General features: G+C 37.3%; 1 protein-coding gene across 1 annotated transcript; it reads left to right on the top strand.

Annotated features, from left to right (window-relative positions):
- The first annotated feature begins 32,873 nt into the window (after nt 1-32,873).
- On the top strand, nt 32,874-80,226 carry LOC129263888 (DNA-directed RNA polymerase III subunit RPC2-like). The gene is made up of 28 exons (XM_064100768.1): nt 32,874-32,959; nt 35,540-35,604; nt 36,127-36,303; nt 37,349-37,558; nt 38,955-39,036; nt 42,622-42,771; nt 50,208-50,327; nt 51,533-51,670; nt 54,162-54,323; nt 56,577-56,687; nt 57,356-57,445; nt 58,356-58,518; nt 59,599-59,752; nt 60,818-60,991; nt 62,181-62,308; nt 62,805-62,890; nt 63,981-64,104; nt 64,614-64,772; nt 65,599-65,722; nt 67,190-67,333; nt 68,833-68,899; nt 70,453-70,558; nt 72,190-72,286; nt 73,086-73,223; nt 76,403-76,552; nt 76,967-77,503; nt 77,736-78,720; nt 79,300-80,226. The coding sequence occupies exons 2-26, from the start codon at nt 35,552-35,554 to the stop codon at nt 77,094-77,096; spliced, it is 3,237 nt and encodes a 1,078-aa protein (XP_063956838.1). The 5' UTR covers nt 32,874-32,959; nt 35,540-35,551; the 3' UTR covers nt 77,097-77,503; nt 77,736-78,720; nt 79,300-80,226.
- Nucleotides 80,227-103,938: the final 23,712 nt, after the last annotated feature.

The following is a 103,938-nucleotide window of genomic DNA, read 5'->3' as shown; positions in this document are numbered from 1 at the left end:
AGCATTTTGTCTTATCATGTGGGTCTCAACAATGTGTTCACGACAGTCAGGAGAAGAGGGGGTAATATGACTTAGGTAGGTGAAGTACGTTGATGGGATAAAGGTCAACAGAACATTTAGCAACCCCTCTCTCAATCTCACCCCCCCGCTTATCTCCTCCTGAGAGACTAAGCTCAGCTAAAGTAGGATGGGCAGGAATTAGCCTTACAGTTTTTTTGAGTGGTTAGTCCTTTGGAACTTGTTAAGCTAAATTAATGAGTGAGATAAGTTTTGGTTTCTTAGGCAAATTTCATGAGTTACTAAATTGAAATTTAATGCATGAGTGAACAGGAATTGTAATTTTATTGTTGCATATTCATCTTGTGAACCTCAGAAGTGTGTTCGTGAGGGTCAGAGTAATGTGATGGTACCCGTTACAAGCAAGAGGGCGAGATATGCAAAGACTTGGTTAAAAGGGCATTCCTCTTCTTTTTTTTCCTTTTACAATTTAAAAGTCATATGTACCCTCCCCTCTCCACCTCCATTTCCCAGCCCCCCCTCTCTCTGTCTCACTTCCTGCATCATTTGTAGCCTATTCAAAACTTAACTGCCAAGTGACCGGTGGCTGATGGTCAGTTTTTTTTTCAATGATTACCAAGAAATTTAATGATTATGATGATTAATGAAATAATTAATTGAAAAAAAAACTGAATGTTTGATTGATCACATTGCACATTGAATAAGTTGATTTACTGATAAATTGTTGATTAAATGATTGATAGGAAAAAGTTGATGTCCCAATTCAGAATTAATCATTAAATCAACATTCTGCTCTGGACTTCACGCGTACATGACAATAGCCATCAGTCTCTCAACAGGAGGGAGGGCGGGAGAGAGGGAGGGGGCGGGGGCTGAATGTTCTGTTGACCCTTATTCCATCAACCTACTTCTCTGACTTAAGTCCTATCTCACCCCCTATTCTCCCGACGCCCATGAACACATTGCTGAGATCCACATGATAAATTTGAAATGCTGCCCAAAAAGAGATCCAAATGATAAAGTTTAAATGCTCCCCAAAAAGTGTAACTTGTGTTCACTCATGCATTAAAGTTTAATTTAATAATTTATAAAATTTGCTTAAGCAACCAAAACTGGTCATGGTTGATCATTAATTTATCACATCGCCCTTAACTTTGCAAGTTCGAAAGGATTTGCCTCTCAAAAACTTACATAAATCGGAAGGCTAATTCCAGCCCACCCTAATTTTCATACCCTTTGTTTCAGTGGGCAGTGCTCGCTCAAGCATGAATAGTTTTCCAACTTTTTGGTGTCATTTGAAAGTTGACTTTATTGGCTTTCCATATATGTAAGTCTTTTTCCCCAAAGTGCTACATTTTTTATTTGGCAGCCATTTCAAGCCACAAGAGAGTTTCGAGAGAAATGGGCTGGATTTAATTCACTGCAGAACACTTGGGTACAGATATTTCATGACCAAGGAAAAAAAAAGAAAAGAAAAGAAAAGGGATAAGGGTGAAATACGATGTATTCTTTTGATATGGTGTCAAAATCTATCACAAACCTAAATTTTTGTAATAAAAATTTCGAAATTTGTGCATGCTCGCCATGCTCGTTCTCAACATTTTATTAATTGTACGCAATACGCCATATCAAGCCCCTTCAATGTTTTGGCTCATTACGCCACTGCAGCAGAAGATCATAAAGTTACACACTAATGTGCTCTTTATAATTGTCGAGACAATCTTTCATTTCATTCATTCATTCATTCATTTATTTATTCATTTTTCCAACAAATGTTACAATGCAATAATAACAATATATACAACATAACATCAGACAATATAAATGACATCAATATTCAAATAAACCAAATATAAAAAATATACACTTGATACAGAAGATAATATTTCCAATTTAATAATAATATGCAAGATCTTTGAGTCGAGAAAAGTAGTCATATCCTTAAAAAAAAGTTTGGTAGGTGGGTCTCGAAAAAAATCTGAGAGTCAAAGTGGTCCTCGAGTAAAGAAAGGTTGAGAAGCACTGGTTATACTATCATAGCATTTTGGGGAAAGCGGGGGATAATTTGTAAAAAAAACATAGGTGTATTTAATATTGAAAATTAAGAGTAGATCTAGGCCTGCGATGAGTAACTGATGACAGTGACAAATCATTGCCGTAAAAGGTCAAGTCCACCCAAGAAAAATGTTGATTTGAATCAATAGAGAAAAATCAAACAAGAATAACGCTGAAAATTTCATCAAAATCGAATGTAAAATAAGAAAGTTATGACATTTTAAAGTTTCGCTTATTTTTCACAAAACAGTTATATGCACAACTCGGCAACACGCAAATGATAGAGTCAGTGATGTCCTCCACTCACTATTTCTTTTGTTTTTTATTGTTTGAATAATACAATATTTCCATTTTTACAGATTTGACAATTAAGGACCAGTTCTACTGAGCCATAAAATGTGAGAACAATTGTAATTCCCCATGTTCATGGAGGAAGAAAACTTATATCACCTTCCAATGAAGAGAATATTAAGATATTTCATATAATAGAATACAAAAGAAATAGTGAGTGAGTGACGTCATCAGTCCCCTCATTTGCATACCGACTAGGATGTGCATATAACAGTAACTGTTTTGTGAAATTTAGCAAAACTTTAAAATGTAATAACTTTCCTATTTTACATCCGTTTTTGATCAAATTTTCAGTGTTATGCTGTTTGGATTTTTCTCTATTTGTTCAAATCAACTTTTTGTTGGGGTGGACTTGTCCTTTAACATGTTTAATGAAACACAGAGGCAAAATTAGGAAAGCAGTATTTCCCAAACACTTTACAATTTCATCCGTTCATAGGAGACTTTAAATCACATTAATCCCATAACAATCTAATGAATATTTCAAATATGTCCCCCCCCCCAAAAAAAAAAAAAAAAAAAAAAAAAATATATATATATATATATATATATATATATATATATAAATAATTAAATAGAATAAATAAATAAATGTTGCATCACCTCCCAATTTAATCTTAAAGATTATTCATAACCTTTCCTTTCTGCAGTATTTTTCTTTCGATTTGCATTATTGTGCTATTTCCACCATTTTGGAAGTTATACTGTGCCCTGTGAAGGCTGTGATCACCTATAATCATTTCATAGGCACCCTTATTCCCGATAATAATGATCCTCATCCAATTTTCAACCAGTGAGCAAATGAGTTTTCATTGAACAAAATATGGACTGTTCTATACTTATTTGCTTGCTCTTTATATTTCTTTTTCCTTTTCTTCTGTAGTTTTATTTATTGATAATCTACCTTTATCATCTTTTGTAATTATATGCAAATCTTTTTCAAATAACGACTGAAACAACTTTTCAAGGCTTGCCCACTTCGCTCACTCGCTGTATTTCTCCCAATATTGCACACCCCTTGTAAAATACGATTTTTGTCATCTTTTTCTTTTTCAACATTGAAAATTTGCTTGCTCGCATATTGATATTTACTGTAATTCATTTCTTTCTATCTTAACAAATCCATTTCAATATAGCCATCATTTTCAGGATAGGCATTTAACTGAAATATATAATAAACACATTTACAGTATATACACATATGTATAGATTGCCCGTGATGTGATAATTACCCACCACTTAAAAGAGGTTTTTGGACATCATTTTGTCTTCCAACAACTGAATTTGCATAGCCCTTGGCAATGCATAGCCCTTGGTGTGGGGGTATCCCCCAAATTTTGAACTTCCAGAGCAATAATATTGCTATCGTTCTCGCCCCCCCGCTCGGGCCGGATTTACGCCAGTGTTCTACATTTTCTTTTTCTTCATGAACACATAAAAAAGTGGTCTTCACTTGCCTTTTTTTGCATACATGATTATGTAATAAGATAATGCAACATGCATTTGAGGCAGTTATGTTTGCCTGGCGGGGAGGGAGGGGTGCAATTTTTCAAAAAGTACACAGAAGCGCCAATATCACGTCAAATTGGGGCCCCTCCCTATCTACGAAATCCTATTGGCTAGAAGGGCTCCCACTGGGAACAAACGATGATTTTGATTCGTTTGTTTCCGAAAAGATGGGCGGGAACTTTGAGAGATATGACAGGGAAAAGACAATGTTCAGAATACCGATTTGTGACAATCATAGCGGTGTCACATCTCAGAGAAAAATGACAAAATTTATGACAAAAGTTATGACAGTGTTCCAGAATACCACCCCTGGATCCGCGCCTGGCAGGGGGGATCAGTTTCCCCTCCCCCGCGGATCGCGAAGGTTTTGATATCTCATCAAATTTAAATCAAAAGAAGTCGTCTCTATTACCCTTATCAACTCGAATTCAATTGACTTGCTGCGATTGGAAACAAAAACTGTTTTAAAAAGAAAAGATGAGCTCGCCTAAAATAGGAAAAGACTGCGGAATTCAAAATAATTCCTCTTACCCCGCGAAGTGCGAAAGCTAAGACATTTTATTTAAAAAATGAGATCAGAAGTAGTGTAAAATGCCTATCTTAGTCACATCAGATTTGATTGTAAAAACTTTTGCCACATTAAATTTCTCTAAGTCGCAAAACAGAGTAGAAAGCGGGTATATGCAAAAAAGGAAATATTTCTTCCCGCGAATGAATTTTAGAAATTTCTCTGAAACTTTAACCTGCTCTAATTTTGATATTTCTTAAGGCCACTGTACAACTTACTACTGTTCGCGATCCGATTTTGGAACAAATCGCATTTTGCTCATTTTCTGAAAAAGTGAATGGAACATATCATTTTCTTTGAGGTTAAAATTAATTGAAAAAATAAACATTTTGAAAGATTCCAATGTTTTATTTTAGAATAAAGGCCAATTAGTTTCAAATTGTAGGCAATCGTACGACTGCTATGACGTCATTACGACTAGATAGTAAATTCGCTTTTATTCTAAGAAGGATGATAGCACAGTCACAGATTTGAACATGCAGGTATTCGTACGACAATTTAGAACATTGAGATATTCCAAGTCTCAATATTGGCATCAATTTTATTCTGAAATCGGTTCGCAGACCGATCGTAAGGTGTGCGGTCGCCTTACGATAATACGAAGAAAAATATAACACAAAATGTAAAAGGGATGATGCAAGCACGAAGAGTGAATTTTTCTAGCTTTCCCATGCACGCGAAGCACTGAAACTTCTGTGACTTTATTTTGAAAGAAAACACATTTTGTAATTTTGCTCATAAAATTAAGCGCTTCCTTTAGTATTATTTAAAAAAGAACTTGTGATATTCAAAATTTCAAATCAGTGGCGCAAACAAGACAGGAGATGGATGTGGAACGATGTAGAATTAATAAAGTTTCATCGTATCTATACATTTGCATGCGGCACAAATTTAATGCTTAATTCCCCCTTTGAGTAGATACTTTGCAAAAAATTGCTTGCTGACGGGATAATAGTTAACTAGCTCTGAACAGAAGAACCGAATTTTGTTTCAGTGCAATAAAAAAAACTTGTTATACTCTTTAACCCTTTGTATATATTTAATTATTTCTGGCAAGAATTCGATTTCCATGGCGGGCAAGGAGAAAAATGGCCAGTGTGGGGAAAAATTAAAGGGAAAAAGCAATTCCGAAGTTCCCGCACAGAGCGCGGAAGCAAAATTTTGTATGAAGAGAAAACAACATTTTATAAGTCGGTTAGGTTTTTATTCTTTTGACAAAAAAGAAAGAAAAAACAACGAAGTTGTACGTATCTTTCTCCCTTTTCTGCCTTCGCTTTTAGCTTTTTCCTCCCCTTTTCCCTAATTCTTCTTCTACGCGCGGCCTGCCTTCTGTATAAAATCAATCCTCATTTTATACAATATTGATGATGATGATGATGATGATCAGTGGCTTACCGTGGGTCACGGCATTGGGGGGGGGGGGCACCAACAAAAAAATTGAGTCACTTAATGAGCACGCGAAGCGCGCTTAGTTGCCAGGTATACTGACCTATAAGTAATAGTGACATTTTAAGGACAGTGCCATTAAAGCGGATATGTATCTCACTGATCATATAATGCGAGCGCGAAGCGCGAGCTGAAATTTTTTTATATTCAGAACTAAAAAGGGATATTATAAGCAAATTTTTGTAATCATGATACATACCTGTCTTGCTAAACAAACAGTATATACATGTCTCACCATAATCATCTAATGCGAGTGCCAAGCTTGCGTATGCTGATTTTGTTAGAATTACATCTAAACACATGCGGCACTTTTTGTAGTCGTTGTAATCATGATTATCACACGCATCTCACTAATCAAATATTGCGAGCGCGAGCTGAAAATTTAGGAAATTCAGACCTTAAGAGAAGCATTCTAAGATTTGTTTGTTGGAATTCACGAAGACCATACATATTTCACAAACCAAAATATGCGAGCGCGAAGCGCGAGCTGAAATTTTTGTATATTTTGACCCTGAACAGGGCTATTTTAAGGGCTATTTTTTTAAGGAATCCATTAAGAGTACACATATCTCACCATAGTCATCTAATGCGAGTGCCAAGTGCATGCTGATGTTACTAGAATTACATCTAAACACATGAAGCACTTTTTGTAGTCATCATGATTATTATACGCATCTCACTAATCAAATATTGCGAGCGCGAAGCGCGAGCTGGAAATTTACTTAATTCAGAACTGAAGAGGGGAATTCTAAGGCTTGTTTGTAGGAATTCACGAAGACCATGCGTATTTCGCTAACCAAATGATGCGAGCGCGAAGCGCAAGCTGAAAATTTTTCAGATAAAAAAAAGTTACATTTTAAGGACTGATTTTAGGAATTCATGAAGAGCAGACATATCTCAGCTATCCAGTAATGCGATCGTAAGCACGGACAGGAAGTGTTTCCTATTAAGACCTTAAAATGGGGCAACCACTTTAAGTAGTCATGAAAAAGAAGCATATGTAACTACATAAAACAATAATAATTCGAAGTGCGAGGAAATATATTTGGTGTATATTGACTTGAAAACGGGAGGTTTTAGTACAACGGGATTATATATCTCGTTAAACAGACGATGCGAGCGCCAGGAACAATGTAGACATAGGCCCTGAGCAAATTATGTTTCATAAAGTTATGATTTTTTTAAAGTAATATAACATAACATAATCATAATATAACATTATAATGAACAATAATTTCTTATTTCCCACTACGTTTCTTTCCCTTTCTCCCTCTTTTTCTCCTTTTCCCTTTTTTTTTTTTTGCCAGCCAATTGGGGGGGCACGTGCCCCCCCCATGCCCCCCCCCCCCGTAGTTACGCCACTGATGATGATGATAACAATAATGATAGAATATTACTGATGGACCCCTAATAATAATAATAATGATAATAATAATAATATTAATAATAATACTGATAATAATATTAACAACAATAATAATAATAATAATATTAATGATAATATTAATAAAAATGTTACTAATAATGATCAGATTGAATTCCATATGAAATTGGCCTACAAACTCAAAGATATTGTAAACAGACAAAAATTTTGAACGGAAATTTTAATAAAAGAATATTTAGAAAATCAACCCGTCATAAAAGTTTCAGGGAAACATTATTACGTTATGAAATGATTGTTAATGGTGATGGGTTTTTACCATAGAGATGTATACTAATAACGCTAGAGTGCGGAGTCGCCATAGGCGCGCGTACTTAACGTCTGTGATTGCGCAGATAGGTCTTGATTTGCAAAAGTACCCGGATGTACACATAGCTCGTGCGTACATAACGCTGTGAAAAAGGGAAAAAGGGATGCCGTCTCCGGCCTTTTTTCTTGAAGAAAAGAATCCAACCTCATTACAATCGAAAATATTAATGACAAATTGCATTTCGATTGATTATTAGTGTGATTACATGGGGATTATGCTGTGAATTTGGCATTTATACCTGACTTCTCGGGATGAAATTCTCTTATATAATTTTTGCATTTACCTCTCTGTTTATAGGCCTATTTTAGATAATAATAGATAATAATATCTATTTATCAGATGAAATAAAAATATACAACGTACATTAATGGAAAAATTGACAATTAATTCAAAAGACAGTGAATTAGCCCATCTTCTCCGCTGGATATCCCTACCTTTAACTGCATCGTCCTTTTCCACATTCCTTCATTCACGTCACTTGATGTTCTTATGACCAATTTGTTTATGTTGGATATAATATTTTAATTTCTATATAGGCCTACTATATGTAACTTGCTTTAATTTGTAAGAAATGCATCATTAACAATAATTTGTATAAGTTAGTGTTTTGATCTTTGATTATGCGCTATTATAATAGCAAGTAGTAATTATAAAGGGTATCTCATTACTTTTCTTGGCGTTACACCAGTGTACATTCTAGAATCGATGTTTTTTATTCGCTTTTTAAGGGGTGGGTGTAATTAAAGACTAGTGTCATACGCACCCAATCAAAATTACTTTGACACACTATGATCAAAATAAAATAGGGGCGCGAGGCTGCATGGATCCCTCCCTAAAGTGAAAATGAACATGACATAATAAATTATTGTGATTTTATGCACCCCCTGTTTCAAAATCATTCTGCGGCCCCGTATGTCAATGATATTATAATTTTGTTCATCCGTGAAAACCTTATTATAAAACAAACCTGAATAATCAAACTCAGGTCCATAGGCTAGCCAATGAAATTAAAAGAATAAAATTAGGAGATCAAATTAGTTATACTTTTAAAGTGACAAACAAAACTGAATATGCAAAACGCATGTTTACCGGTTTATGACATAGGCCGGTGCCAGTGTTTGGAAATCTTTGCCATAAATTTAACACAGACACAGTTAATAAATATTAACACAATTCCAAGACGGGTAATTATGATGATCACTCAACAGCTGACAATTTGTATAACATCTTATTCCAAGTATTTTCAGTTTTGCAATATTCAATAATATTATGTTTGGTTTTAGTACTCACAATTTTGCAACCGTTTTTATATAAGTTTATTAAGTTTGCATTTATGAATCTCTTTCATGATATTGTTATCAACTGGTTTTATACACTCAGTTTTAGTAATAATAATCTTTGTAGTATAATACAAATATCCTCAGCCTTCCCGCCCTTTTTCTTCTCTTCTCCTTATTCCTCTCCTTCTTATTATTCTATCCTTGATTTGTTCACATAATATTGGTCCAATCATTATAGGATCACAAACGCCGGCCATAATTATTATATCAACAGAATATTTCAGCCGGTTTGCCGATCTACATAGTATTTCAGCCAGAGTGAATCAAGTTTAGACTTTCCAGAAAATCAAAGTGAAATTGTTCTATGTTGCGTTAAACACGCATTGTAATTTGTTTACTCTCCGAAATATTGAAATGTTTGCAAGTCAATAACACACGGTAAACATCCTACACTTTACCCCATGGCCTCCTGTACATTGCAAAATTGTACTACTGCATGCGCGCATTTGATATGCAAATTTTGCTGTCAACAAACATTTCTTAATTGCTCGCACGTATATAAGTAATCAATATGACCGGATGGTTGACATCATTGGAAATTTAAATCATAAACTTATCAATTAATTGGACCAATGCATAAATCATTTTCAAATATTATCAATAAAAGTCATTTTATGACTCACGAGTTATCGTGATGTTGGTTACATCGACGTTTAAAACCATGGGGAAAGGAGTTAGGCTCTATATTCTTTATATGATTTCTATGTGTAGATCTAAATGGAAAATGAATTATAACAATTATCAAAAGTAAAGAAATAAATTATCAGCAATCAGCATCATAGTAATTAGGAAACTATACTTGAAAAAAAATGCAATCGTGTTTTTGCGATAGCTTGTGTCTCGGATGCATCAGACACTGTGAAAGGGCCTATGAAATTTCTGAGGTCAACTTGAACATCAGATCATGTTAAATTTGCAGGACCTAGAACGATATGCCTAGGCCTAGCTGCATGTTATTTTTAATATTCATCCCTTCCAAATCATCAGAAAATAGAAGTCATATATAATTTATGATACATCGAAATATTATGACCAAAGCAATAACGATTGGGGATGTATCTTTGGACTGTATTATTTGTATATAGGATATATTATATATGCCCTATATAGATAGGTCTATATAGGCAGTTTTGTCCTCAGTTTTGATAGATTCTTTTTTAATTTGAACTTTAATCCAGTGCGATTTACAATATTTTGCTTTTCCATTTTCTTTCAAGCTTATATGTCATCATTTTGTTCCGTTTCTGTGCTATCACTGTACATGCCCCATATAGGTAATGTACGCGCATGGCAGGCTGCGAAGACCTATCGAGTAATGGCGGCCGGTGTAGCGGCGGATTCGGTTCCACCGGCGGATACCGTATCCGCCGGCAGATATCGTTCTTAATGGCCGATATCGTTTTTAATCGGAACCATATCCGCCGGGTTTGACGCGGCTTGATGTTTGCAGATTTGGTTCCTCGGCGGATTTGGTTCTATTGACGATACGTGTAATATTTATTTGGACAGACGTCCAACCTCGGCAGCGCGCGCATGCGCGGCTCTGGCAATGTCGTTACCAATGGGGGGAGGGGATTTTCGTCCGCCTTTAGACTTTTAGTGAATTTTTATTCAGGGGCGGATCCATACAGCTTTTGACGAAGGGCTCGATGGGGGTGAGGGAATAGGAGAAACAATGACTCGATATATCATGTATACATAGACCTGGCACATGCGCCAAAACTTTGCTATTTATTATTATCAGATTTTGATGAAATTTTCAGTCCGCAGTATGCATCGATATCTTTAACTGTGCTTTTTCACACCATGATTAGTGTAAGTTTGCCAGACTGGCGAAAATTTGTACCCCCATATAGGCCTATGGTTTTTATAAAACTACAGATTTTCAACGAGTTAAAACTTCATAATTTCAAAATAAATGAGGCAAATTAGTTTATGAATATATATTGCTGTTAACTCATATTATTGCTTGAAGAGTGCTAATTTTTTGTGAAAACATTTTTCAAACAAACATTTAAAGAAAGAATTTCAAAACATGATTAATATCTTATGTAGTTTATTGTAGGCCTATTTTTAATTTGTCATGTATTTTTTTTTTTTTTTTTAATTCCTTTTTTTTCAATATTTTTCTTAAGGAATCTGAATTAAAGGGATGGTCCGGGCTGAAAATATTTATATCTTAATACATAGAGTAGAATTCACTGAGCAAAATGCAGAAAATTTCATCAAAATCGGATAACAAATAATAAAGTTATTGAAGTTTAAAGTTAAGCAATATTTTGTGAAAACAGTCATAATGAATATTCATTAGTTGGGCTGATGATGTCACATCCCCATTTTCCGTTTTCTTATGTTATCACACAAAACCATATTTTTTTTCATTTATTTCATACTTGTGTGAATAATATGTCTCCCTTATAATGAAATAAGTTGCAGCAATAAATATCTAATGCACTAAATCAGTTGTCAATCCAAATTTTCTAGTTCTTGGAGGAAAAATTTTGAATAAACCTAATTTCATATAATAAATTACAAAAGAACAAGTGGAGATGTGACATCATCAGTCCACCTAATGGATATTCATGACGTAACAGGCGGGGGGGGGGAGTTGCCCCCTGGCGGATTTAACCAGGAATAAAAGAAAAACGGGAAAGGAAAAAAAAAGGAGGGAGAAAGAAAGGGAAAGGGGAATGAGGGGAAAAGGAAAGGAAAAAGTGAAAAGAAAACGAAGAAAAAACTCCTTTTTAATGGAAAAGGAAGGAAATCGGGAAAATGAACGAAAGAAGAACATTTGAGAAAGAACAAATCATTCCAAAACAGGCATATGTAATGTAATAGCACGGTGGGAAATAAATTAAAAGATGACAAAATGGCAAACAATAGCGCGAAACGAAGGTAAAATGCAATTAGTCAAAAGCTAATTTTTGGAAAACAAAGAAAAGGGTAGGCTGCCTTCCTCTTCAATGCCTTGGAAATTATGTAATTAGAGTCCAAAAGGTAGCTCTCAATGAGAGCTACCTCTTCTTCGAACTTCATGATAACGTAATTATATCGCGCGGTCTCATACCACGTGACGTCCCTGAAGACCACCTTACGGGGCCAACGTTGTGATAAGCTGGCGTCTCCACTAGAACTTAGTTCCAACCTAATGCAAACTTAATCTCTGATTAACGTCAGTCTGAGTCTGTCCCTAATCATCAGAATAAAGGCAAAATGTTGAGGCTTTCCTCTTCAAGGCCTAATGTAACTAGAATCCGAAAGGTAGCTGGCTCTCAATTAGACTAAGGCTAACCTACCTCTTCTTCGAACTTAATTTCGCAACGTTATTCACGCGCGGTGCGCGTGCATGCATGACGTGTGAACGTGATGAATGAAGGATATCGCGATAGCGCAAGAACGATATCTTCCGAATCTTCCGAAGGGAGTGGCCTTTTTTGGTACTGAATCCGCCGGAGGAGAACCATATCCGCCGGCGGATTTGGTGCCTAGAACGGTATCTGCCAGGCGCAGGATCCGCCGGTACACCGGCGCGTTTCCGTTTTACACCCTGGCGAAGGCATTTTCCGGAAAAATAGCCACAAAGCGACTAGTGAAGAGTCTACGTCTACGTTTGTTTACATAATCAGCTGGGCGCGCGATCCAAAAGTCCGCACCGAAGATACCCGCAGAACATACGTGCAAATGCAGCTGAGCTTATAGACCAAAATAAAAGCTTCTATGGCGCGCCGTTTGACCAATAATTCAGATAAGCACTGTCTTTTTCATTTTTACATTACAAATTATTAATTTGGCTTCTCAAAGGGGGGGGGGGGGGGGCACGTCCCCTGAATCAGTTGTGACTCGTCAGAGGGACAGTCTGCCCCCCCCCCCCTTGGTACACTAGTGGTTCCATGCTGATACAGCATAGATCAGAGTCTAGATCTAGAGACTAGACTCGAACTAAGATAATTTTGTATAGATCTAGGACTGGTTTTGTATACGGACTAGACAAACCATGGCAAATAAGCTAACATTTGTCTAAACCTAATTAAACGTAAAGTTCGGAATTAACCAGTTCGAAGTTGCATTATAGTCGGCTATAGTACTAGGCATTATGCAGGTCCAGATTTGAGGTAAAGTTAATGCGCTAGCCTAAGCGAGCCCTAGCCTAGCACATGTCTTGCCATTAATGGCAGCTAGTTTGTGTTTAAGAATTGTGTTTAATTGTGTTTAAGAAGTGTTTAAGAATTGGATATATATCTATAGATCTAAGCCTGTAAGGCCTATGTAACTATATGTAAGGGTACCGGTAATTTGACGATGCTAATTCATTTTGAGCAACTGAACGTGAATGCTTACGACGTCGAGGCCAAGTCCGCGCGCATGCGTACTCTTAATCCGAAGACGCAATCATGAATATTCATATGTTGGTCCAGAACTCGGTGCCCAGGACCAAAATCCAGTTGAAACAAGTAGAGCAAAACCAATTGAAACCAGTTGGCCAACTGGTTTCAATAGGGAAATTGGAACAACTGGAACCAATTGAAACCAGTTGCCAACTGGTTCCAGTTAAAACCAATTGGGCAACTGGAACCAGTTGGCAATTGGTTTCAATTGGTTCCAGTTGAAAACAATTAAGCAACCAGTTGGCAACTGGTTTCAATTGGTTCCAGTTGTTCCAATTTCCCTATTAAAACCAGTTGAATCCAATTGGATTTAACTGGTTTCGATTGGTTCCAGTTGAAACCAATTGGAGGCAACTGGTTTCAACTGGAACCAGTTGAATCTAATTGGTTTCCAACTGGATCCAATTGGAACTTCCAGTTGGAATGACTTAATTAGTTACAAATTGATTAGATTTTGCACTAACTATTGCTCATGCCAACAAAGAAGCAGTGCTATATGTCTATAATACCAATGTAAAGGGCATTGATAAATAGACTTTCATAATGTATATATATATTACATGAAAGATCTTCAAATATATGTATTTGTATTTGATGTAATTTGGTAACAGTTAGTGGTGTACTTATAATTATTATCTTATAATCTGTTTTAATTATAATCTATGACATTTATGAACATGGTTTTCACTGCTAAGCATTCTAAACACTTATCTGAAACAAGTATGGTACTTGAAATAGAAAATAATTAAATAGATACATTTTAAATGATGATGAATCACATAAAACATTAATCTGTGCACATTGGCAGATAATATGCAAATTAACTGGTTTCAATTGGAACCAGTTGGGTAACTGGAAAATTTCCAATTGGAAACCAATTGGAAGTCATTTCCAGTTACCCAACTGGATCCAGTTAGGATTTCCAGTTACCCAACTGGTTCCAGTTAGGATTTCCAGTTACCCAACTGGTTCCAGTTAGGATTTCCAGTTACCCAACTGGTTCCAGTTAGAAATCATTTCCAGTTGGAAGTCATTTCCAGTTACCCAACTGGTTCCAGTTAGGATTTCCAGTTACCCAACTGGTTCCAGTTAGGATTTCCAGTTACCCAACTGGTTCCAGTTAGAAATCATTTTCAGTTGGAAGTCATTTCCAGTTACCAAACTGGTTCCAGTTAGGATTTCCAGTTACCCAACTGGTTCCAGTTAGAAATCATTTCCAGTTGGAAGTCATTTCCAGTTACCCAACTGGTTCCAGTTAGGATTTCCAGTTACCCAACTGGTTCCAGTTAGGATTTCCAGTTACCCAACTGGTTCCAGTTAGGATTTCCAGTTGCCCAACTGGTTTCAATTGGTTTCAACTGGAAATTGTTATATTCCAGTTAAAACCAATTGAAACCAGTTGAAACCAATTGAAACCAATTGAAACCAGTTGGAAATCCAACTGGTTTCAATTGGATTTTGGTCCTGGGTGGGAAAAATAATTTCGCGGCCGGTCTCCGCGTAATCACAGAGATTTGACGAAGTACGCCCTCTAGCGTTATTAGTATACTATGGTTTTTACCAAATAAAAAAAATAGATGAATAAAAATATTATTTACCGTATATAGCAAAGGGGAACTGAAAGAAATGGAGATTCAAAGAAATAAAAACTTTATAGCTCGGGGAGGCAATTTTCCTACTGAAATTTATTTTAAATCTATATATTTGTTCATACAGTCGTTTCTCATTTCTCAACATCAGATTTATTCAATTAAACTTAATTTAAGTTTCAAGGCAAGGCTAGCTATAGTAGCAGAACACACAAACACGTGCGTGGGACTGCAGGCTGCTGTTAATATACGACGAGTGATGTCTTCCCGATCAAAATCGAGAGAAAGGGTGATTAAAGATGAAAGTAGTGAGGAAGACACGGAGGAAAAAATGGAGATTGACAAGGAGGAACTGTCTGCACCTATAAAAGCTGTTCAGGTTAGAAATTAGCATGTTCAATTATGACTTTATGAGTGCGGTCGCCCTTTTGTCCCACGTATTTGATTTTGTGGGTGTTTTCAATGACAGTGTGTGGCTGTGTAGTGTGGGTCTCACTCTCTTCTTCCTCTTCCATTAAAGGTATAGTGTATGATTGGTTGATCTCAGACAAGGGCAATGAATCAATTTTGAAATTATTACATTCATTAAATACCTATATTATTGCTCTATTTTATCACGGAAAAGAAACTTGCATAACTTTTATATTCTCATGATATTCAATATTGAGGGGTGAAACATATATTATAACAATTATCGGTTAATCGATATGCCTTGGAACTTTCTTGTTGACGCCCTCTCGGGTTAAAAAATAAATTGATATTAGAACACCGTTCGAATCATGCATATTCATTACGACTCATGCATATTGATGAAATACGTCATGGCGCATGCGCAGTATCAAGAAATCCCCGTATCAACAAAGTGCAGTACTCTGTGTGTGTAGCTGAGTAGAAAGCAAACATCGAACGGTGCGTGCAAGCTCAATGAGCCGATGCTAGGCGGCTAGCGACATGCTTGCGCTCTGCATTAGTTTCAGATATAATCCACTATTTGCGATAGCACACACAGGATAAGAATACTATATTGAGCTATATCCATAAATGTATCGTACGCGTGAAAAAGGATTCAGACACGTTGATTATCTGACGTGAATGACGAAGCAAAGGATTGCCCAACACGGCTTACTTTCGGACTCTTATGTCATGAATCTGAAAGTACTCCAAGACTAAAAGAGATACGAGAATCCCAGAGATGGGCAAGGGCCGAGTTCCGAGTTTGATCTTTATTCATGTGGATTGTAGCTCTTTTATGCACCTTTCCCTTCATGTATAGCTTGGCGTGATACATATACGGGAACTACAGCGAGGCGCTATAGCGCAGCTCACTGTATGTATACTCTGTATACTGACTCCTTGGCCCTCCCCAAAGGAAAGGGGGAGGGAGGAGAGAGAAGAAAGAAAGAAGTGGATTGGTGAAAGAGAATCAGGAGAGCCATCATAAAGGGATATGGATACAACATACCCTAATTTGATATTTTGGTGTTTTTTTATCTTTCCTGAATGTTTCAGTCAGTTTCAGATTATTTAGATCCACTCGCAAAGTACAGAGGAGAAATTGGAAAAAAAAGTTAGACCAAAAATATTTAAAACTCTAAACAGACGGCCACCACCATTCTGTCTACAGCCAAGCATGAAGGGAAAGGGCGAAGAGAAAAACGATTACTTTCAGAGCAGGTTCTACGATATAAAACAGGGTTTGTTTAATACGGGGTTAAATATAGGCCTATAGTAAAACATAACGAAGATGCAATCATATAGGCCTATAGTAAAACATAACGAATATGCAACCCCAATGCGGGGTTAAATATAGGCCTATAGTAAAACATAACGAAGATGCAACCCCAATGCGGGGTTAAATATAGGCCTATAGTATGATAACGAAGATACAATCCCAATGCAACACTTGACTACTCTTCGTTTGTTTAGATTGAACTCGCGAGGTCAAAAGGTGAGCTGAGAAACCTGTTGATGCGAAGTACGTACGTGTAGTCTACATTGTGTAGACCGTGATAGCATGAATGTGACCAACGTACGCATCAAGTTGCTAATTTCTGTTATTTCTGTTGCCGAGGTTTTTACCTGACTGCTAAGAAAGCACGAATGCCTGTGAGCAAGCAACCAGGGGACCAACGGCTCAAGGTCGAACAAGCAGAGTAAAGGCGTCATGAGTCAAAAAATGAGGGGGGCAGACATGACGTCAGGGACAAGATTTCTGGGAAAACTCTTATTTTTGCATCCACACAAGAAAGCTTGCATCGAGATATGGAAAAATGAGAAGTTGAGTATTGCGCGGTGCTTCAGAGTTGTGATTTCCAGGGACGACCAGCATGTAGAGTCTTACAACAGAACTTTACAAGGCACGCCGTGGGGCAAAGTGCAACAACGTATGTGAAAGAAGACTAAGCAAACCTGGAGAAGCAGCAAGGTGCAACATGTACAAGGGAATTGTGCATGTACATTACGTCTGCTTTGAAATGTGTATACATGGGTCGCCGAGTTTTTATGTAGTATGGGGAGGGGGTGGGGGTAGCCTATAATGATATAGTAGGGCGCTTTATACTTTATACAATCATGGACCTATTAGGTCCATGCTATAATCAAACCATCAGCACGACCGGTGGATGGATGACTGAAAGAATGGATGGATAGGCATATATAAATGGATCATCCAATTGATGTATTTTCCCAAGAAATGGATGGTCAAAGAGAAATGGATACAAATGATGCAGCAATAGATAGGGGCACCCCATGGGAGATCAACTTGCTACCCCTTCATAGACAGTAAACAAGTAGAAAGAATTGATAAAAAGATGAAATTTTATAGCAACAAATGAGAGGAAGAAAGGCCTCCGGGAAAGGCCTATACGCATACAGAGTGTGCACGAGCAGTTCAACCGTTGAAAAAATGTGAATGACTGCGACATGAGCAGGACAAAGACATTACTTGCATCCGGGACTTGCATCTTGATTGGCATAACATTTTAGACTTATTTATCAATGGAATTGTAACTCCCATTTCCCTGCTATAACTATAGGAAAAACGAATGATAACTGTTGTTTTATAGACGTGGAAATTTATGCTTCATATTAGGACCAAAGAGATTCTGGCGTAGGTGTCAATATTTCAAGACTCATGCGGGAAAATAATATAATCATTTTTTATGATTGAAAAAAAAGTGCCAAGTTCACACTGTCACGATTTTTTTTTTGGTGGCGGTGCTGAGGAAAATTTGACAAAGCAAAAGAAAAACATTAAAAAAGGTTCCAATACAAAATGTTGGTAATTTTCCTACATTTATCCAATTCGACACCTATACCAGAATTCCAGGGGGAGCTGCCTACATGGAAAATAATGCACGCCGCACCCCATTGTAAAATCTTGGGGGTGCTTTGCACCCCCGGTTCCAAGGGCCTTAATTATAATCGCGGAATAATTAATCGTATCAGATCAGTCGAGGCGATCGTATTGATCGTATAAATAGTTGGAATGGTTCAACTATGTGGTGATGTGGCTTTTTTTGCAGGATTTTTTTGCATTTATTGGAATAATATACAAAACAAATTTACAATGCTTGAGACATGATCATAATACAAGTGACAATCGTATATGTAGTGACTGGAGAAATACAATATATAAAAAAATATATATATAATGAGTAAAATGCATAGGCAAACTATATACAGTAAGCAAATATGTGCTTGAAGCATATAGCAGCCAAAATAAAAATGAAATTTCGAAACGAGACAAAAATAAAATTGTTATTTTGGGGCAAGCCCCATCTGGCGAGGTTTAATGGGTATACGCTTTTTCTGATCATGGACCCTGATGTACTTAATTTATGATGATGTAATGCACATGTGCTGCCGATGAAAATATAATATTTTGCCTTTATGGGTTTTTTACAACTCCAGGGGGATCAATGAGAATACAGTAATAGTTCTGAATACGCACTGAGAGAAGTGAAGGCCGGGGGGGGGGGGGGGGGGGGGGCACTTCCATTTACGAGTGGATACCATGCGCGACCATGGGGTCTCGAAAAGCACCCAAACACGTATTTTCCATATTCTCAAACTGCACCCCTTAACAAGTATTGGCGTCTCAAACCGACCCTTAACAAGTATTGGAAACAAAACGATACTCTTGGCAAGTATTCCCGAAATGAACCCCTAAACAAGTACAGCGATATTTTATTGTTATGTCGGGTCCGTCGGTCGTTGGTTTTACCTTTACACATCATTATTTTGGTTTAGTACGGCCCCATGCACCTTCCACAACTCGCGCAAGTCGGACTCTAAACACGTAGTGTTGGGGCAAAAAGGACATCCTTTATAAAACATTTTAATTTTGTTTCATCATCCCCGAAAATATTACCCTAAACACGTAGCTTTCCTAGCAACATAGATACCCTTTTTTAAATATTTTTGTGTTTTTGACAAAAAGACATCCTTTTTACGTGTTTTTGGGGTCGCGCATGGTATCCACTCGTCAATGTAAGTGCCCCCCCCCCCCCCCCCCGGAGTGAAGGCAAAGCGGTCATGGAGCATGCAAGCAAACGAGTAATTATAATTCCTTGAATAGTCATACCATAATAAAGTTGGAGAGGATAATATTGAAATAAATAGAAAAATAACATTAAAAAATGCGAACATAAGGAATACACACAACCCCCAACCCAAGGCTAGGAATTGTGTAAACATCGAAAAATACAGAAAGATGTTAGGAACCTTGCTTGAACTATTGGCGTAAATAATAAACGTAAAATATATGAATTAAGGGGCCAGATATATGTGTCGGGCACAAATCATTTTTTATCGGTGATAGATTTTGACATAATATTCAGATATTAGTTCCCCTTCTCGCTTTCTTTTTGTATTGGCCGTGACAAATTTGGGAATCCATATAGCCCCAATCCTTCCCCATTATTTTGAACGCCACTGATTTCAACTGGATATCGTCAAAAAATATTGATTGATTGATTTTATTTCGCAAGTCACCATAATATATATACAGTAGCATTAAAAACAACAGGCTTACACAGGATGACCCACGAAAGCTCTAAAGCTATTTTCCAGTGGGGAAATAGGCTTTACCTTGTAAATAAATATTACCTTGGAAATAAGCTTTACCTTGTAAATAAATATTTACAAGGTAGTCAAACTGACAGCAGATGCAGCGTGTAAACACAGTATGAATTTCATTACATGATAATAATAAAATGATAATTACGTAATGTCATGGGTGGTGAAACAAGGATGGGACGTTTTGTAATTCGCTACGCAGGCTTTTGATAGTAAAGCTGATGAAATACAGGGTTGAAAGTAAAATAATGAGAAAGACTGAAATGAAACTGATCTATTCAAAATATAAATTCCATGAAAGAGAAGCGATTCAAACAGAGTATGATATTGCGTTTACATTCCCTTTGATTCATATTATTTTGATTCCCTTTCAACAATCTACTTCTTTCTTTATTTCTTCTCTCTCCTCCATGCCCCCCTTCCCTTTCTTGGGGCGGCGGGGATGGGGGGGGGGTATCGGATATGAGAAAGCCTGCAGTTTAGGTGTTATGGCACACTCGGACAAGTTCAATTTAGTGGCCTAGTAGGTCCATTGGTAAATTGCCAAGTCGTCGACTGCCAAGTGCCAACTTGCGCTCACCACATGGTCTGATTTAATTTAGTCCATATCCATTCCGTCCATCAATATTTCGTCGAACAACTATTTGGTCCAGTATCCAATTCATTTTCATTCATTTTGCACAATAGCACGTTGTCCAATTAGACCAAATGGTATATGGACTGAATGGCTATTGGACCAACTGGTTACTAGACGATAGTGGATGAACATAATTATGGTAGACTTTAATGATAGTAGGCGAGTTGGCAATTTGACGATTTGGCATCAGACGAAATGGAAGTAAACTGATCCATGGACTTATATAGTATCACACCGGTATAGATAAAGAGGTACAAAAGTGGAAACGATGCCCGACGGACATGCGCATATCCAGGATTTTGCACCACGAGGGGGTCACTATTTTTGCGACCCTGTGAACTTTTCGGAAAATTGCACCCCGACTCGACCACTCAGGCAATCAAAGTGCCTAAATGCATTTTGAATTGTCTTATTCCACAACCACGTGAAAAAGGCAATCGAAGACCATTTTTTTTAATGTGTCCATAGTGTGTCCATGTAAAAAAAGATCAAAGTTGTATCCACTTCTTGAAAAGAATAAATGCGACCAGAAAGCATAGAATTTTTAAGCGTTTTGGGGTTTCAATTTAGTTCAACTTTTCATCAGAGTGGTAGACCATACTAAAATTATGTGCGGGAGCTGTAATTTCTTAACCGGGGCTAGATCCAGCTTTCGCCAATAGGGGAGGGGGATATTTTCATCTGTTTTCCGATCAAACATTCTACGCTTTTTGCAACCGTGAACATGATATGTATATGAATTATTTAAACAATTATTATTGATACGAGCGCGAAACGTGAGCTGAATTTTTTTTATATTCTGACCTAAAATTTGAGGGGAAAAAATCTATGAGCACTTTTGGCAATCAAGAACAGGATGAGTATCTATCAACATTTTATGCGATCACGAAGTGCGAACTGACAATTTTTGAATTCCCAATCCAACACTGGACATCATAAGCACTTTTTATAACCATGAACAGGATGGGTATATAGCTAAATAATTAATGCGAGCGCTAAGCGCGAGTTCAAATTTTTTGATATTCTGACCTCGTAAATTTGTGCGAGTGCGAAGCGCGAGCTTAAAAAGTGATTGATATTTTTACCTAAAATGTGGACATTCTAAGCACTTTTGGTAATCATGAACAGGATTGTCATCTAACTAAACATTGATGCGTCCGCAAAGAGCGAGATGAAATTTTTTTCATATTCTTACCTAAAATTTGGACATTTGAGTAAGCATTTTCGGTTATCATGAAAAGGATGATCAGTAACAAAACAGTTTATGCGAGCGCGAAGCGCGAGCTGAATAAAAATCTATATATTTTGATACAAAGTCAGACATTCTAAGCACTTATCTTACCATGAACAGGATCGCCACCTTACTAAACAATTAATGCGAAGAGTAGGATGAATTTGTTTATATATTCTGATCTAAAATTAGGACTTTCTATATAGGCACTTTTGGTAATCATGAACATGATTGGTAATTGATGGGAGCAAACATGAGTTTGGCACCCCCTCCCCTCCCTAGGTAAATTGAACCTGAATTTGATGCACCGAGACAAATATCAAATTGGCGTGTGGTGAATATCCATTCGGCACCCCCTAGGTTGAACATCAATTCGGCGCCCCTATATGTCAAACAGCAACTCGACAACCGTATATAGGAAAAATAATTATTCGGCGCCCCATCCCCAAGGTTAAACATCATTTCGGTGCCCCTATGTCGAACATCTATACGGCGCCCCGAGGTAAAACATTAATTCGCCCCCCCCCCCTAGGATGAAGATCAATTTGGCACATCCTAGGTCGAACATCAATTCGGCGCCCCTAAGCAAAACATAAATTCGGCACCCGCTATATACATACTCTAGGTTGAACATCAATTCGGCGCATCCACCCCCCCCCCATGTCAAACAGCAATTCCTCAACCCCTTTTCTTTCCTTCCCTTTTCTCCCTATTTTGGCGCCCCCGAATACGCGCATGGTAGAGCTACGGATATAGAGAAATAAGGACAAAGATGTAATGAAAATATAAAAACTCTTGAAATACTTTACGTTTTCTAGGCAAACAAGAATCCAAACTCCAAAGCGTATAATAACGTCCGGCTGAATAGACCTCCATTTGCATCCTGTTTGATATGCTTTCCTGTAAGTTCCATTGTGGGCAAAATAAAGGGCAAAAGTAAGTCTGCTTTCTTTGAGAGGGTGTAAATGATGATATATTCAAATACCAGCGAGTGCCATAGGTGACGGAATCATAGGCGACGGAACGTATTTTCATTTTTTTTTTTTTTTTTGGGGGGGGGGGGGACAAAGCGAAAAAGGCACTTATATGCAAAAAATTGCATTTTTTATGCAAACTTATATTGTCACCATGAGATTATCATCTGTGTTAAGTAGTTGTGCGTTGTGTAGTAATTAATTGAGCAAAACCTTTTTAAAGTCTTTTCTGATTGATAAAATATCTATTTAGGCTTTATTTTTCCGGGAGCGAGCGTAGCAAGCAAGCAGTTTGAACATTTTCAAATCTGAAGTTGTGAAACTCGCCGCTTTTTGGTCAAATCGCGCAAATTATTGTTAAAAGAGCATTCTTGCGAGGTGTTAAGAGCGCAAATCGCGAGCTATAAATTCTAGACATTGCTTGTACTAACATGACTAATAAGACATGAAAATCAAACATTCCGAGCAATTTTGTTATGAAAAAGATGTGCATCTAATTGAAGAATGGACGCGAGCGCGATATTCCAACCAGAAAACTGGACATTCTAAGCACTTTTTTAACCCAAGAACTTAATTGTGTGTCTTAATAAATAATAATTGATGCGAAGCGCGGCGAGCCGAAAATTTGTAATATTTCAACCTGAAAACTGGATATTCTAAGCAGTTTGAAACCAAGAGCATAATGTGTACCTTTGATGCGAGCGGAAAGCGCGAGCTGAAGATTTGTGACATTTAAACCTGAAAATTGAACATTATAAGCACAAGTTGTAACCAAAACAAAGTGAGTGCCTTCCTAAAAAATAAATGATGTGGGCGCGAAGCGCGAGCCAAAAATTTTGTGATTTCCAACCTAAAATGTATCGTTTGACTTCAAAAAGGGCATTTTATTTTGAAAAGGGACATTCATGTACATCATTTTGAAATAAGTGCACTCTCCATTTAAAAAAGGCATTTTTTCCTACTGGGATTTTTTTATGTAGGGGGTTAAGTGCCCCTGCCGCCCCCCGGTTCCGCCGCCCCTGCTGCTAATATAGCCTCGGGTTATAATTTTTATCTAAGTTCAAACTGGTATTAACAAAAATATGTTGGTATGACTGCATTTTATAACGATGGTTTTCTTTAAAATGTATATTTTTTACCATTTCGATCCATCACATTTTTGCATTTTTTTGTCCGTCGATATGCCCAGCGCTGAGAGGTCATGCCAAAACGTGATTTTGCATGAAGTACATTCTCTGAACCATCATCGGAACTTCGGAATCACACAGAGATGGAAGACCCCTTCCCCCAAATAGTTCCGCCTAGCTGTATGTCCTCGAATATATATATAAATATTTAATAAGACATCAGAAATGCGAAACACAAATTCACGAGTAATGCAGTTTTTGCAATAAAATTTGCAATTTTATTATATATATATCACCATGATAAGTACGTAATTTTATTATCCGAGCACATGCAGCGGACCGAGGAGGAGTGGGTGGAGGGAGAGGCACCTAGGAGACGTCATACTTGTTCAGTATACTACCATGACAAGTTGAAACGAAAAATGCAAAGAGAAACTTGGAGGGGGATCGATGTTACATGGTTATAACATACAGACCTACGCACCGGTATCATAGGCGGATCCAGGAGGCCGACGTTACGCCCCCCCCCCCCCCCCCCGATATTGGCGGCGCAAAGTAATATGAACGAAAGCAGAGGGGGGGGGGGCAAAATATAAGAGGAAGAATGAATAAAAAAAGGTGAGGGGAATTCAGACTTGGGGAGGGGTGGGAGCCAATCATGTCACTACACATGTATAAAAACAATTTAGCCCGCGCTTTGTGTTCGCATTGCCTGTTCGATGGAACATCTATTCATCTATACCAATTCATTTATTGATTTATTCATTCAGTCATGGTTAAACAGGTTCACAAGTTCAGAGTTATTAGTATATAAAATCATAGTAACAAGTACAATGACAAGGTATAATTCATATCGAAATAGTATGAGACATAAAGAAATATTAACTGATCAATGTAATACAAAACACGGAAACATTGTTGAAGGGCTTATAGTAAAACGAACAAGGGAACTAAATAGGCCTTTACTTATTCAAATTTTTGAGCACCTTATCCGTCAGTGTGCATCTTGTTTAATGATCATATTGCTCAGATCAATTTTCAGGACACAATACACAGTCCGAAAATAATACCTCACGCTCGCATTTTTTATAGGGTTTAGTACTGTTACGACTATAGATTCCAACAAAAACTAGCTTTGAGCTGCCGATCGATCGGGAAAAATGTGGATGAAAATATTGTTCACCCCGGCCCCGTTATTAGTGAAAGCTGGATCCGCCCCAGAATATATTGTTTAAAAAAAAAGGCATAGGCCACGCGGTATTTGTCATTTTTTAGTGATAAATACATTGAGGCAGTATATTGACAAATAATCACTGGAAGAGAAAGAGCATCTTATAGGCCTATATAACGCACAAAGCAAAATAATGAAGAATGGCGGCAAAGCTAGTTCAATACAAAATGATTTCCTTTTCCTTTAAAAAAAATGTTACAACACGTTATAATAATGAACAAATCAAAATACAGAACCTGAAGAAATTGATAACAATTCAGTGAATCGGAATCGAAACAAAAATGCGTATGTAAATATAATTATAAAATAGAAATAAAAAACGGGAAAAAAAATAAGAATAGCCCTTTCACAAGCAACCATAATTCTCCCTCCCTTCATACCCTGGACAAGTAAAGAAAAAAAAATACAGCTAGAGAAACGAAGCAAAGATGAAAAGCAAGGAAAGGGAAGGAAGCCGTCTCTCGGTACCTGGTACTCTGCCCAGATATCAAGATGTACGTAGGACCTATTCTCCGCGATTTGAAAAACAACGTGTATAACATCACAATTATTATGATGGTCATTTAAAAAAGTTCCTTGGTTGTTTCCAAGTTATTTAATTTGCCGTCGAGGGACTGCGCGAATGCACACGCTCCTACAGGATATGAATGAAAAAGTCGCAAACAGACTCCGCCGTTCAATCCGATACTGTACTGTATAGCCGGTATACAGATCGGCACGTGAGACAAGCGCAGAGGCGATGGATATGAATATTCATGAGCAGGTATTGATGTCATTTGGTCTCAAGGTGGCGCTCTTCATTTTTTATATCAATTTCAAAATCTGCATCAAAAGAAAGCTCACTTGGCAAAATTTCTCTTCTTTATATATTTTTTTGAGAATAAAAACAGTTCTTTTGGCCAATGCAATACATTTTATGGACTCAGAACTTGTTTATGAGTATTTTGAAAAGCGAAGAGTGAAATCTAAAAGAAAGTTTTGAAATAAACCAATGTCACAATTTACCTTTAAAGTACATCCCTCTTTTAGAGTATTGTCGTACTTGTACGCTCATGCTCATCATGACCATTCATTTAATGATGTTTATGTGTTACTACTCCCTGTGTACTGTGGGGAAATAAGATTAGCAATATTTGGCCTGGAATGGGGGGAAATGATTGTATTTGTAGGCACTCCTAGTACCAATCACTCTAGGCGACACCCCAATACTTACCCGTGCTAATAAACTGGGACTCCACTCACGCGCGTTTGGGCCTCCCTAGCTTAGAACTAAGCACTAATATCACCTTAAAAACTAAATCTACAAGGTATGTATAATCTATTTATAACTTTAATAATGTTTAATCGGTACTCACCGGTTCTTTTGTTGCATTTTCAGACCATTTCTCACAATTCTTCGTAAATATTTGCGGCAAATTTTGTCGCCATAGACAGCTTAGCGTCCATCTTTATTGATAAATGGAGCGCCCTTTACGATAGTTGTTAATGCCGCGGATAAATCGTTAGGCATTTTGGCCTGTGTTCAAGGCGTTCTTTCTGTTTTATTTTTTATATTGAAGATTGTGCATTTGTTGAATAGCGCCGTCTACGTCAGGTATGAGATCGAGTGTATAAATACACTCTTCCAAAATAATTATGATTCCGACCTGGCGCTGTTTAACTTCAATCTCTTTCACCTAAATTAGCGATGAATGCTAGCATTATAAAATATATATTATTAACGTCTGACGAAAAGAATAACCAACCGATCAGCTGACGAGAACGCGAATCACGTGATCTTCATATCAGCTTCGATCGCGAGTCAGAAGAGAAGAGCAGCTGCCCAGAAAATCAGGAAAAAGCCGTGAAAATGTAAGTTCCCCTTCATTTCTTTCATTTTTTGTTGTTGCTAACGATGCATTTACACTATAAAATTATAATTTAAATAAGAGAAAGGAATATAGCTTGTACTTGTGATATAATTGCCTAAATATCCTGTTCTCAGAGATTTCTAACCAAAAATACTACTGATGTCGCCTATGAGGTCCATACATGTAATGTTGGACCTCATTGGTACTAGGAGTGGTACCAATGAGGTCCAAACATTACATGTATGGACCTCATAGGCGACATCTGTAGTATTTTGTGTCAGAAATCTTTGTGAAGATGATTATTTGTGTATTATAACACAAGTACGAGCTATCGTACTGTCTATTCATTAAATTTTTGTTTAAGAAAGTTAAAGCATTGTTAGCAATAAAAAAAATTGAAAGAAATGAAGGGGAACTTACATTTTGACGACTTTTTCCAGATTTTATTGCCAGTTGCTCTTCACGTCTGACTCGCGATCGAAGCTGATATGCAGATCACGTGATACGCGTTCTCGTCAGCTGATCGGTTGGTTATTCTTTTCGCCAGACGTTGATAATTATATATTTCATAATGCTAGCATTCATCGCAAATTTAGGTAAAAGAGATTGAATTTAAACAGCGCAAGCTTTAATTTTCTCAAAAATAACATTTAATTGATTGCACAAGTTTCGCCTTGGAACAAGTAGGATCATTTGGTCCCATGTTTGCGTAACTACGGGGGGGGGGGGGGGCGGGGTGTCCCTACCACTATACACCCACTAGCCAGCAATTATCGTTTTTTCTCTTTTTTTTAAACCAAAATACCTCCCCCCCCCAAAAAAAAAAAAATAAAAAATAAAAAAAAAATAGGGTTAAAGAGAAAGAGAATTGAGGAACACAATATGCTTTATTTTTTCCTCTTTTACTGTTTAACGAGACTTGTAATCAAATATTAAATGGGGCTTAATTAGAACAGCCTTTTTTAAGTCAATTAATAAAAAATATTCCTCCTCGGGATTTGAGCTTTCATGAAATATGAATCTTTTTCATGACTACCGAAAGCGCTAAAAATGTCCAAATTTTTAATTGGTATATAAAGCTTTAGCTCATGCGTTGCGCCCGTCTTATTTTAATGTTATACAATTTTATGCTTTTAATGAATTTCTAATTCTCAGATCTTGTCACAATCCGATTGGTAACTATAATGAATGATTATTATGTTTCATGAATTGTTCAAAATGTGTCTCTCTATCAGTTTTGAATATTAAAAAAAATGTCAGCTCATGCTTTTTGCTCGCAATATTTTGATTAGTAAGAATTTCTTCTCTTGTATATGCGAGTTTGAGTAAATAACTAGAGAGGGGGGGGGGGGGGTCCCTCACCTACTTGTCCTCGCTTATTCCCAATTTTTTTTATATTATACTCGTGTTCAGAGTGTTTCAAAGTCTTTTCTGATTTTTTTTACACTTTTTATTGTCTCGGAGCTTCCCTCTATTTCTTTTAACTATGATGTAGCCCTTTTTACTTGTTTCAATTCTTTTATGTCTCATTTCATTGAAAACATAATTATTAAACTGACTGACTTTATTACAAAATTTTGATATTATTTTGTCTTGTTTGTTTGGCTTTCTTTTTTTCTTCTTATCCTTCTTCTTACTTTTTCCATTTCCTTATTTTCTCTTTTATTTCATTTCATGAGGCATCCGCCAACTTATATACAACAACAACAAACATATTTATTTGGTGGTGTGCCCCTCTAAAAAGGGAGGAAAATAGGAAGGAAAAAAAGAAGAAGGGAAGGGGAAAAAAAAAGAAAAAAAAAGAAAGATGATGATGATGAAAATTATCTTGGTGATGATGATGGGTTGGTGATGGTGGCGGTGATGATGATGATGATGATGATGATGATGATGATAATGATGGTGGTAGTGGTGATGATGATGAGAATGAAGTTGGTGATGATGGTGATGATGAAGACTAGATGTAATTTTGTTATTTTGTCTTTGAAAAAATTAAGTAGTGCATAGGTGAATTTATTTAAAGTTAATTATGAAAATAGCAGAAAAAATAATTTGAAAAATTGGTATGCGTTCAGGAAAAATCCATCCCCCACCAAAAAAAAATTAAAGGTGAGATTTTTTAAATAATTATTTGTGACGGCGTAGGCCTTTGCGAGCAGCTATATCGGATATAATTATGGTAAAAAGTAAATGAAATGTCAAGAAATACGTGATAATGACTTTTATTGTACATTCAGTATATCAATAGATAACTTCATACTCTCTCCAAAAAGAAAAAAGTGGGTCATTACGGACCATTAAAAATGGGAAATTTTTGCATTTTGTATTACATAGAATATTGAGCAACTGCTCGTTTATGACGTCACAAATCAAGCATTCGAAATTCTACTAACTCCATTTTTTTTTAATAACACCTTCACCGATGTTTTGAAATTATTTTTATTTGGCCTATATTTTCACAATCTTTTTATCAAGGTGAAATTCCCCTTTACAAAACAGTATCCACATGATCAGTGTGTAGCGGTAAATTATTCACCTGATAACTATAGACCTATCTATAATTCATGCGGCTATGTTTAATAATATATTGCTGTGAATAGAATGAATGTCATTAAAAACATAATCTCACTGATCACTAATGCCAGCTCGACGCGCGAACTGAAAAAATATATTTTCTGCCCCGATAATTTGATAACCCTAACCTAACCCAATTTCTAAGTATTTTTATCATAAACAGGATAACTATAGACAATTAATTGAAAACTTGATATTCTTTTGCGAAAATGAATATGAAGGACAACTTTTTAATAAAGAACACAGTTTTAGAGCGTGATTTATATATACAACCGCCTAATCCTGTCACTGTCGGTATGACATGAAGCAGTTGGAACTTTCTGATTCCATCAGCTTAATAATTTTTGCAACAGGCGCCAGTCCAACAAACAGACAGACATTTGCCCAAACAGACAACATCTCAACCTCTGCTCATTTCTTTTTGCACGGACACATAAAATCTCGACCTACCCATCACTTTTCTCACTATTTTCTCCTCCCTTTTATTTTCCATTAATTTTTCTTTCGTTCACTTTTTTTCTGTCCTCTTTTTCCTTCTATTTTTTTTTCTCGTCTCACCGCTTTTCCTCATCCCCCAGCCCCCGACGCCCACGCAGATTCGCAAACAATATCAAGTGTACTGTTAGGCAAGGGCGGAAATCTCTCCCTAAAGGTAGCCGGGACCAGGGGCTGGAAAATTTGACAAGAAAAAAACAAACAAACAAAAACAAAAAAGAAGGTTTATCACCCCAAAAAGAAGGTCATCTTGACCAAAAGAAATTTGATAAGCAAACAAGCAAAAAAAAAGGGCACCCCAAAAGTAAGATTGTCTCTTCCAAAATACATATTTTATTTCGATTTTGAATGATAAGACCCAAAATAGTAGGGGGATGACATTTCATAATGTGTCCCCCTACTATTCTAGGTGAGGGGGACATGTTCCCCTGGAATTTGCGCCCCTGTGGGTGGGGGGTGTTGCGCCTCCCTTTCGGAATCATTATGGAAGAGTGTAAATACTCGCTGTGATTTCGATCTCATACCTATAAAAAAAAAATAGAACAGCTACGCCTTGAACACAGGCCAAAATGCCTAACGATTTCTCCGCGGCATTAACAACTATCGTAAAGGGCGCTCCATTTATCAATAAAGATGGATGTTAAGCTGTCTATGGCGACAAAATTTGCCGCAGATATTTACGAAGAATTGTGAGAAATGGTCTGAAAATGCAACAAAAGAACCAGTGAGTACCGATTAAACATTATCAATTTATTTAATAGAACATATTTCATGACTACAATGTAACAATTTCTCGATAATATTGCTTAGTTCTAAGCTAGGGCGGCCCAAATGCACGTGAGTGGAGTCCCAGTTTATTAGCACGGGTAAGTATTGGGGTGTCGCCTAGAGTGTTTGTAGGGTGTCTGATGCCACACTGAAAAGTGTCAGCATAAGACAGGCTGATTTAGGGGAAAATGTGGCACATTTTTTTCGGGAAGTTCAGGCTACTAGAAAAACGTGGGCATGTGATCTGAATTGATGATTAACTTGTGTTTGGCATGTATGGAAAGAGAAAATTCAGGGGCTTCTTTTGACAGGAAGGACAAGTTTATATGATCATTTGAATTACGGATTTTGAAATAAATTGCAAACCCTTATTTATTTTTGTGTGTGTTGAGATTGCCATTTCCCCATGCGTTTTCTATGGGAAAATGAAATTTCTGTTTTGCACAATTTTTTCACTTTGTCGCAATTTTTCAATGTGATCTGGTTTCCAAATCTTTATAAAAATCATACCATCAGAAAGAGCATAAAAAATCCTATTGGACTCTTTATGGACAAGTTTTTGGCATTAATAATAAATTTATAACAGCTCTCGGAAGCTAAAAATTTGGATTTGTGTGTGTCCATTTCTTAACTACACAGTCTATGGCATTTGTTGTTGTTGTTGTTGTTCGTTTTGGGCCTGTTTCACGCCCTAGTAGTCTCCTCGGTAGACACTTAGTGTTGAGAACTCAAAGGTAGAAAAACTGCTAGGTAATTGTTTTGTTGGCTAGTTTGGCTAGATGTTAGCGCTGGTGGATGAGACAAATGCTACCACCGATGCTCTAATTATAGATTGCATTTGCTTGGTCATTGCAGGGTTGAAGCCCAGGAGGGTGACCACCGAGTCTATGGCAGAGAAATGCTGAAAATTGACCTAATTTCATTCTTCTTTTTTGTAGCCAATAATCAGATTTTTTTCAAAAATGTTACATTTCTGTCAGGCTGAAGGTCATTTCTCTTCAAATTCACAAAGAAAATGTGATATTTTCTTGAAATAAGAAAAATAATATTTTTCTCCAGACACCCTAATGATTGGTTTTTTGACACAGCTCAGTTTTAATTTTAGTCAGTATTCATTTTAACCCAGGAGCTCACCGTGTATTTACCCATACTCACGGGACAAGGGTAGATTATGGTCAAAATATCTAGCAAGATAAATTGTGAAAACAGAAATTATGCACTTACCACGATTATAATATAATGGATGAAGGTCTAGTCTATCGAGTGGTAGAATCCTGACATCGAGGCACAGACTGGAACCTCAAAAAACAGAAAAGTTCTCTCCTTCTACCCCAGTCTCGATCGGCCATCGAGACTGGGGTAGAAGGAGAGAACTTTTTGTTTTTTTGAGGTTCCAGTCTCAAGTCAGCTATGTACATAGGCAGTGGCCCGCGCAACTGGGGGTGGGGGTGGAGGCTAGTTGGGCTTTATCCCTCCCCCTCCCCCACTTAAAAATAAACTTTGTACAAAATAGTGAAAGTTACCATCTGGTTTTACCACAACTTTTGACATAGCACCCCCACCCCCAGTTTCAAACCATTCCGCTGCCCCTACTTGGGTTATATCAGTAAGCACAAGAAAGGGTCACAAGTCATGCATAAAGTCATTCACAATTTTTTACGAAAAACCCACCAGGTGAGCGTTTTATGAAAGACCATGTCGGACGTTTTATCCGACAGTTATCACAGTGACAGTGCTTCTCAGCCAATCAAAATCAAGAAAAGTTCTGACAACATGTCGGATGAAAATATTAATGAAACACTCCCCTGGCCTCTGTAGCATAAAACGTTAGTGACCATTTACCAGACACTCTGATGATGTTTCATTGTATCTTTAATTTTTTTTTTCAAAGGATAAATGGAAGCTTCTTCCGGCCTTCCTGAAGGTGAGAGGGTTGGTCCGCCAGCATATTGACTCGTTCAACTACTTCATTAATGTGGAGGTAAGTATTTGAACGCATACATTCGTAATTCTGAAGCTTTGTTATTCCAAAGGTTCGTTACTCCAAAGGTTCGTATTTCCGAAGGTTCGTAATTCTGAAGGTTCGTTAGGCCGAAAACGAAATAAGGTTCGTAATTCCGAAGGTTTGTTAGTCCGAAAACGAAGTGAGGTTTGTAATTCCGAAGGTTCGTTATTCCGAAAACGAAATGAGGTTCGTAATTCCGAAGGTTCGTTAGTCCGAAAACGAAATGATTAACGAACCTTATTTCGTTTTCGGACAAACAAACCTTCGGAACAACGAACCTTATTTCGTTTTTAGATTAACGAACCTTCGGAACAACGAACCATATTTCGTTTTCGGATTAATGAATCTTCGGAACATCGAACCTTATTTCGTTTTCGGATTATCGAACCTTCGGAATAACGCCACAAATGTTCGGATTAATGAACCCTTTTACGTTTTCGGCTTAACGAATATCGAGGTATAGGCAATTTTTTTCTGGGGGGGGTGGGAGGCTTTATCTGGCTCTTGAGCCAATTTAAAGGACAAGTTTAAAGCAACCAAAAAAAGTTGATTTGAATAAAAAGGAAAAAATTCAACAAGCACAATACTAAAAATTTCATCAAAATCGGATGTAAAATGAGAAAGTTATGACATTTTAAACTTTTGCTTAATTTCACGAAATAATTATATGCACATCCTGGTCAGTATGCAAATGAGGGACTGATGACGTCATCCATTACTATTTTTTTTGTATTTTATTACATGAAAAATTAAATATTATAATTTTCTCCTCATTGTTAGGTGAAACAACAGTTAATTCCTCACTGAGCAGGTGGAATTAGCATTGATTATTACTATATGGTTCAGTCAAGTTGGTCCTAATTGTCAAATCTGTAAAAAATGAAATATATAATTCAAACAATAAAAGCAAAAATTGTGAGTGAGGGACATCATCAACTGTTTCATTTGCAGGTCACTGAATTGTGCATATCACTGTTCTGTGAAAAAATAAACAAAAGTTTCAAATGTCATAATTTTCTATTTTACATCCGCTTTTGATGAAATTTTCAGCGTTATGGGAGTTAATTTTTCTCAATTAATTCATATCAACATTTTTGGGGGTGGACCTGACCTTTAAAGGAAACAGAGCTGCCAAGTAGTACTGGTCTTCAGTATTTCGTACTGAAAAATGAGAAGAATACTGGTGATTTCATGCAAAACACTGATTTCTAAAGTTTCAGTTTTATGGTTCTTCCTGTAGACTGGTATATATTTCTTTCAAATAACCCAAAATACTGATTTTCAGCTATACAAAATACTGTAATGTTCTTGTTCAGGTTGGCAGCTCTGAAGGGCTACTCTAAACTGAATAAAAGAAATGATTTCAACAGATAAGGTAAAATCAGATATAAAAGTCCTGAAAATATCATCCAATTTGGACAAGGATTAAGAAGTTTATGAAACTTTTAACAAGTAGGCTTGTGTCGAAACAGAAAAATCAAAGAATACGAACAAAGAAAGTTTGAGAAAAATCGGACAAATAATAAGAAAGTTATGAGCATTTGAATATTACAATCTCTAATGCTACAAGGAAGTGTGATGTCACACATGAACAACTTTCCCTTTGATGGACTATGAAATACCCTGAAAATGTGTCTTTTTGCTTTTTCGTATGGTTATACAAACTCTTTATCCATGATGTATTCTTTAAAAATCTGTTTTACATGCCCACCTACAGAAAGAATAAATGTTCTACTGATAGATGTAATAAAAGAGGCAATTTAAGTGAAATATATACTAAAGTAATGGGGAGAGATGTTCAAGAGTGACATCACACATCTTTGTCGCATTGCCAATGTGAGGATCTCCATAGCATTAGTGATCGCAATATTCAAAAGCTCATAACTTTCTCATTATTTGTCTGATTTTTCTCAAACTTTCGTTGATCCGTTTCTTTGATTTTTCTGTTTTCACACAAGCTATCTTGTTCCAAAGGTTTCATTCTCCTTTAAAGTTTGCATTTTTTTATGAGCAAGGTGAGATTATCATATCCCCATGTAGGCCTCTATTCTTGTTTTATTTATTCATTTATATTTGTGTTTATTTATTCATTTATTCTCATTCACATTTACTTTATTTATTTATATGTTTGTTTATCTATTTATTTATTTTTCATTTATTTGTTTATTTATTCAATTATTCATTTATTCATTCATATTCATTATTCATTTAGTATTATACTATTTTCAAGTTTCAAGTTTTTTTTTCAAGTTTCATTTATTTCTCCTCAAGAGATCAAGATAAAAATACATAAAAAATAGACAATGTAAGTACAATGAACATCAACTTTAAAGAAAGTGAGGAAGGTAATGACCAAAAAGGATGAAACCTTGTGTGAGACCAACCCATAACAACAATTGTACTTAAAGAAATCTTAAAAACATCATATAATCACAAATTCAATGAGAAAAAAAAACAAAAAAAAAAAACACCTAACTAAACCTTAACCGAATGAGAATGGGGGGGGGGGAACCAAAAATAAATCTAAGACTTATTATTTGTTTATTACATTTACAGATCAAGAAGATAATGAAAGCAAATGAGAAGATTACCAGTGATGCTGACCAAACTTTCTACATGAAGTGAGTACTATGTCATAAAGACATACAATTATCATAGTCATTATCATCACAACCAGTGAGCAGTTTATCATATGATTGACTTTTGATTTATCAGCTAGCAATATTCTTAGTACGTAGAATATATACTTGATTGTTTACTTTCATCATGAGATCTTTTAGTAGCCCCCGTGCCCGTCTTACAAAGAGTTGCGATTGATCTGATCATTCGCAAGTATGGAAAGCCAGTTAAGTAAATATGTAAAATGCATGTTCAAAAATTTTTGCTAGATATGATGTATATTCATAGATTCATTGACTTCTTGACAATATGGTGTGTTCTCCTTTGTTTACAACTTTTGTAAATTTTCTGTTGAAAAAATTATGACACTGATGGATTTCCATAGAGTTACGATTGATTGGATCAATCGTAACTTTTTGTAAGACGGGGCCAAAATCTCACGCATACAGTTCTTACAAATTCCCCTGGTAATGTGCATTATCCCTACACCATTCTCCAAGGTCTTTTTTTTCTTTCATCCACAGGTACTTAAACATTTACGTTGGTAGCCCGGACGTCGAGGAGAGTTTCAACATCACCAAGCCAACCTCTCCGCATGAGTGTCGTCTACGTGACATGACTTACTCCGCCCCCATCACTGTCGACATAGAGTACACACGAGGGCAGCAGAGGGTTATCAGAAATAACTTGCCGATCGGAAGGTATTTTTTATTAACATTGATTATAGAATTCTGTAATCCCCATAGGCGTTTTCCAGGGGCCATTTCACAATTACTGTTGTAGCTTTGACTTTATTGGTAATTACCATGGTAACAGGGCTCAACACCATTGGATGAAAATCAACATTGCCATAATTAATTGTAAATGTTTATGATATGAGCCTCTGGACCCTTGTTCATTTTGGAAAACACAACAATAAATCATTAATATGTCAAATTTATATCTTATTCCTGATTATGCTTTAGAGGTCTGATTGCGTACTGACTAGCAAGTCTCAGGCCAAGTTGGCCAAAATCAACAAATGCCTTCTTGACCCTTCCACTTTTGAAAACATTGCAGTTGTGAAAATTAATTTTATCTCTTATTCCTGCAGAATGCTGATCATGCTGCGAAAATCCAATTGTGTGCTGACTGGCAAGTTTTAGGCCAAGCCGGCCAAACTGAACGAGTGCCCTCTTGACCGGGGGTTGTTTTCCCTCCTAAAAACACATGATTGCAATCAAACTTAAAAATCAATTATATCTGTTATTCCCACAGAATGCCGATCATGCTGCGAAGCTCCAATTGTGTGCTGACCGGCAAGTCTCAGGCTGAGCTGGCCTAACTGGACGAGTGCCCTCTTGACCAGGGGTTGTTTTCCCTCAGGCTCTTAAAAACACATGATTGCAATCAAACTTAAAGATCAATTATATCTGTTATTTCCACAGAATGCCGATCATGCTGCGAAGCTCCAGTTGCATGCTGACTGGCAAGTCTGAGGCCGAGCTGGCATAACTGGACGAGTGCCCTCTTGACCAGGGGTTGTTTTCCCTCTTAAAAACACATGATTGCAATCAAACTTAAAAATCAATTATTCCTGCAGAATGCCGATCATGCTGAGGAGCTCCAATTGCGTGCTGACCGGCAAGTCTCAGGCCGAGCTGGCCAAACTGAACGAGTGCCCTCTTGACCTTGGAATGTTTTCCCTCCTAAAAACACATAATTGCAATCAAACTTAAAAATCAATTTCATCTATTATTCTTACAGGATGCCGATCATGCTGAGGAGCTCCAATTGCGTGCTGACCGGCAAATCTCAGGCCGAGCTGGCCAAACTGAACGAGTGCCCTCTTGACCCTGGGGGCTACTTCATCGTCCGAGGGACAGAAAAGGTCATCCTGATCCAAGAACAGCTCTCAAAGAACAGGATGATAGTGGAAGTGGATCGGAAAGGCATTGTGTCCTGCAATGTAACCAGGTAGGCTTTTGCATGTGTATTGTCAATATTGCTCAATGGCCCTGGTTTCACAAGAGAGAATACAATTGGAAATTATATCAAACCAATTATCATATTTCAGTTTGAACTGCTGTAAAAAAATCTGACAAATATTACGATATGAGGAAATTGTATTTAGCCTTTTAAAGCTGTGACAATTAATGATGACACTTAATTGCACTAACGCATGTCACTGTCATATAATTCCAATTCATTTATAAAAGAAAAATATGAATGTGTATGTCCTGAAGCAGTTACTACAATGTATGTAAGGAAATGAAATGTTTTATTGGATAAACTTTGAGATTTTACATCAAATTAAAATATATGCATATTTCTGTTTTTATCTAAAGGACAAGTCCAGCCCAACAAAAGTTGATTTGAATAAAAAGAGAAAAATCCAACAAGAATAACACTGAAAATTTCATCAAAATAGGATGTAAAATAAGAAAGGTATGACATTTTAAAGTTTTGCTCAATTTCACAAAACAGTTATATGCACATCCTGGCTGGTATGCAAATGAGAAGTCTATGACGTCATCCACTCACTATTTCTTTTGTATTTCATTATATGAAATATTCTAATTTTCTCCTCAATGTCAAGTGAGACAACGATTAATTCCTCCCTGAACATTTGGAATTAGTATTGTTTAATACTATATGGTTCAGTGAAGTTGGTCCTTATTGTCAAATCTATAAACAATGAAATATTGTATAATTAAAACAATAAAAAACAAAAAAATATAGTGAGTGATGGACATCATTGACTGACTCACCTAGTTGTGCATATCACTGTTTGTGAAAAATTCGAGAAACTTTAAAATGTCATAACTTTCTTATTTTACATCCGATTTTGATGAAATTTTCAGCACTATGCTAGTTTGACTTTTCTCTATTTATTCAAGTCAGTATTTTCCTGGGGTGGACTTGACCTTTAATACAAAAGCACTGTTCAAACATAGAACCTGCTGAAAATGTTATGATATAGGCCTACATGTAATCTCTGTCTATAGCTGCTATAGCTGACTAATATGTAATTAATAATAAAGATTATAATGTAAGTGCTGTAAGGGACTCGATTTCATGAAAATAACATCAAAACAAACTATAAGTTTAATTCTCATTGTTGAAAAAAAAATCAATGGCCACTAAACTTTTGGTGACAATGTTTACTACTTTCAGGCCTCAACTCATTTACTGTTTAAAGTTAAAACATGATTATTTATTTTTGGTTTAATTGACAAGATATAGAGCATTAAAGACTATTGCTATGTGTTTGAGGTTGACAAAGTAATTTGAAACCCCATCATAAGACAATGGTTCAGTCCCAAAATTGAGTATCTTAATCATTTCCTGTTGTATGTTTCTTTTTTTTTAGTTCTACGCACGAGAGGAAAAGTCGCACTGTGGTGATCGTGAAGAAAGGCAGGCATTACCTGAAACACAATACTTTCACAGAGGTAGGAGTTCAGATACTTGAATGTAATTTCTATGTGCATTTTTTTTAAAATATAAATGCCAATCATTATTAGTATTATTATTACTTATTATTTGTACTGTGCTTTTCCCACTGACAAGTTTAAAACTTTTAAATCTCTGCCTAAAACACATTTATTTGCTCATTGATTTTTTTTTCCCTCCTTATATGATTTTTTTTGCTTAAATATTTACGCTAAGTTCTCTTTCGTAAGTTAGTTTTTTTGCTAAGGTTTAGCTTATGCCTGGTGTTTTTAGAGCCCTTGTGAGTTATGAACCTGCCAGATTGCCTTCTGGGCAAGTTCCTTAAACTGCGGGTGAACAGGGCATTAAGATCAGGCACCAGTCCCCGTTGATAGATATATTTTTAAGTGCTGTTGTAATGTAATTTCATTATTAGTATTATTAGTTATTTATTGTAAAGCGCTATACAGTGCGTCCCAAAAAAAACTATACACTTTTGAAATGGCTGCCAAATAAAAAATATAACATTTTGGGGAAAAAGACTTACATATATGGAAAGCCAATAAAGTCAACTTTCAAATGACACCAAAAAATTGGAAAACTGTTCATGCTTGAGCGAGCACTGCCCACTGAAACAAAGGGTATGAAAATTAGGGTGGGCTGGAATTAGCCTTCCAATTTATGACAGTTTTTAAGAGGCAAATCCTTTCGGACTTGCAAAGTTAAGGGCGTTGTGATAAATTAATGATCAACCGTGACCAGTTTTGGTTACTTATGCAAATTTTATAAATTATTAAATTGAACTTTAATGCATGAGTGAACACAAATTACACTTTTGGGGCTGCATTTCAACTTTATCATGTGGATCTCAGCAGTGTGTTCATGATGGGAGTCGGGAGAATAGGGGATGAGATAGGACTTAAGTGGGAGAAGTAGGTTGATGGAATAAGGGTCAACAGAACATTCAGCCCCCACCCCCTCTCTCTTTCCCGCCCTCCCCTCCTGTTGAGAGACTGATGGCTATTGTCATGTACGCGTGAAGTCCAGAGCGGAATGTTGATTTAATGATTAATTCTGAATTGGGGCATCAACTTTTTCCTTTCAATCATTTCATCAACAATTTATCAGTAAATCAACTCTTTCAATGTGCAACGTGATCAATCAAACATTCAGTTTTTTTTTCAATAAATTATTTCATTAATCATCATAATCATTAAATTTCTTGGTAATAATTCAATAAAAAAGTGACCATCAGCCATCGGTCACTTGGCAGCTTAGTTTTGAATAGGCTACAATCCAGGAAGTGAGACAGAGAGGGGGGCTGGGAAATGGAGGTGGAGAGGGGAGGGTACATAATTATGACTTTTAATTTGTAAAAGGACAAAAAGAAGAGGAATGCCCTTTTAACCAAGTCTTGGCATATCTCGCCCTCTTGCTTGTAACAGGTACCATCACATTACTCTGACTCTCACGAACACACTTCTGAGGTCCACAAGATGAATATGCTACACTAAAATTTCAATTCCTGTTCACCAGTGGCGTACCTAGGATTTTCCACAGGGGGGGGCAAAATCGGCCGCCCAAAAAAAAAAAAAAAAAAAAAAAGGTCTTCAATCAAAATTAAAGGTTATTGTACCAGAAAAAAATTTGACAAGCAAAAAAAAAAAAAAAAAAAAAAAAAAAAAAAAAAAGGTCTTCAAGTTCGTAAGGGGGGGGCATATAAGGTCTTTCAAGCTCGTCAGGGGGGGCAGTGATTTGTATTTTGTATGGGTTTTGGCTCGTCAGGGGGGGGGCAGAGTGCCCCCCCTGCCCCCCCCCCCCCGTAGGTACGCTAGTGCTGTTCACTCATGCATTAAATTTCAATTTAGTAACTCGTGAAATTTGCCTAAGAAACCAAAACTTATCTCACTCATTAATTTAGCTTAGCAAGTTCGCAAGGACTAACCACTCAAAAAAACTGTAAGGCTAATTCCTGCCCAGCCTAGCCGAGCTTAGTGTCCGAGGAGGAGAGAAGCGGGGGGGGGGGGGTTGAGATGGAGGGAGGGGTTGCTAAATGTTCTGTTGACCTTTATCCCATCAACGTACTTCACCCACCTAAGTCATATTACCCCCTCTTCTCCTGACTTTCATAAACACATTGTTGAGATCCACATGATAAAGACAAACTGCTGCACTAAAAATTGCAATTCACGATCACTCATGCATTAAATTTCAATGTAATAAATTCAATTTAATAACGCATTAAATTTTCAAAAACAACAAACTGATCACAACTGATCTTTAATTCACCAAATAACCCTCAACTTTGCAAGTACCAAACAAAAAACCTGAAAGAAATTGGAAGGCTAATTCCGGCCCACCCTAATTTTCATACCCTTTGTTTCAGTGGGCAGTGCTCGCTCAAGCATGAATAGTTTTCCAACTTTTTGGTGTCACTTGAAAGTTGACTTTATTGGCTTTCCATATCTATGAGTTATTTCCCCCAAAGTGCTATATTTTTTATTTGGCAGCCATTTCAAAAGTGTATAGTTTTTTTTGGGACGCACTGTATAAGTACCTGTTATGTATGTTTTTATGTATTAGGCCCAAAGCGCTTACAATGAATTAATTAAATGTAATATTTTAAAAACTACAAAGTACGAAAGAGATGAGTTTTTAATGACTTTTTTAAAATTGCTAATGATGGAGACTGTCTACTTATTAGTGGCAGGTCGTTCCATGGCTCCATCTTACAAAGAGTTGCGATTGATCCAATCAATCATAACTCTATGGAAATCCATCAGTGTCATAATTTTTCTACAGGAAATTTGCAAAATGTCCTTTGTAATTAAAGGAGAACATTCGAAATTGTCAAGAAATCAATGAATTTATGGATATGGATTCATATCTAGAATTTTTTTTGAACAGACATGCATTTCATATGTTGACTTTGCTGGCTTTCCATAGTTGCGATTGATTGGATCAATTGTAACTCTTTACAACAGGGCCCTGGATTACAATCATGGTAACAATCTTGAAAGTTCAAACAAAATCCAATAAAATGACCATCCAAGTGTGAGGATGTACATGTATGGATAATAATATGTGCCAAATATTTTGAGTAGAAAATGTGTAATTCTAGAGAAATAGACAAATTCTGGATGGCATTCCTTGCATGTGTGAGGTCTATTTAAGCAATGATCATAAGGGACTTCTTCAAAGTGCATATTTTGCACTGTGTAATGCATCATATGGGTGCTTCATTGTCAAGTGGTTGGTTGAGACTTGTCTTTCAGTCTGAGGAACGTGGTTTTGTTTTACTTTAGCAAGAAATGTACCCACTCGACACAGGTGAGGTCAATGGGTGCAAGTAGGAAGTAATTATTCAAAAACATACATATATATTTGAGTATTTCTGTGTGTATGTATATTTCTTGCAGATCAGTTGTCTTCATGAATATACATTTTTCTTCTTAATTTGTTCATTGTTTATAATTCTTGTATGTATGTTTATTTTTTATTTGTTTGCAGGGCCCCAAGAAAAAATGGTGCTTAGTCCACTGACGGGGTTACCCTGGGTAAAACCAAATGAATAAATAAATATTTGTTTATCATCTCACATTTAGGACATTCCTATTGTGGTGGTCTTCAAAGCGTTGGGGATGGAGAGTGACCAGGAGATTGTCCAGACTATCGGGACAGAAGAATCTACGATGGTCAGTTTTGCCGCTAACCTGGAAGAATGCCATAGGTTGCAAGTCTACACACAACTACAGGTTTGTAGAGAGAGAGGGAGATGCATGAAAGGATAGTATGAGTACGATATAGAACAAGAGAAAGAGAGATAGAGAGTGACCTAGAGATTGTCCCGACTATCGGGACAGAAGAATCTACAAAGAAATTTCCCTTTCAAGTTTCTTAAGTACATGGCGAAGGGGGTTTAGTGCAATTTTAGTCCACTATATTCATTCAATTTGGTTTTTAGTCAGACAAATTTTGTTCTTTTTGTAAATAACAGGTCGAAACATACCAACATTTAGTTTTAGATTGTTTAAAGGTTAAACAGTTATGGGAGGAGGTCATCAAAAAGCTTCATGTAAAGGAAGTTTGGATTGATGATTGGAAAACAATTTTCATCGGTCTATCTGGTAAATGTGTGAGAATACATGCATTAAACTGTATAATCTTTCTGCTAAATTTTACAGAAGACAGAATGTACATGTATCTCTCGTAGATTTTGAGCTTTAATTCTGGTCTCACAAGAGTAGACTGCACATTATCTAGCATTTTTTCCAACTTGTTGTGAATGAGCTCATACGCCTCTTGGGATGTACCCTTAAAAGTAATATACGAGCCTAGAAACTTTTCTGGTGAATCTTTGACATTTGTCAGAACCTCTCCATTGATTGTGAAATTCACTTCCGTTGGTTTTCCACCCGAGATAGACATAGATTTACATTTGCTGATTTTAAGCTGAAAATTCATACTTTCCGTAATGTCGACAATTTTGTTAAGAAGTTTTTGATGTCTTCTTTTGTCTGTTGTTATTAAAATAAAATCGTCTGCATATGGCAAGGTGATGTATTTTTGTCCATTGAGTGAATAACCATGCGTATTTTCATATTGCTTAAGACGATCTATTATCGGGTTAAAAACCATATTATTGGAGAGAAAGGGTCACCCTGGAAAGTTCCTCTTGCAATGCGGAACTTATCCGATCTCCAACCGGGCCCTTGTACATAACCCGAGAGACGACTATAAAGATTATTTACGTAGTCGACTATAGAGGGCGGTATTCCGTTATAATATAGCCAAGAAAACAGGGAATTTGGGAGTACACTTCAGAAAATGGGAACAAATTGGTACATTTCTTTGACTTTTCATTTATCGTATTTTTTTTTTTTTTTTTTTTTTTCAATGATACAAAGTTACAGATCGACAGACAGGGACGGATGTGCTACCTGTTGAATGATGTGTGTGTGTGTGTGTTTTTGGGGTGGTATGTTTGTGTGGTAGGGAGTGTGGGGTGCGTGAGTGAGTGAAAGATTATATATATGTAATCTTCCTCTTAAGGATCATAGAGTTTCATGAAAAAAGTAGTTTATTTGATTTGACATAATTTTTATATTAACATAATATGAATATTGAGGTAATTTTATTCTATATTATGTACTTTTGGGGGGGAAAAGATATAAGAGTTTTCACATAAAAAAATAATATATATATTTTCGGGTTAATACTTAATGTTTTGAAGAAATTGTACAGTTATATTGATTTGAGGTAATTTTGATATGAATTTATATGCTCTTATTTGTTTGTTTTTTATATGAGATACCGTATGGGTACTAGTATTCAACCCGGCATAATTCAAAGATTTTGACATATTCCCCAAAATATTTAGAAATAGGGAATTTATCTTAATTTCATACCTTTGTTATTTCCAGGGTAATCTGTTGTTGATATTTTCTTTGTCAATCTGTCGACTGTATGCGCAGAGGATCGAATTATGCGGCGATGGCCTTTTGCACTGAATGGTACTAGTATTCAACCTAGTGAGGATTGATAGCAAATCTCAAAAGGGTTTAGATTGCTAAATTAGATCTAGATCTATGTAAGTCTCTGGCTTTGATTAATTCCCTGTTTGGTCTCATCTCAAATGGTCTAGTCCATCGTCGGATGGGACAAGGGCAGATTGAGAGACGGGGCCATCTTTCATCGCTAGGTTGAATACTAGTACCGACGGGTTGAATACTAGTACCAAAATCCGTCGCCGTATAATTCGATCGCCCGCGCACACAGTCAACTGGTTGAAGAAAAAAATAACGGAAAAAGAATAACCAGCATTTGCTCTTGGAAATAAGACGGGTCTGAAATTCAGGTAAATTCTATATTTCTATATATTTGAGGAAACTCTCCAAACGGGTTGAATACTAGTGCCCTTACGGTACTTAGTTTGTGAATAACTTGTTTCGCGATATTTGGAATTGTAAAATCATATTACGAGGAAGAAATAAAATATCATTTAAAACAAAAAAAGGATTGCTAAGCAATTGTTATAGAAGAGAAATTTGGCAGTTTAATTTCATTTGTAATCATTTAAAAAATATTTGTAATTTCATTGATATTTATATGTTTATTTTTTTTATTGTTTATTTTTTGTATACATGCAAAGAATCTTTATTTATATGAATTGTGATTGTAAACTAATTTACGAAGCCCCAAACCGGACATTTTTGACAACCAAAAAAAAAAAATTATCACGTACGTACGTAGTATTACTACGTACGTACGTGATAATTATTACGTACGTACGCAGTATTATTGCGTACGTACGTGATAATTATTACGTACGTACGTGATAATTATTACGTACGTACGTGATAATTATTACGTACAGGTGTACGTACGCAGTATTATCACGTACGTACGCAGTATTATTACGTACGTACGTGATAATTATTACGTACGTACGCAGTATTATTACGTACGTACGCAGTATTATTACGTACGTACGTAGTATTCTAATTTTCATTGGTCTATGGAATCCGATATTCGCCGAATGTGGCCGACATCGGCACCCCGCATTGGCCCAACCAACGTCAGCTTGCTAGCTGGGACCATGGTTGGACCATAGTCATGCTGGTGATGATCATGACTTTTCATCGATTATAGGGCCTATATAACAGGGACCTGGGAACGATTTTTTCAGTGGGGGTGCTGAAATCTCTCCTCAAAGGTGGGGGGGCCGGGGGACACAATAATTGAATTTTCCATAATTACACACACACACACACACACCTCTAAGGGCACCACACACACACCAACCAATCCTCCCCCCACACACATATATATATATATATACATATATATGACAGTCACTTCTTAGCTTTCTTCTTATAAATGAACATAGATATATAATGAGATAAGTCGAGCGCGATCGAAACGCGAGCTATTTTTTGGGGGGGAAATTCATGTATTTTGTCCTGAAAAATTGAATATTTTGAGCAATGTTTGTGGTCCTGAACAAGATGCGTATGTAACAAATAATAACTGCGAACGTGATCAGTGCGAGCAGATATTTTTTATATACGCTCTGGTCTGATCGAAAGGGAAGTGTTATAAGGAATGTTTGCAGTTACTCATTAAGACGATTCATATATCACCAATCAAATAATGCGAGCGCGAAGCGCGAGCTGAAAAAATTGACATTCCGACCTAAATACTGGACATTCTAAGCACTTTTTGCAATCATGAACAGGATAAGATGCGAGCGCGAAGCGCGAACGGAAACAAAATTGAGATTTCAGACCAAAAAACGAGACATTCTAAGCACTTTTCTAATCAAGAACAGGATAGGTATATAAATATACAATTGATGCGAGCGCGAAGCGCGAGCGGAATTAAAAATGAGATTTCAGACCTAAAAACAGGACATCTTAAGCACTTTTCTAATCATGAACAGGATAGGTATATAACTATACAATTGATGCGAGCGCAAAGAGCGAGCGGAAACAAAATTGAGATTTCAGACCTATAATTGGGACATTCTATTCATGTTTTGAAAATCAAGAAAATGATGGGTAATTGGATATATTCTTACATTAATAATGTGAGCGCAAAGCGCGAGCAGAAATTTTTTGATATTCTGATCTGAAACTCCACACTGAATGCAATATGGTTTGAACAGATAAAGAGAAATCAGGCGAACATAAGAATAAAGATTTGATCAAAATCCGACAAGGAATATCAAAGTTATTGCATTTTAAAGATTAGCATTATTCCGGTGAAACAGTTTTAAGCATGTCTTCATTAATATTCAGTGAGCAAACTGATGATGTCATATCCCCAATTGTTCTTTTGTATTTTATTATATAAAATTAGGTTTATTTGATATTTTCCCTTCAAGAACCAAAAAACAGTTGAATTGACAACTGATTTAGTCTATTAGATATTCTTTGCTGCAACTTATTTCATTATAAGGGAGACATATCATTCACACTGTTATGAAAAAATTAAACAATTTTGATTCCATGTAATAACACAAGAAACAGGATAGTGGGGATGTGATATCTTCAACCCGCAAGGGCGGAAATCCCAGAGGGGACAGGGGGACGTGTCCCCCCTACCAAAAATAGTAGGGGGACACAATATCAAATGCCCCCCTACTATTTTTGGTCTTTCATGGAGAAAAATACATCACTTCACAATCGAAATAATAGCTTTTGGACTAAATGACCTTACATTTTGGGTGAAAAACTTTTTTTTCTTTTTTTTATGCTTGTCAAATTTTCCATGCAGGCCCTGGTCCCTCTACCTTTGGGAAGAGATTTCCGCACATGTCAACCCACCTATTTAATATTCATGACGACATGCATATCACCATTTTCATAAACTATTGCTAAACTTTAGAATTAAATAACTTAACTATTTGTTATCAGATTTTCATAAAATTGTATTTGATATAAATATTTTCAGCCCGGAGTAGCCCCAAAACAAGCTGCGTATCTGAATAAACATGCGTGCGCGTGTTTAGAGTTAGCCCTTTAGTATCTGGGCGTTGTAAATACTTTGTTTTTATTATAAAAATCAATAATGCGAGCGCGAAGCACGAGCAGAAAATATTTGATATTCCGATTTGAAAAAGGGTGAATTTAAACACTATTTTAAGTACTGTGTCGGAAAATTCTTAAGGGGGTGGGGGTCTACAAAACGTCGTTCATTTTCATTACATTTCTGTCATTCATCAACTTACCACTAGATTTCCAGGAGGTGTTGCCTATGGAAAATAACACATGCAGCACCCCCACATTTTGGGGTGCTTCACCCCCAGCACCCCCGCTTCCCAGGGCCATGGGGCAGGGCGAAAAAGACTGAAATTTGATTTTTATTGTCTGAATTGTAATTCTTTATACAAAGCACGGGCGGTCGGGCTCGCCCACACTTGATTTGACATAAAACCCTCTAAGTTTCAAGTCCAACCACACCCTTGTCCCTCCCCGCTATCGAGTAGTCATGGTAGTGTGTAAACTATAATGGTTAACACGTATCGCGCGCGACTACGTCTCATATGTATCGGCGTGCCGGAGCTTGATTGAGTCGCGTTACATGTTATAGGAGGGATGTTATTGGAATATGTGAAAGACGTTGTATGATTTGCGATTGTCGGATGTGATAATTATGTACATTATAACATATATAAAAAATACAAAGGGAACCTGATTTCGTGGGGGTGCTGCCTATGGAAAATAATACACGCAGCACCCCCAGCAGCCCCGCGAGTTCCCAGGTCCCTGCTATATAACCCACAATATTCATATGATAACCATTTCATTTGTTCTCGTCATCAGGCTGTGTTTTCAATTAAACCATTCCTTTCAGAAACTGCTAGAAACACATTGGGGAAAGGACAATTAAAGGCCTATTATGTTAGTGTTTTGGCGAGACAGTTTTTTTCAAAAATGTACCCACACGCGACACTGGGATGAGCCCCTATTATTTTACCACCCTTTTGAAATTGCTTCGTTCTCTGCTTAAATTTGAATATGATATGGTATTAATTGATGTAAATTAAGTGAAGATGTATAGGTGTTTAAAAAAAGAAAAACTATTTGAAGAGGCTGGTATTTAAAGGGAAATTCTATGCGGGAACAATCAAAGCAGAAGGCCTATTGTAGGCCCACATAAAAATTTAAAGCCTGCGGGCTTCGCGCTAGCGTGATCAGATTTCAGTAACTACCGGTATTTGAATTCATGTATGACCTTTTGGGAGATAACATTACGTACGTACGTAATAAATACTGCGTACGTACTGTACGTGATAATACTGCGTACGTACGTAATAATTATCACGTACGTACGTACAGTAATAATACTGCGTACGTACGTGATAATACTGCGTACGTACGTAATAATTATCACGTACGTACGTAATAATACTGCGTACGTACGTAATAATACTGCGTACGTACGTAATAATTATCACGTACGTACGTAATAATACTGCGTACGTACGTGATAATACTGCGTACGTACGTAATAATTATCACGTACGTACGTAATAATACTGCGTACGTACGTAATAATACTGCGTACGTACGTAATAATTATCACGTACGTACGTAATAATTATCACGTACGTACGTAATAATACTGCGTACGTACGTAATAATATTACGTACGTACGTAATAATACTGCGTACGTACGTAATAATACTGCGTACGTACGTAATAATTATCACGTACGTACGTAATAATACTGCGTACGTACGTGATAATACTGCGTACGTACATGTACGTAATAATTATCACGTACGTACGTAATAATACTGCGTACGTACGTAATAATACTGCGTACGTACGTAATAATTATCACGTACGTACGTAATAATTATCACGTACGTACGTAATAATACTGCGTACGTACGTAATAATATTACGTACGTACGTAATAATACTGCGTACGTACGTGATAATTTTTTTTTTTTTTGATGTCAAAAATGTCCGGTTTGGGGCTTCGTACTAATTGATTTGAAAGAGGAAGAAAATAAAATATTATTTAAAACAAAAAAAATATTCATTATCAAATTATGACAATAAGAAGAAAAAAACCAGGAGTGGTAGCAGGTTAATAACTACGACATGGGAAAAATAGAGAGAAAGGGAGAGAGGGGTTATGCTAAATAGATTTTTAAAATCTATGATAGTATGATAGTCCGCTTGTCATTCTGTTCTTGAAGAATTCTATAGCTTCATGAGATTAGTTTGAGTATTGGCTAAGAAATACACAATTTCGTATGAAGGTTTTAAAGGCCTGAGACGGAAGTGTCGTGGTGAAGTCGCTTGACTCTTTAAAGTCGAGGGTCGAATCCCATCTGTCGCTAATATCTCTTGGCAAGGCACTTACCCACTTTCGCCACTCTCCACCCAGGTGTCAAATGGGTACCTGGTAGGATGTGAATATCAATGTTATTAGATAGGTACGTGTGCAACAATAAAAAAACGATTTCCTGGCCAGGATACTCCCTCGGGACTGGAGATGGTTGTCTTTGTGTGTGGAACACTGGATGGATGGAAATAATAATTACAGGTAAAGAGGGGTAAAAAGTGCAAAGGGACACAGAATATGAAGTGCTATATGATTATAACCTTTGTTGTTATTATTATAATGAGGGATATAAATAAAAGATTTGATTTTTCCTTTGTTCTTTTCTAGGCTCTGAAGTATATGGGAAGTAAAGTTCGTCAGAGAAGGATGTGGGGAGGAGGATCCAAGAAGACCAAAGTAGACGAAGCGAGAGAGTTATTAGCTACTACAATCCTTTCACATATACCTGTGAGTAACTCCTAGACTAACATATGTTGTCAAAAGTCTATGCAGGAATCGCTACAGTGTAAACCCACTTTATGTCTTCATAGTGGCTTTCGTGCTTTCCTCCATGTTTTATGTTAAAGTGTGAGAATTGGGGATAAAGTCTGTTTGCGGGATTCCCACGTGGAAGACAAGGCTCTTGACTTTTGACAATTTATCTAAAGGGGCAATTCTATAGAATATGTACGTCCGACCCCCTATATGTGGGACTTTCATGACATTTTTTTGTCTCTGATTTCTTGTTCTTTTGGCAGTCTGGAAAATTATCAAAGGACCATGACTTGGTCAGTTTATGAAGTGAAGTAAAACTTGAGAAAAATGGGGGTCGAATGTACATAAAGGTTGATCATTTTATGGAATTGCCCAACGTGCAGTCTGATTGCATCAAAATTTGCTAACCTGCACCATGCTGCACGGGAGATCCAATCTGTTGCAGATGAATCACAGACCAAATATCAGACAGTTGACATGTCAAATCTTCCTGCTATTCTCTTGTGATTTTGATCATTTCACCCGATCATATTTGATTGAGAAAATGATGTCTCGACCAATAGGTTGAGCTGCTACAGCGCAGGCATCACACACGTAAAAAGGGAGGTGTCATGGAGATCCAGCGAGTTGCAGAGCTGTTGCGATGTATGCGCTAGCCTGCTATGTTATTATTATGTAGTTGTAGTACTAGTAGAAGCAGTAGTAGTAGTAGTAGGAGAAGTAGTAGTAGTAGTAGTAGTAGTAGTAGTAGTAGTAGTAGTAGTAGTAGTAGTAGTAGTAGTAGTAGTAGTAGTAGTAGTAGTGGTAGAAGTAGTAGTAGTAGTAATAGTAGAAGTAGTAAAAGTAGTAGGAGTAGTAGTAGTGGTAGTAGTGGTAGTAGTAGTAGTAGTAGTAGTAGTAGTAGTAGTAGTAGTAGCAGAAGTGGTAGTGTTAGTTTCATTTTCATTTTGTCCAGCGAGTTGCAGAGCTGTTGCGATTATTATTAGTAGTAGTAGTAGTAGAAGCAGTAGTAGTAGCAGCAGCAGCAGCAGCAGCAGCAGCAGTAGTAGTAGAAATAGTAGTAGTAGTAGTAGTAGTAGTAGTAAGTAGTAGTAATGGTAGTGTTAGTTTCATTTTCATTATTGTTATTTATTCATTATTGTTATTATTCCAACTGCCCAAATTTACTTGATTCCCAGGTTGTCCAATTCAATTTCCGAGCAAAGAGCATCTACCTTGCTTTGATGGTGAGGAGAGTGATAGAAGCACAGGGTGATGCGGTCAAAGTAGATGACAGGGATTACTATGGCAACAAGAGGTTAGAGTTGGCGGGTCAGGTAAGAGCAAACACCTTTTTTTCTTAGTAAGGGATCATTAGTGTAAGAGTCAATGCTTTGGATATGTTTATTGAAGGATGGTTATTTGATTAGATTCATGTGTCATGGGGTTAAAGGTGAAAGGTCACAGAGGTCATTATACACATTGATATTACTTGTTTTTGCAATTAACGAAAGAACGGTATTTGGTATCAACTTTAATTTGGATCGTTAATGAGGATCTGGGCTCCTTAACACAAAGATTAGCAATGAATCGCTAAAATGAACTGACAAATCAATATCAATGTTACACAAGCATTTGGTTTAAAATACTGACAAGGAACCAATCAGTGTGGTTTTTATATTTGCGAGTCATCGCAAACCTTTGTGTTATGGAGCCCTGAACAGATTTTGGTTCATGAGGTCAAAGGTCATAGCAGTTGTGTTTGATGGTGTTGAGAATGATCGAAGCACAAGGTGATGCAGTCAAAGTAGATGATAGAGATTACTATGGCAACAAGAGATTAGAGTTGGCGGGTCAGGTAGGAGCATACACTCAACCAATTTTTATGCCTCTGCCCACCGTAGGTGGTTACCAGGTGGTTAGTATTTTTGTCCCATTTTATTTTTGGTGTTGTGGATAACTGTGTGATGGATCAACTTTAAAATTGGAACAAATCTGCATATTGGAAAGACAATGATCTAATTAAATTTGGGGGTCACAAATCAAATGTCACAGATGTCATATACTTGAAAATATCTTATCTCGCTCTTTTGATAAATGATAATCATGGAATGTCCAACTCCAAACTCAGCTCATGTAGGCCTACATTACATGGGAATGATGATGTCCCGGTTCCCGTAACACAAAGGTTAGCAATTAATCTCTAAATGATATGGCCTATCAAGATCATCGTTGCACACACACATTTCGCTCTGTTGACTGGCTAGGAACCAATCAGAATTGTTCTTTCATATGAGCCATCAATCTCTAAACTTTTTGTTAATGGGCCCTGATTAAATTTTGAGGTGCGTCTTTTTTTCTGTACCATAAAAAGTGAGCTACGTCCGTCTTTTTTTTTCTGTAATACATGTGCGCGCGTGCTTCCGGTAGCGGGTTTTCCATACTTCACCATGTGCAATTTCTAATGCACACATTTCCTGTTGGGATATCACAATTCTGCGCTATAGTAATTCGAATTGCACAGTAGATAAATCCCTGTTCACAGCACATACGATGTGCGAGTATTTTATCCTCACAGTCGCCGACTTTGCTTCAGCTTGTCAAAACGGAGCCTTAATAATCCAAAATCATTTAGATTATAGTTGTGAATTGTAGCTTTTTAATTTCTTTCTTGGAGAGGGGTAAATATCAGACAATAAATCATCAAACAAGGCTCCCTCTAAAAAAAAAATAGGACGCCGTGCACTTGAGTGTGGTGTTAGCTAGCCAGTTTGAGCTCATGTTCTCTGCCAGAGCCCTGGGTGAGAATTCTATCAGTAATGGCCTAGTGATGGTGATTTTCCGTTTCAGATAGAGTTTAGATTTTATGTTAATTTTTTAAAACTGTCAAAAAACTTTATGATTTCTTCATTGTGATGAATATTTAAGTTATTAATGAATACATTTTCACCAAATTTAGACTTTCCCAGAATGAAAGGCATTTTCTGTGGAGATCTGCGTTTTCAAATAACTTGTGAAAAACTTAAGGTACATGAACCTACAATACAAGTACATAGCCTGTGGCTATGTGCTGGAATTTGAAGACTGAGTTAGATATTGATTTCATTTCTTCATTTCTTTAACATAATTTATGTGCAATCAAAGTGCACCTCACAATCACACACAAACACTCACCCACACCCGTGATTCTAACCATGAAAAAAAACCTTAAAAATTATTTTTTTCTAAATTTATTATTATTTGATCTGAATTCTCTCTTTCTCCATCTCTCTCTTTTTTTATATTTTTATTTTATTCATTTAGATTTTTTTTTTGGGGGGGTTCATTGTTCGTGGTTCATTAAAGATGAAAAATAAATAAGCCCATGTGTGTGTGGTTGTAAAGGGGATGTGGAGTGAGGGTGTCAAAACACACTTAAACATTTAAATCTGATTTCTTAAATGTTTGAATAAGCCTAATACTTAGCATGCTATTTATGTACTAATTAAAAAATTGCAGGAGCTGCGCTTACTATAAACAAATTTGCGGTGTGGTTCACCATTATATATATATTTTTTTAATTGCCCCCGGTTCCTGTAAAAAGCCTGTGAGCCGGGGGCAATTTTTTTTGAAAAATTGCCCCTGGTCTGCAGCTGCTTATTTCAAGGCTTGCCTGGCAGGAATTTACTCCTTGAAATGCGTGTGCGCTGTAATCTGAGTAATTACGGCTGCCAAGCTACAGCTGGGTAATAATATCCAATTATCCAATTAAAGATAACCAATGGACTCAAAGGTTATTATTTGTAATGTGTTATATGCAAATTTCTTTCATTCTTTTCTGTCTTTCAGCTCATAGCACTTCTCTTTGAGGATCTCTTCAAGAAATTCAACTCAGAACTCAAGAAGTACGCCGATCAGAACATTCCACGTCCCCGGGCGGCTCAGTTTGATATCGTCAAGTATATGAGGCAGGACCAGATAACCAATGGACTCGTCACAGCTATTTCCACAGTGAGTGACCAATTACAAAATATAGTGCAGAGTTTAATGCACTTTTACCGTAGACAGTACATAGCTTGTTGTACCAGCCTATGTATCCCATGATAATTAAAGGGGCAATTCCACAGGTTGGTGGACATGAGCTTAAAAATTCAAATTCAATATTTTCTTGAATTTTTTAATACTTTAAGTCCTTCATGCATGATAGTTCCAGGAAAAAGAAATAAAAAGTTTATTTTCATATGTATACTTTGGAAAAAAATGGTCAAAACTTGTGTCTTCCATTCTGTACCAAAATACAAGAAAAATAGTGAAAAATGAAATATACCTTATTACCATTTTGTTATTGCAACAACATACCACTTTATATATTTCTGAAGTTTAGAAGAGTCAAATTACCTAAAATACACAACAGCTTTTCAAGTAAATTTGTAGTACTCATTCAAAAATGAATATTGCAACCTGCTCAGGTGATGTAACGTGAGTAACCGAAAAAACTGACTTTGTTTTCTGAGAGAAAAATTCTTCACAGTTAATTGGTGGGATTTTAAATTCTCTTCCTTCAAACAATCTTTGACACAGTGATGACTATCAAAATCATTAAAAAGTACAATTTTTTATAAAAATGATGAAGAAAAACTGTAACATGAGTAACTTTGTAACGTGAGTAACCATCATGTAATGTGAGTAACCAGTAAAAATTATGCAGTTGGGTAACATTTTCTGTGGGATGTCAAGTTTTAAGTCTCATGGTGAGTTGTGAAGTTATTTTTGATTAATTAAAAGCAAAATGAGGGTACACCTCTTTGATGTGACTCTTTGTTCATCAAAATATCAGTGGTCATACAATCACACAAAAAATTGAATATTAGTAGAAGTATTCACAATGCGAGAGTGCATTAGTAAGACTTGGTTTCGATTAACCAAACTTTAAAGAGTGTTCGAACAACACATTGAATGTCCTTACCTAACCCTATCTAGGCTGGGGTATTTTGGGAGTTAATATGGCCTGGGGGGGGGGGTGGGTGGGGCCTCCTAGGCCCCCCTTGAGATCTCGGCCATTGGCCGCACGATCATGCCGAAAATTCGCACGCAGGTTGTCTTGGACATAATCTACAATACTATACAGTAATTTATTTCATGCAAATTGGTATTAAGCAATTATGCTAATTTATGCATAATTAGTAAGCAAAATCATACTTTTCCCTTTTACTCCCTAATAAAGCTCCAATTGTTCCAATTTTTTGTAGAAAATCTCTTTTTGATGTTCCTAGCAATGAATTTTACACACATTATTGAATATTTAATGACATTTGTGTTGTTAACCATACATGGACAACATGTAACATGAGTAACTGTAACGTGAGTAACCACTTTATCTGCACCCCAAGTAAAAACCATGTGTTCTTTATTTTTTTGATTATGTACAAAGTTTGTCTCCCTAATGTACTTCTTTGAAATGGATATAATCAACTTTCATAAAAGCCTTGTATGAGGAGACTTTTCACTTATGTCGACTTTTCATTTTATGCATGTCCAAATCATGTAACGTGAGTAACCGACACATTCCAAAGATTTGCCAGGAGCATAATACAATTTCCCAAGTTTTGTTTTTATACAAAGGATAGTCAGACTGTGTACTTTGTTGTGATAAGGAGATGTTTAGTTCTTATCAATAATAATGGAGTTATAGCTCCAAGTATGAGTCAAGGTGTCTCCAAATGTAACGTGAGTAACCATGGAATAGCCCAAAGGGGGAGTGAACTGTGTGTGGTCTGTCATTTACTGTAGTCTTAAAATATGCGTTTTCAGATATCTACCGATACTACAGAGAATAAATTGACCTATAATTGTAGTTGTATAGAAAAACTAAAATGTTTTGAGAGGAAAAGTAATTGTTTTGCTACTTGGTGACATAATCATTGCAGTATAAATGTATTGAGTAGTTAATTAGCATGTTATCATTCAAGTGGGTCTATATTCCTAGACAACACTAGCATTATGGGTCAGGAAACTGGCCAAGTACGAGTAGTTGATGAGTATGATAATTGGGCACCTCTGGGTGGATGGTATCTAGATAGATAATGCTATACATATAATATGCCTATTATTATTATTATTATCATTATTATTATTGTTATTATTGTTATTGTTATTATTATTATTATTATTATTGTTATTATTGTTATTATTGTTATTATTATTATTATTATTATCATTATTATTATTAGTAGTAGTAGTATTATTATTGTTATTCCTGTGTAGGGTAATTGGTCAGTGAAGCGTTTTAAGATGGAGAGGGCCGGAGTGACCCAGGTCTTATCAAGACTCTCATACATCTCTTGCCTTGGTATGATGACCAGAATATCCAGTCAGGTAAGATAGATTAGATTGATATTCTCAAGCACAGTGATAACCATCACATCATAATTTTCATTATCATCACCATCATCAACAATTTCATCATCAATATCATCATCTTCATCGTCGCCATCATCAACATCATCAATATCATCATCATCATCGATTTCATCATCAATATCATTATCATCATCCTCATCAATATCATTATCATCATCATCAATAGCAATATCATCATCAATAACAATAACATTATCATCATCAATAGCAGTAACATCATCATCATCATCAATATAATCATCATCATCATCAATATCATCATCACCATCATCTTTGTCGTCTTCTAGGAGATGAGGAGAAACAGATACTGTGGAACCAAAGAAATATCATATGTACCCAAATAGTCCCTTTTAATTGGTATTGCATGCTTGAGCGAAAGTTGTATGATTGAGATGGTAATAATGATTATGATGATGGTGATGATGTGATGATGGTGATGATGATGACAGTAATTTTGACGATTGTGATGATGAATATGATGTTGCTTAGGATGACGATGATTAATGATCGTAGTGATGATGACATCAGATCTTACACACAGGGTAGAAGATACAACATTATATTGCAATCAAATCTTGTTCAAGTTGTATTAATATAACAACTCCTTATTTTGTATTCTACAGTTTGAGAAGACGAGGAAAGTGAGTGGTCCTCGTTCCCTTCAACCGTCCCAGTGGGGTATGCTGTGCCCATCTGATACCCCTGAAGGAGAGGTAAGAGAAATGATCACCAGTCTCATTGTATCATTTCACACCAGCCTTGATTATTACAAAATAGCCTTAAAACGGACATACTGAAGCTTCTTAAACATGCACTCATCAGAGTAATATCCTATGAATGACTAGAATGCTATAACGAAACAGTATTATATTATAGAACCCAAAGAGACAATGGACGCTAAACGACTAGCTGTGATTGGCTCTCAAGGTAAACAGTTTAGGCTTAATACCAGCCGTAAATTGAAGCAAAGTAACCAAAATAACCTACGGGTTCTTACGAACTCAGCATAGGGTCAGTTAGCTGAATATATGCTGCCTTGAATATTTGTTCCAAAACGCATTTGATGTATGACGGTCCAAAATTCTGGAGCTCCCCAAGTAATGACCTCATCAATAGCCCGTCCCTCAGTTCTGACAAAAAATATATATATATATACTCAAATCATATAGGTCATCATCTCATCAAATTGAGAGATTTTATTGGACCTCATTTAATTTACCATTACATGCCTCTTTAACTTACTTTCATTTTTGTCCTGCTCTTATCTTATCTTTCAATGTTTTCCTCTCCCCTTTTGTTGTCATATCCTCATTTCATTATTGTTGTCCTTTTCCTTTTGTATTATTTTAGCCATCCCCCTCAAAATTTGTTCGCAATAAATCTGAAATGCAAAAAGATTGCAACGGGACATTTTATTTCATTTTCCCTTCAAGTCTCGCACAACTTGTTAAGACCAAATTCGTATGCGGTTCCTAAGTTGCGCAACATTTCATAAGTGCATGTCAGACTGCAAATTGCTCAAATACATGATTTCATGAAGAAATCCAATGCAAATTCATGTTGCCAAAATTCATAAATGTATCATTATCTTTTTACTTTTACTGATTGTTTTTTTCTTGTAAGGGATGTGGATTGATCAAGAACCTCGCTCTTATGACTCACATCACAACGGACATGGAGGAGGCCCCCATTGTCAGACTAGCGTTCAACTTAGGGGTGGAGCCTGTCCAGCTGATGTCAGGGGAGGAGCTTAGCATGAAAGATGTCTATGTTGTATTTCTCAATGGTAAGCCAGGATTCCAGTGCCCTGTCATACATAGGATTGCGATTGATTCAATTCAAACTCATATTGTCATCGACTTCAATTTCTAGAGTTGCAATTGATTAAGTTAAAAAAGAGTTTGGATAGAGTCAAATCAAGTCAATTCAATTCTTTATTCCATTTCCATTCAAAACATAATACAAAGTAATATAAAGTAATGCAAATCAAGTACAATTTTACAGACGAGCATTCTTACTTTGTAAAACAAAGTCACATTGATAGTGATAAACAATTTGTTTCTCTCGATTACTCAAGGTTAGATCAGTCGTAATTTTTGTCAGAGTTTTAGTTTGTCACAACTCTTTGTCAGACTGGGCCCAGACCAATCATATATATCTTTAGGATATCACATGGGACAATGAGACTGAAGAAACTTAAGCATAAATTAAGGCATTGATTTTTACCAATTGTTTGGAAAGAAAGAAGTTTATTTTATTTTAAAGGGTATGCAAAACCAACAGCCTTAATAGCCCCACCACAAGTCTCAACTACTCCCATCTTGCCAGGTGCCTTTCCCATAATGCAACGTTCTTTGCAATGTAGTCTTGTCATGAAGGCCCATGATAATGCACCAATTCACTGCTCAATGCACTCGTATCATAATAATTATGTTGCCAAGTAGCAAAATGGGTGCTTTTTCTCTCAAAAACATTTTAGTTTCTCTAGACAAATTAATTTTAGGATAAATTATTCTTTCCGATAAACAGCTTTTATTTACTGTAGTGCACCCTTTGTTACAGCCGTTGAAATTCAGGGCCCCATCTGACAAAGAGTTACTGTACAATTGATGCCATCGACCTCAAATATATGGAAATCCATCAATGTCATAATTTTTGCTACAGAAAATTTGCACAACGTGCTTTGTAAACAAAGAAAAGCACACTGAATTTTCAAGGAAAATGTGCATGTATGAATTTAGATCATAAGTAGAAAATACAAACATGCATTTTAGATTTTGATTTTGCCTGCTTTCCATAGTTGTGGTTGGTCGGATCAATTACAACTCTTTGTAAGATGGGACCCTGATTGGTTTGATCTGTACAGGTAACATCCTGGGTGTGATCCGGGAGCATGAACGGTTGTTGCGGACGTTCCGTCTGGTGAGGAGGGCTGGGTATATCAGTGAGTTCGTTTCTATCTGTCCTAACCACGCCCAGAGGTGTGTCTACATAGCATCGGATGGAGGCAGGGTGTGCAGGTAAGATGATGGTGATAGTGATGATGATGATGGTGTTGATGACGATGGTGATGATGATGGTGATAGTGATGATGATGATGATGGTGTTGATGTTGATGATGATGATGATGATAGTGGTGGTGGTGGTATTGGTGATGGTGATGATGATGATGTTGGTGATGATGATGGTGATGGTGATGATGATGGTGATGATGGTGATGATGGTGATGATGGTGATGATGATGATGGTGGTGATGGTGGTGATGATGATGAAGATGATGATGATGGTGATGATGGTGATGATGATGGTGATGATGGTGATGATGATGTTGGTGGTGATGATGATGATGGTGATGATGATGATGTTAATGATGGAGATGATGATAATGATAGTGTTGATGATGATAATGATGTTGATGGAGATGATGATTATGACGATAATGGTAATGAAGATGGTGTTGATGATGATGATGATGATGATGTTGATTTTGTTCATTATATTGTCATATTGATGATTATGATGGTGATGATGGTTATGGGGATGATGATGGTGATGCTGCTGCTGATGTTGATGATGATGGTGGTGATAATGATGATGATAACAATGGCGATGATGATGATGATGGTTGTGGTGATGGTGATGATGATGGTACTGATTTTCTTGATGTAATAATGATTGTGAGGAGGATGATGATGATGATGATGATGGTACTGATTTTCTTGATGTAATAATGATTGTGAGGAGGATGATGATGATGATGATGGTACTGATTTTCTTGATGTAATAATGATTGTGAGGAGGATGATGATGATGATGATGGTACTGATTTTCTTGATGTAATAATGATTGTGAGGAGGATGATGATGATGATGATGGTACTGATTTTCTTGATGTAATAATGATTGTGAGGAGGATGATGATGATGATGATGGTACCGATTTTCTTGATGTAATGATGATGATGATGATGATGGTAAGGACGATGGCGATGACGATGATTTTGACGGAGAAGATGATACCGATGGTGATGATAATGTACCGACATATTCTCCTTTGCTTTATTATACGTACCTTCTCAATATCTAGGCCGTACATTATTGTTGAGAAGTGCATCCCGAGGGTGACGGACAAGCACATGGTAGAGCTCTCGCAAGGCTTCCGAAGCTTTGAAGATTTCCTCAGAGAGGGGCTCGTAGAGTATCTTGACGTCAACGAGGAGAACGACAGTCTGGTGGCGCTCTACGAGTCACACATAACAAAGTAAGTGATGTATACAATACTGATAATGCTAAGAATGATAATAATGGTGATAATGATGATGATGATGATAGTGATAATAATAATAAGTATGTAATAAGTGGTTTTTTTTTAAATAATGATGATAATGATAATAATAATAAGAAGAAGAGAGACAACAAACTTTGAGATAGAATCATTTACCAATCTACTCTCAAATAATGTTATTATTTACCAGTCTTCACCTCAGTCCATCTCCACCGGTGACCATATTCTTACGCCTCTCATCTCTACAGGGTGACAACTCACCATTAACCACAGTCTACTAATGTGATTATTTACCAGTCTCTTTCCTTATTCCATCTAGACTGGTACCATATCTTTCTTGTTTTTACCCCTACATAGAGACAATTCATCTTTAGATTGAACTTTTTCCGAGTCTACTATTAAATAATGTGATTACTCACCAGTATTTTACCTCAGTCCATCTTGACTGATGACCATATCTTCTGTCTTTCTTCTTGGAGTGACAATTTACCATTCACCACAGATAAATTTATTATTCGCCAGTCTTTTACCTCAATCCATTTAGACTGGTAACCATATCTTTCATGTTTTTCACCCCTACCGAGAGACAATTCATCTTTAGATTGAACTGTTTACCAGTATAATCTCAAATGAAGTAATTATTTACCAGTCTTTTGCCTTAGTCCTTCTCTTAGGATGACCATATTCTTTCATCTCTACATAACTCACCATTAACCACAGTCTGATAATGTGATTATATACCAGTCTTTTTCCTCAGTCCATCTCAACTGGAGACCATATCTTTCATGTCTTTCACCCCTACAGAGAGACAATTCATCTTAAGATTGAACTATTTACCAGTCTACTATTAAATAATGTTATTATTCACCAGTATTTGACCTCAGTCCATCTTGACTGGTGACCATATCTTCTGTCTTTCTTCTCCTTGGAGTGACAACTTACCATTCATCACAGATTAATAATGCGATTATTCACCAGTCTTTCTCCTCAATCCATGTATACTTGTACCATATCTTTCATGTTTTTCACCCCTACAGAGAGACAATTCATCTTAAGATTGAACTGTTTCCCAGTCTACTATGAAATAACGTCATTATTCACCAGTATTTTACCTCAGTCCATCTTGACTGGTGACCATATCTCTGATATCTTTCACCCCCTATAGAGAGACAACTCACCTTGAGATAGAACCATTCACCATTCTCGGTGTGTGTGCTGGACTGATCCCCTACCCCCATCACAACCAGTCACCCAGGAACACCTACCAATGTGCAATGGGCAAGCAAGCTATGGGTATGATCAAACTTTGAGAATCGATTAAGAAAATGTTGGGGGAGGGTGTGGGTTGACCCCCCCCCCCCCCCCTGCGGTTGTAGGGTTAAATTTGGGATCCTGTTTTCATTGTTGCAATATACAATCACAAAATTTGTAAGATTATTGTTTGACAGGGCCTGCATTGATTTGAATGGCAAGCTATTGGTGTGATTGAAATTTTAGAACCAAGAAATTGTTGAGGGATGGGGTTGAATCACCCCCCCCCCTTCCTAATTTTAGGGTTGAACTCTGGATATAATCAAAGTCCATTATTGTTTGAAAGGGTCTGCATTGTAAAGAATGTAAAGCAAGCTATGGGTATGATCGAACTTTGAGAATCGATTAAGAAAATGTTGGGGGTTGGTTAACTGTTCTAATTTCAATTGGTCTAATGCCAATTAGTCCAATTATCATCTTGTCTGAACGTTTTGATTGTAGGCCTTGGATTATTTCATCTTCCTTTTGCTTTTTGCAGGTACCATAGCTTATAACCAGCGGAATCGCATTGACACTCTGATGTACCTCCTTGCCTATCCAATGGCTCCACTCGTCAAATCTAAGGTACAGTTATTGAATCTAAGTAGGAGTGGGCTATAAATGGGTGATTTTTCGTTTAACTGTGGCAACAGTTTTTTGTGTTCCTTTTACCTTATTTCAACATGAAATGCCAGTTTATTGTATGACCATCGGCATGTTTAATTGACTGCCTCAATAACTAAGAAGTTACAAATAATTGAAATTAACACTTCAAACACACATATTGAGGTCAAAGAAGCATAAAAAGAATGACTATTTGGTTTAATCCCATCACATTTTCATTGGTCTTTCTTTTGCCATTTTGTGACTTTGGATTCCAGAACCAATCAATTTGGGGGACTACAACCTCTTTGTGATTTAACCAATCTCTTAATTATTGACATGTGCTTATTGAAGATTATTGAAGCTAGCCTGTGTCAAAATTTTGTTCATTTTGACTGAGTGGAATTTGTGTAGCGCGCTTGTAAAATTTGATGAGTTTCTTTTGGAACCCAGTGTATTTGCAATTAATTGCAGATTTCATCACAAGCATAGTGTTTCATAGCGGAGATCTTATGGAGAGCCATAATCCCCCCCTAGTCTGCAGGCACAGACCCTCATTGGAACTTTGATCAACAAGTGTGCCTCCACGCAAAGACTAGCACATACAAAACCTTCGCGAGAGAGCCTTCAGTACACAAGGCATGAGCAGGCTGCACATTCAGACCCTTAACTCGAGCGAAGGGTTTGCCCAGCAGACTAATCCCCCCCCCCCCCCCCCCCCGGCGGTGAAAAGAACACAGAAGTATCTGGGACATAAGAGTCAAGGTCTTGGACATTTTTGAGACCATATCGATTTTATTTTATGCTCTTACTGGAATCGGTCGGTAGGATTATCAAGAAGAGAAAAAAGGGTTGTTGAGAAATATGCCAAAGTTCAAGTTCAATGTATGTATTTTTAATTTCAAGTCCAGTTGATTAATTTTTGCTCTGTGTGTCACTGTCCCTCTCTACTCTCCATGCTCTTAACCTTTTTCAACTTTCCCCTCCCTTTAATTCCCCCCTTTTCTTTTGTCCTCCTCTTGCATTCGCCCTCTCCATTCCTCCCATCCTCTCACCGTTCTTTGTCATGCAGACGATAGATTTGATAGGGTTTGACAAGATTCCTGCGGGTCAGAATGCCGTGGTGGCCGTCATGAGTTACAGCGGGTACGACATTGAGGATGCCCTCATCCTCAACAAGGCTTCGGTTGACAGAGGTATGACCTATTCCACAGGGTGACGATGAATAGGAGGTTGATGATGATGATGCTGGTGGTGGCGATATTGATGGTGGTGATGATTATGATGATGATGTTGATGATAGGGATAATGGTAATGATGATGGTGATTATATAAAATCAAGGTTAAATGCTGACATATAATGATAGCTCTAGATCCGGTACATTGAAATAATTGTATCATTGTGAAATCATGAAATCTTAGCTGAAAGCTGATGATTCTGATGATCACTAACACAAAACAGCATATGTGGGACAGGGTATTAATATTGTTTGGAAAAATACTGACATTTTGTTGAATCCTGTCCTTATTTTGCTCATTTCTCAACAATTACACATTTTTTCCCAGAGTCATTTGGCACACATTTTCTATTTAGACATACAAACTTTTTGGTGGTCATTTTATTTAATTCTTTTTGAGATCATTACCACAACTGGTATTTATCTTTAAGTTTGTATTTTCCTTCAAACAAATTGTTTTGTGGCAGGTTTCGGTAGGTGTTTGGTGTACCGCAATACAAAGTGTACATTGAAACGTTACGCCAACCAATCCTTTGATCGCTTGATGGGACCGAAGCTCGATCCGTTGTCACGGCAACCCATCTGGAGGCACCGCATCCTGGATGCAGATGGAGTATGTGCTCCTGGTATGTTTGTTTTATTCTCTGTTCCATAAAGTCTCACCCCCTTTTTGTCTTTCCACCACTCTTTCTTTGTCTCATTCTCTCTTCTTTTCCTCCCTCTTTCTTCATCTTCGTCTTTTTCTCTCTGTTTTTTTTTTTTTTTTTTTTTTTGGGGGGGGGGCTTTTTTCATACAGATATGTTATTATAATCTCATAGCGCCCTCCCTCAGAGGATATAGGAATACACATAAATAGAGGTGTCAGAGATGTGCCATGTGCAGATCACCAACACATCAAGGCAATGGCTTCAGCCTCTAAGATGGCAAGGCAACGATGCCATTACATAAGGTCTATTGTGGAAAATAAAAAATTGGAATTTATTGGCTTCATCGCCTTATGCAGCAGTTTTGGAGATACCATTTATCATCTTTTTCTTCTATTTCATCCATCTTATTCTTTCCTCATTTGCTCAATCCATCCTCACTATGTCTTAATGACCCCATCCTGTGTTATAAGCCAACTGAGATATGTAAAATCATATTTCACCAACTATTGCACCATTTATATTCTGTTAGCCCTTTAAAAGATTATTACTTTGTACAAGTTATGCACATTTCATGATACCAGTGGCTACAATTACAAATTTAAAGCATATCTCCCTTTGTAATAGGCTATAAAGTCTGTAGCTTGGCAGGGATGTTCCGTGTAAAGTCTACAAGAACAACCCCACTTAGCATATCGTTGCGGCATCGACCATTGCGTTGACTTTATTAATTTTCTGTTACTACATCTGCTTAAATCCCCTAAGATCTACATTTACTGTATGACCTTGTTATTTTGCTAAATGTAGGAGAGAGGGTCACAAACAAACAGGTGTTGCTGAATAAGTCTATGCCAGTAGTCAACATGAATCCTCTGCAAGCAAGCCCAACCAACCAACCCCAGCAGCACGACTACAGAGAAGTCCCAATAACGTAAGTCATATCACTTGAATGATATTAAAGTGCCCTGCCATCAGTGGCGGACCGTGACCCGGAGGAGACAATTGATTGGAGGGGCACTGTATTGTTTGTGAACAATGCTGCGCCCCTCCAATGCTTCGTCTCCTCTGGGTCACGGTCCGTCACTGCCTGCCATTGACAAATCATGGGGAAATTGAGTCAATACGAAATTTGCAAAATGTCAATTGACTTGCATAATATAATCCGTCTGTCATGAGAGCTTGTCGGACTAATGCGATAAAAGTTTAGACAGCACGAATTTGAAAGAACTAGTGATTGTTATTATTACTCTTAGCAGGTCTCTTGATTGCTAAACCAAAATAAATAACCTCTGTGAAGTTACATGTTTCAAAGTGAAAACACACAGTTTACTTCTGGTTGGTTAGTCTACTAACTATTGCTCTCCTATATTAGACCTCCAAGACATGCCGGCGTCTATTACATAACACCCCCAGGAATGCCGCCCATTGACAGACTTGAATCCCTTCTCTGTTCTGAGATTAGCCTTGATATCCCCATGATTTGTCAATGGAAGGTCGCTTTAATAATGTCTAGCAAGCCCAACCAAGCAACCTCAGCAGCATGGGTTCTATAGCAAGCCCAACCAAACATCTCCAGGAGCATGACAACATAGATGTCCAAATATGAAGAGTCACATCTCTTAAGTGATATTGATAATGTATAGAGTACCAAAACTATGACATCAGAAACTTATTTGCATTTCAGCATTTCTTTTTATATGAAACATCTTGTGGAATGTGATGATAAACATAACTTCTTAAAAGCATGGTTGCTTTCACCATAACATGTTAGATCTAAATCTGGTTTACTTACAATAAACCTGGCTCTGTCAAATCATGAATCCAAGCTGAAAAATAACCAAACTTAACATATAACCAACTCAGATAAGCACATGTGGGACAGTGTTATTATTTCTTGGAAAAGGACCCGATATCTGGTTGGAAGACCATGCATGTTTTGTGGAGCGTTTTAGCCCAGTGGATTAGTCTCCGGACTTTCAAATAGAGGGTCGTGGGTTCGAATCCCAGCCATGGCATAATTTCCTTCGGCAAGAAATTTATCCACATTGTGCTGCACTCAACCCAGGTGAGGTGAATGGGTACCTGGTAGGATTTATTCCTTGAACGCTTTAGCACGTATTAATATGGTGGCTTAGCTACAGCCGGGGTAAAAATGTGATACCAAGTATCAAAGCGCAGTTGAGAATATGCACATAGTAACTGCGCTATATAAATGGACATATTATGTTTTGTCAATTTTTCAGCAATGACACATTTTCTACCAGAATAATCATTTGGCACACATTAAAATTCATACATATTATGACCTCTTTGATGGTCACTTGATTGGATTCTGGAAAAATCCTTTTGAAATTGTAAATCACACTTGGCATTTATCTTTAATCTGTAAAATCTGCAGGTACAAAGGCGCTGCTGATTCCTACATTGAGAAGGTCCTGGTGACCTCAAATCCGGAAGAAGCATTCCTTTTCAAGGTTCTCCTGAGACAGACGAGGAGACCAGAGATTGGAGATAAATTCAGCAGTAGACATGGACAGAAAGGGTTAGATTAGTGGTGGTGAAGATGATGGTGACAACGATGATGATGATGTTGTTGATGGTGGTGGTGGTGGTGTTGGTGGAGGTGATGGTGATGATGATGATGTTGGAATTCGAGATGATGATTGGTGGTGATGATGATGATGGAATTGGAGATGATGATGATTAATGATTGGTGGTGATGATGATGATGATGATGGAATTGGGGATGATGATGATTAATGATTGGTGGTGATGATGATGATGATGATGGAATTGGAGATGATGATGATTAATGATTGGTGGTGATGATGATGATGATGATTAATGATTGGTGGTGATGATGATGATGATGATGATGATGATGGAATTGGAGATGATGATGATTAATGATTGGTGATGATGATGATGATGGAATTGGAGATGATGATGATTAATGATTGGTGATGATGATGATGATTAATGATTGGTGATGATGATGATGATGATTAATGATTGGTGATGATGATGATGATGATGATGATGATGATGATGATTAATGATTGGTGATGATGATGATTAATGATTGGTGATGATGATTATGATGATGATGATGATGATGATGATTAATGATTGGTGATGATGATGATGATGATGATAATGATGATGATGATGATGATGATAATGATGATGATGATGATGATGATGATGATTAATGATTGGTGATGATGATTAATGATTGGTGATGATGATGATGATGATTAATGATTGGTGATGATGATGATGATGATTAATGATTGATGATTAATGATTTGTATTATGTTTTTTGAATGGAAATGAAATAAAAGAATTGAATTGATGATGATGATTAATGATTGGTGATGATGATGATGATGATGATGATGATGATGATGATGATTAATGATTGGTGATGATGATGATGATGATGATGATTAATGATTGGTGATGATGATGATGATGATGATAATGATGATGATGATGATGATTAATGATTGGTGATGATGATGATGATGATGATGATGATGATGATGATGATGATGGTGATGATTATGACAGCATAATTATGTTATGATAATTGATGATCGATGATGATGATGATGATGAAAGTGGTGGTAGTAGTGGTGATGACAATGATATTTGATGATGATTATGGTGATATTGATGTTGATGATGATGGTGATGGTAGTGATGGTAATGGTTTAGTGGTGATGGAGAAGGTGATGATCATGGAATTAAAAATAGGAGTAAAGTAGTTTCAATAGTTCATGATATTCATGATGATAATGATGGAAATGTTGTTTTTAACAATACTTATGATTTTATTTCTAATGTGAATGTAAGGTTTGTCAGTTCATTCAAGATTACATAACTATATCTATCCAACTGAATTTACGGAACATGGTTATTATTGGAAGGTTTCGTCAAAAGATCTTCATGCTCTATGGATTATCTGCTGCTGGTTAGCCACACTGGCATATTAAGATGATTGTTACTTTTTTTTTTTTATCTTTAATCCCTTCCCAGAGTGTGTGGCCTTATTGTTCAACAGGAAGACATGCCGTTTGATGAGAGAGGGATCTGCCCGGATATTGTAAGTAGCATCAAAGTTCATTGACCTTGTTGATCTTTGACCTTGATCATGTGACCTGAAACGCATGCCACCGACGCTATACTCTTGTACCTTCTGTTGTTTTCTAATTTGCATTCAATTTTTGCATTATTTCCTTTTTTTTTGCTCTATTTTTTCCATATACCTTGGAAAGCCCACATGTACTCAATGCAAATCAGTTCCTTTCATTCAGGAGAGCTTTTTTTAATGAAGAGATGAGATTAAACTGTGGTGATTCCTTCTTTACCCCTCCCTTATTATCTTTGCCATAGAATATCAGATATTGAAGAGTGACAATTTGCCTCAACCACAAGACGTGCCATATTCCCTTGATATTTTTATTCTTAATTGTGCAAAATATATGATGCTCATTTTTGTCTCACCTGCATAGCAGAGTGAGACTATAGGCGCCGCTTTTCCGACGGCGACGGCGGCGTCAACACCAAATCTTAACCTGAGGTTAAGTTTTTGAAATGACAGCATAACTTAGAAAGTATATGGACCTAGTTCATGAAACTTGGCCATAAGGTTAATCAAGTATTACTGAACATCCTGCCTGAGTTTCATGTCACATGACCAAGGTCAAAGGTCATTTAGGGTCAATGAACTTAGACCATGTTGGGGGAATCAACATCAAAATCTTAACCTAAGGTTAAGTTTTTGAAATGTCATCATAACTTAGAAAATATATGGACCTAGTTCATGAAACTTATACATAAGGTTAATCAAGTATCACTGAACATCTTGCATGAGTTTCACATCACATGACCAAGGTCAAAGGTCATTTAGGGTCAATGAACTTTGGCCGAATTGGGGGTATCTGTTGAATTACCATCATAACTTTGAAAGTTTATGGATCTGATTCATGAAACTTTGACATAATAGTAATCAAGTATTACTGAACATCCTGTGCAAGTTTCAGGTCACATGATCAAGGTCAAAGGTCATTTAGGGTCAATGAACTTTGGCCAAATTGGGGTATTTGTTGAATTACAGCCATAAATTTGAAAGTGTGTTGGTCTAGTTCATAAAACTTGGACATAATAGTAATCAAGTATCACTGAACATCCTGTGCGAGTTTCAGGTCACATGATCAAGGTCAAAGGTCATGTAAGGTCAAAGAACTTTGGCCACGTTGGGGGTATTTGTTGAATTGCCATCATATCTCTATAAGTGTATTGGTCTAGTTCATAAAACGTGGAAATAAGAGTTAACCAAGTATCACTGAACATCTTGTGCGAGTTATAGTAGTTTTCAAAATCAGCACTGCTGCTATATTGAATCGCGTGATGCAGGTGAGACGGCCAGAGGCATTCCACTTGTTTTTACATGTGCATCCATTCCCTCGACATGGTGAATTTCAGCAAGATTGAAAGAAAAAGATGATTTATTTCTCTCGTAATCAATTCATGTATTTGACAAACATGTCAAGCTCAATTTCATCCTTGGCTGCATCTATATTATTGTATGAATATGGTTACTGTGAAGAACGAATTAGAAATACAAAATATTTTTGTTCCTTCTCTGTCCCTCAGATCATGAACCCCCATGGCTTCCCCTCCCGTATGACAGTGGGCAAGCTCATAGAGTTCCTTGCAGGCAAGGCTGGTGTACTAGAAGGAAAGTTCCATTATGGTACAGGTGAGTAAACTATTTACTTATGGGGAAAATTCTAAATTTGAAGGAAATTTCATTTCACAGGTTGGGTATTTACTTGATTGTTTAATGCAAATCATCAGTCAGTCCGCAAGCCCCTATGTTAATGAGCAAATGAGCAAGATTTATCCAAGTCCTCTCGTGGCAGAATTCATGTCCCTGCAAAATCTCGTGAATTGTGAGACTTTCTTTCTCAAAGAATTTAACCAGTTTCTCCTTGAGTAATATTGATTATTTTTGTACCATGGGCAAGAGTAAATGTTACCCTTTTATATTGGTCATTTCTTTTGAATGAAATATTTTGATAAATAAGTGAATTTTTTACCTGAAAAGATGCATCAAACTGAATTTTCTTCCTCTCTTTTCACTTGCAAATTGTGCAACATTTTGTGTTTTAGGCACCAACATTATTTATATCATCAGAAAGCTCAAACTCTATACTTTCTTACAATGTCACTCTCGATATGTGGCATCTTTTAGATGGGTCAGCAGCCAGTTATTTCCATCAAGATGCAAGACGAGATTTCTGAAATTTCTGAGTAACATAAAATCCAGAGTTCTGATTGGCTGAATACTGTTTTCAAAACAAACAGGCGCGGGTAATTTGAAGAGATTACCACATGGTGAGTGTGACCTTGCAGAGGCCCAGTGTGGGGAACATTGGAATTTGCGTGGGTGTGTGGTATATGACCAATCAGAGCGCAGTATTCTTGTTTTTGAGCTGCAAAATGTACTTGGCCTATGAAAAGCTGGCTGCTGACCCCATCTAAAATACATCTTCTTATAAAAATTATATCATATTAAAGCTTAGATCTTCAGCTTTATCATGATTTAAAAATCATTTGTGCCTAAACAGAAATTAAGTGTGAAAACAACAACTTTTGTTGCATGAAAAAAAACATTTTGTTTCATGTTTTAGATCAAAAGTTTTACCTATATTACAACATTCTTTTAAAAATCCAAACACATGACCTAAAAGAATGATTCTTCTTCTTTACAAAGATACCAAAAACATGAAATTTGGTCAATATCTAGAGCAGCAATGGCCGAATAAAAAGAGGTGTTTTGGTTCGCACCAAGCTCATTAACTATGCAAAAACCCTCTTGTCATGAATATCACTTGGATAAAAGAAGCTACTTTTTCAGGGCTTGCGGACTGACTGTCATGTGTTAGAAACCTCCTCTAAGTCAAACAGATGTCTGTGTCACAAAAGATTACACTTAGGCATGTTTTTTTCTTTAATGGAAGGGAGGGAGGGAGATGTCACTCAAGCATGAGTGCACTGTCAATTAGTGTTTTTATATCATTGATTTTATTACTGACTTCATGATGAACATAACAACAAACAAGAGAACAGTCACTAAAACTAATTATAATTAAAATACATATCAATGACATAATAATTGTAGTAATAATAGTAATGATATGCAGTGGTAGAGGATCTTAAAGATAAACTGTCATTTATACAGTTATATACATTTATTAACACTTTATTTCAGAAAATGTGCATGTTGTTTCCAAAGAATGTTTAAAAAGTTAAGTATTGCTATGAATTGACTTTGTGTATGAATAGGCCCACTGTCATTACAGCGCTTGTTTTTCTTCTCTGATTTAGCGTTCGGAGGAGACAAAGTCGTAGACATTTGTGAAGACCTTAGGAAACATGGCTTTAACTATCTTGGAAAGGACTTCCTTACATCCGGTATTACAGGGTGAGTAGTGTAGAAAGGCAAAAAGAGGGAGCGAGTTATCTCAGTCGGTGAAGCCTCTGCCTGTTGAATCAAAGGCCGTCGATTTGAGTCCACCCCGGGCGGATGACTGAAGCCTATTTTGTGTGGAAACCTCTCTCCCCTGTATCATGCAGGCTTTGTTACAGAGGAAAATGCTCCGTCCCTTGGATAGGATGTTAAATAGAGGCCCTGTGTACATTGAGAACTCACTGCACCCCCCCCCCCCCTCCCCCTATCAAGTTATATCAGGAGTAGAAACCTGCGGGTCACGGTGATTAAGTTCGCTTTTTTCCTCCCAGACACAGGTGACACCAAACAAAATTTATAGTACATGTGATTGCTGATTGGTCTATTGCCACTTTGGCTATGACTGTTTGGTCTTATCCCTGATGGTATAAAGATAAATGCCAGATTAACAATCTCAAATGATTTCATTCAACAATTATTTAAATGACCAAGCAAATGTCTGTTTGTATGAATAAAACACATTTACCAAAGGATTCTGGAAGAAATTGTCAAAAATTATCAAACTAACCTTTGCATTTTGAATATCAAAATTGGTTCCCTTTTTATCTGGGTTAATTGTCCTTCACCCCCCTCCACCTGGAAGAAATAGTATGATATTAGCTAAGATTTGGATTTTTACTATTACAAATTGGTTACCTTTTTAGCTAGGTTGCCTTGCCCTCCCTGCCCAACATCTTGTCTGCTCGACTAGAATTCTTCCACATAACTATATAAAGCATAGCTATACATCTTATCTTATAACCTATCCATACAGGGAGCCCCTGACAGCTTACATCTACTTTGGCCCTGTCTACTATCAGAAGCTGAAGCATATGGTCCTGGACAAGATGCATGCCAGGGCTAAAGGACCAAGGGCCGTCTTGACTCGCCAGCCTACAGAAGGAAGAGCGAGGTAAGATTGAATGAAATAAAGTGAAACCTCTCTATAGTGACCACCCAAGGGACAGGGGACTGCTATTGACATGGTCTTGGACACACAATCTGCCTCCTTGGGAATTGTGGTCATTATAGACAGGTTCTTACACACAAAATGCCTCCTAGTCAATTGATTTTCGTGGGCACTGTAGGCAGGAGGCTGCTATAGATGGGTTCTAATACACACAATCTGCCTCGGGAATCAATTTTGGTAGTCACTATAAGCAGGTGGCCCTGGCAGATGACTGCTATAGACAGGGTCTTGCACACAAAAATGCCTCCTTGTCAATTGATTTTAGTGTCAGTGCTGTAAACGGGTGGCTGCTTTAGACAAGTTCATACATGTACACAAACAATCCGCATCCATGGGAATCGGGTTTAGTGGTCACTATTGACAGGTGGCTGCTATAAACAAGGTACGCAGAAATTTGATCGAAATTTTTTACCATGCTCCTTGAATTAAAGTGGATAGTACTGAACTGTACCAAATTAGGGTCAATAGATTCTTTGAAGTCATCGTAGGAATAGTATTTGCAATCATTTACATATTGTTGATCAAATTCAAAATCGAGAATAGGAGCAGAATCATTTAGTCTTATATCTTCACTCATATTATTTAAATCATCATATGTTATAAGTTGGTTGTTAGTTTGTTTTACACAGTTAAAAAAATCATCAGTATTGATAGAGTAGAATGGGAAAACAGAACACAAATTAACAGGCATGTAAGTTTTCAACGACAACAAAATAAGTATTAGAATAAACGAAAACTGAAAATAAACCAGAAAATCAAAATCTCATTAAAATGGTCTTTGCAAATAGACCAATACTAAAACTGAATAAAAAGTAGTTTGAAAATTGGGGGGGGGGGAACGATACCAAAAATATAATAAAGAATGCATGAAATGCATCAGTGAAAACAAGGCAAAAGCAATTTTGTGTCTCGCCCACTTATGAAAATTACCAGACATATCGTGATTTGCCAGGGCACGCAAGAGAATTATATCAAAACTTCATTGTGAAATGACTGGGATGGAATAACACTTGTCAAAAGAGCCTTGCCCGTAAACTTTAATGTTGACCTGAAAATGACCTTTGACCTAACCATGTGACCTCCGACTGCAGCATAACATGCAGGTCCCCCAAGTCCATCTACCATCCAAGTTTGGTTAAAATACGACTTACGGTTGCGGAGTTAGGTGCCATAAGAGAGTCTTGGATGTAAACTTTAACGTTGACCTGCAAATGACCTTTGACCTTACCAAGTGACCTCCGACTGCAGCATAACATGCAGGTCCCCCAAGTCCATCTACCATCCAAGTTTGGTTGAAAAGTGACTTACGGTTGCGGAGTTAGGTGTCCTAAGAGAGTCTTGCATGTAAACTTTAACGTTGACCTGAAAATGACCTTTGACCTTACCATGTGACCTCTGACTGCAGCATAACACTCAGGTCCCCCAAGTCCATCTACCATCCAAGTTTGGTTGAAAAACGACTTACGGTTGCGGAGTTAGGTGTCATAAGAGTCTTGCATGTAAACTTTAACGTTGACCTGAAAATTACCTTTGACCTTACCATGTGACCTCTGACTGCAGCATAACATGCAGGTCCCCCAAGTCCATCTACCATCCAAGTTTGGTTGAAAAGCGACTTACGGTTGCGGAGTAAGGTGTCATAAGAGAGTCTTGCATGTAAACTTTAACGTTGACCTGAAAATGACCTTTGACCTTACCATGTGACCTCTGACTGCAGCATAACATGCAGGTCCCCCAAGTCCATCTACCATCCAAGTTTGGTTGAAAATCGAGTTACGGTTGTGGAGTTATATGTCATTAGGTTTGTGACGGACGGACGACAGACGACGGACAGACGACGTACGGACGACATTTGGATTCCTAAGTCTCGCCTTCACCTCCGGTGGGCGAGACAAAAATGAATATACAGTTATGTGTTCATGACTTTTTTTTCATTGTTCTCATTCATTTCATTGTCTCTGTCCAGTGATGTTATGTCGGTGTTATGTTCTTGTCATAATCATTCTTTCATCATAATTTCTTCAATTCTTCTTTGCTATGAATCACACGTTTGATGGTATTTCCTCTGGTTGCCGGTAGTAAGACGATTACGTGTCCATCTGAAGTCCATGCTTCTTTCACCTTCTGATGCTGTTTAGCTGCATAGAGTAGATCCTGGTTGGTCTTCGTCAATGCTTCGTCGATCCCGATACCACTTTCCTTCAGCTTCCTGCGCATCTTCAGGATTTCAGCACTTTTGCGATAAGTGGTGAGCTTCACTATTATCGCTCTTGGTCTCGATTTCCTATTTGGTGCTCACGCTGTGCCGGATGTGGATTCGGTTGCTTCGTCACGGTTGGGAGCAACGATCCGGTGTGACCGGTCAATGTCATTCGGGGTCAGGGATACCCCGAGACGCTCAGTCACAAGCTTGCATATGACGTCATCTGTGTTTTCACTCGTATGGACATTCCCTTCACGGTTCATCTCCTCAACACCGTAGAACTTTATACAATTTCGACGAGAGTATTGCTCAGCATCGTTTAAGGTCATTTTTAAGTTGTCTATAGATGATTGTTGATTACGTAATTGATCATTTAATCTGGTAATTTCATCTTCCTTTGATTGCAAGATTGCCTCAAGCCCCAGTAGTTTGACGTCATTGTGGTCAAGTCTCTCCATGATGTTTTCGTGAACTTTTTCAATCTTTGACAATCGTTTATTAAGTTTACCCAATTTTTTGCCTATGGCCTTATCGACCGCCTTCTCAATGCCTTCGTAGTAATCGGCACTTTGGAGATATTCTTGAATAGTTTTCATGGCAGCTTCTTCAGCCTTGGATTTGGCAGGCATAATGCTGAGCTCAGTTATAACCCATACGGGAGATGTAATAACTTGGCAACAAAATATCAATTAAAAGATCCAAGAGTAGAAAATGAAACTTTTATGCAACCAGAGTTTACTATGGCTGATGTTACCATTCCGACTTCTTCATATTGTACATTTTCCACCAATACATTTCCACAGATACTATGGTGGGTGGCTAGATCCATGCCTGTTCATTAACATATTATTTTCATTATTGTTTGCTGAAAGTAACTGTCTATCATCTCTGTGCATTTATTCATTGTGTCACATGACAGAGATGGAGGCTTGCGATTGGGCGAGATGGAGCGTGACTGTTTGATTGGTTACGGGGCGAGTATGCTGCTTCTTGAGCGTCTGATGATCTCTAGTGACCAGTTCCAGGTGGACGTCTGCGGGGAATGTGGTCTGATTGGTCATTCTGGATGGTGAGTAGAATAAATGAAGATGATGACGGTGGTGGTGGTGGTTGGGGTGGTGGTGATGATGGATATGATGATGATGACGATGATGACGATTATGATGATGATGATGATGATGGTGATGATGATTATAATCATGAGGATGGTGATGATGATGATGATGATGATGATGATGATGGTGATGGTGATGATGATGGTGATGATGATGGTGATGGTGATGATGATGGTGATGATGGTGATCATTGTGATGATAATGATGATTAATGGTGGTGGTGTTGATGATGATAATGCTGTTTATTATGTTGATGTTGATTACGATAATGATGATGTTGATTTTGATGATAATTAGATTAATGCATAAATGAAATTGAAAAATGTCTATATTTTATTTCTGAATTCTCCATGATCTTCTACATGTAGGTGTCCATACTGCCGTTGCTCCCAAAACATATCGTCTTTGAGGATACCCTACGCCTGCAAGCTCCTCTTCCAGGAACTCCAATCAATGAACATTGTTCCAAGGTTAAAGCTCAAGAAATACACCGAATGATAGCGATTCTGAGAATTAGTGTGTCCACTGATGATCACAAAGAATCAGTCAGCATAGAGGATCGAGTAAAAGAGAAGATGCAGCGAGGTGCTTGAACTTTTCCTTGCGGAGCTCCATCGGTGCCTTGTCCAAGGTCAAAGATCACCGGATGAGAGCATACATGTGCACACCTGGGCCCCGTATGTCAAAGAGATACGATTGATCCGACCAATCTCAACTGTATGGAAATCCATCCATACCATAATTTTTTCCTACATGAAATCTGCACAATCTCTTTAGTGAACAAAGGGAATCACCCCTGAATCTTCAAGAGAACAATTAATCTATGAATATACATCATATTTGACAAATATTTCAAACAAGCAATGTATTTTTATATATGTTGACATTGTCGGTCATCAATATTTGTGGTCGTTCGGGTCAATCATAATTCTTTGTTAGATGGGGCCCTGAGGAATTTCTTGCTAGTACACCAAGTTTGCTTTCCCGCAGAGATTTCTCTGTTACACATATTACCAATTCTTTTCACAAAGTATGGGTCAGCATACCTATATATAAACCCACTCCCCAAAAAGCCAATCTTCAAGAGAACAATTTATCTATGAATATACATCGTATTTGAAAAATGGTCATTCATAGTTTTGGTTGATCGGATCAATCGCATCTCTTTGTAAGACGGGGCCCTGATATCAAGATGCTTGTATGTGGAACTTGATATCTGAAGGGTGCCAAGGAATTCAGGGTCAATACAAGAAGATCTAGGAACACATGAAGGACGACAGAAGGCTTGGACGGTTCTTGCAGAATTCCGTCTATGAACCTTGATCCAAGGTTGAAGAAATACAGTGAATGTTGTCCAGTGGTTATATACCTACCCGTGTAGCTGATAAGAAGGAATGCACTGAAAGATACATGTATCAAAAGAGATACAGTATGCGTAAGAGATACCACTGATAAGACACAATCTTAAAACTTTTTAAAAGTTTCCTTTGTGGACAAAAACATTGACTCTATATTAATTTTCCTATATTATATATTTTTTTTTCTGTGGCAGGTCTGACTTTAACCTATCTTCTATATGAAATGAAAGGAAGCTCCTGTCTTTGAGGTGATAGAGTACAAATGTCCGGCATCATCAGTTTTGTTTTTGCACATTTCACTATTTCAGGATCATGTTCATATTAAGCATGAGGAAAAATATCCACACACCACAATAAAGATGAACAAAAAATTTGTTAAAGAATAAAATAATAGTTGTGAGTTGTCAAATTCTGTCGATATTTATAGCCTTTGACTAGGCCTCATGACTTGGCTATATTCTGTGCCTGGTAGTGGCTGAAACGAGACTAGTGGTTGAAGAAGAGATACATGTATATGGCAAAACCGGGAAGGTGACTGTGCGATTGAGCAACTTCAGTTGAGGGAGGCCTTTGGGGACCTTACTTTTACTGCATATTACGGATTATACATGGCATGCCGATGCGCCAATCTGCACTTTTGATGTCTGATGACGTCTTGCTTGGGACTGGTACGTTGGCTTCTCTGGAACAATTGATGCGAAAGTTGATACGAAAGACTTGCACTAATCAATGAAAGGTGGTCTTTTTGAATGCCCCATTTAAAGGCAACCAAAACCCAAGAAGATAAGCAATCTTATTGGAAAGAGTAAAATAAGAAGAACAATTTAAAAAAGTTTCATCAAAATTGGTTATGAAATAAGCAAGTTATGAACGATTAAAAAGTCTTGTTGTACTTACTATGTGGATCCTCAAATTGGCAAACGTGCTTCAAAATGGCTGATTTTGTGGACAACTCTCCATTTGTTTTGTACACATATTTTCAGATTTTCCCCTTTATTTTACATATTTCACATTATCTTCTCCTGACCTTGACATATATAGTGTGGATTATATTTTCCCATGACATATGTTGTGCTCAGGAGGCAAGATGCAATTTGAAAGATAGTGAGGAAAATCTGTGTATAAAACAAATGGAGAGTTAACCACAAAATCAGCCATTTTGATGCACTTTTGCTAATTTGAGGATGCCCATAGAAAGTAAAACAGGAGTTTTCAAACTCCCATAACTTGCTTATTTCATAACCGATGTTGATGAAACTTTTTTAAAATTGTTCCTCTCATTTTACTCTTTCCAATAAGATTACTTCTCTTCTTGGGTTTTGGTTTCCTTTAACAAACAACAGCCAACAGTCGAGCTGATGATTTGCTTGCTGTTTATGTAACCTTCAGAAAAATAAAATGGGTCAATTTAGCATTATTTTGTTGATTCTGAAGCCTTACAGCTATCAGTGGGGTCACATTTCATTAAGACTTGGTCTTGGTATAAAATCAAATGCACCATTTCTAAAACAAGTTTACTATCAGCCAATCACACTGAAGGATTTCAGTAGCTTTTAACTGTTATTGCAACTTTATTTTATTATGAGTTTTATGAAACAGGCTCCAGGGTACCGTTTCATAAAGACTTGTTATACATGTAATAAGAAATGCACAAAATCTGTAACAAGTCTTCTATCAACCAATCAGACTGAAGGACTTCAGTGGCTCTAAACTTTAATTACATTGTTATTACATGTATAACACATTTTATGAAACTGACCCCTACTCCTAGATCCTGTTTTATAAAAACTTGTCATATTACAAATGCACAATTTCCAATAAGCTTAGCAAATTTTATCTCAGCCAATCAGATTGCAGGATTTCAGAAGCTTTTAACTGAAATGGAAAATTTGTTAGTATGACAAGGTTTATGAAATGGGCCCTAGTTCTAAGATGCATTGTAAGCGAACTTACAACTGGGGCACATCTTATAAACCTTGTAATAACAAATTTTCAATAATAGATAAAAAGCTACTGAAATCCCTCAATCTGATTGGCTGAGATGAAATTTGTTAACTTTATTGGAAATTATGCTTTTCGTTGAAATGTGAAATTTTAGAACGATTGTATATCGTTTGAATTCACCTCTTTTGTCCCTTCTTTTACATGCACTGGCAAGGCAGGACAGTTATCAAGGAATACACCAAATCTGCATCATTTGTTTTATTACTTGTCAAGATTAAAGACAATTATATTGTTTTGATTTACAATAAAACATATATTTATATGAATTTTACTTTGAATTTTCTTTTTTTGTACAAGGCTCCTTGAATATAAGAATAAATACATGTAATCAACGTTCTCGCCAACACGCGTCACCTTTGTCGGCCGCCGACAACCGTGAAAGTTTTGTGAGCCTTGGCCGACAACCGTGAATGTCCCCGACAACCCTGACCGACAACCGTGAAACACGCTAGATATTGTCATTACTAAGTTTTGAAATGAACGAGATTCATCATGAAAGTTTTGTTTTTAAGACATACTTGTCAGAAATTTGAGCCTCGCCACCGAGTCTGCTTCGGTTTCGAGCAGAGAACCCTCCTAAATTCCGTCTTCTCTCCATTCACTGGCTTTTCGCTCGATCAGTGCCCTTACTATTTAGCGTGCGTGCAACTCGCTCGAAAGGCCCACTGCACTGTCATGACTGTGCAGCATGCGCTGCATGCATATCGCCCAGAGCGGATATCTCTCCGTCTCTCCCCCTTTTCTTTTTTTTCTAACGAGACTTCGTGTTTGGCGGCAGTGGCCTCTCTCCTCTTCGCTCAAAAATTGTATTCGTGAGGGCAATTGCCGCCTTAATAAAATACATAAGAACAAGTGGGGATATGTCATCATCTGCCAAAAACAATGCTTGAGTCTTTATCTAGTTTTCAGATGGACACTATTATTAAACCAGTCGTTCTTGGTTAATATTAAATCCTCGAAAGTTGCAGTTAAAAAAACAACAAATACAAAATCAATAATAAGCCGTTTTATCACTCTGAGAAAAAAAAGATAAATTCCCGTTTTTGCCATATTCTGATTGAAATTCAATGGGGCAGGGCAGGAGCATTGAGTGCCAGGATATTTGACTTGAAATGCGGAGGGGGCAATAGCCGTAAGACAATGTGATTTTCTGTAATGTATTTTGTGAATTATAGAGATATCAGAATAATACGACCCGCCCGAACCTCTCCTGTTTTTCCTACTTTTCTTACAATTCTTTCTCTTTCTCCCTCCTTCCCAATTTTCACTCGGAAAATCAGAAGGCAACCCCTACCCTTCTCTAAGGACATATTCCCGCGCATAATAGGGAATGTTGTTAGAATGCAATTTCTCGAAATTCGCTCGTTCGATGAAATACATTGCCTTGGTCGGTAATATAATCCTGAAGATGATTTCGATGAGAAATACCGCACTACCACAAAATAGAAATACAAAATAGAATCACATCATGAACATGTCAATAAATAGGGATAAATGGGTCCGTTGATGATAATAAGTATGAATAGGTACTGACCATCCATGCGCCACCGGCATCGTAACTAAGGGCAGACTCGCCATGAATGTGGATTTGCCACGATGTCCACGTGGGGAGAAATCGGACCACTTCTTCTTTCCTTGGTTGGTAACCACGTTCAATTGGTGATTAGTCTTTCTCTATAACGCACACTTGCAATTGCTTTAATTTTAATCTTCAATTCGGCTGCACTGTACTGTTAACCAATAACCTGTAACTGTAATATTGAATTTACTTGTATATCTAAATCAACATATCGCTAATGATTCGATTCAAAGATGAGAACCTGAGAAAACTTGTAATCGCGGATTTAGAGAAAATTCAAAGCAAAATAGAGTCTGAATATGCAGACTTGCAGACAAGCATCATGTTTGGCATGTTTTGTAAACAAAGGCGCGTGCCCTACTTAATTGAATGATCCGAATCATGATTACGCAGTGAAAATCCTTGGCTGTGGTCAAGCTCATGAGGCCCTTGGGAATAAGGGATTTATTGTCAGTCAGTGCCTTTTTAGGACACACAGAATGAACAGCGGTACTTGGAAAAGAGAGGTGTATTCGATCATGATTATGTCATATCATAGACCTATTTATGGTCATATTTAGTCGTTACTTTTTCTCAAATTGTGATTTGTATTCTTGTTAAAAGTTAGACCTAGATGTTTGACAAAAAATACGATTCAGTAAGTCTTTCCCATAAAATAAATGAGTATGCATCGTGTTTTGTGATTATGAAAGACCCATGACAGAGTGAGTATCAAGTTGATCTCATTTTAATCAAGTTCGGACCTTTCAGTGTCTCTCTTGCTCTCACTCTCTTTCAGTCTTTCTTCCTCAGTTTTAACATGAAAACCAAAGGTGTAGATTCTTGAATTTCCCATTTTCTTTTAATAACGAGTGATATCATTAAAATGCGATTTCGTAATACATATAATTATTCCATTTGTTATAAATTAACTGCGTCCAATCCAACTGTAAAGTTGAATCGAAAGACGCAAAATAATAGCTAATGAAAAAGATCTTGAAGCCTTCGCCTGTGCGCTAGCTGCGCCTTTTGATCGATCGAAGGATTATCACTAAGTCTTTGACGATAACGGCAGGGTTCTTGTGCGGTTTGCAAGGAAAGGGGCTACTACTAACTTAGTACTAGAGAGATAAATCTACATCTAATACGGACAAGGTTACAAACAAGGAATAACTTTTTAATTCTTCATTGATGCAGATTACGAGACATGGAACAGTAATAAGCCTACAATTTTAATAATTGACAAATATTCCACCAACGCAATCGAATAGACGGCCACATGGTCAGGATTCCACGGCAAGGCTCGGTAGACGTTGGGGCACGAACTCTCGCCACTCGCCGAGAATCTCGGCTCGTTTGTCAGTTCAACATTGCGCTGTGACCTGTGTGTAATTAGCTGATAGAATTCAATGCCGAAGCCGCCGAAAAAAATCATTTATCCGCCGCAGCAAAGTGGTTAATGTGATGCATTTAGCTGCAATATAAGCTCTTCGATACGGATAATGTCAAAAGCTAACCGCGCTTCGCGCGGGAGGGGGGCACATCCCCCCTCCCGCACCCACCCCCCTATGCGTGCTTCGCACGCATCGAGGCCGCTGCGCGGCACGTCGGAGCTTTGCTCCGACAACCGTGAAACTGAACCTGGCGAGAACGTTGCATGTAATGCAACTCCATAAAGTAATCAATCTTTTCTATCATCTGTCTTTTTTTTAATTCTAAATTCACTGCATCAACTGCTTAAGTCTTTGTTTGAAGGAGGGCCCCCATGTCAGTGTTTTTTTTTTCAAAATTTTAATTGAGATTATTAAACATAATTTTTTTTTAGTCCAATAAAAAAAAATCAGTTGAAAATGTTCCTTATATTATAAGTGCTAAAAATCTCATTACAATTTGAGTGAAATATATGATTTGTATTTGTTCTGTATTTCTTCTCCCTTTCTCTTCTCATACACCTTGTTCCAAGCCAATCACTTCAGTATCATCACCCCACTCTCTCTTACTACATTGCTTCCCTCCATCTTCACTTACATCCCATTCCAAGCCAAGCATTATTATTTTCTCCATCTTCTTTCTCAATATTTTTCTACTCCTATGTGCTTCCACCCCCTCTCTTCTCCATCTTTCTGTTCTCGCTACCCCATCTCTCTTTATATAATCATACACTGTGCATACACATCCCTCTCTGTTCTCCACCTTTCTGCCTTTTGTCCAACCCCCCCCCCCTCTCCCTATAGCTCCCTTAACCCTTTCTTTCTTTTCACTCCCTTCTATCTTCTCTTACTGTTTCTGTTCCTCTCTTTTTCTGCTCCTCCCCTTCTCCCCCCCCCCCTCTTTACAGCTACCTTACCCCTTTCTTTTACCTCCCTTCTCTCTCTTTCTGTTCATCCACCTCTCTTCTCCCTTTGTCCCCCTTTCTCTTTCTGTTCCTCTCCCTCCTTCCATAGTTTGACCATCACTCATCACTACATGACCCACACACACTCAACATCAATATTTAAAAATGCAATATAACACTAATTGCATGATTTCTATTTTTCAGTTTGTACGTGTATTTTCAAAGATCTTGACAAATTACATTTACATTATATACAATATACATGAATATACACATATGGGGCAAAATAAATGTATATCATATACATCCCACAGAAGGCATTGTTGGGCTTGCAGATCTAGCAGTTGAACTAATTCCCAGGACTGGTATTACAGGGATGCCACATAAGTTTGATATATAAAAAATTCTGAAAATCATCTACCATACAAATCGTCCACCATATGAACAGCAGTCCTGGGTCTTAATACATTATCCCTCATTCAGTTCAAACTCAGTTCATGTTCACATGGTAATCAGACATCTGTGTATCCAAACTGTTTCACAGTCCACCATATGAACAGCAGTCCTGGGTCTTGATACAATATCCTTCATTCAGTTCAAACTCAGTTCATGTTCACATGGTAATCAGACATCTGTGTATCCAAACTGTTTCACAGTCCACCATATGAACAGCAGTCCTGGGTCTAGATACAATGTCCCTCATTCAGTTTAAACTCAGTTCATGTTCACACGTTAATCTAACACTTAGGCATCTGTGCATCAAAACTGTTTCACAGTCCACCATATTAACAGCAACCCTGGGTCTAGATACAATGTCCCTCATTCAGTTCAATCTCAGTCTATGTTCACACGTTAATCTGACATCTGTGTATCCAAACTGTTCCACAGTCCACCATATTTACAGCAGCCCTGGGTCTAGATACAATGTCCCACGTTCAGTTTAATCTCAGTTCATGTTCACACGGTATGTCTGGAGTATTATCCTTGCTCCACAGATGCCTGCATGGAGATAAGCCAAATTTGAAATAGAGAGAGTATTAATTAGAATCATAAGCAGGGGCGGATCCAGGATTTTCCAAAAGGGGGGGGGGGGAGCACATTTTGGTTTTAACAGCATTTTTACATTACAAATTTTAATTTTGCTTCACAAAAGGGGGGGGGGGGCATGGGCCGGCTGTGCCCCCCCCCCCCTTGGATCACCAGTGATCATAAGGATAATAGATAAGATAGCAATAATAAATTATGGATTATGTGTACAGGTATGTATTTTTTTCTATCGCTCCAACCCACAGATTTTAAAAAGTATAACTCTGCCACCTTTTGGGGGTACCAGTCTGTGCTGTTTGTGACCTAACATCTCAGTCGACAATAAATCACCAAAATTGAATTTTGAGATTTTTATCGAGCTTAACAAAGCATATATCCTATTTGCTAACAATATATAATTTTTCAAAATTTATCAGCGATAACCCACAATGTACTTGATAGAATGCGGAAGAAATCCAGTGAGAGCGTACTGTGGAATTTTGGTGAAACTTTCAAGCAGTCCGTAAAAAAATTGTTCATAAGGTTCAGTCCTCGACGCAGTATCTTCTATTCCTCTATGTTCAGCTCCTGGGGGCCGTTTCATAAAGCTGTTCGTAAGTTAAGAGTGACTTTAAGAATGACTGGTGATCCTTTCTTACGCGCAAAACCATCGCTAATGAATATACCATTTATCAAAAGAAAGGATCACCGGTCGTTCTTAAAGTCGCTCTTAACTTACGAACAGCTTTATTGAACACCCACCTGGTAATCTACAGTGACATCTATTGTATCTTGTCTTTTTAATATACAACATACTTTACAACTTCAAATATTAACAGAACTTAAGAAGAATAAGAATCGCTTGCAGAAAATTCTATTTTGGAAGACCAAATTACGGTACTATTTTGGCTGACACAGAATCTTCCCGGCAACTTGATGTTGGTTTTGGGGTTGGCAGGTCACATGACCAAGACATACCTTATATGCTGTCATCTCTCTTCGTAGTTCCTTGATAACAGATGCAAGGGCCTCGGGGTTGACTCCTTGTTCACACAGATGAACACAGATTGACAAGGTCTCAGGGTCAAGCCCCGTCTCCAATAGTTCCGATATCTGGCTTATAGCTGATAGAAATTCAAAAGAGAAAGTGAAAGTTATCATTCATTTCTTCATACTAAATGTAATATGTAAATCTAAATACACATTACCGATTAAAAAAGGCGAGAAAGTATACGTCCCTATAAAGTTAAAATTCATTTGAGCTAAAAAAGAGGTGAAGTTCACCTAGATGCTATCTCGAATATAAAACTTGCTTTAAAGTTTAAAGGAATATCATACACAATGTATCAAATCTACATGTACATGCATGCATGTACGAAGGGTAGCCCCATGTCTGCGCACCTATATCTTTAACTTAAGATTCAGCTAATGATGTTCCCTATATTCTTATGAGTAAGTGTACCAAAAATCATGTGAAAATTTGAAAGAAACATGATTTTCTTAGAAAAACTCTCCAACAGTCATTTTCAGATCGAACAAAACAATGGTGCCCCTAGTCTGCTCAGACACACGATTTGATGATTTTGATGAGAAAGGCTGCATTTTGAGGCAGTCACATGAAATGCCAAAATTCATTATTTATCCACCATTTTGAGTCAGATTTTTTAATGAATATCTGTCTATTTCAGTTGTAAATTTGTGGTCGTTGCATATCTTCTTTTATTAGAATCGTGCAGATATGCGTGTGCACAGACTTGGGGCACCTTAGGGACCGTATTTTTATTATCGATGGCGTTCTCCTCCATCCGCCTGCAGGATCCTGCGTCGGAACGGTGGACGATTTTAGCCCCACCTCCTTGGCAGAGTCGAAAAGTGGGAGGAGCCAAAAATCGGCGGAACGATGGAGAACTAATTTTGTCCGCTTCGTTCCGCAGATCTGCACGCACAGCATGCACTGAGCAGGTATCAGCGGGAGGCCAGCCCTGCTGCACTAGCGCCGCAGTAGCGATGGATTCCACGCTAGCTAGCTAGCTCGTAGTACGCTACTGCACTAATTTTTTCCGCTTCGTTCCGGATCCGCCGATCTGCTCTGCATGCACTGCACTGAGCAGATATCAGCGGGAGGCCAGGCCTGCTGCACTAGCTAGCGCTGCAGTACCGATGGATTCGACGCTAGCTAGTTCGTAGTACTGCACTGTTATGTAGTCGCTCCCCAATCCATATCAATTCAAAGGCGATGACAATCGCTTGGCTCGAATACCAATAATAAAGCAATTGTAAGAAACTTGCCTACCATTCCCTGACTTTGTTAGCTCAGGCCAAGATGCAATCACTCCTCTATTAATTTCCGACTCTAAAATACCGGTATATCCTCGTTGGAATTTGGCATTTTATCTTTGAATTTTGAATATTACTCTTTTGCAGTCTACGTATCGTAATCACTAGCGTACCTACGGGGGTGGGGGGGGGGGGCAGGGGGGCACTCTGACGAGCCACAAGTTTCGGCCTGGGACGAATGTCAATTTTACTATTCGATTTATAGTTCCTGAAAAAACAATCGAACCATTCGATTGTTCGTCGGAAATCACGTCTTCTAAGCCAATAGTTAGTTGACCTACTTGTGAAGACCTCCCGAATAGGTTTTTTCAATTATTGAACATCTGATGTAGGGTAGAGTACATCTGTTCCTTATAAATTAAAGTAAGCCAAGTATTCCCCCTTCTCTTTGATTTCTATTTCAAAAGAAACTATATGGAATTAGATTAAAACTTTCACTTTATTGTTCCAATGAAAATCTATCCCAAATCAATCCTTGTATTATGCATCCCTCCAAGTGCAACACCCCTGCATATGAATGAATCAGCCTATAGTCTTGGGTCCAATTTACATCTCTGTAAACAACTCATTCATGAAGTATTCTTTGAGACAGACACGCATGTGGTGCTTTTTACTTATTGTAAAATTTCATTCATTGCCCATACCTCGCCCCAACCCTCACATGTGGTACTCTGCCCATGATGTTCAAAATATTTTGCAAAATATTTTTCAATTGAAATACCTCTCAGAATTACAATTTCTGATCATTTAAACCTATAACTGGGTCTGTTTTGGGAAACTAGTCGACATCTAGAATTAGGTGATGGCGCGTGTTGGAATGTTATTTTGATTGTGTGAGGGAGAGGCTAAAAGAGATTGCATTGTTTTGAAACGTGAAAGAATTCCCACCGCTATCCTTTCTCTCTCTCACTCACACCATGCTCACCCATACACAGAGATGGGGAGGGGTCAATTTTTTCTGGAGTCACGACCTCGATCCCAGAAGTTTCATTGGCCATTGAATGTCCAATCACATATTGGCTCAAGTCAGCTCCTTGTGTGTGTGTACTTTCTGTTTTAAGCACATAGACATGCAACCATAGAGTTATTATACACCTATGCATACAACATACATTGTGTATCGAGGGCATGGAAGGCCAGGTGGGATTAAATTCGATTACATTCGATTCGTGTAAATTTTGCTAATCGATTAGCGATTGGCGGCAAGCCATTCGAACCATTCGATCAATCGATGTTTACTCCCAGGCCTATCACTAGTACCTCACATTTTTTTGCCATTATTACGATTAATATCTCGGTCACATTTTTTTGGAATAGCTACATATGTGGTATGAATAAAAATGCCGTTCTCGACGGCCGCCGTGGAGCAAATGTGACCGAGGTATAAGATAGAATAAACTAAATGCCACGCTTCCATCAATTTTGCAAATGACGTCCTCTATTTACAATTTAGGCCTTCGTGATTGAAGGGATGCTCCAGGCTGGACATATTTCACTAAAAAGAATAAAATTCAAATGGCAAAATGCTGAAAATTTGATCAAAATCAGATAACAATTAAAGATTTGCATTATTCTGGTGAAACAGCTCTAGGCTCGTCTTCATGAATATTCATTAGCCTTGGGCTGATGATGCCATATCCCCACTGTCTTGTTCTTTTGTATTTTATTATATGAAAATTAGGTGTACTATAAATTCAAAAGTTTCCTACCAAGGACTTAAACAATTGGACTGATAACTGATTACGTGCATTATGTATTTCTTACTGCAACGTATTTCATAATAATTGAGACACATCATTTACATAATGAAAAATGAAACAATTATGATTTCATGTAATGACATAAGAAAAAGGAAAGTATGTGACATAATCAGCCCACCGAATGAATATTCATGAAGACATGCCAAGAATTGTTTCACCAGAGTACCCGGGGGATGCAAATCGTTGAAGTTCAATAACTTATCCGATTCTAATGAACTTTTCAGCATTTGGCCCTGAATTTTATTCTATTCATCTAGATCTAAATATTTTCAGCCCGGGGCTGTTTTCTCGTTCTTTGTGTTTTGGCTGAATTCGTGCACCCGCCTAACAACGATAAACAGCTATAAGCCTTGTTCATGATTTTTTTTTTCTCGCGGATGTTGTCCACTATCCAATTCTATCCTATCTACTTGGCTTGAACTCAGGCCCTACGATGGATCATTAATTTACATGTAACCGGGGACATGAGACCAGGGACTAACAGACGTCCCTGGTTCGACGACGGGGAAGGAACAGATTCCACTGGACATTCTAAGGTAAGAAACAACATGAAACAACATGAAGGCTTGTCATTTTCCTGTTCGGAATCATCAGCTGACAGGAACACTTTTTATTATTTCAACATCTTTTTGCCCTAGATGACAAATTCCATTGCAGGCACGGATCAAAGGAGGGGGAGGGGGGAGGCACACCCCGTAAATTTGAAGGAAAAAAATATACACCCATTCCCGGGCCCCCATTCGAGTGCAAAACTGCGATCACTTGGGACGGAAGACGTTGCCCCTCCCTTCTCTCTCTGATGAGCTTGACATTTTTAAAGGGAATTTTTCGGGAGACGAAATTAATAATGATCTTTATTCAAAGGAGAAGTCCACCACAACAAAAGTTGGTTTGAATAAAAAGAGAAAATTCAAACAAGCATAGCACTGAAAATTTCCTCGAAATCGGATGTAAAAAAAAAGTTGTGGCATTTTATAGTTACACTTAATTTTACGAAAAAAATATCCTGGTCGATATGCAAATGAGAAGACTGATGACGTCATCCACTCACTATTTTGTATTTCATTATATGAACTATTTTCCTCATTGTCAACTGAAACAGCAATCAATTCCTCTCTGAACATGTGGAGTTAGCATTGATTAATACTATATGGTTGGTCCTTATTGCCAAATCTGTTTAAAAAATAAATATTGTATAATTCAAACAATAAAAAAACAGTGATGGACACCATCGTCTGTCTCATTTGCATGTCACTTAATTGTGCATATCACTATATTTTGTGAAAATAAGCGAAACCTTAATATGTCATTACTTTCTTATTTAACATCTGATTTTGATGAAATTTCAGCGTTGTGCTCGTTCGATTTTTCTCTATTTATTCAAATCAACATTTTCTGGGGTGGACTTGACCTTTAATAATAATCAATGAAGAGGGTCACTGCTCATTATACTAAGAGGGGCGCTAAGTAGCTTTAGTCAAAAAAATTTTTCATTAAGTCAAATACTAGTTCGTCAAATTACCAACTCGTATAATAGAAGTTTGTCTACCATCAGTTGTCAAAATATACGCATGGTATAATTGCCATTTCGTCTAATAACCAGTTGGTCCAAAAGTCATTTCTTTATACAATTGGTCTAAAATGTTTATTCGGCAAAACAAATGGAAATCAACGAGTATTAATCCAACTGGTTAGACGAAATGGTCATAGACTAACTGGTGATTAGACTAAATGTTGATAGCACATTATGGTCATTGACCTATAATGATTGTTAGACGTAATGTTGATGGACGTGAGAAGATGTGTTGGCAATGGACGAATCGGCAATTTACCTTTTTTTTTACCTCCTTTGAAAACTCGATTTCATGACCGGACATTCTAAACACTTAGTTTTGTAACCATGATCTAATATGAGCGGAAAGTGTGTGCTATTTTTTAAGGTTTAGACCCCCAAACAGGACATTCTATGTACTTTTTGTAATGAAAAGGATTGATATCTTGATGCAAGTGATGGGAAGCCTATAAGACGATTTTTATGTGATATGAAAATTTGAGATTTTAAGCGCCTTTACATAAGGAACACACTGAGTAACCCCCTCCCCCCCCCCCCCGAAATACTAGGCTCAAATAAATGAATAATGCGAGCGCGAAGCACGAGCAGTTTTTGCCCCTTTCATATGATTTATCAGTGGACCAATTTTTTTTTTACTCTGATGGCGAGTCAAGATTTTTTTTGCTCATTTAACAAGTTTTGTTTTTTAACTTCCAGCCCCCCTGGATATCTAATGGTGCATCCCTAATTATTCTTAATGCTCATATCAATGGCCAAGTTATTCTCTTCATAATGTCTTTAAGTCTATGAATAAGAATTTACGGCCAATTGCGTTGTTTCAAATTTTCAGGTCTGAATAAATGAAGTATCCAAAAAGAGCTCGCGCTTTGACCTTGCATTTGTAATTAACTTAGACCTTTTGAGATGTCTTATTGGGGAAAATATAGTTTAAGTCACCCCCATAAATATTGTGACTGGTGACCTCTGGCATTACTAATACTATTAATGACCTGCGATCCCCTTCTGCTTTAATGACTTGCGACCCTCTTCTGTTATGACTATATATTACGAGTCTATCGTGTCTATGTTTTACTACTGGCGACCCTTATGAATATTAAACCTAGCTAAGCTTTTCCATGTTATAACTGTATGCTAGCGATCCTCTTCTTTGATTATGAATAGCGACCCCCTTTAACATGATGATGACTATGTAACAGTCTTCTCGTACTTTATAGCGACACTCTTATGACCGGCGACCCTCTACTATTTGTTTAGCGACACTCCTTTCCTTATAATTGAAGGTGAAGTCCACCCCAGCAAAATGTTGATTTTAATAAATAGAGAAAAATCAAACTAGCCTAACACTGAAAATTTCATCAAAATTGGATGTAAAATAAGAAAGTTGTGGTATTTTAAAATTTCGCTTATTTTTCACAAAACGGTGATGTGCACAACTCGGTGACATGCAAATGGGTCAGTCCATGATGTCCATCACTCACTAAATGGTTTGAATAATTATACAATAATTTTTTTTTTTTTTACAGATTTGACCGACTTGACCGAACCATATTGTAATAAACAATGCAAATTCCACATGGGAGGAATTGATCACTGTTTCACTTGACAATGAGGAGAAATTTAGAATATTTCATATTTCGTATAATAAAATACAAAAGAAATAGTGAGTGGATGACGTCATCAGTCTCGTCGTTTGCATACCGACCAGGATGTGCATACAAGTGTTATGTGAAATTAAGCGAAACTTTGAAATTTCATAACTATTTTATATCCGATTTTGATGTCATTTTCAATGTTATGCTTTTAGATTTTTCTCTTTTTTCAAATATTTTTTTTAGTTGGGGTAGGCTTGTCCTTAAACGAACGATACGACCCTCTACTTTTACGACTAACGACCCTCCGATCTTATAGGGGCCGGGGAAAGGCCTGCGCTATCATACCCCCCCCCCCCCCCCGGCCCCCCAATTATAATTTACTGTCGATCGTGAATCTCCATTTTGATGATGTTCATGATCGCGCGCTCCAAGCTTCCAGATCTTGCCCTTTATATGCCATCTTGCCCCCTAAAACGTACGTGAATTCTTATTACACAAATGTCACCCCCAGCCCCCCACCCTTTGGTACATGTACTTACTTTATCAATGGCAATCTGATCCTTCGTCAGGCCTAAAGCCCCAGTCACATATAGACCCCGGACCACCCCGGACCATCCCGGATCTGATCCGGGGTGGTCCGGGGAGAGATCCGTGTTGGCGCCTTGGGCATCCTTGGAGGTCCGGGGTGGTCCGTGTTGGTCCTTGAACGTCCGGGAGGCCAACACGGCAGTTTTTGACTGTCAAAAACATCCGGCGTCATCCGTGGACTGCCGGGTTGGCAAAGCCATCCGGGATGGTCCGTGTAGCTGCCGTGTAGGTCCGTGTGGCTGCCGTGTAGCTGCCGTGTAAGTCCGTGTGGCTGCCTGGAGTATCCTTGGCAGTCCGTGTTCTTTTTTCCCATCAAATCTTTACAACGCTATTTACTTTATGAACTTTTCAGTAGTTGTTAAACAGTTGACACAAACATGCTCAATTTATTTATGATTAAATGGATGATTGAATGATTCAGGATATTTTCTTACGCTTTGGATATTGGCCCCAACCTAATATTTGTAAACTTAGTGCATGTATGAATATTTTTTTTCTCTCTTTTTTTTTCTAATATTTACCCCAACTTTGTCTGTTATTATTATTTCACATTTTATTTTTAAAAAATATGTTATTATACAGATATTGCCTACCTAGAGTTTGAATATAACATTTCCTCTCCCTGACGGAGTTATATTTTTCCCAAGGGATTATATTTTGCCCGAAGTGCGCAGCGCTGAGGGAAAATATTATCCCGAGGGAAAAATATAGCTTCGGAGGGGAGTTGAAATGTTATTTATTAAAACGATAGTCCTTGCAATATCTGTTATATTATATAGTCTATGTGGATTCGCCATCAGAAATTGCATTCATCATCTGGCTCAAACCCGAAATTCTTGCAACAGCTCTAATCCATCTACGTCATAATATAATATATATATTTTTTGAAAATACATCAAGCGCGTACTTCATGCAATCGACGCGTTTACATTAGCGCGTACATCAAATAAACTACCTTGTTACGCAACTTGTATGCAGCGAGTGACGTCACCTTAGTGAATATAACGCCGCAATTGACAATACAACGCAGTATATTCCCTGAGGTGACGTCAAAACCTAGAATATAACAAATGCGATCCTCGCAGTTATGGTCACGTGATGGTGTATTGACCTATCACTGATTCGAATCTACATAACCTATGTAATATATGTATATAATTTATGTAATGTACCTGTTACATCGAAATTGTACATTAAGTTTGTACTACTGCCCTGCATCGACAGTTATTCGTCATGACCTGGGCCTATCTTAATTTTTATTATGTTTTCTATTGACTTTGTAAATTTCTTTCCTTTATTGTGATTTCAATAAAGTGATATCAAATCAAATCAAAATTAAATTTGTCGTTCAAGATTTAAAGTACTTGACAACTACTTTTAAAACAGTAAACTGTGTTGTATAAAAAAGCAGCGTTTTTACTGGTTAAGGAAGTTTTGAGTTTTGATATATTTTTTAAAAACAACATAATATAATGTTGCGACAAGGATGAGAAAAAAATAAATAAATAGATAAATAAATAAATAAAAAATTAAATTAATAAATATCAGCTCATTATTATGAACAGATTTTCATTTGCCGTGCTGGTCAATATAGCTGCCGTGTTGGTCCTTGAGCTGACGTGTTGGTCCGTGTAGCTGACGTGTTGGTCCGTGTAGCTGACGTGATGGTCCGTGTTGCTGACGCGTTGGTCCGTGTTGGTCCTTGTAGCTGACGTGTTGGTCCGTGTTGCTGACGTGTTGGTCCGTGTAGCTGACGTGATGGTCCGTGTTGCTGACGTGTTGGTCCGTGTTGCTGACGTGTTGGTCCGTGTAGCTGACGTGTAGGTCCGTGTTGCTGACGTGTCGGTCCGTGTTGACGACATGCTCTGCCGGCATGGTCCGTGTAGATCCGTGTGAAGCTGCCGTGTTGATGCCGTGTTTACAGTCATCCGGGGCAAAGCTATCCCGGACCTCCCCGGATCATGCCGGCATTGCCGTGTTGATCCGGGATGATCCGTGTCTATATGTGACTGGGGCTTTATAAAAGACCAATGATCCTTAACTCGTCGGGCCTTTAGTTCATGATCCATCGACGGGCCTTAGTTAAGACCAATGATCCATCGTGTAATAATGGCAACAATGATAATGGTATGAAATGAGATCTCACAAGAATCGAAAATGAATTAAATCAATAAGAACAAGTATGCAAATAAAGATAGGGCCTAAGGCCCTGGGTTGTCCTTAATTTTAGTTTTACATCTTTTAAAATGACAACTGAACCATTTGACATATTTTCCAATTATACAGGAGTGACGATGAATGAAGGTTGAAATGTAGATGGACTGTTCGTGCAACATTCCTGATTAATGAAATATAAATTCTAAATCATTTTTATTCACATGCATTGAAAAACGGTAAACATGAATACGTTTGTGCATACAGTGCATTAATTAAAGAAAGTCTAAGAAAGTAAATTAATGATCAAGTGGGAAGCATATAAGGCTTTTTGTTATGTCTTATGAAAATTTGAGATTTGAACTGCCCTCCCAAAAAATATAGCCTCAAATAAATAATGCGAGAGCGAAGCAAGAGCAGAATGCATAAATTAATGATCATGTTACAGGAACATTATTTAGTGTCAGTTTGTAGGGGTAATAAAACTTGCATTAAGCTAATTAATTCAATGAATGAATAAAGGGAAAATATACAAAGGTCTTATTTAGTGAAATGGCACGTCTTGGTTATTGCAAAACTAGGAAATGTAGTGTATGAGGGTAACACAAAATATAATAGATGATTAAATTTAGGGCGAATACATGCAGGCCATGCCCATATATACATGGGCACTAAAATCAAACCCCTGGCCCTAGCTCCATATAGAATATCTACGTGTATGCATTTATGTATGCAATCATAGCATGCACGTATACGGTGTACGCGCATACGATTTCACCTAATTAGTATTCATATTTTCTATTTATAGATAGAGCGCGTATACACAGCTTTGCATGCTGTATGCACACACACACGATACGTGTAATGCATACTATTAGTAATGCATGTGGAGCACACTCGCAGGGGTTAATTTCTCGTTGATACTCGATCTCACGTACCCCCCCCCCCCCCCCACCTCTTCACCTCTCATTGTGATCACTCGGGTTTTGTCGCGTTTTGAATATATTATCTCGAAGTTTTAGATTCATTTGACAGAATATGATCAATTCTATAACTGACTTTTCGACGAATTTCGGACACAGCAGAATGGGTACCCCCCCCGGCTGCTGCTGTCATAATAATTGAGTGACGCTTTGTCAATTTTTTTTTCATTTGCATGCATTTCTTGAATATGATTTAGTATTGTTAAATGTATGTTGCTATGCTTATCTATGGTCTGACCGATCGGCCGAATAATGTTTATTTTTGTTTTGTTCATTCGACACAAACCTGTATCATTGATTCTCTTTTTCATGACGGAGTGTGGAAGAGTTTTTGCGTCAATACACACCCCCAGCCGTACTCCAAGGGGCGAGCTGAAGATGTATTAAAGAGAGGGGGCCGGGGTGGAAATTCCCACTCGAGATGTCTTCATAAAACTACTTTTACTCCATGGTTATGCTGGAACTACTAGAAACGTTAAATTTGCTATCAAGGAATAAATAATTTTGTTTAATATCACGAAGGAATCTTTTCTTAAAGCTCCGTTCCCCTATTCTCGTTGGATTACATTCTGGCGATGTAAATTGATTTCTACATGTAAGACAAAATAAGCCTATGAACCCCAGCCCCCCCCCCCCCCCCCAGGTTGACAAAATTCTAGTCAACCTCCGATATCCCAGAGTAGTCTTTTGTGCAAATTCTAAGTCCCACTGGAGCGTAAGTTAGTAATGCAAAGGTGATTACAAGAGCCTCTCGATCTCCAAACCATGGAGGGATGGGAGAGAGAAAGAGAGTGGGGATGAGCAGATTATACTGGAAAATGGCTTGATATATGATATGCCGTCTTCATGCCTCGTTCATGGGTTGTGAGCGACATGTTCAACAGTTGAAAAAAATAAACACATTGTCATTTGATGGGATAATGTATGCTATCAGGAAATTAATAAATCTGTCAAATTGCCATTAAACCTTCTGTGAAATTACTTATTCTTTGGTGTTTTTTTCATTGTCGAGTTATACGTAGATATCCTTTTTTTGCCTGCAGTTGTGTTGGACTACGTTTTAACGAAAATAGTACAAGGGTCTAATACTCGTTGGTCAACCTCAGTCACCCCCCCCCCCCCCAACACACACACACACAAAATATAATAAATCAGAAAAGTTCACTTTTTAATCAATAAATCACACCACTTCTAGTCGATTCCACCCGTCTCCCTCTTCTAATCTCTCTCCCTCCGTCAGGTCGCCCTGCATGACCTTGCCTCCTGCCGAACGGTTTGTTTGTTTTGGGTTTTTTTTTAATTAAAGGCTATTCTATTATGAGGTTGCTTAAAACATATAGGTGGACTTCAAAATAATTAACACCTTATGAAAATGACTTTATGACAGTTTACCAACTGGCACTCATTTGGAAGACGCGTGATGTGGCCCATTTCTAGGCATTGGAAGCCAGATATTCTTAGTACCGGTATGTTGGGTCAAATCTTTATGGAATTTCGCTATATTCCAATTCGTATTTGGGCCATTCCGGTTAAGACTTGGACAAAGGGGTCGAAAAATAAAGTACTCGCTAGGCTTGGTTTTTCATGTGTTTTAGATAGGCCAACACATCGGTAAACTGGTTCAGATAAGGAAAAGATAAGCTGGCATGTCTATTTCACAATATCACCTGATTTCTAAAAATGTTGGGACGTTACTCTTCCCGAGTGGACATGCATAAAAATGAATAAATAAGGAAAATTTTCGTTGTTTTTACGCATAAAGTCGATCATAGAAGAAACTCGGAGGTGATCGAAGCACTAGTTTGCGCTGCCAAGCTCAGTAGCAAGCGCAATCTTCGATACGCCGGTATGTTGGGACGTTACTCTAAGCGATATCGAAATAAATTGCATAATTCCAAAATATGACTTGAAAGTGCCTTTAAATGACAAACATCTCTGATATTTGATGAAATACCAGTAAATAAAAGACAGAAACATCGAGTTTTGTGCAGCAATTCTTCGCTTTGGCGAAGACAATTCGCGTGTCCCCAGTTGAAACGTTACGGTGCTAATGAAGGAACAAATTTTCAACAAAAAAAAAGAAAAGGAAATTTTCTCGGCTTTACAAACGATGTGACTGTTTCAACGCAAATTAATGACACGGTAACATTACGGGGGGGGGAGAATTGATAATCATAAAATTGAAATAGATAAATTCTAACGAAAGAACTAAAAGTAACTAATGAAATATAATGTATAGAATAAACAAATAAATTTGATTGAAAATAGGAACAATATCAAAATAACGTGGTTACATCCATGCAATCAATTTGTTTTTAATGGCTGATGTATATCACTTTTCAACTTTTGGAAAAGCGCCTGATAAGAATTATTTTTATTTTTTTATAATTTAGGTTGTGAATGTTTTGATTGATTGATGCTGTGATGAAATTATGGAAAAGAGAATAATAAAAGGAAAAAAGTCTCGCGTGATGTGTCTTTTTTTTAAATAACAATTTCGTGATGAAATCCTTGAATGAAATTGGAAAAGAAAATAATAAAAGGTAAAAAGTCTCGCGTGATGTGTCTTTAAAAAAACAATTTTGTGTCTTGTATCGTTTATAAATGCATCCTTTGACAGAATTTCTGCCCTCAATGAACCATCTTTTTTATTGCGTAGGCCTATAATGCCGATTATTCATGCTACAATGAGTTGTCAATATCAATTCAGCATTTATTTCAAATTCATTAAAAGTACTGGGTGATAAAATAATCATCAGACAAAGATCGAGAATATAACAATGAGAATAAAAATCTAATAAATTTAAACAAAAGTGATATTATTTGTTGGCACATATTTCATACAAATTGAAAGATAATTGATAGGAAATCGGGGATGCAATAAAAAGGCAGAAAGCTTGTTAAAATGATTTCACATCATTCTTGTCATTACGACCATTAATCGGATCTCCATTGTGCAAAATTGTTACCTTCATTGTCATTATCATCATCATCACCATCAATCATCATTATCATCACCATCATCATCTCATCGAACTTCCGAAAGTTTTTTAAATGTTTTTTTTGGGGGAGGGGGTTATTTTGACGTTTAAAAAAAGGTGTTAAAACGTCTAAAACCTACCACATGTTGACTTCCATAAAATGTTTACACAAAACGTCCAAAAACCAACTTGAATAGTTTTAGAACATAAAAAAATATCAATTTTGTTGGGAAGTCATCAGTTTGAGCCCCTTGTCATATCCGGATCCGCCGCATGGTACATTCAGGAACAAATGAAACCGTATAAAATATCTTTTTAGGTAGCGAACCATTAAAATATGTTTATTCAATACATTTGTTTCAGAATCCAAAATAAAATAAAATAAAATACATTTGATTAAAGCAAGATTATAATTTTATTGTCAAAAGAGAAGAAAATGGAATTCTGTCACAATTCGAATTACAACATTGGCCACACAACATTGACATAATTTGGGCACCTAAATCCAAACCGCCGCTGATACCAGGGGTCCCAGAACGGGGGGGGGGGCGCTGGGATGGCTTTATCCCATCAGAAAAAAACATCTGATTTTGATTTTTTTTTGCATGGTCGACCACCCCCCCCCCCCCGACTTTCATCCCGTTTCGCAGCCCTCGATGTCAAAAAATTTAGCCGCCACTTTCCAAAAATCCTGAATTTTATATGAGACATTGTGGAATATTAAAAAGAATAAATAACGTCTTAAAAGGACACTTGTCACATCGTGCATCGCTTGATACTGTATGCCTAAATTAACTTTTTTTTTCAACTCTTGAATACTAGTTTATTGCGAGGTAAAACAAATGAAAATAAAGACAATTTCAAGCATTATTAAAATTATATATGCGACACATTTTTGGCAATGTCCATCGTCAAAGTCGTAACGTCTAATTTGTAGTTTTTATATCTTTCGATTGTTTTTTTTAATTCTAGAACAGAAAATCAAAGTTGCTTGAAAGCACTATTTCATGAATTCATGTGAATAAAACAACCACCTAAATCTAAAGAATCACCAGCAACAAATTATGGTGTAAAAGTCGTGCGACGTTACGGAAGACATTGTCGTTTAAAATCATAACGTCTGAAGTAAAGAGAGCAGCCATAAACATCTCATACGGTGATCACTTTATAAACGTAAAGCCTGACTGTGATTTAAACGTTTTTTCTGAGAACGATTAGAAGATTTTGATATGTTTTTGAAATAAATATAAAACTAAATATGGTAAAATACATAATTGTTACGAGGACGTTATTGCGGACATTTAATTCTACAGTGTCCTCATGGAGATCATAACGTCTAGTCTGTTCTAGTGCCTTTTACATCATTTTGTTTACATGTAAAATTTATAAAACCTTTTTAAGTGTCTCGGAAGGTATGGGCAGTCGTAAGATTTATTATGGAAATACACATTTTATCTATAAAAGAGTAGATAATGTACGATGTGCCGTTTTTACAATTTGGACGTCATTGGATAAAATATTGGACATGTCTTTGTGATTCAGAATAACGTCCTAGCGAAGGTGAAGCATGGCAAAAAGGTAAGAAAACTTCTTGCTTTATTTTGCAGCATTATGAAGAATAAGAATTCGATAATCTTGCCAACTAGATATGATTGTAGATCAGAATTAAATAAAAGTATCGATTATGCATGTAAGTAAACTTTTTTAGTTTGAGACGCGACGGTGGACACCCTCAAATCATGTCCACATCAAATGAGTAACGTCGTCATGATATCTATATAATTGTCCGGATTATCTCCTTAACTATATATATTCTTTTTATTTGTTTGTTCAGAATGAAACTCCCAACAAGACTACATCTCTTGATTACTACATTCCCGGCCATTTTTAGAATTACGTAGATTTTTCCTTAATATTTGTAATAATCATCAATATTTAGGTCGTCGTAATTTGATAACATATATTCAAGTAAATGCAAATTATATTCTAATAAAGAAAGAAAATCATTGGATATCTTTACAAATACGTTTAGAAATGAGGGTAGTACGGAAAAATATCACTAATCAATCAACACACCGCGACAAAATACGAGAAATCAACACCAAAACATAACAATCACCCAAGACAAAGCACGAAAGTTTAGACGTTACGGCAAACATATTGAAGGGACGGACAAGCTTTTTTTCTCCCTGGGACTACGTGACTGAAAACACACATGGAAAATTTTGTATGTGTATGAACAGGGTTGACCGGCGCACGTGCTCAAGAACTTTTGAGATGAATCTCGTATCGTGTGTGTGGTAGAAACTTGAAAGTTGGGACGTTACGAAGGGGACGGACAAAAATATCAGATTTTTGAAAGTACATTTTCATATCTCTCGTACATGGAATATCTGATCATACCATATGGGATTGAAAGAGTCCTCATGAGTGTATAATATGATAAGGTTAAGAAAGACAAGATGATTTACAGGCTCGATATAATAAGAGATTAATGAATCTAATATCAGGGGACGGACATGGTAACGTCTCAATACTAGTTTTTCAAACGGCAATATTTCTGAAACGTAAAACATGTCAACAATTTAGTTGGAATTATCAACAAACATACACATCAGACTTCTTTATGGTAATCCAACTCCATCACGTTTGTCTTTAATTTTGTTTTATTCCAGTTTGTTTAAGTATATATTCTGTTTGTCCAAATTTTCAGTACATTTTTGGGGAGAAATTCATACTTAAATCGTAAAATTCTCAACAATGAAAAAAATTTCCGTCTTGAAGTTATCACTGCTATCTCTACAGGACTGGTGAATAATAATTCACTCACTACAAATTTCTTATGTTGATATATATTTTTGGGGGAGGGGCTCGATTTTGACCTTGCCGTTTTCTCTCCTTAACCGGAATGGCCCATTTTCATCTTACGGTAATTAATTCAATTCATACCCGTTGGAGTACAGTAAATCTAGAATTCATGAATTCATGTCAAAATAATAATTGAAGAAAGGCATACAATGATTCATCAAATGCAGAAAATAATTGTAACAAAATCATTTCATATCACAATGCAGGCAATGGGAGAAAAAAAATTAATGACCCCCCCCCCCCCTCTGCAAAAAATAATATCAATCAACCAACCAAAATCACGTCCGACGCGACACAACTACCGGTAGTTACTTTGAACCATGGAGGTTGGATGTTCGAACACACTTCGCCTCCATACTAGTACTCGAATCCAAAACAAAATACGGGCCTCAGTCAAGTGTCACACATATCACATGCACGAGAAAGGGAATAAGGGAAGAAAGGATATTGATAATGGTGGTAAAGCATCAACTGATAATTTACTTCTAGATTAAATTAAAGCAAGCGCACTTGTACTCATGCCGCTGTTTTCTTGAGAGCTAAGCTGAGCGAGCATTCTATACCGGCCGGCGCCGAGATCCTCGGCGCACCAGTTTTGCTCGTGCGCTGTGACTAGGTCCTATTCCGCTTCGTTCCGCGATTCTCACATCTCTGACGCCAGGATGTGACTGGGTACCATTCTCCTGCATTCCGCCGATCACCATTCCGCTTCGTTCCGCCTGATAAGTTCATTGCCACACCCACAAGTTCATTGCCACGCCCACAAATCGTCGGAACCCGTTCTTGAAACTGTCCAGCGTTCTCCTGCATGCGAACGGACCTCAATAATAAAAATACGGTCCCTTACCATACATGCACATGTAAAAGTTAGTTGAATCACTAGTGTAAGTGCAGTGAATAGCAGACTAAGCGAAAAATCTTCATCATTCTGTTCATTTTTATTATTCCCATCTCCATGGAAACGATACTGGAAGTCGGATGTTAAGTGCATATGACAATTAGATTTTAAAGGCATAATTATCAAATCAACATCCAATGAAAGGGTTAATTACATGCTGCCGCGCACAGAAACATAAAGCCATAGAAGTCGCATATTGTGGATGCCAGAAGTGGCGTCGCAGCACGCGGGATCCACTGCCAAACACGGTTCTGTGTGCGAGGTTACTAACTGTGAGTGATCAATGTCATCATCACCATCTTCATTCATTCATAATCATGATCCCGCGGGGGGGGGGGGGGGGGGGGCGGTGGGTACTCAAATTATTACATGATACCTTTGTGCTACGCCAAAAAAAAAAAAATAGGGGGCTCTGGAACTAAATCTTGGTTTTAAAATGAAAGTCTCCGGAGCGGCTCTTGGATCACATCAAAAACAGGGGTCTCCGAAACTCATACGTAGGCGTAATCGGTAGCGGCTAGACGCGCTGACATCTTCATGATCTTGCGAGATTCATATCAGACCAGCGCAAGCTAGCGGCGGGCCAGGCCGATATAAGGGCTCCGCGCTCTGACCGGCTGAGTAGATCAGTCATGACGGGTGCTTCCTGGAGTGAGAAATTACAAATTTGAGGGTCTCCGGAACAGGAAAAAATGGGAACATCTCAGGCTCAGCTCTGGCTGCCTGAATTGGTGATGCTCTGGAATATGGAATGGAAATTTAGGCTGAAAAAGGGGGTCTCAACCACGGCACATACGTATCATACATTTATACTGAGTACCCCCCCCCCCCCTCGGTCATATCATGATCATCAACATCGTCATTTCAAGAATTTTGTTGCATCGCCACCAGACATGACAACAGTCAACACTACAGACATCACCGTTGCCGTACAGTACCTGTGCAAATTTGGCATGCACTTCTTTTTTAATTCAATATCTATTCAATCATATTTAATCTTCGCTTGTCTTCAGTTCAATTTTAATGTAGGCCTATGCTATACCTAACAGTAGAGGCGCAATGCCAATATTGGAGACTGTCCCCAATGTGGGAGATATCTCCAATATCAGAGACTTTTGTAAAGAATTTGGGTATCCGATTTCAGAGACGGTCTCCAGTTTTGGAGACCAATTTCCTTTATTTACATTTGCTGCAAAAGGATTACCTTGGCGGCAAATAAAAATGTGATAAGCTGATTCCTCGTGCAAAATTACCCCTTTTCACCGTCTACTTTAAAAATTCACCGTATATACTTTTGTTTTGATAAGGATTTTTGTTGTACATGT

This window comes from Lytechinus pictus, chromosome 6 (assembly GCF_037042905.1).
Source record: "Lytechinus pictus isolate F3 Inbred chromosome 6, Lp3.0, whole genome shotgun sequence".
In the NCBI taxonomy this organism is placed as follows: domain Eukaryota; kingdom Metazoa; phylum Echinodermata; class Echinoidea; order Temnopleuroida; family Toxopneustidae; genus Lytechinus; species Lytechinus pictus.
This window is presented reverse-complemented; position numbering and strand designations above follow the sequence as displayed.

Coding starts and splice junctions, on each gene's coding strand:
- LOC129263888 (XM_064100768.1), top strand. CDS start 35,552: ATGAAAGCAAATGAGAAGATTACCAGTGATGCTGACCAAACTTTCTAC. Junction 51,671..54,161: donor GGTTAGAGTTGGCGGGTCAG/GTAAGAGCAAAC, acceptor TCTGTCTTTCAG/CTCATAGCACTTCTCTTTGA. Junction 62,891..63,980: donor CTCCACTCGTCAAATCTAAG/GTACAGTTATTG, acceptor TTTGTCATGCAG/ACGATAGATTTGATAGGGTT.